A 141,311-nucleotide genomic window follows, 5' to 3' on the forward strand; every position below is an offset into this window, starting at 1 on the left:
GCACAGACATGCCCTCGTTCACATTTACCGCTATCATGAAAATTGCTCGTCACCTGTTGCGTTAACTGATAATATTTACATATCATACATACAGGTGCGTGGTGCGTTGTGCGTGGTGCGTGTGTACAATACCGGTATCGTCGATAATATTCCTTGAAAATTACCCTGAGGCATTATGTAAATATATTGTATATTGTACAATATAGCAAACGTGGCTTCCTAAGAGCATAATTCGATAGATGTTTCTCAATTTTTTATAAGCACAGCGGTAATTCGGGTCGCGCACACGGGAATCGTTAAACTGACGCTTCTAAGTGATTTCTCAAATTGCATAAAGCATTGTTTATAGCAACATATCATTTAGTTATGCAAAAAGCATTTCCGTGAGATACATACATGAGAATTAACTCTCTAATTGTATCTCGTGGGATTAATTTATTACGCACGCGGAAAGATACTTTTATGATTTCCTAACTATGTCCATAAACATTTGAAACACTGAATATTATATGTAAACGTAAACGCGACATTTCTCTAGTAGGATTATACTTCAGCTTTTAAAAATACAATAAGATTTCTCCCTCTCCCCCGCCATGACGTACCTTATAAATATTTAAAAAACCATATTTTTAAAATAATAATTTTCTTTTTTCGAAAGCAGCTTCTCAAATCAATTCCGAACAGAAGTATAGTATAAAAAGAAATAATGAATGGTTGCAAATAGAAAATTTATATAAATATTAAATAAAAAGATTAAATATTTCGATTTACAAGTATTCATTTATCATTATTTTAATTTTTAACTAGATAAATTAATTATTTATTATACGTATGTATAAAAATCTGACATACACATATAGGTATTATAGAATAGAAATTAAATATCGGAAAAATTAAAAACGTATGCGGTACGCACGTGTGTACCGCATGTGCATGTGCAGTGGTTAAAAGCCCGGATGCGGATCGCTCGCGTGCACCGTACGAGCAGCCGAGCGCGAGCGCGCGAGCGTACTCGATCAGCTTTGCATGTCACATATCACACATATCGCGTACCTACGAAAGCACGGCCGCGACGCGACGCGACGCGACGCGACGCGGCGACGCCGCGGCCGCGCCGTAAAGCGGGAGAGAAGCGACCGCGCGAAGAAGCGTAAGCGCCGCCAAAGGTACACACTCTTCGTTACTTTCTAAATTCCCCCTCGCAGGCGGTATATATCCCCCGATGACTTTGCGTTTTGCAATCGTACGCACACGACGGGAATCACATCCGAGCGGATTTTTCGCGCGCCGCGTAAGCCTGGATGTTATATCACAAACCACGGGATCACCGCAGGAGATGGCGGTCAGTGTCGTGAGATACCTCGCTTTCCTTGTGTTCTGCGCCCTGCTACAGTACCGTAAGTACTGAAAATGAGATTCGACAATCGACATGGCATCGGCCGTGTGCCGCATCTCCGGCCTCCGCTCTCGGCTCTCTCGGCTCTCGATTTCTTCCTTCGACCTTCAACTACTTAAGCATTTCCTCCCGTAGAAACATTCGATTCGCGAGTGCGTGTGTTGTCGCCGCGTGGCTCGTGCGTGTTTGCCGGCGCGCGATCGATGTATCGACGATCATCGTTCGATTTGCAAGGAACGGTAGATAAAACGTCTTAAAATAAAAGTTACTTTTTGCTCGCTTTCGCTACCCCTTATATTCTTGCCTGCCTTGTATATTTCTACAAAATCAACGCATGTGGTAACTGGTAAGTCAAAGAAATGAATTTTTAATTTTAGTAGGACATCGTTTATCATATTGTCATATTAGTAAGGAATAAAATACTTCTTGTCCTTACTACGAATTCTTTTACAAAAGAATCTTATCGCTGGTTCATCTATATCTATGCGTGCCTAAATGAATAATGCCTAATTTCTGTAGGAAAATATGGGTTTGTTATTTAAATAATGTCTCTTTTCTTTGTATCTTTGACTTTAATATTTTATTAGAGAATAGAGAATAAATACAAGCATGGAAATATCTCCGCGAGATAAGTCAAATATTATACATAAAGTGGCCCGCCGATCACATGTCAACATTGTCAACACGCGATCAACTGTCGCATGAAAACAATAGATACCTTCTCAATAGAATCCTTCTCGAAAGCGATAATCAATTAAAACATGACTAGTCACATTAACAGGTGCACACAAAGCTAACGAGTGTAATAAGGAAAATCTTTCCTACATTTCTTCTAGATACGAACTTTACGCGCTCTCATTCCTTTCCTTCTTATTTTTATCTCTTTATTTATATTCAAATATTTTTATATACATATATGTATTATTAATTTTAATTTAATATTTATTAGTTTTTCAATGCCTGATATACACAATACATATATCTGGAAGATATTATCTTGACACACACGGACACTTTCTCTTGTAAAAGAGACGTCTTGCTCATAAGTTGTTTAAAAAAAAATAAAAAAAAAGTAATGTCGGAGAGTTCCGCTTTTATAATCTAACTTTCTTCGAGAATCGAACTATAATATTCATTCACGCAGTAATCTTTACTTTTATTGAACTACTTTACTCACTAATGCGATTACAATCTACAAACCGAGCAGAGTTCCTCGTTGAATTATCTTGCCACAAGGTGTTATCGTGTATATCAATAATCATATTTTGTTCCGTAATAATTGCATGCGATACGAATCTGAGGCGTGTAATTTTTATCTCATAATTACGTTGGCACACTGACATTGATGTTACTCGACTCGATGAGTTAGCATGTAAGAACAAAGGTTGCTAACCAAGGATGAAGAAAAGCGCGAGCGATACCTATTATACGTCACCTTGCATCTCCAACATAATAATTTATTTATAGCATCGGCGATAAACTAACAAGAAACATCGACCTTCACCCAATTTCGCATAACGGTCCAATAACTTGTACTTTGTAGTTCACGAGACACGTAATCGTTACACGGCTGAACGACTAACTAACGGTTAACGGGGTAGTTAACGTAAGAAAGAGAGAAGTAAAGCAAACGAATCGTTTACATTTTCAGACTATGCGACGGCTCAAAACAAAACTCTCAGGGACCTTTTTAACAGCACATCCTGCGCCAAGCCGCCTTACACTTGTCCGCATCCGCAGATAGAGTTTTATCTGTACACTAGGTACGTCCGCTCTATCGATTTCGCAACATTATTTTAATAATAACGTCAATGAGTTTTGCATCAACTAATGTTTCGCGTCAAGCGTTTGCATTCCGAAAATGCGGATTGTTAAAAGGAAGCAATCTCAACGGTGCAACTTTCAATTTCAAGATCACGATCATTTTATCTTGTACTGAAAGTGACCTCCTTTCGAGGCTCACCTTTCTCCGGCATCTATAGTATCGTCTCAAATGCTCTCACTATCATCTATACTATATTTACGTAGCGTAAATGACTTAAGACGAAAAAAGTCACTCTCAAAGTATATATTTCCTGTCTATCGTAATTTTCAGAGAAACGCAAAAAAATCCTTTGCTATTAGATGTCCGTGACTTTAATTCTCTTTGGAAATCCAAGTTTAATAAAACGCATCCGACCAAGATTATCATTCACGGCTTTGGCGGTGGACGAAACTTAGCACCTAGTACAGATTTACGAAATGGTAAGATTAACGGTCTCCTACATTTTTGTATATTTGAATTGTATGCTACATCTTAAATTCGTGAGTGTGTATGTGTTATATAACAAAAAATTAATTTTATTTATTAATGATATCTATCAAAAAGATAATTTTATCGAACATTAAAGTTCAAACGTTAGCTTCCAAAAAATAAATCAAAATTAAAAATCTGAATTTTACTTTTATACAAATATAAATTTGCATAGATTATTAAAATTGTGAATAAATAAATTGATACAAGTTAGATACAAGTTAAAAGACAGAGATCGATAGGCTTACGTATTATAGATATAAAATTAGAGACGTTATAAAGTTAAAGAGATCGCACTAGAGAATACGGTCTCATTCTCATTCAGCCAAACTAGCCATATTTGGCTTAACCACGTTCAATTTCAGCGTATTTCACGCGAGGCGATTACAATATTATAATCGTGGATTACGGTTCGTTGGTACGCGAGCCCTGTCTCACGCAGATCTCATGGGGCCCGGACTTTTGCTCCAAATGCATCGCTCAGCTGGTGAATTACTTGAGAGATCACCCACGGGGCACGAGGGCGGAGAACATCCACGTGCTCGGATACAGCGTAGGTGCGCATATCGGTGGACTCATCGCAAATTACTTGCCCAATGACAAACTCGGGAGAATTACGGGTAATTGCTCGTATGCAGCCGATCGCCGTCTCGCAATTTAACCGTCCAGACGTAACACGAGCTTTTTGTCGTTAAGTATAGTAATAACGATACAATATCAATCTAATAGAACAGACTATTATCTATTTTACTATTATATAATAATTTTTTTATATATTATATTGTTTACTCAACAAATGTTTTTGTGTTGTTTTATTTCTAAAACAATGCAAAGAGTGTGACATTAAGACAAAATAAAAAAGAAGAACATACTTATTAAATTACAAGATTCGAAATTATTTATCTCCTAGCAAGGTATTGAATACCTTTTACGGTGTTACGTCTTGAGGGTTAATAATTCATCATAGAATCGGACATTAATCGCGAATAATTTGCGTTCCTGTGTTCGCGCATACAGGCCTCGATCCGACGATATTTTTCTACATGAACGGCAATCGCTCAATGGATTTAGACGAGACAGATGCCCATTTTGTGGATGTGATTCATACAGGCGCCGGCATTTTGGGGCAATGGGGGCCCAACGGCCACGCGGATTTCTACGTAAACGGTGGCTCGAGTCAGCCCGGGTGCGCCACTTCTTCTATACTCCGTAAGTAACGATCGTGAGAATTGGTCGCAGGGGCAAGATGCAATGGCAAAATGCAATATTGCAGCTAAAGATATTTTGCTTTCATGTCATACCGTGCGCGCGTACCTATATACATATAAGCGTTGATAAATTTTTTCTTCCGACGCGACGGTAAACTGAAAATTTCCTCTGTAGAAACGCTCTCGTGCGATCACACAAAAGTGACGCCGTACTACATAGAATCAATCACGACAAAGAAGGGATTTTGGGCGGCTCCTTGCGCAAATCTATTCTCTTACCTGATCGGATGGTGCAACCCCAAGAGAGAAGAGTACATCCTGATGGGGGAGGATACACCTCATACGTAAGTGAATTCCATATATTAGAATTAAGAATATTAGGATATAGGGATAGACGATAGAATGTTATTCCGCCTACGAAATTGCGCATGTAACATGTTTTAAGTGCACTTCTCTCATTCTCAATCAATCGATGTAACCAATTTTAATTTTAAAATGAAAAAAATAACACGCGTTGAGATTACATATCAAATATCTATAACGTTTAACTTTATCAAAGTCGAGAGGAATGTTGATGCGTGTATGTGAAAAATTAACAGAGCACGCGGCATCTTTTATCTGTCAACAAACGCACACACACCGTACGCCCGAGGACTGCCCGCAAAAAGCCAGCGTCGGACAAGTCAGAGGCGATCGTCCTCCCGCCAGTATTAAGCTTATTGAAACAACTGATTAATATAATTATAGAATAACATGTATTTACATGAATCAGTCGTTTTAAGCTATATAAGTACATTACATCGCTAAAAGACTTTTGTTTTTATATCGTTATACCATTTACGACTTTGTACATTTTAATCATTAGATCTCGTCTATTTTCTTTCTCTTCCGCTTCTTTTTGAATAAAATATTTTGCTAATTGTAAGTTGCGCGCGATTGATAGTTGTGAAGAGCAGAAATTATATACATATATGTCTCGTACCGTTCATTGACATCCGATTGACGGCCGATTAACTGGTACAGTTAAAGTCTCGCGTGCTCGACACGTAACACTTTCACTCCCGTTCTTACCGCAGGTTTTTTACATATTATTTATTTAAAGCCACATGTTTACAAGACGAGGTTTTCTCATTTTAATCACTCGACCATATTCTGATTCAATCCAATAAGTCACGAGTCACGTCACTGAACACCATAAAACGGGGTTGAATTGCATCAAATAGGATAATTTTGCGTAACAGATTTATTTCGAAAGAGACACGATTTTTTTTCAATCTCTCTTATTAAAATTTATAATGTTATTGCATAACGCTGAAGTAATATGTTTCACAAAACATATGACTAATTTATTCGACGTCGTGTAGTTCCAAAATCCTCTTTTACTCCTTCGGTATAAAGTTACTCTAGTAGTGCAATCTAATCGAATCTTTTATGATAGCTGTATAATGTATCATTATTAATATGTAATATGTAACATATATATATATATAATTAATTTTTGTAATCTGTAATATAATTAATTTAAACCTATTATTCACAGGAACACAAAATTGTTTTTGTCTTGTGAACAGATCTTTGCAATACAAACATTGCTAGACCATATTTGTGTTTCATTTAGCCCTCTCTCAACCTCTATTCACCATTCTATTTCAACAAATTTCCTCATATAGGTACACTTATAACAACATAAAGACTGTTTATGTTAACAACAATATTTATTACATAATAATTATTACGGTATAGTAATAACTTCTATAGATTTACAATATACTGTCGCACTAAACCTTAAATAGTATGTATAATATGCAATGGAATGATTACAAGTTGATACATCTTCGTTTCAAGTCGAAGGCGATCCTCCGCGGCCTCGATTTTTCTTTTCTCTTTTTCTGAAGGTGGAATCATCGCGAGTTATATTATCCGCATGTATATTCTCTAGAACTAGAGATATGATCTTTCTCCGATCACGATGCTCGCGACGTCAATCTCCGCACATAAGTACAAGTCATACGAACATAAGCAAAGATGCATCCGGATTTTTTAAATATCATCACCGCGACCCCAATCTTGAGGTTCGACGAGCGGCGCGTGGCGTCCGTCGAGCATCGTCTCGAAGATTTCACGTGAGCTAGAAACAAAGTACATACATATATCGTACGGTGAAAAACGCGATAATGTAAACCGTAAAAGTGGACAATACTAATCTCTTTCGAAATTTAATCTCAGTGCAAGAATCTTTTTTTCACAGATGACAACATAATCGACACAATAATCGACTACAATGTATAATGAATAACGTAATTAGTTGCTCGATAATATTGTACTTAAACATTAAAAGAAAACGATCGACGGTATCAAGTTGTTGAGGAATAATCGAAATATTTATAAAGAAGAAGATCTCATGGGAAGATCGAAACATTATAAATGGCAAATCAAGATTTGGTAAACACATGCATTATACTCTTTTTTCAAACTTTTTTGCCTATTAAACTGACATTTTGACTGACTAACTGACTGCACTGGCAATAAAATCGTACATTGCTGCGTCGCCCTTGACATTTTTTAGCTGACAGCAAGAGAAAGTAGTTTTATCAGTAAGGCTCGTGATTTGTTACAAAACATATTAGATCACTGTCGAATCATCGTTTGACTATTTTCGCGTGTGGAACGAAAATAGAGGTAATAACACATCGCTTTCAATAAACTCGCCAGTCGCATCTCGAGGACGTTATATTCATTATCAGACTAAACTACAGTTTTACAAATGCTCTTTTCACGTGTTCCGCTTTTATTTACATCCTTTTATTTTCGTGCGTGCTACGTGCTGTTGCCTGACAATCGGCATATATGTGCATGAACGGATTTAACACTAATGCATATCAATTATTTAAACGGAGATCTGTCTCTCTCTCTCTCTCTCTCTCTCTCCCCTCTTTCGCTCATAATACACTCAAAACATTCGCAGAATCGCAATTATTTCCGCACAACGGAAACACCCTCGCGTTTCCTGATGATCTTCCCGTTGAAATCAACTCAAACGATCAATGATAGAAGTATTGATACCTCAGAATTGTTGATTTCAAACGATTGATATATTTTTTCTTTTTTTAGGGGGATGTTTGTGGGATCTTTATCGATTATATGTATATTAGTTGCAATATATTTTTTCTGCTATTCTGATCTCTGATGGTCTCGTGCATATTCTTTCTTTTTCCTCTACGAATCTGCTGGAATGAATGGATCGATCGTGATTTCCTGACGAATCGCGTGTTTCGCCCAACATGATCCTAAGATCAGCACGATCTATGACTATTACACTACACAGTGCATGTTGTTTATCTCCTATTATTTCATCGCGTTATACTTTTTACCACCTCTAGTTAAATAAGTTACTCGTAAATGGTAAATGGTAATAATCGATATTAATGACGATGTCAATACAGTGAGTGACATTGTTCATATAGGACGTACGTGGTTTCCCTTACATCAGATCCATTCCTTTCGGCTGCACTTTCTATTGCCCTTATTCTTTCTCTCTTGCGCTCTCTCTCCCCCTCTCTCTCTTCCTCTCTCTCTCTCTCTTTTTCTTAGCAACATATCTATTTTTCTTTAAATATGAAAAAGCACAGCCAAAAAGAAGAGAGATCTATTTCTAGCTAAATTTTCAACTCGCGAGCAATGGCGTCGACGGGGTCGCTGTTTCGTTGACGCCGTCAATGGCGGTAGTTTCGTAAGCGAAGAAATTACTTTGAAAGTGACGGAAAGGCATTAAACCGTTACATACTTACATAATAATAAACGCTCAGTACTTCCGATGTAAAATCGCAAACAAACTAACGTTCACACGCTCCGAAAGTTCTGATGCGAAATGGTAAGAAGTGCCCAGCTTCTTATATGTTTCACATTTATGAAAATAGATAAGCACTGTTTTTCCTTGAAAAATAAATGAACTAAAACAAATCGGAGTTAAATTGGACGAAAGCATTTAATTTATTTGAAATAAAATTTAGATAATATCTGGTTTTTAATTAAAGAATAATTTCAACAATTCTTTTTTAATTTTTTTGTCACTTTTCTATCTTAATATAACATTCTATTCTATTTTAATAACAAATTATTTTGCACTAATTAGTAAAATAAAACAGTATCGCAGTTACCTCTGATGGTCAACGCCATTCTCGCGATTTTTTAAACAATATATTGATCCATGAATTCCCGTAAAAGTGTCTTAAGTACAATGTTGCTGCGTAATAATGGTGCTTCTTGCATATACTATACCGATACATTATCGTTAACGATAATTGGTCCTGAATAAACGATAGAACGAAATCCGGTAACACACACGATATTGGTTTATCGCACGAATACGGGATTTACAATCGCATGGATCGCGATCTCGTGGTCGTATCGTACGAAGATCGACGACGAGTCGCGATTCACGATCATAAGATGAAAACTCTGAGGAGCGAAAACTTCTTCCAAGGCCTGTGCGACACGTTTGACGAGAATAAAAGACGCCTTTACACCCCGTTAATTTAACACTCTAACCGCTTGACGATAAGATTTACGGTGATAAATGCTATGCGTTGTCGTTTTCTGATGATCGGTCTTCTACCATCGACCCAATTGCGGAGAAGACTTCTGATCCCAGCGATTATCTCCAGCGATCACTTCACGATTTGCAAAGTGGAATTTTATTTATTCGACGAATGACAAATATCAGCGCGAGCGTCTGTCTCATTCCGCACGTGCAATTTCAGCTTTTATCTTCTCGATCTTCCACTTCGAATGGACATCGGCCTAACGATAAGAATGCAAAATGTATATTGAATTGTCACAAATATATGCAGTTAATTGCAAAATATACTTTATATTTATTACATTAATTAAATTTTTAACTGTTAAGTAATGAAAAAGGGTAGCGAAGTTTCCAAAATAATTTATTAGAGTTGAAGATATATGTATAGCATTTAAAAAATTCCAAACCAATTAAACACAAAAATGTCTTAAAATCAATATCTTCAAATCTTAACGTTACGCTTCTGTCATTTTCCGGAAGTGGATAACGACGGTGGTAAATTTGGGTTTTCACTCAGTTTTGCGTTAAAAGAAGATATTATACAGGTCGATACATCAACGGATTAACTTCGTAACATCGGGAGACATAGGAAAAAAGAATGGCTTTAGCAGCGTATCCCTCCATCCATTCCCCGCCAAAAGAGAACTTCATTCTACGATAAATTACTTTAATCTTCATGTTGTAACGATAATAGATGTATAACGCGCAATTATAATCTTATATACACCAAGTAAACGCTACGATACAAAGCTAAAATCAATAGATATATATCGCCAAATAGTTCATTCTCGCTGTCCTCGGTTATCATTAACATTATTGTGATTATTATTATTTATCGTTATTATTTTTATCGTTATTATTATATATTATTAAGAGACGCGATGAGTGTGTAAAGCGTCCATAGTGTTGTACCTAGAATGACCACATCCTCTTATTATGCGCGGTCATATATGTATGTATACATATTTTTCAACAAAATTAATATTTGCTTCATAATCTTACTTTTTTTATAAGTTTTATACAAATTTAAGAAAAGAACATGTCCTTAAAGTCTAGGATTTCTGATCATCCTAAGTATATCATCAACTGGACGCTATAGTATGCTCTTATATTATATCATACCACTAAAGATATCGCATATATAACTTCTCTCCTGGTTTTAAAAATTAAAACTAAACTTGCACCAATCATGTGTAATTTAATAGAAGCGACGATCAACCAATGAACTTATAATTTCTGAAAAAGTGATTATATTTACAAATAAATGCACAGTTCAAACTTGAGAGATCTTGCACCATGTACAGCCCTTCTTTCAAAATCAATTATTTCAACTGATCGCAAAAATTTGCATATAAAGTTTTTCGCGACTTGCAAATTTATTTTGGAATCAAGCAAACTTTATTTTTATCGACAAAAGGATTGCATATAAAAAAATTAGAATATTAAGAGCTATTAGTATTTTGCTGTACTACATCAAACTCAACGCTTACTATTATATTTGTATATTCCTTTCCCGTTCTCTCTTTTTGTCTTTTATATCAATCGGGTTTTTCCACACAGAATCTCCTTGGAAGCATCCAATAATATTGGTATAAATTTTGTTTGCTATTTTAATTAGACGACACTGTTAGCGGATTATTTAACGCAAGTCTGCAATATGAATAGGCCCGTTTGCGATTTATGCGACTAAAAACGATAACACAGCAGATATAAGTCACGATATCATGTATATTACGTATACATATGTATGTATGCGTATAATGGGTGACAACGATTAGAAAATTGCATAGTTACACGTAAAAAGCTAACGCGCGATTGTATCGCGTCGAGCGCGATATGCGATTTCTTCGGACAGCATGGTTTTCTTCGAATATGATCATTCATTGATTAAAGCGTACCGCGTTTGTACATACATAAACCGAATAAGACTAGTAAAATGTCACAATCAACATGTTCTGTCAGACGAAAACTTCCCCAACAAATTATCTTATGCGTCTGCGTTCAACATCTGATTGTGAGTCTATCAAAATCACATCACACATTTACATTTTTGAAAATGTTTTACGTAACAAAATATAATTATAATAGACGCAAATAAAATAATAACGGATAATATAACTTTTTTATATAACGCAATTTAATACATAAAGTCATAATAAAGACAATATAACGGAATATAAATTATATATAGTTTCATATAATAAATTCATTAACTTTTTGTTCATATATATTACTTTACGCGTACTTCTTACTACGTGTAAAATATCGTCAAATTACAAAATCGTGTCTTTTTATTTAATTGTAGGAAGTCATTTCCGCGAGTAACTGGATCTAATTGTAAGTGCTTCGAATCAGTGTCTGATATACTTAAATCGAACGATAATTCTCCTGACGTGGTCACGTTATTTGTTTCATCTTAATCGTGAGTTTTCCGTACAAATGGTGCATAATCCAAGTGCCTAACTATAGTGCACGAAGGTACATCGCAGATTAAAGCATTGCTCCGCGCGTTGCACGAAAATGCACCGCGCACCGCGCGCTGTTGCACACGGAGATCAATACGGAAATGTCCATCGTCTCTAAAGCGACGTTTATGCATGTGCACCAAGCCGCGCTTTGACCTTTCGAGTGCACGGGAGAGTTCGGTGTACGACGCGATTTCGATTCTTTTCGAAGCAATCCAAAGTGAAACGATGAATTAATCGCGAGAAGAAATTATATGAACGACGGCGACGGTCCGCGTCAATGTTTCATTAAAAGACTCGGTAAAAGAAAAATTTTAAGCAAAAATAGGCGCGAGAGACAAAAATACAAGACAATACGTAAATTATATATATGTACGTATATAAAATTATTTTTCTACAAAAGCCCAAAATGTCTCTAAAAATGGAAAAAAAAAACAATTTTATATATTGATTTAATTATAGCTTATTCCGAGCTATAATATTTTTCGCCTTTGCGAATAGTGCTTGAAATAGTACCTGAAATTTTTCAACTTTGTAATTTTGTCTTTTTTTTTACCTTTTTACTGAGCCCTTCAATTTGCAGATTGTAATCCACATTTCGAGATTTTTTGCGAATCCGGATGATACATAACCATTCATTATTATCATTTCGCATATAGACAACACAACTGTGAACGTTCTCACTATCGTCGCTATATATATGTTTCTTCCCTCGGAAGAAGATTATGCCGCTATTTTTACGGACGACACAACTATATATATCATATATATACTTCTTCATAACGTGAACGATGTCTGTCTTTAGAAAGTATATTACGGAAACTTGTGACACCAAACGAACGAATCAAGATGGAAGCCTATCTAAGAGATAACATGATGTAAATATTTCCTTGAAGCGTCGATATTTTTTTGCAAATCTCAAATGTTTTCTTTGCTCGATTGATATCTCAAAAAGGACGCGTTACTTGAAATCATTCAGAGTTACATCTACAGAGAGAAGTATATTAGATATATATGTATATATACAAGACACTACACTCTCCATGTGGGAACATATTATTTTAATGTTAAATCCTTCATATGGTTGGTATTTTTATCGTTTATCATAGATTATTAATATCTATTAAATATGGATTTGTTTTATCTTTCCCTATAGATTTTTCTTTCTTTTTCTCCCCTCTCGTTTCTCTACAACCCCTCTCAATCTCTTTTACTCTTCTCCGTTCCCTTTTCCCTCGATCAATTATCCTGTAAAGAGAGGACCGCTTTCAAAGAATTTTTATTATAAAACTTTTTAGAGTCGAGTAGGCAAGACAAGACAAGACAAGATAAGAAGTAAGTCGCGTTGATTATGAAAAGTATCTCGGAATCTTAATAACTTCGCATCTTAAATTTAATTTCGGAATCTATTTATTTGTTATAAAATCTTAAAGTAAAATTATCTTGCATTATTCAGAAAATTTGTTTTTAAAAGTGAAATTGTTTTGAAACATTTCTTATGTATAATTAGCTCCATTAATACTGACCGTATATATCTTAATTGGAAAGTCAACGTTCTTAATCTTTCTTATCTCCATCTTCAGGGTCCTTTAGCGTATGCCATTGAGCGATCGGGCGCCTGGGGGATGCCAACATGTCGGACCAATGTCTCAATTCCGTTCCACTCGCGTTGTATCCCAAGACCACCTTCCCGATCGGTTCTGATGTGCCAATGCGATCGTAATCTACTACGGTGACGACGAGTTGCACTTTCTGACAGATCACAAAAAATATTGCGATTATTAAAATGTTAAGAGCATAACTTATTATTATTACTGTTGTTATTGTTATTGTTACTGTTACTGCACACCTGACCCTTCAACTATTACAAAAATAACGCTAACATAATGCTAAAGTAATTTTCTTACATTATAATAAGTAAATAAAATTTTATATACATATATCAGTTGTTAAATTACATAATTAGTTGTTATTTAATTACTGAAATTTTAATAATTGAATTATAATAAAATATATTTTGTCACGTACCTGTATCTGTTCGAAGGGTACCTCGAAAGTGAATGATTCGTTGTAATACGGATTAAGAGTGCACTTCTTGATCGATGTTTTCTTCTTCTTCAATCTCTTTCCATTCTGCATCAACGCGATCTTGACGTAAGGATCTGAGAGGCCACCGACATCCATCTTCTTCAGATTCTTAGCTTCCAGAATAACTACCGTAAGCTTTCCGGCCGTCGGTACGTATCTCAACGAAAAACATATATCACCCAGTTTATTATCCTGTAAACAACAAAAATTCCTGTTTAATGTATTTTTAATGTGCAATATATCCATTTTGTAATTGCTAATTATTGCTATAGCTAGGCATTTCTTTTATTTTAGCAAAAAGAAAAATTAATTCATCAATACACACACACACACACACACATAGTATCCTATTTTTATATGTGTGTCACATATATTGCATTATATTGATATGTATATTGTCTTACAATTAGTCATTCGATTGACTCACCTGTCCACCTTCACCTTCGACACTCTGTAGTTCCCTCCATTCCTCAATCGTTTGCGCTAGATCTATTTGACAGAGTGGCACCTTTACTTCACCGATCTGATCGTGTTTCGAAAATCTATCAAAGTCGAAGATGGCGAAGACCAGAGTTTTATTCATAGCATCGGCATAAGGAACACTCTGTACAAATATATTAATAAAAGTATTAAAAACAAATTATTATATATAACAATTTTCACATTTAAATTAGAGATACGAATAAATTAAAAAGAATTTGAAATGTTTTCTAAAGATTGTATTCCACGTTAAAATTATATATGTATAGCATAAAACTATAAATATATATGTAAAATTAATTAGATCTATTAAGTATATTAAGTATATTAGATTCGAAACATTGAAATTCTTAACTGACCTTAAACGTAAAAGTTTCGTTGAAGACTGGATTCAACGTCTTTCTGTGAACTTTTGTCTCGAATTTTTTCTTTTTATCCGGTAATAAATACACTTTTACATATGGATCTGACGTGCCACCCATATCCAATGCCGGCAGTTCTTCCGCTTGTATTACTGTTACGGCGAAGCTGTTCGAATTAAAGTCGTATTCGAGCTGAAATCAATTCATTTTAATAAATTTTAACTTGAGCAGATGGCTCACTTATTTCATTTTCTACGTAGCAAGTATGGATGAAAGATAATTTAATTTAAGATAATTAAGAAGCAGTTTATACCTTATACTGTAGTTTTCCAAGCTTAACTTCGCTTTGCTTACTCTCAGCTTCGTCCGGTTCTTCGGCATTGTCCGTCAATTCTTCCATATCCGGCTGGACCTTCGCATATCGAAGTGGATTCCACGAGTGTAGAGGGTGTTTCTAATATCTACATCAAGTCACGGCACACTGAATACATACCTTGTCCTTGTACGTGCTCCCCAAAAGTTGCACGGACTTTAGGTCCACCGCGCCCTTTAATCCCTTCTTGCCATCTTTGGAGCGTCGTTTGCGACAACATCTTCGTATACAGCAAAAGCAGATTCCGAGAACAATTATGCCTACTCCTATATAGGAATAAAATATAAAAATATATACACATTGTAATCAAATTTCAGCATAAATTTTACGTACACATAATTGTAGGTATATTATAATATTATGTTATATGTATATAGATTAATTCGTTTGAAAATACAAAACACACTTTATTTACTCGAGTATATTACAAATACACAAGATTAAATGTCCCTTCGTCATTTCATCCGTCTTTTCTTTAGAATACAGTTAGTGATTAAATTAAAAATAAATTATTTTAGTTGTTATTTAACGTTATATATTTAACAAAAAAAATAAGCTTTATTCCGTCTATATCTATATAAATAAACTATATAATAAACATTGATTGTTGTTGATTGATTGCAATTAAAAGTCGCCTTTTCGAAAAAAGACGTATGCTTTATTACCTATTAAAATAGCAACAAGACCCCATGACGGTATTCCTGTTTTTGCTACTAATTTATCTTCGAGGTCCTGCAAATCCTTCAAAGTGTTCTTTTCTGTGGTTTTTATATTCGGTTCCGTTGCTAGAAACAAATAACAAGCTTAAACTAATACTCGGTGGAAAAAAGTTACAAACATTAAGAAGCTAAGCATCTAACGTGCTAACAATTAAACTTTAAATTTGCGACGTGGTAAAACTTGGGGCTAAAATTTACTGATCATTATTCTTAAAAAAGAAAAGGGAGTAAAAGATTACGGTAATACTCACTTTTATCGTAAACTTCTGTTCTATCGTAATTGGCTGCGTCCGACGTGGTTGCATCAATGTACGGTGCCGTTCCGTCGTTTACAGGCTGTTTAGCGTCATTTATGTCTCTTTTGACGTACATTTTCTGCATGAAAAAGACATTACTATAAATCCATATACTCCGCAAGGCAGGCTTATTTTGTTCTACGTTTTACATAGTAAATATTCAGGCGATTCTTCCTGCAATAACAATTCCACCATCTCAATAATTTAATAATATTGAAGCAATGTTGAGATTGAGACAATTCAATCTTATCTGTCCCAGGTAAGTGACAGATTGAGTTAATGAGCGATATGAAGATCTAATGAAGCACCAACGATGCATGGAGCATATGACACGCGAACAACCAACAGCGGACGCTGCTCGAGATTTCGTAATCTACTATACGAGTCAGCATTTCCGCGCACGGTAGTTGAAGCCGCATGCGTATCTGAAAAACTTGGCTTTGAACACGACGAGAGTGTTCAAGAGTGTTGAGGAGAATATAGCGCTATATATTTGTGCGCGACACGCGTCACAGACGCCTGCACTATACTTTCCATTTATCGCATGGAAAGTAAAAAATAGCATTGCGGTGTAAACAGTAGCCATTCATAAAGGGTAACCGCAGCCCTTTACAATAACGTTTTAACACGACGAGACTTTTTCAAAGAGGAAATTATTTAAAGCGAGTGAAACCCAGAAACCTTATGTGATTCCTTTTTACTCGGGGGAGAAATTTCTCTTGAATTATCACGCGTAAATGCTTCTGAATTCTGATAAAGCCACGACAACGACCGGACAGAACATCTGACTATGAGAAGCGCTTAAGCGCCTCGTCTCGTCGCGTCGCGTCGTCTCTCGTCGACGTGCGTCGACAGAAAAACAATGTCTCTACGAAAAGGTTGCCGAGAGAGCCAGAGAGGACTGAAAGGGGACAAGCGTGGTATAAAAGCGATGCATTACCGCGCGCATGGCGATGTATTATCGAGCAGCGCGTGGGAGTTCGTCCGCACCAATCCATAACTGAACGACGGGCGAAAGAAATAAAGGGAGATGAAATAGGAAGTTACGATGAGAGGGAGAAATTTAAATTCCAAGATTTCGTATAAAGAGTCACAAGTTAAAAAGTAAAGGAAACGAAACTGAAGGGAAACTCGAATCAGATTGTCAGAGTAAAATATAAAGTAAAATACACATTTGAAGTCTTATAAAATATTAACTTTTCGATTACTTAATTTTTTACACGCCGAATTATGCGATAAATTAATTTATGCGAAGAAAAATATTGCTCTGCATTTATTAAATATCATTAAGCCATTTAACTTTTTTCCGTATCATTTTTTCTTCCAACATATATAAGATATATGAATATATATTGTATGACTCGCGTCTGTGTAGCTTTTTCTTAAGAGGTTTTTCTTCTTATTAAAATTAAAAGAGACGAATTATTTATTTTTTTATTTTTTTGTTCATCAACTTTTCTTTACGGAAAATTCTTCAAAAGATTAATATTTGATTAAATGTTTTTTTATAATATTTTTATTAGTGAAAGAAACCGTCATTGGACTATAATTATTTTAAGGGACATTAAAATTTTTTATTATAAATTTACGCTCAATGCTTTCTAATCGTTCCTTTATTTACTATCTCGGAAAATTTTATTTACATTTCATAAGACATAAATTATTATGCAGAATTTAAATTATCGCACAAAAATTCGCACTATCGTTTTTTGCCAGGCGAAAAAATGCTTTGTAACGGTATTAAAAATTATTTCAAGCGTGAAGAATTAATTTATTGCATGCTCGCGCTCAAAACCTGCAAAAAGTATAAAATACTTCCGCTATTTATTTCGTAGTTAAAATCCATCCAACTAAATATAAATTTTACCATCCCTGGAAAAATTTATTGTTATCAATAGCGTGTCTTTCGCTTTGCATCTAGAAAGTATTTTTTCCCTCTCTCTTTTTTTAGTACAAAGAAACTCTTTTAAATAGTGAGTTTGGACAGCTTTCTCCAATATAATCTGCCCTTTGATAAAAAAAAAAGTGAGAAAAATAATAATCAAAAATTCTCTCGTATCCCGTTTATAAATTCGTATCAGCCTATCGTCAGGTACGATTAAAATTTATTCAAATTTCATGTGATTAGGCTATACATTAATTGAAATTTCTGAACATGCCTAAACGACTCAATCCGTAGATGCGCGCGTGTGCGTAATCGAGCGCATTTAAAGAGCAAATCAATACAACTTGGTACTGATAAATAGACAGCTGGCTGAGTGATATCGTTCGCAACGATCACTCACAATGATGGCCCTAATAAAATTAAAGTCCGACAAAGTAACACATATTGAAAACCAATATGATGCATGAAGACATATTATATTAGTATAATATGTAAAGTTATATTATATATATTTCCCAATTATATATAGAATGATATTTCATTTCGAGATATTGCATTATATTTTGTTATTGATAAAATCAATAATAAAAGTAAAAAGATATAACAAGTTTTACTCGCGTTGCAATAAGGGATAAGGTATGGCAACTTTTTTCTTCTATACGACGTAATAAGAGTTTAGAAAGTTTATATCGATTCATTTAATGTCACGCACATTACCTTCCCGAAATAACCGATTCGATTGAGGGTAAACTCTTACGCGATACACTTTCTCCTTTTGGATCTCTTCACGTGCCAACGTCAACAGATGTTTTCCGTAAGTTACTGAAATGACACTTGTCAATGACACTTGGCTCGACAGGCGTTTAAAACGTTGGAAAAATACAAACATATATTAAAACGGTAAAATGTCATCTCTCAAACTACCGCGAGTAGCGAGTATACATGCACATGTATAATATAAGTGCAATTTACAATCATAACGAAAATGTCAATGAATTCTAAAGTGCATTACTTGAGCACTTTCGAATTATATGATAGAAATTTAAAGAAGAGGATAGATTTCATGAATTCAATATTTTTTCAAAGATGTACAACTGACAATGAGTGAGTACTAGTTGAGAATGCTTAGATGCTCTCTTTGCAACACTCAATATGTTATAAACGTAATTAAATAATAATATATTTCTTATTTTCGATAACATTTTTATTTTTATTAACAAAAAATCGTTGCGTCGTTTTTTGCGAGATACTTGTATAAAAATTGTAATTTTATAAATAACTAAGAAACAGCGATAAATGTGTCACGAACACGTCATTTTCCTTCCGGTTCATGATATATTTTATATATTAATATCTAAAAAAAGGTAATATTATTAATACAATTATATGAGCTACTTGGAATAAAAAGCAAGCGCAGCATACAGCAAGAGAAATAATTAATATCTTGAAAAAGGGGTCGAATAAAAAGCGAATATTGAGTTCACGTGCTTCTCCTAAGAGGGGATCAACATCAGATTTCAGAGATATCAAAAATGTGTAATAAAAGAACGGAATGCTAAGAGTATATCTTTTCTCATCGAAATTACGGTCATTCGACTATACATAAGTTGGTCTACATCCTTCTCAAAGATAATTTTACTACAATCGTTCTTCAAGTATCCAACGTGCTCTCTATAAATGAACATCCCCAATACAGTATAAGCAAAAATGTTATAAGTTGCGAAAGAGGGAGGGAAAAACGAACGTTCCACCTCTAATATGAAGAATAATATAGCGCGCTAATACATTCCGATTTTTAAAACTCTGCACTGATCAATCTATTAAAATAATTGTACAGATCTCTGCAGCGCGGACTTTTCAAAAAGCATTCAAAAAGCTCATTTATTCATGTCCTCTGATTTACCCGCATTCTGAGTTTTTAAAAATCATGATTCTCGCACAGTCTCGACAGAGAAAACTATGTGTGTGTGTGTGTGTGATACTTAATATATATATAAACTAAAACGACAATTGAATGTCAAAGTTTCGATGCTCAATAGTGCTTTCTGCGAATATTGCGAACAATATTATTATGGATCGGAATTTCATGATATATTATAGGTGGCAAAAGCACAGTTTCTTTTTATATGTATACATTTTAACCTTGAAATACACTAAAATAAATTTATAGACTACACTGTCAATTTTTAGACATTTCATCTTATTTCTTGGCTTACATATGCCACAGAATTTCGCAGATGTATTTATTTTTCACATTATCACATTCTTATTGGCTGCACGCTATTATTACAAACATTAACAATAATTAATAATTGAGGTAAAAATTTCTAAATTTTTAAATCTAAATAATTTCGAGTGTTCTACTATATTAAAATAAATTCCTCCATCTGCAATTTATTACCACATTTACTGCAACCTTCGTATATCTTTTTTCTCCAGATTAAGAGAGTTTACGACGATTCATAATTTGCTGTAATTTATCTAATTCATCGTAATTTGTTTAATCCTTGGATCGTTACATATGGAAACGCATATCCTGCGACTAATAAGGAAGAAAGCCGCGGAATCCAAGAGAGCGACGACGTGAAAGAAGAAGGGAGTGAAGGGACCTAGATTGATCAGCGAGTAGCATTCCTGAAAGGGGCAGGGGCAGGGACGGGAAACGATTATTTCACCTTGACGAAGATATTTATCCTCCCCTGGAATTTACTGCTGAAATCAGTATGATCCTCGGCGTAGAATCTCGTTGAACGAAAGATAAACCATGCAATTGAAGGTGATAACGATTAAAGACACCGATTTATACACGGAGTTTGCCGAGCCGACCAGGGCCGCGGGGGTGGTTACCGATTATATCCGCGCGAAGGGTAATCGATTTCTAATTTTACATCCGCCATGAGGGATCCCGGTAAGATGGCCAAACGCGGAAAGAAGTTTCGTTGATCCGGAATGGTACTCACGACACGGAAGCTGTCGTCGGCTCTACACACACCCTCTCTCCCTCTTTATCACTCTCTTCTCTCCTCGAGCTGCTTCCTCCCCTGGGCGTTACTCGGCGGCGGCGGCGACGTCGACGGCGACGGCGACGGCGACGCGGGCGGCGACGGAGGCCTCGACTCGGCCTGTAACTACTTGCGGACTCGCGCGTATCGCGTATCGCGTATCGCGTATCGCGTATCGCGTATATCGAACAACGGATACGTTTACGGATTTTACAATTTTGCGGGCCGGATTTATATCTCTCGTGCTCTCGATCGTATTACAGACGCATCGCGCTGCGTCGTCCGCGCGACGATGGCCGACAAACGAAAGATCGAAAGGGCGAAAATCCTTATCTGCCGTGCACCACGACGGTCTCTCGTCGACGACGACGACGACGACGACGACGATGACCACGATGACGACGACGACAGTAGGACGAAGAGTCGAGTGCGCCTGACCGGTGCTGGCGAATGCGAGTATGGCCGCCGACGTAAATCGATAAAACACGTTACGTTTTCCGGCGCCGCGCCGCTCGGAGCCGACGCTCTGCGTCGTACCCTCGTTACCCCTCGCGCCCGCACCCCTGAACCTGGCTTCCAACCCTTGACGACGACGACGACGACGACGACGACGACGACGACGATGGTAACAAGGGGCGAGCACCGACGACGTCATCAGCACGCGCGGACGTTTGACGTGAAGCAGCTTTCTTTTTTTCTTCTTAAATATTATCGCTATTCCGACAATGACGATAATACTTGTCGGTTAGTGACGTCAGTCTACCGACGATCTTTTAATCAAAGATTGGTTTATTAGTTTCTTATTGATACGACAATGTATTAGAAAAGGGCAAAGAGCATCCGAATGTCCACGAGAGATGGAGACCAATATGGCAATATAAGCACTGATTATCTTTTGGACGGTTCTTCACCCGAGCGTGTAGTATGTGCAACGACACAAAATTTCCGGTATATATATATATATATAGAGCTATTTATTTTTAATTGTAATTTAATTGGCTGTATTAATTATGATAAATTATTGTATTGTATCGAATCCGAGGATACATACTTGATAGCTCTGTCATCTCTTTTGAATTTCTATAAGAATCAAATCGTATACGGCATATGGCATACGGGAACGTAGTATAATTATATCGTATATGCAACAACTCGGTCTTCTTTTTTGATGAGGATGGTGGAGGGTGTAGGATGTACCGAGTTTGTTGCCAAAACAGAAAGAAACGTAGTCAGAGTCACGCTTCCATAAAACACGCGAGACGTGATGCGTCCCGGTGCGATGGAGCGCATGCCCAAATCGATTTATCGTAACAGAAATCTTTCGGTATATTTACCATATATCTCTCTATAAAGACACGCTCAAGCCAAATAATCCTTCCACATATTTTCGACGCTAAGAATAGTAATGCAAAAGAAAAGAGCTTGGAGAAAATAATTGCGGAAATTGAGCTCAAACAGCTTAATGTGATCTACAATGATCTACAATCTCGTTAACTATTTCTGCAGCGTACCCTGGATTTATATAGTGACCCATACCTTTCACGTTTACGAAACAAAGAAATATAATTAATAGAACATTATTTTATAATATTTTTCTCTTCTTATCAAGGCAAAATTAATCTTAATTAAACAGACTATCTTATTATACAAAACACACATGAAAATTTTAATACTCGCATAAATGTGTCTTAATTGTATTTCAATACGTCTGATAAAAGATGGTGATTTCTACTGCTCAAAATCCATTACTCCTACCCGAAAGAGAACGCCATTTTGTCGTTAAAAATGTATCATACATCGTATCAAATTCTCGAAATAGCAATTTTGACAACGATATGCGGAGTTATCGACCGCAAGCAAACGCGAATATAATCTAGAACTCGCGAACGAAGAGGCGACGATTCTTTCCGAGAGATGAGACATTCTGATTGGAGAGAATAAATCGATTCGTAACATTATTCCATTCTCTTTCTCAAATACACACACACACAACTAGGCAGACAACTGCTATATAAAGTTTCGTAACATCTATGTAAGCCTCTTCGCCTGAAATAGCAACGAGTTGAAGAGTACCGGCCGTATGTTATATTTGTCTATAGACAGATCAAAAATTCACACACGTGTAGCTCACGTAAAGTCATCATAAAAAATATGTCAATGACACGTGTTAACTCTGCGATCTTATTCTACATTAATTATAAATATTTGTATTTTATATCAGAGACCTGCTCCATTTTGAAATGTTAAATAGCACAACTTTCTTGCCAATTATACTCTTCTATAATTTATCGATTTTCGTGAATTCCGCAAGAGACGTGTATTTTAAGTACTTGTACCATTAACCAATCAATAATTATACAAATATATAATCTTCCTTTTCAAAGCAATATAAAAACAAATTGTGTTGATTAAAATATATATATATAATAATTCCAAGACATTTTCATACTGCTAAAATCCATCTTTTTTAAATCAACCTTTTTTAAATCATCTTTTTTTAATCAATAATACAAGTTAAACTAATATTTTATTATATATTTAAAAATTACAAAATATCATATATATATATATATATAATATAATACCACTACATTAACAGATGTAGCGCGGACGCGCACCAAAATGTTTGATGTTTTATCTTTGGCAACAGTATCAATTATCGTCTATCGACATATTAGGTGCTTTCCATTTACATCAAAACTCAGATAAATCTCACTTCTGTCTTTCTTCAACATGAATGTTGAAGAAAGACAGAAGTGAGATTTATCTGAGTTTTGATGTAAATGGAAAGCAACTATTATCTCAAGAACTTTTGACAGAGCGTTTCGACGAACTTACGGGAAATATCACATGGGTGCGTATCAATCGTTCTTGTATCTTGTGTATCTCGGGCAATCTCGGCTATCTCGCCTCAAACGATCTCCCTTCTGAAAGTTCTTCCCCCTGAAGCTTATCAAATATTTGTAATTTTTAATTGAAACGTGCCTACGTTTGTCGCTTCGATGATGAATTTGGCGTGGTTCTCGTCAGTTTTATCGTGCACTTTGTACAACCTTACTTAAATCGCGACGCGCATCTCTAGTGTCATTGTCATAGCCGCTTAGCCGCGCCAATGTTTCGGAATATGCTGTCAGCGTCAGCGTCAGCGACGGGAATGACGGGATAAGCGGCGATCCGGACGATCACGCACCACGCACGTCGCAAGACGGATCTATGTTGTTTTGGCTATGTCATATTTGGTGTGTATCGTGTAAATGCATAACGATAGCTCACTGACGTGACGGTCGACGGAACGCGATACGCGATACGCGATAGATCGCTCCGCATATCTTATTTCTATCGTATCATACTACAACTAGTTTTACTCTTTGTTTACCTGCTGTACCCTGAATCATTAGGACTACTATACGTATAAGATCAATACAAGAATCGAAAGTGGCTGTAATTTCTTTTTTACAGTAGCAATGTGCTCCTTGGTGTAAATGCGTAACAATAAGTGGTTTATAATGGAATAGATTTTTCAAATTGTATTGTTTTTGTTTTAGATAAATAAAAGATGGGTTGCGTCAATAGCAGAGCTAATCCCAACATTTTTCAAGTAATGAACATAGACAACGAGGGTAATATCACTTCTCCTGGACGTTTGGAAGTCACCGAAGTAGATATTATATTCTATCAGCGTGACAAGCAGCCAATTAAATGGCCATTGCGCTATTTACGTAAATATGGATGGGACATAGAACATCATGACGTCTTCAGTTTTGAGTCGGGCAGACGCTGTTTCACAGGTCCTGGTATATATGCCTTTAAATGTCAGAGAGCTGAAGAACTATTTAATCTTGTACAATCAAAAATTCAGGTTAATATAAATCAATACAAATTAATTCCTAATATCAATATTTAAATATATGACGATAGTAGACGATTTCAAGAAAATATTCCCTTATTAACAGGTATGCAACAACAGTGGAGATGATACGCTGTCCAGAGACCTTCCAATCCCGTCACATCCTGCTGCTTCAGTAGCGAGTATGGCGATACAGATGGAGCCTAACTATTTGGATCCAATATCATCTAACAATCCTACAGGCTCTAGATTTCCTCATAGCCAACAGAACGGTATCGGAAGATTAAGCAGTGTTGGCAGCAGTAGTGGCCCTATATCTCCCCAAGGAACCTTGGGATCACCGTCACCACCCTCTATGCTGCCACCACCGCCACCGATTTCTCAGCCTCATCCGTCCTCTCTTTACGTCAATGAGGAAGTCTTGTCGTCTCTCCCCATTGAAATGGAGCGCAACAATAATAAAAGCCTTGGAAGAACAGTACAAAGGTAACATCGAGATTCGAGTTTAATCGGTTACGTAAAAAGCATATCGGATAGAATACAATTTCCTCATTATTATTGCAGATCACCACAAAACGCTTCTACGATTAATAACGCGATATTCATTAGTAGGCCTGTGGAAACGGAATTGATACCCATTCAGGGTAACACAGAAATAACAAGTTATGATGCAACGTCAGCGTTACCTACGACTACGGCGCCCTATATGAATATAGACATCTGCAGCGAATCCAACCCAATCTCGCCAACGCACAGTACTTTCGAGACGGATCAGCTCAAGGAAGAAAGTAACGACATAGACGGATCTGAACACGCATACATGAACATAGGTCCTGGACAAGATCCTGGACACACGGAGAACATTGCCATCAGGATACGTCCACCTCCGTTGCCCGTCTTACAATCGGATATGGAGGAAGGCTTCAGACATTGCTACGCTAATCTAGAGGCGAGCGAAATCGAGAGTCTGAGAAAGAGATTCTCCAGCACCTCGGTAGCCGAGAGGTCACCCTTAGCACCCTCTACGCCGACAGGATTCCCGATTAGGGAGGTAAATTATGCAGTTTTGGATCTAGATAAGAAAGACTCACCCACCGGCGCATCCAACAATACGGTAAACATTGCCCCCTCTCCACCCGAATCTCCGAATAAGCCACAAAAAGGCTACGCCACGATAGACTTCAACAAAACGGCTGCTCTCTCGCACTCCGTTAATCCCAACCTCGTGAACGATAACGAAGGCTGCAGAAAAACTCGTCATAACTCTACGATAAGCGACCTGGTAGCTCCGTGCAGGCACAATTCAGTAAGTGAATGAATAAGCGAGTGGCATATTTTATATTATAATAGATTACATCGTAATATATCGTATAACGACGTTCGTATAACGACTGTCTATCGTGTTCTTCGCTGTAGAAAAAGAGAGAAAAAAAACACAAAAAAGTTGTGGAAGATCGGATTTAGTTTTAGCATGAGCTTCTAAAACTCATTAAAGTCGTTTGATTACGCGTAAAACTTGCAAAGTTTCTTAGTATATTGGAGACTACATAGTAGTTGATATATACCATGAGATATTCTAGCGTATGAATTTGTACAAGTTTTCAGTGCATTTTATCAGAGAATAACAGTATTCATACACACATATACATACATAGTAAGTCTTTTTTCCAAGTCAGACTAAGACAGCATAGAGAAAATGTTTTTATATGAGAAAGGTATAGATAAGTTTTTAGTACTTCATGCAAGCAGATTTTTTACATTTAGCATTTTACAAAGTAACATGTGGAGGAATTGGAAGCTAAAGTGCCCTAATCTTTTTCTGTAAATATCGTAGAATTTAATGTGGCTCAAGTGATCGTAATGGACACACAAAGTATGGTATAATATAAAGAAAGTATGATATAAGTTATCGCTGATAACGAGAATCATATAGAGGTTTTTAAGTGATTGCTGTCATTTATTAGTTATTATATATATCATGAAAACTAATAATAATAAAGTGTAAATTTAATATGAATATTTGTATAACTGGAGTAATCACTTAAAACAAGATTGTGGATGGCATATTCATTTAGATTTGATATGTGTGATGTGAATAATTAATAATTAATAATATTAATTAAACAAATGTGTTAAAACAGCTGATGCAGGACTTTGTTAAGTTCCAAAGATTATATATATTTTCGTTCATTTTGTGTGTGTGTGTATGTGCGTGTGTGCGTGTGCGCGCGCGTGTGTGTTTGAGTGTACATATGAATTTTATATATATATTATTTATCTACTAAATATTGTTGATGCATATATCAGCACAATATTATTGATTCAAAGACAACTTTTTTCCTTTGAATAATTCTTAATCCAGTAATAAAATTACAATACATCCAGGATGTAAATAACCAGAAATTTTTTTACGGATAAGTTCATGCACGTTGTTGTCTAGTATATTTATAATCGTTATAAAAAATTGGATTTAAACCAAATATATCACATATTTATGTTACCAAGAATATATAATCTAATTGTAAGAAACATAGATATAATTGAATTAAGTAATTAGATAAGTTTATTTATCAATCATAAAATATTTTCTAACACACACGTATAAATACGGTTGCTTTCGTATGCGTTAAAAGATACGCAGAAAATATTGCGAATATATTATTAAACTACATATTATTTTCTATGTAACTTGCATTTCAGTTTTTGTTAGCGAAATTTAACTGGAGCTACTTTTCGATTTGATTTGACATATATGTATATATATATATATATATATATATAAACACACACACACAGAGAGAGACTGTTAAGTCTTCTCATATAAAATAACAAGTTAAGGAAAAGTTGAATTTTCTTATAGAATGAACGGAATACTTGTATCTTTTTGGAGACGTTGCATTTTAGATCGCGACTTATATTATCTTTTTCGTAAGAGTTTAAGTATAATAAGGAACTGTTTAACTTAAGAATAATAGATTACTGAGATAATCGAAAATGCCAAATTTTATATAGATTTATTATATATAATTAATTTTATATGCAAATATAGATATGCCTGTTTTCTTTTTGCTATTTCCTGTGTTTGCATCTAAAAAAAGATTATTATTTGGCGTATACGTATTTCTGACAGCACAATTTTTTATTATCATAATTTTCGATTATCTAAAAATCTATTGATAGAAAAATGTTTTTACCGAAAAGAAAATACAGAAAATAATCTTGATATTGAAAAAGAAAGATAACTCGATATTTTGGAATGGAAATTCTAATAACAGACTCTCAATATTGATAATCATAGAATAAAATCAGTATATTCAAAGTGATATTTAGGTCAAAGGCAGAAGTATTATGTTAAAAAGGAAACATTGAAAAATATTCATTAGCCTATGATATTAACGTATTCACTGCCATATACAAATACTTAGCAAGATAATAGAAGTTACATAGCCTTAGAGTCTCTTCACGGCCTTTATTATTTAAAAAAATAATTGATTAATTGTAAAAAGAACAATATACTAAATAATTAAATTTACATAATAATTATCATGCTGCATAATTTAAATAATTTGATGACATTAATCTTTCTCTCTGTATATTCTACATCCTACTTATTATTTATTATATCATAAATTTTTATTATTAAATATTTTCAAGAAATATGAATGAACACTTTCAAAAGACTGAATTGATCGATAATATAATATTTAGCAAATCAGAATATTTCATAAACAATTATAAAAAGATGCAGCTTTCATTGTATAGTTTTAAATATTTTTTAATTCAGCAAACAATAAACGAGCTATTTCAGGCAATAACATTAAATAATCTGTATGATTTTTCCGCGATAGATTTTATGAAAAGAATACTTTCTACAGGTTGTAAATAAAATCCAATCACCAAAACTCTTCGAAATTGGTAGTGAATAAGTTAATACGAAATCCTTCTGGCTTTAATATTTAAAAATTTTATATGAAAAAAAAAGAAATTAATTTGCCTTAAATAGAGAAACCTCTTGAGGCATTGTAAACAGAAATCTTTGTTAAAAGGTATCTTATAGCGCTATCAAGGAAATTGGTTTATGTTCTCTCTTAAATAAATCTATATATACATTATCTCTGCCAAAGTAATATATAATTATAAAATCTCCGTTTTCTAAATAGCGAAAAGAATTCAGGCCTATTCAATTTTATTAGAAATGGGGCAAAAATTTCTCTTTTTCTTATTTGAATAATAAAAGATAAAAAAGAAGTATTTCTAATTTATTCGTGACGAGAGAATATGATACTCATATTATTCATAGAAGTAATCATTATTCGTACGAATAAAACATATAACATTATTTGAGTACCTATCTAGATAGAAAGTTATTTAAACGATCAAACAAATTTATTATCGAATAACGAATTGAACAAAAATTTATGTAACATGATGCTCATCTCTAATATATATTGCATAGTGTTATGCACCATGTATTGTATGGAGGATTCTATATGATATCTATGCGCTTTACAATTAGACAACAAATGTCAATATAGGAAACGTAATGAGTAACAATGAGTAACAATGTGCAATGCTTGGGGCATAGATAAAAGACTTTTATATTCTATATATTATTATACATACACGCAAAATTGAATGCGCGAAGGTCTACCAGAAGAAATTTTTTTTTCTAAATTAATAAATTTTTATTAATTTTATTTGCGTACCTTTAGTTTTATAAACATTTACTGCAATATTTCATTGATCTACAATTTTAACAAAATTATCATCAGCGCTCAATACGTTAAATGCCGTGAATGTACATTATGTATGTATATGTACATTAAGAATGTACCATTATTTATCCAAAGAATATGTTTTAAGATTACATACGGTTTAAAATATTTTAGTTAGATCACGCAAAATGTATAATCAAGCTTTTTGTCATAATATTTCTACAGCCATACACACAGTTTTGAAATCCATAACTTTTCCTTGTGCCAGAATTATCCATTATACATATAATTGGTGATTTGATAAGATTAAGGATTTTTTAAAATTAGGAACTGTAATTAAAGACTGTTGTAATGAAAGAAAGTGTTATTGAAAGGAATGAGCGTGTGTGATCGAGAATTTCTGTAGAACATGTCCGTTTAGCGAATATAAGTAGAATGTGCCAAAAAAGACGCATAAATCCGTTTTATAACAATATTCAGAGCTTAAAGATGTAGTTTAGGCTTTTTTGTGCTATATGCAAGTGTTCTTAAAATGAATACGATAACAATGACAGTGTCATCGCGTCATTTGAATATGCAATATAGCAGCCTGTATTATAGACACATACATCGAATTGAATTTCTATCGAAACGTGTGTGTATGTAAGTTTGAATGCATGTGCACACGTGCGTACCTTAACTACGAGTAATAATAAAACATAAGAGCTTATCAGTAGGCCATGAAAAGTTGGAAACGTGTCTCAGCGCTCGTGCAACAAGTATTACGTATGTGTCGATCGTTTCTTCATTTCTTTTAAATTTTGCAAATCCGTGATAAACGTAACTATTTGTTGAACGGTGTTTAATGTTCATCTGTTATTAAATGTTACGTGAATCGATATTTTATGCGATTAATCCTGATCTATGTTGGTAAATATTTTGTTATACATAGCTGCAGTGCAAAACGAAATTTACATCAACTAGATCTACTGAAATTTCACGACTGTGAGACATGTTTTGTAATAGATGCGTAATGAAATTATCGAGAAGAGAATCTACAATTTGTACGTTTGTTTCTATTTTTCCCCAGTGCATGTAATGGAAAGAAGCCTATATGAAATAGGGAAGACATATTTATTTTTATACAGAGTGTCTTCTAGACGTTTTAATCAGGAAAAGTATAGTGAGTTACATTATGTACATTGTACGATTGTTATATAATATTTATTTCATGATTCTAACACAGCCTTTCAGATATTATGTGATATACTTTGAACGAAATATTTTAAAATCCATTTATACTTAGCTGTACATACAAACATGCTCTCGATTTACTCATTTTCGCTTCATTTCAGATTATGTGGATTTATAAAATATACACTAATGTTATATAAAAATTGTACTGTTTCATTTTATTAATTCCCGTTCAAACAATTGTGTCGATATTGTCGATAACAAATAAACCTAACTAAAATTTAATTTTTTACTTACATTAATATTGATTACATTAATGATGTAAATATAATAATGATGGCAAGATTACGCGCGATGACAACAATAGTGAAAACAAAAAGATAACGACGATAACGGTATTAACGTTTATTTGTAAAATATATTGCAGTTATATATATTCTAAATCGTAGATCATACGTTGCAATCTTTAAATTTAAATTAAGTGCACTTTGATCCACAGCCGGGATTTATGGCAATTTTATATTGTGCTTGCACATATAAATTCTGCACACACTTCTATTACACGAGTATCGCGATATTTATTGAGCAACAACAAGGATGATAATTGCACTTTGTTTATAGAAACATTTAACGATCTTAAGCAACACTGCCGAATGTCAGTAGGAAATCAACGAATCAGGCGGCGAGTTGTCGACGTCTGGTCAATTCGTGGTCAATCAGGAGCGAGATGTCGGGATGACGGCGCTGGATGGTCGCGCAATAACGTATGGTCTGACTGGGATCGGCGCCAGCCTTCAATAGTATCCTGACGGCGTTGGCAAATCCGCTCTCGGCGGCGACTTGCAATGCCGTCAGATCGTCGACGTTGACTTTCTCCAATTGAGCTAAAGGCGAAGTAACCAACAGCGATACCGTCTGATGAAATCCTCTTGCTGATGCGAGGTGCAACGGAGTGTTTCCGCCGGCGTCCTGCATGCCCGGATCCTCGCCGTGTTCGAGTAGCTTCATCACCATATCGACATGATTTTTCCGCGACGCTATATGCAATGGAGTTTCGCCGTACCGCGACGTGATACCTGTCGGCGTGTGTTGTATCAACAATGTCGCCGTATTTAACGCACCGCACTCCAGACTCTCGTGCAAAGCGGTCTCTCCGCGATCGTTCTTCAGCGCGGTATCCGCGCCGGCGGCCAGAAGCGTACCAATCAGCGACTCGATGTCGGTCTTGTGATTGTTATCTGCAAGATAACGTGCCATTAAACCTCTTGCACGTGCACATTCTTTGTTTGACGATCGCAAAATGAGCGAGAATAATCACTTGTTTTCGAAAAAGTCACGCGCGTCGGTAGATGTGGTTACTGAATGTAAAATGGCATAATCTTGAACTTTTTCATTTACAAAAATATCAAGTGCGTAATTTTTGAGTTTTTAGTAATTGGAAGTTAAGAGTCTTTTGAAAACTAAAAAAATTTCAAATAAGTAAATAAATAATAAATTAGTTTCAAGTAAATTTCACTTGACAGAATTTGAATTTAAATTGCACAGTTACGAAAAGATATATGTAATGTTGGAAAGTTAATTAAAAGATAAGTAATAATGCCTCGACATTTTCGTCAAAGGAAAATCGACTTGCAACTGTCCTTCTTAATGAGGGATCACAGAGGAGAATTATGTGTGCAGACGATCATATTATGGTCTCGTACCAAAAATAGTTGACGATGCTAAAATGTGTAAGGCACTTCGGCCTTGGTGATCCTTAGCATTAACGGGTCCTGCTCTCGCCAGCAATTCCAACGTCTTCAAGGCCGCATCGAAATTATTACGAAGGGATTTTAGCGACGTGTGAGCCAGTTGACGAGAGAGCACGTGCAACGCACTCGATCCACTGCCGGCCTCTTTGACGCCTGGCGGACAGTTGTATTTCAAGAGGTCCTCCACGAATTTCAACACGTTGCCCGGTCCGCCGTTCAGGATTACTCTGTGAAGTGCCGTTTCACCCCGCGGCGAACGCACAGCTGGGTCGCACCCGTTCGCCAGTAGCGCGCTGTAATCCGGCAATAAAAAGATATAAAAAGTTTGTACGAATATTGCCTTTGCAATTATTATATAGCAAAAATAAAAAGATACTAATTTTTAAGATTACTAATATTACAATAATAATATTAATACTATACGACGCATCACGAAAATAAAATGGCACTCTGTGCCGCAAACATAAGTTATTTTTAGCTTTTACGACAATTCATCAAAGAGAATTTTTATAGCTATGCAGAGTTTCACGGAGCTGTCGAAGAATATTTCAAGTATGTACATGATATCGCGCGCTTCAAACTAATGTGTTGTTTAACATTACGAAACTATTTTTCACTACATTTTTTTTATTAATAAACCCGTAAAGTAATATGTAAGTCTGTATAATTATTCTTAAAAATTTTACCGAGTTTACCGATGGATATAGATTTCTCTGTTGCAAATAACATAAAGATCAATGAGTTTATAATAAAAAATAAAAAAAACCAGTTAAATATTCAAGAGATAACGCTACGATGATTCACGAATGACTCAGAAAGCTCTAAATTGATGTAATTTGCGGGAAGGACTGGAAGGAGATAGTTATATGCAAAGGAATGTGGTCTTAAACTGAACTACCCGATTGACATCGACCGCATCGACGCATCACGTGACACGGTGAGACTTGAGAGTGATTGGAGTCATTGGAGTCTACGATTCTAAAAAATCTACCTCAACACAGGCAGGCAATGATTCGTTGCTGCCATCAATAGGGGTGGATCGCCCGACACGTTCCAATCCGGTTCGTCCAGGTCCAGGTTTTGCACGCAACCGTTGGCGATCAACGCTGAAACGCGCTTGGCGTTTCCCGATCGTACGGCATCATAAAACGATTCGCCGTCCTGTGTGTGCTGGCCGATAATTTCCCTTTCAAAATCATCTTGTTTTTGATCGTCCGTATCCAGGCAAATTTCCGCCACGTTCTCGCAACAAGCTCGCACGTCTCGCACGTCTCCCAGAATCTGCGCGACAGAATCTCGAAATTTCTCCCCTACGTGAACCCTACTGTCGCACGCGCGTCGTTCCTGCATCCGGATCTCCAGACTCACGCTCCGATTCTTCTGATCCTTGTCAAGATCCTCGACCTGGTCCTCGACCTGGTCCTCGACCTGCTCCCTTCTCGCGCTGCACGTGGATGTGGATGCGCTTTCCGGCGCGGTATTATCCGCCAATGAAATCGATTCCCTCTTTTCCTTATGCCTCTCGTTATCTAACTTATCTTCGAAGGACAATTCCTCATTTTTGGATCTGCTCATTCGCGAAATCTCATTTACTGAATTTGCAGAAACACTAACGTTTCCTTCGTCCTTATCTTCCTTCTCTTTCTCGAACATTCCCGAATCCCCGTCGACTGATTCAGAACCAGGCAGAACCATCAGGCTGACTTCCACGGAAGAAAGCGTGGATTCTTCGAAAGACGAGTCACCTGTTGCGAGACTGGCTTGTGATAACGACGAGGTTTCCTCCATATCAGCGGCAGTGTCTGAATTGTCCAGTTCTTCGCTGTTGTAGCACTTGTAGCGTACTTTCGCAGGATCGAAAGTATCGGGTGGACTCGTTGTCTCCTGCTGCTCGCGTTCTGTCGTCGTTTCATATGCGGAAGTCATATCGCACCCGCGCGCTTAATTGGCCCCGATTATTTGTTCACGCAATTGGCTCGACGCGCGGAACAATACGGCGAACGCGTATAATTGGTCTGTGTACTGCCTGAGAAATTTCGCTTTCGCCACTCGATCGGCGTGGTCGGACCACGCGGACCACGCCGGCAATGTTAATTATATGTTATATGTACAATAAAACCCGCGCTACAACAAAAAGAAGCTCAACGGGAGATCAAACTTGGCGTATGAAACGATCGAGCAGAATCGAAATCGAAGCGAGCAAGAATCAGCGGCGTTTTACGATGCTTCACTAAAAACGTGCGTCTGCCTCTACCAGCCTCTACCGGCTGCGTACACCGGCTTCTCCCCCTTTTTTTTTCTTCCTCCTCTTCTTCTTCTTCTTCTTCAGCTCCCTCTACTTCTCCGTACTGCCATTCTGTGTTTCGCGTTGTATCGCATTTTGCTTTCATTCGTTGCCTACCCCACTTCGCCGGTCTGTAGTCTGTGTGCTCCTTAATCCTCCTCAGACGAGCCATGGGTGCCGAATCATTGAAATTTGTAAAGCGATTGCAATGATGATGAACGATCATCAAACTTATTTGTATTCTTGTAACCATGTAAAATAATAGTTACATTTTTTCAAAATTTGAAAAGCACTATTAACCAAAATAATATGAATTTTTGATTATGTTTTACAATTGTTTAATAATTATTATTAAGTAGGTATACAGTGAAAGTCCTTACTAGCAAATGAATAAGGTCCAAGTCATTCACTTTGATTTGTGTCACATCTCTTTCTATATCATTATCATTTTTGAATAGTGTATATGCACTATGTATATATATATTTTCTCCCCCCCCCCTCTCTCTCTCACTCTCTTTCCTCTCCACGCGCAAAGTTAATATTCAGCAGTATAAACTTAATAAATCTAGAAATAAAAAGGTTATAGATATAACATTTCAAGCCATTAAAAAATTAAATCATTTCAATCTTACTTTACCAGTTATTCGTTAATGTAGCTTTTCCACAAGACACAGTTTGAAAATGTTTGCAAATCGGATCACACCATTTGCTACGCCTATTAACTCGCTGCCTTACTGTCGTCGAGTACTGATGATGCAAAAAAATTTCAAGAGAAAAGAAAACTCGGCGACGCCGCGTGATCACCAACAGATACACAATAATGTATATACGAACGGGAAGCCTTGGGACTTTTACCCTGCTTATACTACACGCATACTTGTTTGGTATGGGAAGTTGAGATTTCAGCGAGATGGACATGATTGAATGCACGGTACAATACAATACAAATGCGCGCACATCTAAAAAGCTACCATTTTATTGAACATCAGCCTACAATAACTTAAATGCGACCGATGAACATGACACAGAACTGTAAGAAACCGTAGTCGGTAAAATAACAATATATATGTTTCCTCCTTCATATGAAATAATAATTCTTCGTTTATATAAAGTTGTTATGCTATCCATATTACAAAAACAGGTGAGTCTTACATATGCTAAATAATAGATATGCTAAATAATCTGCAATTGGTTGAACTGTTGAAGGGATTGTAGTTGTAGTTGTAGCTTTTTAATCAAGTCAAAGAAATCCGATAAACGTCAGTTAAATCCGTATCCACTAAAACAGAAACTCACAATGTATTACATTCATTCAATGACAATAACAGCATAAGCGCGATGTTCACTATATATTTACCATTTATCTGCTTCGCGATCTGGAGCCCGATCGAGATTTCGACTTGCTTCGATCTTTGGAAACAGACTTCCGTTTCTTGCGATACTTATCCTTGACGCAAACGCTCTTGCTGTGGGATGGGCTGCGCCGTGATGAACGCGAGCGCGAGCGATTGCTGCGAGATCTTGAGCGGGAACGTGAGCGCGATCGCGATCGTGATCGCGATTTTGATCTTGATTTGGACTTTGATCGCGAGCGGGACCACCTAAAGTAAAAGTTGTAATAAATAAATGTCAAAATAATAGCCACGTATATATTTTTGCCTATTTTGCCTATCCATTACTACAGAACATAAATGTGAAACATGATCTTTAAAACTGGATATTTTTTTTTATTCGATTTTTATCGATTGCTATATAGCACGTATTATCCCCAAAATTACTGACAACGATCTGTTACCACCAATAATAATAAAACCTGATCCTGTCGAACCTTTAAATTTACATACCTATTAGGTATATAACAAGTTTATCATCTTTTATAAACACACATTGAAAATATAATATTTTGATACCGATTGTGAGTTCTCTCCCTCCCTCTCTGAAATGCATGTTAGTATAACAGATCAGTTATCCGAACTCTGATGTATAAATAATACCGTTGGTTAATTTTCAAACTCCACGTATTCATTAAAAGGCATTATTTAATATCTTTGAGCAATTCCTATTTGACAAGACTAACAAATTATTTCCATAAATAAATGCAACTACCTTTACAAGTCATGCAAGTTTGCTTACACGTAATAATGTAACGTGGATTCGTTCATATTCAAAGTATAGCTCAGCAAGTATATACATTAATCCTCGTTGAATATATACTTGACTGTTCTACTTATATACCATCTTTCCTGGCTGTGCTTACAGCAGACAATTGTGGATTGCGTGCGCGCGATGGCTATGCCGAGAAGGGAGAGCGGATGAGCCCTTTATACAGATGAAATTACGAGAGGGTCCGAGATGAACGGATGAAGAGTGGCTAGAGACGGGATCGCTGAAAGTTTGTCTCTCAACAATTGTTAAGTATTACGACGATGACGACAACGACGGCGACGGCGACGGCAACGACGACGATGACGATGACGATGACCACGATGATCAAGACGACGACGACAACGATGACTACGACGAGAAGGACGACTAGGCGGAAATCACAGATAGCTGAACGAAGAACGCCAGAAGTGCCAGACGTGCATAAACTCTCGATTTAGGGTGATGGTCAGTGGTCAGCGGATCGGTATCGTAGCAGTGCGCAGAACTAGCCACCCCGTGTCCAGTCGGCCACGGCCCATGTTTTTGCCGCGTTTTCTCGCTCGCAGAGTGTGCAGAGGGAAACCCAAAGTAGATGTGGAGTGCTCTACGCTGTAACTACGACGCGCGGTGTGTATCACAAACGTGAACCCAAGGCGAATCTCGCGCGACAATGTCGGGTAGCAACACACATTTCACATGCGTGTGCTGTATGCTCAGCCGCAACTCCTATAAATAACGGGCAATATTACGTTGGCCGCTTTACAGTATTTCTTTATGTTTGTAGAAATATCTTTGCTTTCTTTTAATCATTACCAATTATGTCTAAGTAGCTTATAATCGCCATTATTTAAATAATGGAACCTATACAATCTTTTTCATAACTGCAAAGTGAAATTGGCACAATGATATTGTGACAGTCATTTGATCAAATAAATCTCATGTAATTCATTATTAGAGATTATCTTACTGTACATATTTAATATTTGTTTCCTAATTATTAAATATCAAATAAAGAATGCCTGATTGAAGGGCTAAATTCAAATATGGCTGATTTACATGAAGTAGAATCTTTGTAATCATAAATGTGAACTCTCATCAGAGTTCACATATAACAAGAGATATAAAGTATTACTTCTCTATATTTTTCTATAACTATGTTACAATCCTTTTCCATTTTGCAAGATAACTCTCCACAATGTATGCAAGAAGTCAGAAACTTTGCACCCAACATGATTCAATGTATAATCTTTTAAATACATAAAAATTATATACATATATATATATATATATATATATATATATATATATAAATTTGATACTTAATAAGTATAAAATAATGTGATTGATTTCATTAAAAAAGAAAAAATTTCCAAGACTTACCTTCTTCTACGAGAACTTCTATGACGGTGGCAATCTCGAGCATAATGACCCCTTTCGCCACATTCGTAACATTTATCTTCTGGATGAAACGGTCTCCCAACACCTCTTCTAGAGAAGCCTCTGTCTCTTAATTTCTTTCCGTTTGACAATTCGACACGAACGCGTCGTCCACATAGAATGCGACCGTCCAGTCCTCTCACAGCGTCTTCTGCATCTCTGGGATCTTCAAATTCGACAAAGGCAAATCCAGGAGGGTTTCTGGCAACCCAAACATTATGTAAGGGTCCATAGTAGGAAAATGCATCTTCCAATTGTTGCTTACTAGCACTGCTTCCTAAATCTCCTACATAGACCTTGCCATCCGAGGGATAACGCGAGATCTAATAAAGCAAAAAATACATACATATATATATATATATATATATGTATAATCAAAATCACAATAAAGTATCCCCACCAAAATATATGTAAAACAATAAAAATCGACCAAACATTTTTCTCATTTCTGTATATTTAACCCCAAAGAGAGAAAATAATGTATAAATCTCATATCTCTTTCGAGTTAACTCTTTCCGAGATCTTGAACATTTGAACAAATACGATCCCAACCGTAATGAAACGACAACGTTGTATTACTCCCAAAATACATTATGCTGACGTAATAAAAATCCGAATTTTTATACCTTGCTGCTGCTCATCTTATCAGCTTCGTGGAGTTTTCGCGACCGCAATTCTTTACAAAGAACGTCGAAACTGCGACATACTTTCTGGAAAATATGTGATTGCCAACGACACAACGACAGCTCCCTACTTCTCTACCTCCCTTCGCGTTATCGATTCGAGAGAAACAAATTACAAATTGATTAGAAACTCCTCCGATGGCTAGAAACGGCTCCGAGCTCCGAGCTCCGACCAATTTTTCAATAGCGTTTTCACCACGATATTTACGATTATGTCCACCAATGGCACCAATGCCAGCCGCCAGGGTGGCCAGGAATATCCGCTACATATGGTTCAATTTACTTGGCCAATCACTACCGAGGACATATGCAGCCCGTATCACAATGGACGTTGAAAGTTGAAACCTTGAAACTCGACCAACGACGGCAACGACACTGAACGACACGTGTGCTCAGAAATCTCAGATTGCTCGGTTACCAAGTTAGGGTGAAATCACACGATACGGGAATCAGCATGCGGGACAGAGGATGCGTGATTCGAACAGCCAATCAGCGCTCTTCCGCATTTTTCTATCCCGCGCTGATTGGCTGTTCGAATCACGCATCCTCTGTCCCGCATGCTGATTCCCGTATCGTGTGATTTCACCCTTAGGATAATTAAGTTTCATAATTATCAACCGGGATAATTAAAGAGCAGTAACATTGTCGATTATTATCTTGTGACAAAAATAAAATGTATAAAATAGCATATGTAATACATGTAATGAAATATTAAAGTCAGAAATAAATTATTATCAGAGGTTTTAAAAATTAATGTATGTAAATGTTTTATTTACATCGTAAGAATATCAGCATTGACAAAAAAAGTCCTATTTATAATTTATATCATGAAATATTACAAAGCGAATAACAATATTAATTATAGTATTACATTATGTTGCCTGAGGGAAGCATGTGCGAATGGTAAATAATTATCGATAATTATCTTGTGGTCATAGTTGAGTACGGTTTGTGTTCGATGCTTATACTCGTGGTTGTCATAGCGATGACGCGACGAAATGTTTTGACGTGCACATTTCGACAATTATCAAATGAAACGTCGTGATGTCGGATTGCTGTACAGTGTACACTACGAGTAATCTCTCGAACCGATTTACACAATAACAATAATCCAAGAATGAGCGCAACTTTTGGCGGTGGCGATGGTGATTATGAAAACATTGTTATTTTTGACATATCAAAAAATGAAAGAAAATTAAATGAAGACTTCAAAGTACTTCAACGAAAATTGAAGGCAAAGTGGAAGTTTATCGAGTAAGTTTTAAAATTTACTAAACAAACGTTAATTACATAATATATAAATTGTTTCAATCATCAATATTCTTATTAAATTGAAAAACTTATGCTCAGCGAATATATTTTAGGAATAATGAAGTGATATTGCAAGAATCATTGGCAAACGCCAAGATTCTAATGTTGCCAGGACCGCTAAGTAAATTTACTGAGCTCGAAATGAACTCCATTAGAACTTTTTTAAATTCTGGTGGCAATGTTCTTGTCACGCTTGGTGAAGGTGGTGAAAATAGGTCCAATACAAACATCAATTTTTTGTTGGAAGAATTTGGCATAATGGTAAATAATGGTACGTAAAATGTTTAGAGAGAAGATGATTGTGCTCTCTTCTTCTTCTTCTCTCTATTAGAAATTCTTTCTAAATATATATATATATATATATATATATGAAAACCTACATTTTAATTTTTATAATTACAGACAGTGTAGCCCGTATGAGTTACAGTCAAACAATGCATCCTAAAGAATCTCTAATCTCCCAAGGCTTATCAAATAAGTCCATATTTCTAAAGAATCATGATGAATACATGTAAGACAATAAACTTATAATATCAAATTCAACTTGTGCTAGTTCCAATTATTAATAAATGATTATTTTAGCGGTATGAAATTTTTGTATCCTTACGGCGCAACATTAAACGTAGTGCAACCGTCTGTCGTTGCTTTATCCAGTGGATCAATTGCTATTCCAATGAATAGGCCAATCTGCGCATATCATTGTATAAAAAACAGTAATGGCAAGCTCGTTGTATTAGGTTCATCTAGAATGTTGGCAGATGCTTATATAGAAAAGGAGAGGAATGATGCATTGCGGGAGATGATTTTTGACTTTTTTGAGTTAAATGTCACAGAAACAATGGATCTTCATACGGATGATATAGAAGTAAGTTATTTGTCATACATAGACACAGATCATGGTACACTTTTTACTAAATATATATAAATTATACTACAAAGATTACGATTTCTTACCAAATCTTCTCTACAAATCTCTACAAAAGTCAATTGACAAATTGTATTTTTACATGTGCAGTTTTGGGAGTACAACTTTGTACCAGACATAACGCAACAAGCTGACAATCCAAAAGTTTGCACGCAAGATTTAGATAATATTGACATACCTCGCGAATACACCAAGTTATTTAAACATCATTTTTATTCTATAAATTTAAACATGATACCGGCTTGCATAAAAGCGTATGAGGCTTTAGGAGTAAAACATGAACCACTTACTTTAATTCCACCTCATTTTGAAGCACCTTTACCTCCCACGCAAGCTTCGGTGAGTATAACGTATAATATCTAATTCTCTATGTCCGTTTCGCGAATTCATTCTGATTTATGTTATACAAACTCGAAATAATTCTACAGGTATTTCCTCCGAGCTTCCAAGAATTACCTCCTCCTGCTTTGGAGCTGTTTGATCTAGATGAAGCTTTCAGTTCTGATTTACTAAAATTATCACAGCTTACTAACAAATATATGGCAACAAAGGAGCTATCAAATGACAAAGAATTAGATCATTATATCAGGGAATTTGGAAGTATAATAAGGATAAACAATTCCGACACGCACACCGCTAAAGAAGTATTAAATTCTGTTTTTCAAAAAATCTGTAGTTATAAGGCAATGCATGATTGAAATTTTTGTATAGAAAAATGTAATTTATAGCTCATTTTATATAGATATGCTAATCGATTAAAATTTAATGAAAATGAAAATATATGTTTTATTTGAACTTTCCTCTCGAATCTCATATGATACGTTTTCATTGTCGTGTAGCATCTGTCGGCAATGCAGAATATTTGGATTGGTAGTTACGTTCTCGGTAACGTCGAGAGAATGCAGCAGGGTATAACAGAAGCACAAAGCACAACCAATCGTAATCGTTGCCTCTTGCCTCTGAGACTCAAAATATTATTTTCACTGAAAATATAATTTAAAAAACCATGGTTGCTTAGTCTGCGATAATAAAATAGTTTCCGCAATTTAAAAGAGATCTCCGACGTTTATGCAATCAATAAGCCACTACGAAAATGTCTGTGTTTTTCGTAAATGCGTAAGTAAACGAATTTCTATGATTTTTAGGTTATATATTATTGCATTCGGTACACTGTAAAATATGTGTACGTAAAACAGGATAATATATGCATATGTGGAATAATTCTTCTTTAAATTTAACGCAGTATATTTTTCTGTTTTCTATGTAATTTATAATACGGTATATTTCATTTTAGTACACTTACTGCAATAAAAAAGATATACATCTGAGATATTGCAGAATAACAGGAATATAATAAAGAGATGGCATATTTTATTACAAGCATCTTTCATGCGTACTAAAATGTCTAAAATTATTTTTAGGAGTCTGTGTTAAGAGTTGAGTGTTCTTATTCAACAAAACCTTTATTGACTTTTTAGCTTTGGAAGAGATTTGATGTATTTTGGATTTTATACTTTAAAAATTTTTTTTATTGTAGAAATTCATAGTTAATTAATTAATTATTATTATCATAGTATAAACATTAGACATGTATATAATATGAAATTGAAATTTTCATATTTTTATTAAATTGATACCTAGCCAAAATTTTTATAAATCCAACAGTTGTTTGTAATAAATCAATACGAAACAAAATAAAAAACTTTCGTTTTTGCAACAAGTAGAACTAAATATATAAAATATATAGAGTTATAAAAAGATATTTTCTACATGTTTTTAGAAATCAAGACAGCGAAGTAGAGGGCGACTCAAATGGTGATTTACAAATCGCCTCACCAGGCAATTCTGAGGCTCAACAGGCATTGGCTCATTTCTGGCCAAAAGTCATGGAAGAAATAAAAAATATCACAACCGTTAGTAAGACTATAGTATAATCCAATAAAGTTTATTCTTTCAATACTTAAATAAATATTCTTATTACACAGATGGATCTTAAAACGCAATCTTTACCATTGGCAAGGATAAAAAAGATCATGAAACTAGATGGAGACGTAAAAATGATAAGTGCAGAGGCGCCTATGCTTTTTGCCAAAGCGGCAGAGATCTTTATACACGAACTGACTCTTAGAGCTTGGGTGCACACAGAAGATAATAAGAGACGAACTCTCCAACGAAATGACATTGCAATGGCAGTTACAAAATATGATCAGTTTGATTTTCTCATAGATATAGTACCTAGAGACGAAATAAAACAAAGTAAGGCGCAGAACGAGGCCACTGTACGTACGTCTATGAATTCGGATCAAGTTCATTATTACTTCCAATTGGCGCAGCAACAAGCTTCGGCGAATCAAGGTGTGCAGAGTAGTGGCACTACTACGCAACCCATACAAATTGTTCAACCTTCTGGCGGGCAAATACAGACCATCAATATCGGCAGTCCGGTAGAACAAGTATATTATTTGTTTTATTTTTGGTTCAAAAGAAATATGTGCACATAATTATTCTTTATGATTATCTTTATGATTTCATTAATTTTAGGAGAGTACCAACACTACTACAGCCCAAACAGTTACGGTTCAAAGTCCACAGCAATCATCCAATCAACAAATCATTCAACTGCAACAACCGCAACAAACATCCACCACACAAGCCGGAGGAATACAGATCGTACAACAGATCGTCACTCCTAGCGGCGAAATTCAACAAATACCTGTAAATATAAAATTTTTTTTAATAAAATAATCTTATTTGTCCAATTGCATGTTATCTTCGATATTTTTCTTTTTTTTTCTTTTTAGATTCAGTTGACTCCCCAGCAATTGCAGATGATTCGCATGCAAGTGCAAGGCGGAAGCAATCAACCAATTATAATCCAAACCGCTCCGATTCAGACTCAACCACAATTAATACAAGTTGCACAAAATTCTCAAGGAACTCCAGTTTTCTTACAAACCTCTAATGCTGATACTGAATAATATTAATTAACTTTAACACTTTAGCTATATGTATTTATATACAACACAATATAATGAAAAAGAAAGATAAGCCAGATTATCGTTTTATAATTGAAATTATTCGATAAATTAATTGCCAACATTTAGACATAAACATCTTTTTCCTTAATAAGCAACTTGAAATAAAGAGAAAAAAAATGATTCTATTGTATTAAAATTACCAAGCAATTGATTAATGTCTAGACTCTAGAATAATTGTCTCTTTTCTGTTCGCATTTCTTTGTCTATGTATTAGTATTAGCACCTACAAGATTGATGAATTTATCACACAATGTAATAAATATATCTTCATTGTAATACTGTCTCGGCTTTTTTATTATTCGCTGGTCTTTAAAGAGAGAATAAAAATTAAAAAAGAATTATTAACAAAAACAAACAGAAAACCGACACGCTAGTTATCAAACCAAGTTTTAATAAATTTTTAACTGCTAAAAGGTTCTCATTTATTTCACGATGTAAGTATGTATCTTTCATCTCTCATGCTGAATGCTTAGATCTTTTCAAACATCCCGTAGAAAGTTATTATCTGGAAATTCTTTCTCGAAAATATCTCTGTTGATCGTGATCGTACGTCTGGCGTCCGGGCGTTATTATAAGCTGATCGAAGGGTTGGTCACTGAAGCGAAATGAGGTGAATCGAGGCGATGTAAGGTGAAGAATAAAGATAAGCAGCCAACGCGAGATGTAATCTGATTCGTACGTCGCGTTCCTTAGCCGCTGGCTGCCTGCTTCGCATGGCTGAGCTTAGGACTGGCTGGTGCAACTTGTATTATGTTTCACGTTGCTGCGGTTCTTGTCTGGCGAGTCTTGACGCTCAGAATCTCTACAATAGCCTCGAAATGTCACGTAACAGTAACTACACGTATTCTTATTACAATTCGTTAATATGCGCATTAATGTGACGCTATTAAACTTAATGTAAATGGAAAATAACTGTGCTACATTCATTAATCATTCGCTTATCGTGTGGAACGCGTATATATATATAGAAATTTATACCATTATTGTTCATTGATAATAAATGACAATAAATTAAAGAGCGAATGCTATATAGTATATATAAATGATCAAAATTCATCTCTATAGTAGACTCTCTCTCTCTAAAAATATTCTTGACTTCAAAAATCAAGTATTCAATTTTAACGTAATAGATATTCTCTTTTCATCTAATTTTAATTCATCTATTATCTCTCTACGAGGAATCAACTAAAAGACTTAAACGCGAATGAAGTATCTAGAGTAAGATAAAATAAAGAGCCAGCTAAAGAGACGTCGGCGGCCGATATTTGCCGATGTATTAAAACTTGATCGATCGGAATACCAATTCGCCGAGGGAAACCCTCGAATATATATACGGGGTGCTGAAAAGAAAACAATAGTATATAGTTTACCCTTGTGAATTTCGCCGACTTGAAATAAATTTTTGCTTAGCAAAGATTTCGTCGATGCTATCTTTTTTTTTACATTTTCTCACTTTCCAACATGAAATACACGTTATAAATAAACGTTAACTTCCATTTAAGCGTTTAAATCTACGTAAAATTAAATAAATATAACAAATTTATTTTTATCTACCCGATATATGTATACTACGAAAAGCTAAGCATTTTTAATTTCGCGATAATGTTTACGGTTAATATTTTTCATATCTTATTTTTGAGTGGTCAGCAATCTTTAAAGTTGGGTAAAATAATATTAACATAAAATTTTCCAACGGTCCATAATTTTCGAACGATCAACATCATTAGGCGCAATCCTAAATGCAAGTAATAAATCAAGACCGTCAGGACATAGAATAATAGGTCTCGATGTGACCTATAACCCGGACGTCTTTTTTTCCTTCTTTATTAGCACGGAACAAAGATGTGTTCTATTTACTGACGTTGCCGCCGCGGTCCTGGGTTGTCAGGGAAACCACGAGCACGCAGCATGTCACATCCGGTCCGGCAAGGATCTCAATCGGTCATCGAACCATATAATATAATCCGGGCATAATATATCGATAAACACACAATTCTGTGCTGGAAAAAGGCATAGAAAATGTAAAAAGAAAAAAAATAGACAATTCTCAGAATCGTGAGAATTCCCTGTTGCCACATATACACGGGTGTGAAGGCAATTTTCGCGCAGCCGAAAGCATTCGAAATTTTGTATTCGCCGAAATTACACTGGAACTATTGACGATCGTTTGATTTTAATTCCTCGCCGTGATCGTCCGATAGATCCTTTCCACCCCGCGATCTACGCCACTGCCTAAATACTCGGATTTCACGACATGTTTACAAAGATCCTAGAGATAAGTTGAGAATGGCCGCCGCAGCCCCATGTCTCCTCCATGGGTGTAAGGTGACAGCTGCCTGCGCCTGCGTGCATGCATACATACACACACACACACACACACATTCACACACAGAGAATATCTTCGGCGAAAGAGAAGACATATGAAAACTGAGTGACAAACATAAAACGAATTAATTATTTAAATTCGCAAGTCGCTTAATATTTAATATCCCATCAAGTATTTCCAAAAGTACTAATAAAGTAATACATGTGGAATTGGAGCATTTCGTCTCATTTCCACGTTTCTGTCACTAAATCCTACTTAACAAGAAAATCAATGACTTCTGATTGCCCTTTGGAAAACTTTTTTAACTTGTAATTTTCATGGTCGGTTTTTTTGATCGGTTATAAATAACGGTGGTCACAGAGTATATTTTGGTCCTCGGTACCTGAAACTGAGTCGGAAAGATAGAACACCCTGTATAACAAAGGGAGACGCACGTACCTAACTCACACCAACATCTTCATCACATATGTACATCTGTCTTCCATTGCACATACGCGCACGGCGAAACGGGGAGAGAGATATCTCGCTTACTTAGCTTTGGCCCAAAACTTACTCGCAGGATCTCCGCACGTGTGCATCTATTTTCGCAGGATATGTAGTTCAAGTATACGCGTCGTCTACTCATTGCAAAAGAAGCGCGTGTTGGCCTCTAAAACCTATCGAGATTATATTTACATCGACACATAGCATCTCGTCAATCTTCTTCAGATCTTCGTCGACGAACGTGTCAATACTTATATCCATTAACTCTTTGCGATCCTATGCTGATGTAAACTTGACACGATGATTCATGATGATCCTGGCGAAGGTCTCCGAACACTTGAAGCAATGAATGATCGATGATATTCTAGGAACACTTATAAAATGCTCCAGTTATCAATCATTGATCGTTACATCTTTCATAATATTGAAACAATAACAAAAATAAAATACTTAACAATAATTTATCAAAACATCGAAATTAATCTTGACTGCAAAAGCAGAACCTCCTTCCTCTCATTTTAGTACCATCTGAAATATATCGATTGCATGAACCATCAAGTTAATTTTTCCAACTATCGCTTGTAGAGAAAGGATTGAAATAAAAATCTTTAATTCCCAATTTTCAATCCTGAACTCTTCTAGAAGAATGTAACAAATAAAAATAGCTGAAATTGACCAGAAAAAAATTATTATTAAAATAAGTGAAAACATTCACTTAAATAGCGGTCCTGAAAAAGTCGAGATCCACACATCCTGTAAGTAAAAATATAATAACGTTACCGGCGTACGTGCTGTTAACAATAACCCACGTACTTCGGCCCCGCCGTCTCGTGAACCTCGACACCGTATACGTCTCTATGTACCGGCACTTTTCCTAAAGTGTTCGTACACATATACCTCTGGGTGGTCGTTATGTACATATGTGCACCATTAATACATTGAAGACGACTACAAGCCACCCGCATATCTCGAAAGACTGAACCGAGCATTCTTTCTCTATCTCTCTTTCTTCCCTTTTCTCGCTCTTTCTCTTGCGATATTTGCGAAGCTCTTATTCCATTATATCATTATGTAAAGGTATCGCGCCAACTATAATATCATTCCGCCATTTCTTCACCGGCCATGCAGTTGTGGCCAGCCAGCCCAAGATGATGACGCCATGTCTACCTCCAGCTCGTCTCATCTCTTTATTATCCGTCGTCTCTGCAACGAGTCACTCCTGAGAAACGCAATAACATCCGTTGCACGTTAGAATCGATATTTCTTTCACGAAGGCGGTATATCGCATTTGTCCTGAGAAACACGGCGATACGAGAATCGCCACCTCCTTCGAGAGGCTGCTGAAAATTTGATTCCGTATGAGAAACTGATAGTGGAAGACGGTAGACTCATAACAGTTTCGTGTTCAGCATGTGCACGTAGCTTTCTTCAAACTGTTAAAATTTAGGAAAGATACGTAATTGACATGTTTAAAGGAGGGCATTATAAATAGCATCGAATACGCGAAGAGTATTTTACGTTAATTCTTTTAAATTAATTTAGGTCAAACGTTTATCCTTTGTAGTCAAATGTAAAACATTACGCGTAGAAATTGAATATAATTTTCTAAGTTGACCTAACAACATTTATATTATCCTGTTTGAAGAATGTCACGTACATATGCTCTTACATAAAACAAACATGAATACGCGAACAACACAAATTTGCAGCAAATCTAACAGTTTTCAATAAAGAGATAAATGAGATGGCCGGACTCGTATAAACACAAAGAGATTCCCGTGTTCGACGTTCCGTGAAAATACAAAAACTGGAGAGTGGATTAGCCGTATTTATCCTATCCTCGCGTTTACCAAACATTATGTAAAGCATTTTCTCCTTTGTTATTCGTCACACAAAGCTCTGATGTCAATCATCGTGTAGCCCGAATATTCGCTATTATTTCACAAACGTATACGTCTGTTGTTAGTTGTTGGTTGTTAGCAAGGGATAATTTTTCCAGAAATTACAATAGTTAAAGAATTGTTAAACGCGCAAGATAAATGTATGCATATTTAGGCATATTCTAGCAATAACAATTAAATAGGTGTTAAACGAAATAATACTGAGAAACAATTGCGAAAAAAGCGTTCGTGAGCGCAGCGCTTAAACGAAACGGGAAGGTTTCTCGAGATGCTTTTATGGTAACGTTAGCGAGACTTTTAACGAAATTTGAGAGTCCATCAAGCTGGTGGAAAACGCACAATGGATGTTGGTACAGGATGTAGGAAATTATATTGCCGTCCACGTTGTTCCTCATTTTCGTCATCGTTCTTGAAAAATGCAGACTCACCCTCGTCGTTACAGTTACATTAGCCGCAAAGAGGTTTCAAGTTTAAAAGTCCACAGCATGTAGTTTATCCCCAAAAGATATAGCATCCTGACAAATAGATTATTTAAAAATTAATGAAAATACATTGTACAAAGTTATACAAATTTCTAATTTTTCAACGAAAGTGTCGGTTTAAAAAATTCTCTCTCAAACTTTCTCCTACTTGTTTTAATTCTTCTGACAGAATTAATAAGTTACATTAATTTTATAATACATATAAATGGTAAATATATTAAGAAAAATTCTTATAAGAGATGTAAGTGCAATATTTATAATGGAAAAAAGGGATTTCAAATAATTTAATAATTTTTAATTGAAGATTAAAGATAAATTTCTCTGTCAGTTCCTTAAAATCCAGTTAATCCGTGTGCGAGACGCGCGGGTTCTTAATTTTAAAGGTTTAAAGGCAGAGGGCTGTACACCTCGCTGTAATAATATCTCGCGAACGGCCATCCCTCGCCCTCCATAATTTCACTCATGGCGAAGGCCCTAATTTGTTTTGTCACGCAGTGACAGAGGAAGCAGACATCTCGCGGCGCGGGCGCCTTTATCGCGCCGTAATCGATAAAGCGAGAAAAAAGGACGCAGGGACATTCTCGCCTTCCAGGAACCCACCGTAGTATGACGTAGTGCCGGATTGCCGGATAGTGGCGTGGACCTCCCGTCAAGAATTCTCTGTCTCCACATAAAAAGAAAATTAAAAGCCAAGAAAGACCCCTCCCCCCTCTCTCTCTCTCTCACTCTCACACACACACACACACACACACACACACACACACACACACACACACACAGATGCAAAAATGAAAGATTAATTGAAAAATTATTTTAAGGACTAAAGAGAGAGAATATCGGACAATTATTATTCTCGCTTCTTTATTCGATACTAATTGAATTGTTTGGAAACAAAATTGGATCTATATCTATAAATCTATATCAATAGTTTGATATCAAGCGGAACAAAAGATAAAACCGTACAAATTGAGGATATAATATTATAATGCAACGCTATTTTATCGTGTAAAACTATAAAGCCCATGACGGTCATTATAAAAAGCTACAACGAGATTAAAGCACAAAACCGAGCGATGCTCTTTTTACACCGATTCGTTCGTGGGATCCTAAAACTAAAACACGCATTCTACAACTCTTATCAAGATCGGCCATAGATCCTTTTAATTGCTGTCTTCTCTGAAAAACTTGTCCCGCCAGGGAGGAGCGTCATTGCCGAACGATTTGTACAAATGAACGGTGACAAGAGGTGACAATTATTCGAATGTAAGGGGTAGATCCTCTTCATTTCTGTCTCTGTCCTTCTCGCGCGTCGTCATCGCGTTTGATTCTCCCTCCTTATCTCTCGCGCCATCACCCACCGGCCACCACGCCATGCCACCATTGCCACCACGCGCGCGATTCGTTATATCCTCTCGCTCTAATTAACGAGCGACCTGTGTGCTGTGTGCTGTGTGCGTCCACCGCTCGCCGCCCGCCGCCCGCCATCGCGCCATGCCGATTGCCGGTGAGAGCGAGACAAAGAAGGAAAAAAGGAATGCGCGCGAGGGAGAAGCAATTTATGCGATCCTAAATAGAGATATGCGTTATTGAGCAGTATCATTGCGCGCAAACGTAGAAATAAATAATAAAATGCAAGGAAGAAGGAAGAGAGAAAGTAAAAGAGCAAGAAAGATATATAACGAACGATTGTGATAAGAGGCAGAGAAGTGAGAGAAGGAATGTGTATAATTACTCATTTTGGAGGAATTATCATTTCGGTATGCGCGTAATTCACGTAGCGATACTCAACGGTTTGGAAGAAAAGGAGGAAAACAGGGAAAGAGAGCGATAAAGACAGAAGAGGCAGGGGCGGCAGGGCAGGGAGAAAAGCGGAGGTTAAAGGACGAGAGGAGAGGAGAGGAGAGGAGAGCAGGAGAGCGCGGAACAAAGAGAGGCGACTGGACGAGACGAAGAGGGCAAGAGGGCAAGAATGAAAGAGAGAAAGGTGAGGCGAGAAGAGGAAGAGGAAGAGGAAGAGGAGCCGAGCCGAGCCGAGCCGAGCGGGTGACCACGTGACCACCGGGCGGGGGTGGCAGGCGACATTTCGCATGCTCAGAACTCCACACACTCCACAACAGGCCACGACACGACGCGACCTGTCGTATCTGGACAGTGGACGTATCGCGCTCTCTCGCACACGCACACGCACACACGCACACACCGCTGTACCACGCAGTCCACGCACACACGGCGAAGACTCGAGGAGTTGAGGACCCGCCAATACATCTCTACGCTACGTCGCTACGCGAGACGCGACAGTGGACACGCGACGTGACGCGCCGGGGAAACGATGGTAGTGAGTCTAACGTGAGCGATCTCTCCGCCGCGCCGGGGGATTGGGGATTGGGGAAGCGTTTTTCCCAGTAGGAGAAAAAAAGCCGCGGCGTGCCGGGAAAATTAAACGCGCGAGTCTTGGTGGCAGTCGCGGTCGCGGCAAGTGAGCGGCGAGTGATCGTGTGCAGGTGGCGGTGCATCGGGTGCGTCGGGTGCACGGCCAGGACTTGGGGGCTTTGCACCGCATCCCCCGCGCGAACGCGAACGGGCGAAGCGGTGAGCGGTGAGCGGTGATCCTATACGGAACGTCCTCCGTCCGCCACTCGGACCGCGGACGAGGCTCTCCCCGGCTCCGGCGACCGAAACTGACCGGAACTGATTGGAACAACGTGGATCGGTGGATCCGATCGTTTCGAAGACGTGTATCGCCGTATCGAGACGGAGACGTGGTCTCTATTCTCTGTATGTATGTGTGTTGGGTGCCGGGCGGTGCGCGAAAGGTAACGCACGCGTAACGCAGAGGGTGGTGGTTGAACGCGCAGCACGATGTTCCCGTGGTCCTGGAAGATGCGAGGAAAGTGAATTCGGGCGAGAAAGTAAATGCGTGGATTCCTATACGACTCGACGTATTTACGCGCATCCGCACGGACCGCACGTAGGAGACACGCGCGGCCACCCGTCCGCCCGCACGCCCGCACGCCCGCACGCGTTACGCACCCCCGGCTCCCCGGGATGTAACGATGCTGTTGTCAGGAGGAAATCACCGACGACATCCTTGAATATTTGTCGGAGCACTCTGTCTCGAGTCTGGACTCTGGAGCCAGCAGCGACGGAACGTAAGGAACTCTGATCGATATTGTTTCGTTAGATTTATCGCGACAACTGCTCTTTTTTTCCTATCCCCTATGCTAATGTAGAATGTTTCTTGTTCTCGCAGCAATTTTGATACATGTACGTATGCCGAATCAGGATTTGTCGTTATGCCAGATCGTGTCGCGGGTGTCGCGTGTCGCGTGTCGCGTGAGAGTAGATCTTCCTACAAGTTAATAGTCTAGTGCAGCAAATATAAATATAGAGGGATAGAATATAAATTTGGAAAAAATGCGAGTTAAAAATATAGAAAAGAGATATGTAGGTTGGAGTACATAACTTATGTTTATGTTCTGTCGATGAACATAAAAAAATCGTTGAAAAGTTAATTTATTCAAATAAATTCTTGACGTGTCTTTCGCAATTGGTATATTTTGTATATTTGAAGATTACTTCTTCTCTCTCTCTTTCTCTTGCTAAATTCGTTCCATTAATATTTTACTAATTAATCTAATTCCGGAAGAACACTCTTCAAGTGATTTTTTTTCAATTCAACATTCTTGTGTAGGCAATATATGAAAAAGAGATAATTATCCTTTTCATGTTAGTTATATCAGGAATTAAAATAATCTGTCCTAAAATAAAAACGCATAAACGTTCTACACATTCTATACGTGCACATTTTTTTTCTAAAATTGTTAAATAAACGAGAAAAAGAGGGAGAGAGAGAGAGAGAGCCGTGGCTGTTCGCGGATGTTCGCATACACACGTAAAATGTCATTATCAATTGAGCATGCGTAACTTATGCATCTCATTCGGCTCGTTACGGCAGTAATGTATTTTAATTGGCCATTGCGTAGTATCAGACAATACGTTCTCTCCAAAAAGCCTGTCGCGCTGCTTAACGACAGTTTTATCCAACTATTTTCGTAACAGTTCACAAAACTGCAAACAGTGCTCGTTTGAAATAACGTATAAAATAACGTTCTACTTATAATATAGAAGTGATAAAGTTTTAATATTTACTTTTTCGTGAGTGACGCCTTTCACAGTGAAAGACTGCAAAGTTGGAAATAAAATAAACATGCTTTCGAGAAATTTTATTCAGATATTAAGTTAAAGCTTATTCTAAAAAATTATCTGAAAAAAAAAAGAAATTTAATGAAAAATATGTACATATGAAACGTAAACACAGGTTTTCTCTCTATAATTAATAAAAACTAATTTGTATATTTTAGAGTTAAAGTTTTATTAATGCATATTTGAATTTGTTGAATATTTGAAAAATTATTAGACTCGCGATTTAACACCTTGCTCTCATTGCCGGTACTGTGCACCGAGTATAATAATATCTTGATAATCATTCAACGCTGATATTCTGAAATAAAATTCAAGTTATTTATTCATCAAATCGACAAAATTTTAACCGAAAAAATCTTCGATGTTATGACGAATAATAATTAACGCATTCTACTTGATTAATAGTGCCATTATGAGGCTAGTCCAGCTATTATGAAGAAAGTCCAGTCAGAAGAATAACATTTATTAAAAATAGGATAACAAAGTTACACGAAAAAACTTTCAAGTTAAAATGCTCTTAACAGTGAATAAATTTGTTCAAACAATAATAAATCTAGCTATTATGAGGAGAGCTATTATATACCGATAAAAAAAATAACATTTTCAAAGGACGTCCAAGAAACTTTTATATTCTTCACGTGATGTGGCCAGATAGGTTCGGACAAAAAGCTTTTGTCTCGATAAACTTCTCTTGTGTAGCCATCCTTAGGCTTTACTTTTCCTTCTGTCTCCCTCTCTCTCTCTCTCTCTCTCTCTCTCTCTCTCTCTCTCTCTCTCTCTCTCTCTCTCTCTCCCCCCCCCTTACCTTCTCTCTTTCTCTCTCGCTCTCCTACGGTCGACGACGTAAACCGAGCCATTAGGTGGACGAGAGGAGAAACTTGCGCGGATAAGCAGCGGCATTCCTCTTGTTTCGCTGCATTTCGTTTTCCTTGACGGTTGACAGACAGACAGCCAGTCAGAGTAGGCAGACAGCAAGCTAAGCAACTCGCCCGCGATAAACACTTCGGCACAGGCTTTTGTTTAGATAAGCGGAGTGCCTTTCATCTCTCGCTTCACTGTGCATTATATGCGACTCGGCGCGGCGAGATGAGCTGCAACGATATATAGGGTGGCTACGAATTCGTATTCGGCAAAAGTCTTATTTCTTAAGACTTCCCTTACGGTACTACTTACTCCAATATCTGGATGACCCGCACGCACTTATGTATACGTAAACCTGTATATAGAAATCATTTGCCAACGATAAAAAGAAGGTTTTTCAAAGCGGAAGGCGATGAAGAGAGAGTATAAAGAGCTGGCAATATAAGCCAAATCAATATTTATCTACGCTCTTCTAACAAATGCCACGACAAATTAATTCGTGCCTCTCGTTCAGAATGCTAATTAATCTTCGACGAGATTCGTTCAAAAGCGATTGCGCTTAAATGCTTTGTTATCAAGGTACTCAAGTCGGCTGTAAAATCAAAGTTGTACTTTTATAATATTTGGAAAAAAAAAATTGAGACTTGCGTATACGAGCGTGGTCACGTATCTCGAGGAATTCTTAAAGGTATCTTCCGCGTTTTGCGCGAAATATGTACGAGACATATGTACGCGCACGGGGGCGGAGTACAGATATAGATAGTGACTTGGCAACATAAAGAATACATAACGCAAAGCATCGAGGATCGTTCCATTGGCTGGTTTCGGTTCCTCGTGGTGTACGCCTACCCAGCCAGTCACTCCACCTCTTCGACACGCAATTGGCAGACAATAATCGAGTTCTCACGCGAACGAGCAGTCTCGTGACCTCACAGGTGCGCGATCTTCCTTCACCTACAAAGTGACGAGATTGCGTTAATGCACAATCGTTCAATACACGGTCGTTAATGCTTTGGCATACGGATTTAACTGCTTATCGAGGAGTAAATTTATGGCATTCACGTCTCCGCATGCACCATTAAATTACATTACAGACTGCTGAAATATAAGAATAATTGTATATTATTATACTTTTTATTAATATATTATAATATTTTGTGTTTTACGATTTTATCTACGGATTCTCTCTCTTTCCCTCTTTCTCTCTCTCTCTCTCTCTCTCTCTCTCTCTCTCTCTCTCTCTCTCTCTCTCTCGTTCTTTCTCTCTTTGATTATCTCACATGTTTCCAACAAAGAGACATCGACAATTTTTAAGTTACAAACGCGATTCTGCTTTATTCTTTTGTGATGGTTTCGTTATTTGTTCTCACACTCTCGACATAAAGATACAAATCGGTGATTTATGTCATTACAGTAGAGTGATATGTTAACCGAAGACAATGATCCGACAAAACCAGCAGGGGTTTTAGACAATGCTGGCAACGTGTCTTCCTCAACAGAAGCCTCGGTACAGCATCCTCGCGCCGCAAACAATGGTAGATAGAACATGCAACTGCATTGGCGTAGAATAGATATATTGCCACATAAAATCACATTTAAATTATTAGATCCCGTTGCTTTTACATATAATATATCTAGAGGTAACATTGATGATTGCTCATTAATAGCCGATATCTCGTTACGATAGCTTAAGCACTTTTCGCATTTCGCTATTTTCACGTTTATTCCAATCATTCTCTCCAAGCAGTTTCTCGAAAATACCATTAAAAGAGTGGCAATCAATATCGTTCTAGAATTCTAGATTATTAAGCAAAGATGCGAAATATAGACATTTCGGAAAATTGCATTTATAAACAAAATGTTTTGTCCATTTTCATACAAGAGACCGAAGTTAAGAACGAGGTGCAGGACTGTCCCGAGAATGACAGCGTACCCGGTGGCGAACTATACATCGACGAGAATGCCGAGGAAAAGGAGCAGGAATATCCGGACTCGATGGAAAAGACGGATTACGGATCCTTGTACGGACCCAACCAATATTACAACAGGTATTTAAACATTAATTCGCCAAATACAGTCCACTGATTAAACGTAATGAGATTAACTTTATTTGAAAAAATAATTGTGATAAAAAGATATTTTATTTGCCAGAGAAATGTAATTTGAATAAAATAAAACACGAAAAAAATATATATATGTTATAAAAACGCGTTCTCTTGATAATTCGATTTTTTTATAAATAAAATCATTGTTTAATCGCCAGACTACGTACGTATTATATTTGCAAAGTCAATCCGCTTCGAACAAGCAGATCCCCATTATTAAAAAAAAATTTATCACGGTTTTTTCTTTTCCGTAGCCTGTACAATTCGCCACCTTACGGATCAACGACAGCTTCGAAAAACGCATCAAGCTTGCAGAGCTCGTACCTAAGCTCTTATACATCGTCAAGCTCGATGACGCAGTATCCGTCCTACGCCAGTTACAATAGCGGGACGACAACCTTCCCGAATATGGCGCAAAATATATCATCGGCCTCTCAGGTGAGAACGCACTCGATGTGTTCGATTTCACGTTCCATTTCCATCCTTGATTTTTCCCCAAATTGCGATTGACCTTCCCTCCTTTTCTTCCGCAGAAATTAGACTATAGCGCTTACAGCAGTAGTTTGTACGGAAACGACAGGGTACCACTCCAGTATTCCGGATATTATCCTGTGCCCGGTTATCATGCACCGCCAGCTTCGTTCAATATCGGAAACATCAACTTTGCTGGTAATCTTTTACTGACTTAGATCGCGCTCTTTTTTATTTCTTGCAAATGATAAATGAAATTCCTTGTAAATAAAATACAACAGTTACACGAACTGTTGGAAAAACAGTGGTGCAAAAATGAAACTTTTGCATTCAAGTCGTTTAATCGGAAACTGGTTTAAGTTTAATTTTGAAAATTATGTTAAAATGTATCGCTCTGAAACTTTAATATTCTAAATTTATTCCAAAAATAAACTGATGTATACAAGAGATTTTATAATTCAAACAATAATCATTTGCACGTTTAATGAGAGCTCTTTACAAAACGATCGCAACGTTAACATTATTTCGTATGCGTGAGAAGATTCAACCAAGTCCGCGCTCACGTTGGACCCAACGACACACGATGCGAGCGATCTGACCGCACGGGAAACCGCAAACATCGAAGGTAATATATTATATAATCTTACATAATATATTGTCAAAGGTAATATATAATTTTTGAAAGAATATTTAAAAAAAAGAACATAACATACGTATAATGAAGAATATTACTGAACAAATATTAAGGAAAAAAACCTGTATCTGTCCACTTTTACAGTGGCAACGACGAAGCCATGCAGGCGCGGAAGACGACAGAGCGGAAGCGGAAACAGTATCGGTTCCGCGGATACGACTGAAGCCGGCCCCGAGCGTATATTCATCTGGGACCTCGACGAAACAATAGTCGTGTTTCACTCCCTGCTAACTGGACAATACGCCACCAAGTACCGTAAGGATACAAACCTCCTGGCTCAAGTGGCGTTTAGAATGGAGGAGATGATATTCACTTTGGCGGATACGCACTTTTTCTTCAATGACGTAGAGGTGATAGAAATTTCTTGCAAGTTCCCATGTATAAACTTTATATAGAATGATCTCCCGCTGAAGCAGAATATTTAAATAACTTTTATAGATTCGAAAATATATTTAAAAAATGATTTAAGTATTTTATGCAATTATTTAACTAATATTCTATATAATATTTTATATAGTATTTAATCTTAATGATTATATAATACTTTATTCTATTTTTTAGAGAAGAATATTCTCTAGTATTACAGAATGTTACTTATCATTACTATTTATAAATTTGCAAATAATATTTGAGACACTTGATCTCTGAATGGTCTGGTATAGTCTTAATATGGTTCGCTTCCTGCCAGCGTCCGTAAGTTGACCATATGTGATCTTTAAAAACTAACATCTGCATATAGACTACCTGTATGGTATAGTGCAATGTGAGATTTTAGCTAGAACATAATGAATTTTGGAATTTTGTATTCGTTTCAGTCAAAAAGCAATTTTAAAGCCTAGACGAATCATATTCGGTTCATATGCTTTACGGTACATGATGTAGCAATTATGCGTACTGATAATTCATACTTTCAAATACAAAAACAAATTTGCAATTTGATATATTACTTTTTCTTTCGTAGGATTGTGATCAAGTGCACATAGACGATGTTTCGTCGGACGACAACGGGCAGGACCTGTCATCCTACAATTTCGCGACCGATGGCTTTCAGTGCGCGTCTGCAAACAATGGGATATGTCTGGCATCCGGTGTGCGAGGCGGCGTCGATTGGATGAGGAAGCTAGCGTTCCGTTATCGTAAAATCAAGGAGATTTATTGCAACTATCGGAACAATGTAGGTGGCCTCCTGGGTACAGCCAAGCGCGAACAGTGGCTGCAGTTGCGTTCCGAGATTGAAATGTTGACTGATAACTGGTTGACGTCGGCAGTGAAGTGTCTGAACATTATCAACAAGAGAAGCCACTGCATCAATATCCTGGTGACGACTACGCAGCTGGTGCCCGCACTCTCTAAAGTCCTGCTATTTGGCATCGGCGGAATATTTCCCATAGAGAATATATACTCGGCCTCTAAAATTGGTAATTATCAAACATAAAGAAACAATTAAATAATTACCCAAAAAATGTATAACTATACAGCTATATCACTTGATTACATCATGAAACGGAAATTACATGGTAATAAAAGACAGCTAAATTTATGGTTTATCCAGCAAATAAAATCAGAAAAATAAACAAAGTTTTTATTTTTATTTTGAGTAACAAAAAAAAATATATATATGCATAAATAAATTAATATTTATAGTATAACTTGCACTTTTAAACGAACTAAAACTTTTTGGCAATTTTTCAATTATTTTTGCAGAACCGTAGCAAAGTTACATTCTCGTTTTAGGAAAGGAGAGCTGTTTCGGTAGGGTGGTCGCCCGATTTGGCCGTAGATGTACGTACGTGGTGATAGGAGACGATTCGGACGAGGAAACGGCAGCGCGGGCGCATAACTTTCCCTTTTGGAGGATAAATAGTCACTCAGACACTCAAGCCCTTTATACTGCCTTAGAAATGGGATTTCTTTAATCAAAAGCACGTACGAAAACCACGTCTCTGTCAGGAAATATTTCGGTCGTGGAAAATCGCATGACACGTATTTCTGTGCGATTAACAAGAAAAACTAGCGATAAAACCATGCGCTTAACACACATTCCCTCATTCTTTTTCTGGAGCAGCTCTTATCATTCCTATAACTTTTATCGTGTGTAATATACATAAAAGAAAGATTGACACTTTCGCAACTACGTCATAGTTATACTCGCCGATTCGCCTGAAATGATTCGCGAGTTTGGTCGGACATCTCGTCCGCAAGTGATATAGAATGAAAGTAAAATGTTAGTGATAGCAAGAAAATTCGGAGAACAAAGATTTATATGTAAAATAAGATTCTTTCGGACGGTTTTCTAGCATTGTGGACTTAGTCACGTGTACTATATAAACTGAGAAATCTGTGAAAAGTATATATATATATATATATATATTAATAATAATATACGTTTCATGTACTTAAACGCACTACGTTTGCATTCTTTTTCTTCTGATAAAAACGAATCAAACGATTTTTACTAGTATATGTGGTAACAGATTCTAATAGAACAGATTTTTTTTCATTGACATTATTTACACAGCTTGTATGGATTTACATAATTTTTCACAAGTTATTTTTATAGTTATCATTCACTTAATATACCGTGATACTTTTACGCGCAAATTTATTGCAAAGAATCAGTTTGATTGTTCGTTACATTCCCATTAATTATATCTGCTTTATATCTGTATTTGTCATACTACGTGTATTTTTTTTTTACATTCCTTTAGCCTCGCAAATATAGCTGTAAGCAACATTATGTATATTTTGAAAGTATCCATATCAATTACACATTATACACACGCCATATAACAATCTTACTGGACATAAATGCATTAGAAAAAGTATTTATATATTTGTAAAAATATTATATAGTTATTACCATATTTTGGAATTGTACAAGGCTATTTGACAAACGAAAAAATGCATTAAGTAATATAATAAAAAGGACGGAACGAATTAGTATAGTTACTAATTACGGTTGACATCGTTATGTGTAAAAACAGTTTATAAAAATTTTCTGAATATATCGTATTATTCGTTAACAAAGCTATTAATAAAAGTATAATTGAAAATATAATATGTAATGACTGTTCGTGTCTCAAGAAAAGAATGGGAAAGTGAAAGTAACTTTATTCTTTGGTGAAGAAAATCATCTATGCATCAAGTCTATGTTAAATTATATGTGGTACTAATTTAATATCGGCTATTCTGAAAATAAATCAATATTCTAAGATTCTGTTTTACTTAAAACATATATATATATACCTGTTTAAATTTCATTAACAATTCTGTTTATCTCTGCTGTTAACATACTTCAAATTTGAATAATACTTTATTTGATATAAAATAAAGCTTTTTTAACTTTATTTCTTAAATAATCACCTTTTGATATTACTAAAAATTATTTAATTGACGCTCTTTTTAGTCACAAAATGTTTTATTTTCGTTCATTTTCGTTATCATATTTTCCTATATTAAATACAAATCTTCAACAATTTATTACAGCTTGCTCATTATGAAATATGCTAAACAACTAAATATATTTTATACAGAACCTCAATTTTTTAAATTGTATTTGAGTGTGTATTTGCTCATTGGAAGTATTAGAGAGCTTAAATGATACAACCAATTCTTAGAAATAGAACTACAGTTACATAGTAACATATGTGGGGTCAAGAAGAACTCCGCAATTGTCATCCTTTTGAGCCATTAAAATATATCCATCGTTGCCCCAGTAATTCGACCAAGAATTCTTTACTAGCCAATAACCTGTCCCATTCATGGTGCCATATCCAACAGCCAAAACAGCATGATCTAATTTATCCTCGGTATTACCTATATAATACAAAAACATAATTGTTTGAATGAGAAATTTGTATTTATAAGTTTTTTAAAACTATTAAAAAAAAAATAAGTTTACAAATCTTACCACAAGCTGGATCGTAATACACTCCACGAGAGTAAAAAGAGAATGTCTTGTGGGAGGCATCGATAGCAACAGAAATAGGACCATGTTTAGCAATGGCGATTTTCAAAGCTTCTACATTGCGTGGAGTGACGTTAACGAAACCTGTGATCTTAGCTGTCAATGTTACGTTGTTTATATGACAGTACCCATCCTGACAAAAGAAACAAAAAGTTTTTTTGTTTTGCTTGTTACAAATTATAAGATCAGATTTATTATTTAATATAAATTTAATCAAACAATTTACCTGTCCCAAATAACCACCGTAATCCTCTTCAGTAGGTAAACCACCATGTTTCATTATCCACTGATATGAACGAAAATCTTCTCCACCGTCACATCCATTATTACCAAATCCCCATGAACAGTCGATGAGAGCCTGCAATATTAATACCATAATATTATTGATCTGCAGTATAAGCACTATACTCTGTGTTTATACTGTATTGTATTATATTATAATATTATTCGTAAACTTTGCTACTTCTATAAGTTGCTTACCTGTTGAGACAGACGTACTAACTTGTTATACTTCATGTAATAGGCACCTTCTACCGCACCAGTAGTACCAAAACTCCAACAAGAGCCGCAAACGGACTGATCTATTTAAATAAAGTATATCAATATATATATATATAACGTATATATTAAATATAATATTAAAGTTGCAAACCTTTGACTGGCGTTACAGCGCCATACAGCCTCCAATCTATGCTATCGGGAACATCTTCGATTTCCTTTTCGATATCATGTGGGAATGGTGCTCCACCATTGTAACCTGGAGTGTATAGTTTGCCTCGTAAAGCCTTCAATTCGAGATCGCTACGATCCACCAAATGATTAACATTTAACTGATAACCCAAATTGGCACGGTTTGTAGAATGGATAAATCTGGAAATTATTTACATGAAGCGATTACTTTTGAAATGACGATACATACAATACTTATTACGGCATAAATGTACCTTATATTTTGTCTAAATAAGTCCTTGCGATACATATGATCCAAGTCATCCTTGTAATTTTTATTGTGAGTCTTTTTAAATGTGTCAAATGCTTGATGTAAATGATCCTCATAATTATGAATGAATTCGCGCATTGGGTTAAAGGTGTATATGTGATTTTCACCCGGGCCTGGGAAGCTGACGCACTTAGCATCTGCAAATAATTTTCTCCATAATTATAAATTCGATACAAAAGTTTGTTTTATTGTAATGTAATAAAAAAAATCTTTATATATCAGTTAACAGCAACTGGAAAAATATATATTAAGAATTTTACGTACCTTCTATGATTTTAAAGACATCATCAGAAGGTTTGTCAAAGGAATACCAATCATATTCCAGGTAATAATGATCATAATGTGAACCTAAGAGACTATTAAATCCTCTCATTTCATACCTCACAGGAATAGGCTCCTTGACTTTTGGCAGATATGGTGATTTCTACAAAGATTATTTCCTTTAAGTACCGCAGATTTATTTATCATATATACAAATAATTTTATTCTTACCTTATAACGTATCCAGAGAGTGTATTTATTAGTTTTTTCCCCAATTTCTTGTACAAGTCGCCATTTCTCACACAATAATCCATTGATCATCTCTTCTCCAATACACTGTACATAAATTTCATTGAAAGCTACTTGTACATATTTTATACACATTTTGCATATACATATATATAATTTATAAAATTATAGAATTTACAGTCGTGCAATTTACCTCCATTTCAGATGCATCTGGAATAATAGACTGCGGTTGTATTTTTAAATCATTAGTACCATTTACTTGAAGACATGTTTCTTCATTACTAACAGTCTCTGTGGTAACAGGCGCTAATTTTATACTGGCTCCATATTTTCCTTTGTGAGCCAATTGAAAGGTTTTAACCATCCCTATTAGACAAAGAAACAGATTTATATGTTGTATTGTACATACACATACATATACTGTATACTGTGCTATACTAAACGGTTTATATATCTAAGTTAAAAATAGATAACGAATAAATAGAAGATTATTATCTTTGAAAATACCTCCATAATAATCAATTCTGCTAGATCCACTGTTGCCATTGTACCATGCGTAAAAAGGCTCTCGAATTTCTGCATATGGTATATATAATGTTCCTTTCACTGTATATGTTCTACTAAATGTCGGACCTTTCAAAGTTTCTTTGGCAAGTGCCACTGTGCAACATATCCCTGCAAAATTAAAAAAATTTTGTATATGAGAGAGAGCTCTTGAAGAAACAGATACATAATAAATAGAGAAAAAACTATTGCATTGTACAACTACTTAAATAACTTACCACAGAATATTAGAAGTACACTATTCCTAACGTTAGACATTTTTGTTGCGCCTCTGAAATAATGACATAAAAATGGATGAATATATATTTAAGCATTTATCGTCGTTCTGATAACATGGCTGACCTAGCCAGATTACATTAATTAACAGACAGTCATGGTAATGGAACTCTAATGCGTCTAAATTATTATATATTTTTTTATATATAAAGAAAACAATAAAGAAACGGTATATCCCACATAGCATGCATATCAAAAAGACGTCCAGAAGATATCCCGAAGATATATTTAGGAGATAGGATATATCTTCGGGACGTCTTTTTGATATGCATGCTATGTGGAATCATTGTTGTAACAATGGAATATTATTCCATCACCAAATTTATTTATATTTTAAAGTAGCAGAAACGTCATAATTGGCAAGACTACTGTTCAAGGATATATATATGTGCATGCAATTAATTGAGATTCAAATAAAAGTTTATGTATCAGTTTCTAAAATAAAACTAAATCACAAAGATAAAAACGAGTAGAAATGCATCAATGCAATTATTGCATTGTGAAAAAGAAATAAACTTTCGGATACCGGAGAAAATGGAGCAGCTTGCAACATTCGCTTTATTCTTTCCAAATGTTTATAACATTTGGATCCTTGGTTTTGTGGAAAGTACTAAGTTCTGTCCATTTATCTTACTCGAAATTGTTATAAGATTAGAATATATTAGAATATATAAAACGATGTATAAAAACGGAGTTTTAATTACGCGTACGAAATTTACCTCATTAAGTACCTTGCGACGCAGAGAGGCTTGCCTCTCGACTCTCGAGAGCACAATAATAGCCGAACGCTCTAGAGTACAGTACTTATATGCTGTGACTAGACAACGAATCTCACTTTCTTATCTGTTGTTATCTGTTTACGTTCGGAAATGTCGAGGAGAACGGAGGTCGGAGAAATGCCTGTGTACGCATGCGTAACGTAAACATATTACAAACGTTCACGTGAAGTTGAGTGGCACTTGGCACTTGGCACCCCTACGTCCGCTATTAGCCTATGTCGCCAATTGGCCAATACAACTACACACAGAATCTTCTGATCCTTCTGATTGGTTCGGTGGAAAAGCTTTAAGCGTCGATCACTGTCGTGTCAAACGACTTCAAACGTAGAATGCTTCCGCAATTCTTTGATATACACATATATATATACAAGGATGGCAACTTGGTGTGTTTTTCAATATTATTAAAGAGAATTTTCCGTATTACAATTTCAGTTTCTTTAATAGACGTTTGCCATGTTAAATATTACGTTGAATATATTTTGTCCCAATCATACACTTTGTACCAGGTGTACCAGGTTGTGAAACGCACTAACCCACATAGCATGCATATCAAAAAGACGTCCAGAAGATATCCCGAAGATAAATTTAGGCGATAGGATATCTTCGGGATATCTTCTGGACGTCTTTTTGATATGCATGCTATGTGGGTATAGTCACAAAGAACAAATCTAAATGTCTCTATCAAAGTGTAGTTTACACTTTTCCAATTTTTATCTGTCTCCAATGGAAACGATCGCAGATCGTAGATGATAATGATTATCATTTTGTCAATTGACTTGCAAGGCTGAAGGCTCCGAGCTCCGAGGCCTCCGAGTTAGTTGCAGCTAGAATCTAGACCAAGATTTACTATGTGTCATGTCACAACGCACTAAAGTTATTCATTTGTACAAAACGGTAATAAAGTGTTTAGTGTTACAAGTATTCATACATATACTCGTATAAGATGTCGATAAACTCAAGAAGCATATAATTATCACTTTTCTTTATTACATATTTGTTAAATTTTCATTTTGCATTGTCTTTCAGCTGTTGTACATGGGCCGAGATTATCCAACGGGATATCAATATTTCAGAACCAAGCTAAAGAGAGCCTTTGACAAAAATAAAACGGAGACTGATCCCGAAAAGATAAATAAGATGATAAGTCACGGTAATTTTGTGATAAAAGAGCTGGAAGCTTTGTATATGTTGCGCAAGTACAGAACTTTGAAGAGAAGATATTATGATCAATAATAGAAAGAGAGAGAGAGAGAGAGTTTAGTTGACAGTATATCAACTGTGTACAGACTACAGATGTTCGATAATGCTGTACAAATTACTGTTATGTGTTTTGTAAATGTACTAATTAATATGCAATGTTATAAATTAGAATTACTGTATGGCTAATGTGTATATCTTTTGTACTACGCTAAAATTTGTATCTCGTGATTTGTACCACAAGTAAAGTTATGTCATAAAAAGAGCTCTTTTCTCTTTATTCGAGCGATTGTTCGAAAGGGACGACACGACACGCTACACAGTGGTGTCGTTCTAACCTAGCGACATTACGAGTTATGGAACGTTCGCGTTGCGTACTCGCGATTATTCTCATTCTCGTATAAAAAGACATTTAGCAAAAGAATGTGCAGTGTATCGTAACAAATTTCTTTTGCGTTTTTGTAGAATCTCATAAAATGGCCGCTTGCGTAGCTGTTATTGGCAAAGATGCAAGTATATACACGGTGTTTTCTGATTTACATATAGGTTATGACATGTTGATTAACAACAATTTTTCATCGTGAATTTTTTCACCATCAATTTTTGCATAATGAAGCACATCAATATCGGGTCTCTTTACGAGTCTCTTACGCTGTAAACATCGAATTATTCTATTAATTGATAAATATTTTGTAGAACTCTCCAAAATTTATTAAAATATATCAGTGCACGGACGAAGCTGCTGGGTTGCAATTTCATTACAAAGTACACACGTCAATTGATATTATAGAGGAAAAGCTGAACGTAGGGAATAAAACGACAGTTGATATACGCGACTTATACCTAGGCTTGTTATTTGCGACTGAAGAATATAAAATGTACGTAATATCGTAATGTGTAACGTGTCGCTCCACGATAGATACCAATTTGCATCTAAATACCAACATTCCTGTTTTCCAGATATGGCTATGCTACAAATACAAAGATTAAATTTGTCATAGTATTACAATCGTCCAATGTATCATTAAGGGATAACGAAATAAAAATGGTAACGTTCTCTTCTTTACATACTTTTATATGTAATTTTGATATGTCGCGTTAATTGTGATTTATAATTAATATTGTGCAAATTTTTGATACGTGGTCGATAGATTTTCAAGAAGTTACATGCTGCATATTCCAACGCTGTTTGCAATCCATTTTACATTCCAGGTGATGAGATAAAGTCCAAGTAAGTATGTGCATTAATCTGTATGCATGTATGTACATACATATGTGCGTTATAAGTAATAGAAGAGCTATAATTATTTTTACTGGATTTACAGGTCATTCGATACGTCGGTGCTGGAAATAATGGGTGTTATATAATATTTTACAGAGATATTTAAAAAATACACTTCATCAGCGTAAGATGTGAAATTCACATTACATAAAATGCTTTCTGTAACTGATAACAAATAATATATATAATAACTTATAAAAAAAATATATTTTTATGATTCCAAATCTAATTTCCCTATTTGTTTTCCGCATTTCTTCCTTATAATTTATATTATATGTATTACTTTCATATGTAATTATATTTAATATTTATATTTTATTATCGCTAGAATCGCGTCTGTGCGGCAAATCGAGCCTTAAAAGGAATTAAATTCAGAATATGATGACCCGCTAAAGCAAGCCTTGGCATTAAACACACCTACATTCCAAGTCCTTGATTGGTTCATTCGCGCGTCCATCTTTTCAATCAGATTTTATAATTCGTTCTTACATATAGATGTCCAAAAGCAGCGAATCATGGACGGACGGAAAAGAAAATCGCTCCGTGAAAATGGTTCGGAAATCGGAAGTCGCTGAAAGTCACGCAGCATGGCGGTAGCTGCCTTGACTCGTGAACGTTCGCCGTTAGCGTGTGTCGAAGATTTTCGTTTTCGGATTTTGCGTCATTTCTCGAAGAGAAGTATCCGCGTACGCCGCGTTGACTCGAAATGGTAATTGTTGCGACCCGTCTCCCGTAATCTCCCATGTTGTAGCTGTAATAAATGCTTGGGATTCTCTCGATCCCCAGAACAGCCAGAACCCGGTTTTCTGGAAGCATGACAAATGGCTCACGTGTCATTGAAATAACGAAGGGATAAATAATTGCACGATAAATAACTTTAATACATTCTATAGAAACCAAGTGGTTTTTTTTTTTTTCAATCAACTTTTAGATGAATTTTTTACATACCCACAAATAGTTAACTCGCTTAAGAACAATCTCATTCAGAATGAAAAATACAGAATAAAGAGTTGTATTGTGGGCAAGTAAATGAATCGTTTTATCTTACTTGATTCCAAGGTCTCCTTAAATCCAGTACGGATCCTCAAAAATGAGGCGGAAGAAGAGAAGGCGGAGATTGCTAGGTTGAGCTCGGTTGTTGGGGCTATAGCCATTGGGGACTTGGTGAAATCTACCCTCGGTCCTAAGGGCATGGATAAGATACTCGTATCTCAAGGCAGGTCCTCGGGACAGGTACATGTCACTAATGACGGTGCTACTATCCTTAAAAGCATTGGCGTTGATAATCCCGCTGCCAAGATTTTGGTAGATATGTCTCGTGTCCAAGATGACGAAGTGGGCGATGGTACTACTTCAGTCACCGTTCTCGGTACGTACAATAATTGTCATTCACTTGATTTTTCAAATTATTCAATTTTAAATATATGACTTTCGTATCTTTTTGTAGCTGCCGAGTTTTTGCGAGAAGCTGAAAAGCTAATCGAAAATCAAAAGATTCATCCACAAACTATCATTAGTGGTTGGAGGAATGCTGCAAATGTAGCGACTGAGGCTTTAAAAAATGCAGCCACGGACAATTCTGCAGATCCCGATCGTTTTCGGGAGGATTTACTAAATATTGCGCGCACAACGTTGAGTTCTAAGATTTTATCCCAGCACAAGGAATACTTCAGCAAGCTTGCGGTCGACGCAGTGTTGCGTCTTAAAGGCTCTGGTAATTTGTCCGCGATTCAAGTTATTAAAAAACGCGGCGCAACACTCGCCGATTCCTTTTTGGACGAGGGATTCTTATTAGATAAGAAACCAGGTGTCAACCAACCACAAAAAGTATTTGACGCCCGTATACTTATCGCTAATACATCTATGGATACGGATAAAATCAAGGTTTTATGTTTCTTCTGTTATAGAATAAAGAATTTTTTAAATTATATCTACTAAATCTATAATAAATCTAATACTACACGCATTTATTTATAGGTATTTGGTTCCAGAGTACGTGTAGATTCAATGGCAAAGATAGCAGAATTAGAAACTGCGGAGAAAGAAAAGATGAAGGTAGTAAAAGTCTAAAGAATCTCACGCATATTTGTTAAGTTACAATCGATGTATAATTTTCTGAATCTCCACAGGATAAAGTTGACAAAATCGTCAAGCATGGATGCAACGTCTTTATCAATAGGCAATTGATATACAATTATCCAGAACAATTGTTTGCCGATGAGAAAATTATGGCTATCGAACATGCCGATTTCGACGGTATCGAGAGACTTGCGCTTGTTACTGGTGGCGAAATTGTTAGTACTTTCGACAATCCAGATTTAGTCAAGTTGGGAAAATGCGATCTTATCGAACAGGTAAATTTACCATTTACTTTTGCAATTTATATAGAATGTTCCACATACATGGCGAAGCATTCTATTCTAATGCGTGTGTGATAATCATTAGTTTCATTATAGCTTTAATTATATTCAATTGTATTGTTATATTGTTTCAGATAATGATAGGAGAAGATACACTCCTAAGATTCTCCGGAGTTCCGTTGGGTGAAGCGTGCACTGTCGTTATTCGTGGCGCAACGCAGCAGATCATCGATGAAGCTGAAAGATCGCTGCACGACGCGCTCTGCGTTTTAGCCGGTACGGTACGCGAGTCGAGAATAGTTTACGGTGGTGGATGCAGCGAAATGATCATGGCTTGCGCTGTTATGCGAGCGGCCGCGGCTACGCCGGGTAAAGAGGCGGTTGCGATGGAAGCCTTCGCACGAGCATTGCAGCAATTGCCGACCATTATCGCCGACAATGCTGGCTATGACTCGGCGCAATTGGTCAGCGAATTAAGAGCTGCGCATAATTCCGTCGGCAACACTATGGGATTAGGTGAGTTTCTAGTTCTTGCGCTCTGTTACTAGTAATAATATTTTTCAATACGTATAAATAGATCGCTAAATAGTTTTCGTAACAGGAAATTAAATGTTCTTTGATCTTACAGATATGGAAATGGGCAAAGTTGGCTGTATGAAGCGGCTAGGAATCACCGAATCTTGGATGGTGAAGAGGCAGGTTCTAGTGAGTGCGGCTGAAGCAGCGGAAATGATACTTCGAGTGGATAATATTTTGCGTGCGGCTCCTAGAAAACGCGTACAAGATAGAGGACGTTGTTAACTCATAAAAAAAAGAAATTTACTTTTGCTTCGATTTCACAATCACTTGCAGTTTTTCATACATAATATGCGGCCTCTTAAATTAACATGTTTGATTAATAATTAAATATTTTTTTGTGTTAGTCTCTCATCGACGATAATGGCATTTGATAATATTAATGTACTAATTGTAGCAAGGAGAATATACTCCATTTTTTGAACATGTCATATATAAATTATATTCTATTTCTCGATCTCTCACAAATAAAGTATTGTACAATAAGAAGCACATCCGTATGTGTTGAAAATTTTTTATAACATTACAATGGGTTCAACATTAATAAATGCTTTGAAATATAATACTTTATTATATGAATATTCCACACACTAGTAATATACTTTATTCACCTAAATTTTATATACAGGTCATTTTTATAATGATCAAATGTAGAACTGAATAAAGTATATTTTAGTGATGAGGCAATATTCATTTCACATGCATTTGATTTATAACCCCATTTTTCTTAAATTCTATGAATTACTTATCATTCGCCAATCACAGTCTGTCCTAATAAAAAAAAGCAAAAGAGGATAGGACTTTTTGGCGTGTCTTGTAAAATTTTTTATGGATAGACATCCTTATACTACATGGAACAATAGTCACCAAATATGCTATTAGCATATTTCATTGATTATTGTAATTTCATAACTTATATAGTAATCGTCAATACTGCTGGAGATGTTTTTTACAGATAGACTTTGACAGAAATTTTTCAATATAGATCTCTGATTGGCACCATGTTATTTGATATTCTCCATTAATAAGACAGATATATTCAGTTAAATAAAAAACTGTTCTTATATTTTACTGAAGTACTAAAAGCATGTAAGTAGATCTCCGTCAAACTGTCATCGATTAATATGCGAACCGTAATTTAGTATCGTAGCCAAGTTTATCGAGATTCGGAGTACAAGCAAAATTGATCATTGGGGGTGGCCCACACATCAATACGATAGTATCGGGCGACGGTGGAAACATGTGTTTCTCTATGATATCAGTACTTATATATCCTGTACTATATGGCCATCCCTCGCTACTTGAATCTAGGGTGTACCAAAGTTTTAATTTATTCGGGTATTTTTTGGCGATTTCGTCCAGTTCGTCCCGCAGCAAGATGTCTTTTTCTGTCTGATTGGCGAACAGCAAGGAGGTTTGAGTTTCGTCCGTAGGATCCTTTATTATCGCACGAATTAGCTGCAACATCGGCGTGATACCCGTACCACCAGCGAGCATAACCATCTGTACAGAGAGTTACATCATTATTTTCTGCATATGTCGAAAATAGAGTTGTTCTTAATAACGACAATAATAACATAAATAAATAAAATCATTATATCCAATACATATATACATAGTAGCAAATGTACGTGCCTTTTTAACGTTATATTCCACGGGTGGTTCCTTCCTAAGAAGTTTTATAGTTACTTTTCCTTGTCCTTTGTAAATCAGTCTACCAGATGGACCTCTAAAATCGATGGTATCCCCTATTTTCATGTTTTCCAAGTATTGAGACAATTTTCCTCCTTCAGGAAACTTTGGATGCACATTTTTGAAGTATACCTATAAATCACGCACGATTAAAGCATACTTTTCTTTCATTATCTACCAATCCTATATTGCCATTTTATTTACCTTGATGACGAGATCAACGTAGCCTTGATCATCGTCGCTTGAAACAGGCGTATATGAACGTATTACAACCTCCTCTCCAATCTTTGCTGTTAAATGTATATGCTGACCAATTGGCAGGCCCAGGACATGATTTGACGTTGGTAATCCAAATCTGAACTTCCTAGTATCGTGACTTATTATGTCTTTTTGGATTAGAGGTAGACTATACTTAACTACTGGATCAACCAGCAGTATCGGCGCTGGCTTTTTCTTCTTCTCACTCCAGGATTTATATATTTTAAATGCTACTCCTATAACAACTATCGTTCCTACCGCAGCCAGAACTGGGAGCACCTAAATATAAAAATTTACTTTAATGTATATAATGCATATTCTTATACGGTTTTGATTTTTCTGAAATTCTACCAGTCTTTTAAAGTAACAAACGTGTCTTTTATTTTAAACATTTTTAAAAATGTTACATAAGCACAGATTCTTAGTTAAATTTCAAGAATTTTTGTGGATCAAGCTTCAGGGATATAAGTATAAACGTCCTAATATAAAAATTAATATTCACACACAAAAGTTACCACATTTTTACAGAATAATCCATACATAAATTGATAAGAGATACCTCGGGGAAATATATATCTAAAACTCGAAAGTTTTCCAAGTCATCGTTAAAAAAAAAGAAAAAGAAAAGAGAATACCACGCCGCGCCTACTGGTGCAAAGTACAAATCATCGTTGGCGACAATCGCGTAACATTATTAACGTCGTTAACGATACCGTAATATTCGCATAATCGTACGCGAGATCGGATCGTTTCGGTCGAAGCGAGCCTTACCAATGTTCGTACATTCGACATCGCTATATTCGCTATCGGCTATCGGCTATCGGCGCTAACTGTGCACGTGGACTGTGGGCCAGTGTGGGCCGAGAGAGAGGTTAAAGGGCAACGCGACGCGACGCGACGCGACTGAGATCTCAGGACTCAGGAGATCTTACCGCGGACGCGGAGACGCGAAGCGGTTAGCGTTCAGCGTGAGTTCGCGCTATCGACTCTTTCGCAGAGCTGGGAGCCGGGAGCCGGGAGCCGGGCCGGGGCGTCGGGCGATAACTCGCCGACGTCTGTAAAGGATCGACGAGCACCGCCGATTCCGGAACTTGCTCTAATCTGTTAAAATAGACTCGGCTTCTCGCGTTTTCGGGGTAGGACCATTAGGTGCGCGTATTTATAGTCGCATTACTCGCGGCAATATTATTAACACGTTAAGCCGAAAACCGCGTGCCTTTTTGTCATCGGCCCACATCGGCCGATATTTGCAATCTGCATGGCGAGAGACAGCTCAGACAGCCGCGTGTGCATATCTCGATGTATCTAATTATCATTATAGTCGTATTGCGTAATCAGCGAGAAATACTGAGGAATACGAGAAACGTGAACGTCAGCCGATCGGATTTCCTGCATGTGTTCCATATTTTTATTTTATTTCTCCTTTTCTTTTTTTCCAAATATCTGTCGATCCCAATTATTATTTATCTTTAAGTACAGAAAAAACGAACAGATCTATTATTGCACACTCTCTCGCGATTAGATCGATTTGTTTGAAGAAACTAATTAATTTGACCAAACGATTGAAATCGATGATTAATTCAATCGACAGAAATGCTTACATAGGTATATGTTTCTAACTATAGAAATTCGTCATCCCTAATCCGATTTTTCTTTCCATACTGCGCATTAACTGCATATACACCAAACAACAAAGAATTAATAATTTTATTCGTGTTAATTAAGTATATATATAATAGATGCTGCTTAATAAATTAATCGCCGCCAAGTTATAACGCACTGATAACGATATAAATTTTAATTCATTTTTTCTTATCTTAATGATTACGTAAAAACTGGCATGGTTCTTATGAAGCTTCTTCTTCCTTCATATATGCCGACAATCGACAATCGACAATCGCGATACATTGCATAAATGTTTAAGACGCAATACGCATTGCAATTATATGCTCCACGCAAATTTCTCCATCAAGTGCCTCATCAAGATTCAATGTCGATTAATCAACATAACGATCCATGGAGATTGATTCGCGTCAAGTGTGGCCGCCGATGAAATGTCAAACAGTTTGCCCAGCTCGCGGCACGCGTTTGTAAAAAAATTATCGCTTATTGGCTTATTCAATGGCTGGATTCGGGGAGCGCGCTATTAGCGCTATTAGCTTATTCTATCCTTACACCTGATGAGCGATATAAAGACAGAATAATGCAATAGCGCTAATAGTGGCTAATAGCGCGCACCTCGCGAACGCAGCCTATATAATCTATGATAATTATATGAGTAGGCCGAAACACGTTGGAAATAGACGACGCAACGTTTCGAAAAATATTTGTTAAGCCCTTTATTGTTAAGTCCTTTAAGTTTTTTTAAGACTCATATACGTGACGACATATAAGACTCTATCGATTTGATCTCTATCGGTACAAAATATATATACATATACGTACTTGATATACGTAATCGATCGTCGAGTTCATATTTTCTACTCCAGTTTCATCGAAGGGCACACGCGCACACACCAATTTCCGCGGATTCTCGAATGTCGCACGTTACATTATTCGATTAATGAACAATCAAACAGATTTATTCGCGAGTGAGACGAGTAAGGAGTAAGGATCGAGTGAAAGATCGGCGTTCTCGCGAGTATATGTCGAGAGACGCATATTACAGCTCATTGTCTATCAGTTTATCACCGGCAGTGGTGTAACTATAACGTCTTCCGCCCACCTTATTTTCCACTTATTTTTACAAAGGAGAGACGAAATGCTTTTTTGGAACAATTTAGGCTACGCCGTTGTCCATATTATTTTACCTCTTATGGCGTGCATAGACTTTAATAATTAAATATTAATTATTTTAAAACAATATATAATAATATGCTAAAAAAGTGTGAACAATATGTGTAATGCGATTAAATTTCTATTTCTCTCTTTCTTCCTTTTACTTTCTTCTCTTTTTTCTTCATTTTCCCTTCCTTCATTATATCCTTCTTGTCTTTGCTTTCTTATTTCTTGTTTCTTTAATTTTTTTTCTTTTGTTCAGGAAATCTCTAGCCACTGCCAGGATCTACAATTATAAGCTAGGTCTCTGTGAGATAGTACGCGACTGACGTTCAGTGACGTTTCCTCGTACGAGTGATTCTATTGGCCGCCGATAAGCGGCATGTAACTGACTTTATATTTTCCTCCGGCAGTTCAAGGAGACTCAGCTAGCTCTGTGTCCTGTAATTGTGTTTTGAACATACTATTATTATAATTATATTATTATATTAATATCCTGAGCTTTTCTGTATTAGCGATACTAGCTAAATCTGCATCTGTCATCCTGTCAACTTTTCTCGATTTGCATTGCACTCTTGCGTATTGATAAAATAAGCGCGCATTTAGGATGTTTGCCATATGATTATGATAATATGTATAAAGCGAGCTAAAACGAATAAAAAATAACATTTTTATTCTACTTATTAAAAGTAATATTTTAATTGTTTCAATAAAGATGAATAAAACAGATTCTATTAAGGAAGAAAAAAAGAGCTGCTTTAAAAGGGGAATTTAGAATAAAGGCAGGAGATCGACGTTTTCAGAAAATAGGAGAAGGTTCGACTGAAATTTGTAAATCAGCAATTAGCGTGTTCGAGCGTATATTTATCACAATGACACGAGGAATACGTAATAGGTCACTGCAGTAAAACGTTGAAATTTATGTGATATAGTATGTAACAGAAGTATGTAGTATAATATAGTGATATAGTGATTATATATATTCAATTTCTCATCATTAATCAATATATAATATATCTTATTATTATAAAGATTTAATTATTAAAGTATATTATATGTTTAAACAAAATTATAAACAATTAATATAATATATTATAGTGACGTAAAATAAAATACTATTAATTAGCATGCTTTGTTTAATTCTTCACAATTATTTTCTGTTTATGTCGATATTATATAAAAAATATAATAGAAATATAATAAAAAAATATATAATATATAAAATATATTTTGTGGATTATATGGTGTAGGATTAATTAAGTTTCCGTTCCAAGATCTCTTTTTAGTTGTACCTATTCTTTTCACATTTGTTCTTTTTTTCCTCTCTAAAGTACCAATGTATTCGCGTTTTATTATATTTCTCTTTATTAGAAAAAAAATATATAAAATACAGCCAGCAGCCAGTATGAACAAGTCTATTTGGTACTTGGTACGTTTATTCAAAATAAACAAAATTGGATCTGTAGCGCTATCTTACTGTTATTTAGATCACCGTAACGACCGATGATACCTGTCGATAATACCTTGTCCCTTGTCCATAAAACAGGATATCGTAGCATGTAGCATGTTTATCTCGTTATAGAAGGTTAGAGTTAGAATAATCAAAAGTTGATGCACGCGAGTGCTCAATGCACGTGAGCTCTGTGAAATTGTGTATTATTAATTAGATATAAGTCTTCCATGGCGGTTTTACATCGCGCCTTGTTCACCTGGTTCAATTTGCTCATATTCCTGATTCTGTTGGTCCTGAGACTCGATCAGAGAATACAATGGAATTGGTTCATAGTTTTTATTCCAATGTGGCTCTACGATAACATTCTTCTTATTTACATTGTTTTTAACATGATTTCGCACTGCAAGAACGGACGTGTTAATAGTTTGCAGCGAGAAGTGAGTATTTTATAGCTTGGCAAGATACGTAGATTTTTTTTTTCATCCTCTTGCAATTGAAAATATTTTATTCCAATTTGTGTTTATGCATGTATTCATTTTCTACAAGTATTAAATATTTTAATAATAAATAAAGAAGCCTGATAATTAAAAAAATATAGTCCCTACCGATATAACAAATATCCAGCTAATTAAATAAAATTAGATTTTAATATATGGTATGGCAATAAAATTGTTTCAGGCATGGTATATGATAGCTGTGATTTTGAAACTGTGCGCTCAAATCTTGATTTGTCTGAAACTGGAGGCTCCTCACTGGTCTCTACCAGCCAAGGCGGTACTGGCACCATTCTGGCTGCTGCTTCCAGTATTAGCTGTAGATGTCTTTATTCATTTAATACACCAATCTAGGTATTGACAATGGATGAGCTTCAGCTTGTTTCAAGTTACTTGAGGGAACCTGGGAACGTATGTATATTGTTGTGTTGATAAAAAAATCATCTTGTGGATGTTGCTCCACATAATCAAATATATAATGAATATTAATATACTTGTTATTTTTATAAAATATTTACACATGCAACATTTATATTTTTATATTGAATAATAAAGCATTATGTCTGTTTCATATATATTAATTTATATATTAATCGTATGAAAATATAAAAATATTCTATATCTATTCTAGTTGTTTCATTCATTCATTCATTCAGTCATTTATTCATTTATTCAAACGTAAGACTAAGTTTTTCCTGGAGTAGATTTTGATTTATAACAGGAATCTAAGAACATATATACAGTAATTACAAAGCATAGGTCTAGTCTACTATAAATACTTGGTATTGCACAAGGCCGAATAGGACAGAGTTAAAAATAAGTAACTTCATGGCAGTGCTTGTTGTAGCAATCTTCTCATCAGTAAATGAAAGTGTATTTTCCAAGTTAAAATCATTAATTTATACTTTATACTATAGTGCTATTGTCAGTGAATTCAATTCAATTCAATTCAACTCAACTCAATAGAAAAAATTATAAGCAGTCAATAACTGCACACAAGAGAGAGGAAGAGAGAATTGCTTTTATGATTACACAACATTCACTCATAAAAGCCTTTTCCTTTGTATCGTGTACTGTATAATTATTGTGACAACCATCTGTGAACAACAAACTGGTTTTGCAGTAGCTGTGAAGAAAAAGGTGATCAATGTAATTAGAATGTAATTATGAAAGAAGAAGACAGGCTAGTAATACCCAACAGTTTTCCAATATTGGTTATGGCAGAACATAGTAATTGAACATATTTCTGTATAAGTTTAGCATTTTTTTGGGTATATTCTCATTTTTTTTCTCACAAACACATAATTCAATACATAAGAAAAAAACCATATCTTTTAATTATCTCTAACTCAACTGTGACATACTCTATATAAATATTTACAACGTCAATTTTTAGGTGACAATGTGGCTTTTTATACTTTTTTATTTATCATTTATATTACAAAAATCCGAAACTGCATCCGAAAATGACATAGTAACAGTGAAAGAAGTGACAGCTGGACACTTGGCTGAGCTTCCATGCTTAAGTATTGATGAACATCATCGTTTCATGTTCTGGCAATTTGGAACTAACAATGTTATTGGTCCAGGGAATCCTTTAAATGAAAAGAAATATAATTATGAAGTATTGACTGGCACGCTTCAAATCAGAGTAAGTTTTTAGATGTACCATATATTTAAAAATTGTTCTATTTTAAATAACAGTTTATTTATGTAGTCAATATATAACAAGATGTATGTTATATTTCATAATTATATTTATAATTTTTATAGGGTGTGTCAACAGCAGAATCTGGATTTTATAAATGTTTTTCAAAAGGCCTATTTGACGATTCTCAATTGAAAGTTCATTCTGTTGAATTGATAGTTTCAAATGAGTGGGAGCAACTTTGGGAAAATGATTTTGAGGTATTTAATACACACATAACATGGAAAAAAAACAATTACAATTTTACATTTTATTAAAATGTATATTTGAATAGACAAACCTGTTACGGGGAATGACCGCTGTTATGGTACTGGTTGTTGCTGTAGCTGTTGTTCTTCTAATTATTACTGTTAAGAGAAAAAGGAGTCAAAGATTCTTTGGTAATTTTTTAATAAAAATTGATATATTGAAGGAAGAGATGCACTTTCACATTGAAAATAGTGAAAAATGATCTTTCGATCATTTTTACAGATCTGGAGGAGTCGAGAGAAAATTCTCCAGAACGATATACGCCAGATAATAGACCTGGTGTTTCATCAGGCATCGAAAACGTTGGAATGGATAACGCTGTTCTTGACATCGATTTCCCTAAAGTATTTAACCAAATGCAGAAGGAACAAGCAATGCCATAAGTTGTAATTGTATATAACAGGAAATTATATACATTATTACATTTTAGTGTTTTTCTTTATCCTTATATGTACATATATAAATGTATATTTTGTAACAGATTATATATTCGCTTTCTCTCTCTTATTGTATAACTAATAACGTTTAGTTAATTTTAATGTATTTTACATGTATTTTAGAAATGTAACTGTATCTTGTAATAACTCTATATTTATTCAAAATTTGAAAAATAATTAAAATAAATCAAGATTTTTCAATTACACGAGAAATTATTATTTGTAGTCATCTTTCTTCATGTATAAATTATTCATACCTTAAACATATTTTACTTCTACCTCAGCTGTTTTCTTCCTTATAAAACTCTTGAACATCAGTTTTTGTTACTTCCGCAGAAAAATGTACACTAGGTGTGGTATCCATCATATTTTCTCGCCTTTCCTCCTCCTCCTCGTCTTCTTCATCCTCAGGTTCCGCTTCAGTCTCGAGTAAACGAATCTTTCTATTATTTTCACTCAAAATAGCAGCTACTTTCCGAGGACCACTGACCGCTAGTCGTCTCGCAGATATTCCTTGAAACGGTTTCGGCAACGTCGCACCGACGAAATCGGTTATCGATGCTGTAGCATTATTGTCTCCATACTCAAGCATAGATATACCGTGTAATGGCATTTGTATGAGAAACGATGCGTGAGTTTGTTTATTTAATATAAGCAAGCTAAGATAATCTTGCGAGTAAAATTGCAGATCTACTATCACAGTATCAACACTCTCTCTTTCTTTTGGATGTTCTCCTAGATAGACAGAAAAGTGAATTAATTTTATAATAGATATATAATGGAGAAATAAATTTTCAATGTGTATATTATAATTGTATGAAATACATGCTACACTAACCTTGCTTGTGACTCACGTCTATTGTAACCGTCTTTGAACTAAGAGGTACAGATTCAATAGACGAATACTTTATGTTAAAAAGTCTTAAAAATTTGCTGTCAGTATCGCTCATAGCTAATAAAAGATTTCCATCGTTTATTACAATTTGCGAGGACAACATGAGAGATGTGAATGATGGTAAAGAGATAGAGATCATTACAAAGTGATCAACTAAGCTCTGATAGGCTTCAGCGAAAACATGTTCTACAGCAGCGACTAATTTTCCATGAGATTGTAGTAAAGATAAATTGAAATTCTGCTTTACTATATGTCCATAATTGCGCAAGCAATCGTTTGTATCAAGCATAGCAGCCCATTCGCTTCCCTCCGAAGTCAGGGGAGTTTGCAGATTTTCACGACGTAAATATTGACCCAATTTTTCTAAATTTACCCTGCCGTTCGCTCTTGGCTTGTCAAAATCACTCAGAAATTCTGCGATAAATGTTAATTCCTGCTGACTTACACGGCACACTTCCGATGGTGCTCTTTCATCCGCTAGTTGGAGAATGGCTACATATAACCACCTATAGATGCAATACAAATTGAAACAATTAAACAACATATAATCAACAACAAGTTAATTAATCAATTCAATATTTGACTCGTACCGGAAAAATGCTTTGTAATTGCGCATACTCTGATCTATAACTTGCTCAATCTCATATGATTTCGCCAGGAAAGCCTCAGATTCATTAATGGCATTGGTTATGAGTGTTTCGTCGCGTAATCCTAACGCCTCATATGTGCCACCTATTCTCACCATACCTCTTAATTCAGCTAACTGATAAACTAAGGCCATACCGACGCTAGTTAAATTTTTCGAGACTAGTTTCTACAAAAATAATGTCTTTAACAAATTCAAAATTCGTGATTATATATGATTAAAACTTAAAAAATGTAATATATTTTGCAATACCTGTATATTACTATAACACATTTCAATACTTTGTCCGAATTTTTTTAATCCTTTCTCTGTGAGATCTCTAAGTAGGAAAGTTTGTAAATTTGTCGTCGGTATTCCGATCATCAATAGTTCCAAAAAGTCTGCAGACATAGTACCAGGTAGATTTGCCTCTGCATATCGCGTGAGTTTTTCATCCATTTCCAAGAGTATCGTTTCCCAAGCTTCGCAAGTGGCCATTAAGGTACGTGAGAGATAATCTTTCAAACATTCTATGTTGGCTTGAGTTTGCGCAACCTGAAAATAAAATATATAAATTCCAACTAACTTAACAAATCCTTAATTACTTAACAAATTTCTAAATTATCATGCGCAACACTTTAGGAAACGATGCCTTTCGCTTCATCTTTATTATAAATTGTACCATGTACTATCATTCTCGAAATACCTTAAGAAACGCTGAGCTTCTCTCAAATAATGGACAAGATACCCTAGTTGTCTTAACACAATTATCATCTCTCCATGTAATCCATATTGGGTTATTGGATCCACCTGTGATCTGCAAGATTGGTCCATGGCCTACAGTTATAGTGCCACAATAAAACATGCCAAAAATGTACATTAATACTGTGCCATCTTTTTGACCAATCTATAAGAAATACATATGGCTATTAATCATATAGTCACAAACGCTATGGGTTTCTTAGAATTGTGCTTTATGATATTTACAAAGAGCATATCTAGGATGTGAGATAAAAATTCTTTCCGCTCAGGTTCCGTACTATAACTTCTGATTAAACTGGGCAGAAGTGGCAGATATTCGCCTGTAGGTTTATTAGTTTTATCATTTGCCAATGAACTTTCCTGTTCAGTATTAGACAGGGACAACCACTTAACGCAAACGGTCAATTCGTTCGCAGGTAATTTGGTTTTATGAATAACATTTTTAGTCTCGACGTCAACAAGACACAATAGCTTGGAAATCTCGTAGCATACTGCAAGCAGCTTTCCATCTGGTCTCCACGCCAAATGGACAGCGGTATCGGATTCATCTTGAGGACTCAACAACCATACTCTCTGCCACGTAAGCCTATGAAGGACCACTTCACCTGTAAGATATCATATTGCGAATAACGATTAGTTTTTTAAAAAATTCTCAACATACATCTGTCAAACATCTGTAAAGTTAAATGAAGTAATTCTGCCTTTTCATAAATAATTATAAAAAGGAGGAAGATAAATATATTAACTTTAATTAATGTTGATGGTCTTTACAGCGACAGTTTTCAGATCTAACCTTTGACATTGCTAATGGCTAAAAGATCCATTTTCGGTGACCACAGCATCGTCGTCACCTCTGCAGGGAGCAAACGCTCCTCCAATTGTCTCATGGTACCAGCCATATCTCTGACTTGTTTTTAAAGCCAACACCTGACAGAAAATCCTTCACCAGGGGCACCCAGGGGCACCCAGGGGCACCCAGGGGCACCCAGGGGACTGTCTAAATCCGAATGTGTTGCTTTAATTATACGCATACGAAATTTATCTTAATTGCGACTTGCCTACATTCTACATTCGCAAAACTTTGAGGAAAATCTAATCTCTCTCGTACACAAACATCAGATCTCGTATCGTGTTTACTAATACTAGAATGAAAATTCGTAACGCGTTACGCGTGTGCAACGTGTGCACGGTGTGCATTGTGCGCAACATGTGCGAACCGTGCGAACTTTCGAAAAATCATTAGCGACATTAGCGTTCTTTCTCCTTTCTCCCGACTTTCATCAGTCGAATCGCACGAACGATCAATGGATAACTGCTAAAATGCAGTTTTACAGAAACATATAATATTTCTGCGCCGTAAATACATATTTTTGTATAAAATATCTGGATAATAATAAAATTATCGCTATAGGTTAAGCCAAAGCGTCCAAATTTCGGTCACGTGACTTCTGTAAGGTTCTGGGTTCTGGGTTCTGGGTTCCGTCGATATTTATTAAAATATCATCGATATTATCGGCTATTTTTATACCGTTCGTCGATTTATGCCACTTGATGGGCAGTACCGAGTGTTGACGAGCGATAGCGCCACCATGTAACTTTAACGCCTATTTTAAGTTTACGCGCGCGGCGCGGAACTTTCGGGTTCCGTTTCCGTGACTTCCGTGTTCCGTGTCGCGGTTTTATTACTCGCCTTATTTTTCCGCGTTATATTTTATAACGAATTGCAGTACGAGCTGCGCGAAATTGCGTCGAAATCTCGAAATATCATCGTCGTTTCCTCGCGGGTGCGCGAGGAAAGAAACGCGTCGGTTTTCGAATTTCAAGTGGAAGTATAATTCGTCGTATTCGTGTAGCGAGTCGAGCTAGGTTACTTCTTCTCTAACGGTAAGTCCATTTGAATACGTAGAAGAATCTGCTCCAAATTTTCAGTTTGCTCGGTAGTTCGTTTCGAGAGTTTGAGTCCAGCTTAAGATATTATCATGTGTGTGTGTGTGTGTTGATGTAGGAATATCTGGACTGAACCGCGACGCCGACGGGCCGATCGAGCATATTTCCGCCAAGTTGAAGCTTGGAGGGAAAGGGAGAATCTTGATCAATCAAGATGGCGGTGCGAGAGAGAGACCGCGGACACCGCGGTGACGGTTGATTAAAGTGGACCACGGAGTATGGTATTTATATTCACTTTTCCACTATTTTTAATTATGGAATACGTAATCTTAAAACACAGCAATGTCTCGGTTAAAATTACGTCAACGGGACGTTAAAATAGATATCGCGGGAGCTTTCCAGCAAGCGATACAAAAGTCGACACAAACGTCTATAACGTTCTATATATATATATATCTTTCTGTTTTGGTAATGAGTAACAAAGTCAAAACGACACTTAATTGTGTCGACTTGTGTCGCTTGCTGGAAATGTCGATATACATAACTTTTTTATTAGCAATTCGAATGGCAATTCGTCCGTCCCGCGCGGTGCATCAAAGCGTGCTTACGCGACGGCGACGGCGACGGCGACGGCGACGGCGACGACAACGACGACGACGACGTTCTCTAATATGCAATGAGCGCAGGCAGCGATAGGTGACAGGAATACGGGAAGGCGATAAGGACCGCCGTTGTTTAGGTCTGTTGTCGCCGTCTGCTCCGTCTCCGGACGGTACAGAGATATCGCTTCGTATCAACAGGACTATTCCTTTGTGACTCGCGTGCATACACGCCGCGCCGCGCCGTACCGGGGTGTATGGGGTGTATAGTGTATGTATAGGTACACGTCTGGAACGGCTGGGCGTCTCTGCATGATCTGCATCTGCAAAGTGCGCGCGAGGCGTTTGCGCGAGGCGACTGCGTATCGCATAGCCGATCGTCGTTGACACTCGACGCCGAGTGCGTGTAAATTCGACGTGTAAATTTGAATCTCGATCGCCCGAGCGGATGTCCGCTCGCCGCGTGCTTCCGAATATTCGCTATTTAGAACGCTATCTTTCAGGAACAAACGAAATTCGATTTTTAAAACTGCACAGTGCACACAATTGTCTATTTTTAATTTGTAAATGGCAGAATAAAATAATTTAAAAAATAATTTAAAAAAACAAACGACAGGACTCTTGAGATTTATTGGGAAACTTAAAGTCAAACGAATGTGACCGATTTATAACTCGATGTTGAGAAGAGATGCCAAATGTAATAATTGTAACAGATGTAATTATCATAATACTATAGTTTTTAGGATTTTTAGGGAAGATGAGTCATGTATTGCGAATGCATTATCCGCGCACGTGTCGTCAATTGCACAATTAATTATCGGAGATGATTAATTAAATGCACAAAAACAAGAATATGAGGATCGCGCCGCGCGACCTAGTTTATTACTCATGGGTAATGTTTTAAATGCGACGCTATTCATTTCGAAGGATTAAACGGTCCGCAATGGCAGGTAGTCTTTAGAAACGCATAACACGGTCCCTTCAATAACTCTGCGCGAGCGCGCGCGCGCGTATATATAACGTATATAACGTCACTGTGATATTTTGCCATGAACGAGGAACGAGCTCCGCTTAAACATGTATCGGATAATGTAACAATATCATTTGTACCATTAATACCGTTTGCCCCGGTTTGTGTAAATTTCATTATACTTGCATTCGCATTGTCGACCGCAATTATCTTTATAGCGACATAATGCGCGATATTATATGTCGTTAATTTATCGGTTGCCCTTATGGACTGGCTTTTGGGAATACGAGAAATTCTAAATATCCAGTCAATGAGAAAAGCGTGTTAGCGATCAATTTTGTATCGAGCCTGTGATTTTCTGGAATCGATTTGTTCGGACGTGTCGATATGAATCTCCTGTTTAGCAGCCAATAGACATCTCTGCATTTTCATTTCATCGATTTGTTTTCATCGCACAATCAGTTTTTTTTGCAGATAGATGTTGAAAATAACTTAATAACTAAATTGACATTTTAGATATCGATATTCCTTTTACGACAGCGTACTGTCGATGATAAATTTGATTATGATTTGATTATAATTTGATTATGATTGAGAAGACAGCATTTTTAAATATTGATTTCAAGCTTTTCAGTAAAATATGTAAAATAAAAGAGGTCTAAAGAATCAAAATATGTAAGATAAAAGTGGCATAAAGAATAAATTACATTTCATATGAAATAATTCAGATATTGTGCAAAGATATGTAACGCTTCAGATTAAGTCGAGGATTATTTAGAAGAGAAAAATTCATCCAAATATCGGCAATATAAAAAGAATTAATACATCAGTAAAGACTGAAGAGCACTTTCGAAGCACGTGTATTCTAAAGTTAGAACCTACTTTAGAATCTCTTAGTGCGATAAAAAGATTTTATGATTAAATTGATTAAATATAGATTCTTAGCAGTTTAGAGCGCGTATTTATATATATATATTTTTTTTCAATGCAGTATGTGCTCCAATCTGAATCGAGAGAGGAGGGTACCCGAAAAGAAACGTGACCGAAGGAATGGAGAAAACGCGAATGGCACGAAGGAAAAAGTGGGGCGGAGGAAGCTTGGCGAACGGCAGCGAGGATGAGAAGAGGGAATAAAGGGTGAGTAAGAAAGAGATGACGAACGTTATTAACACTATGCATCATGTACCAGCTACGTAGTCCGAGAACCGGGTAGCGAGGCTTTTTATTGCTCAAGAGATAGGTAAATCATGGCGAAATACCGGAAGTTGACGACTTTTCGCCGCATGCTTTACCCTGATTAAACTCCGTTATATTCGCGGACGAGCCGAGACATTTAACTGTAAGGTTGTCCTGAGAGTTTCCACTTTTGTCTATGTTGCACACTCCCGGCATAGTATCCACATCTGTGTCTGTAACCCCGCGACAAGAGAGAGAGAAAGACCAGAAAGAAGAGAAAAACTTTTGCGCGATCTTTTCACAAAATTCATAAAGTAGAATGTCTAAAATAATACAGAAACCATTAAATATATATTTTTTAAATAAAAAGAGATCTTGATAAATTTATTGTATAATGCTCCACAAAAGTAATGGAAAATAGTTATTTTCTACGAGAATGCTAAAAATATACGTAGTGTCTAAAATAAAATAATATTTTTCTACAATTATTCTGAATCTATTGTCACCGCTTATGTTATTTATGTTGTTGCTGCTAAAATTATCCGTCATCTCGAATGAACATTTACACGGTGACGATGACAATGAGATGGGATATACGAATTCCTTTTTGCTTACGTGATATCGTTTACTGTGTACCGCAGGTGGATCCGTAAACATAAATCGGTAGCCGCAAAATCGATGGCGCGCACGGTACATTTCTCGCGCCTTACCGCCGTAACGTGTTGCAACCCTGTGCTGCTCGTCCCCATTTGTACGTCTACGAAATTTCATTTCCAATTCCAATGGACACCAATCTCCAAATTGAGCGCCGTTGCGCACGCGGTTCACGAGCAATCGTTTGCTCGACAGTTACAGACGGTCGTCTCTTACGAACTTTATGATTTGAATTCAGAGCGCTGAATTCAGTGTCGGTGCCGTTGCCGTTGCGTAAAAGAAACGTGGTTTCGCTTCAACTTGATTGCAGCTCCGTGAATAAGGATCATTTACACGCGATAAAATCAGTGATATTTCAGAGATTGAGTGCCGTGTATCTTGATAGAACTGCATTGACAAAAAAGTAAAAGATCGAACAAAATTCACTCAAACAGATATCACGCGTACGAAACGCGAAATTTGACATTAACCCTGCCATTAATGGCAGCCTCAAGCAAAATAAATTAATCTTCTCGATATATATATATTCGACTACATCACGCTTCCAATCGTTTCGTTCAATTAAATTTATTTCGCTTTTCAAGCCCGTTTATTGACTGCACATATTTATCGCCGGCTTGCCGGCTATTCGTACAGCGTCCGTATCTCTTTTGTTTGTCTCTTTACAGTACGATACAAAATTTAGAAAGTATCGTGTATCACTTTATTGAGATTCTGTGCTTGGACAACGCGATTATATTGAAAAATGTGACACACTTTATTTGAAATTTCGCGCTTGACTTGATAGTTTTGAATATACTCTGCAAAAAGAAAGTTTCTTATCTCACTGAATAATACGGAAGCACTTCCGATAACTCCGGACTATCGTACATATAAAATTCATCGCACGTACAATGTGCATAACTTGTGATAACAACCGATTTTTTTGTGCGTATTACGTGCATTACGTGATACGAAACAGATATAAAAATATCGAATTAAAAATGTCAAGTTAAACATTTGTGCCTTGAATTGCGCAAAATTGTTCCCCACTAAACACATTTTCGAGGCATGCTCTTATCGTGCTTCGAGCACATTAACATTAGCGAGCGATCTGATTTATGCCGAGATAACGGTTTGTTACATCGATAGGACCTTGAATGAAATCGTCTTTTCTGTATGATAGAGCATCGTTAGAGCCGTGAAAATGATAAAACAAAAACTATTTTTCTCTACTAATATCTTATCGCGCGTGATATTAATGAAATATGTGGTTTCGCTGGCGTACGAAGCGAAACGATTGTACCGCGGCGCGCGGGCGCGGTGCGATATTAAACACGGCCACGTACCATTTCGAGATCGCGCCGTAAAGTAGAAAAAGAATCCGTTACCAAGAAACGCTAACTGAATCTCGCGCTGTAACGAAATGCATTGCATCAAGCTGCATTTACCGGTATTTCTCCGCGGCGGAAACCTCAATGTCGGAGTCATGTAAAAAAGTCTGATATCACTTAGTAGCGCGTTCTCCGCGCGTCATGGTTTCGCGTTTCTCGCATTGCATTGCAGTCGCACGGCTCGTCGATGAATTTTCATGCACTTGGCGTGCATCTCGCGCAGCTATGTATGTCATATTGCAGCCATTATTTCGGACAGCGAAACGGCTAAGTCCTTGGAACACCCGGCTCAACTTCGGATTGCGCTCCGCTCCCGTCCCAACTTGGCTAATTGTGCTTTAGACGGTGTTCCGGCATTTATATCTTTGCTCGCGCAGTTCAAGTTATTTCGTGGCCCTAAACAGTACGAGCATGCTTATCGTGCTTCAAGGACATTAGATTGGCACGGCAAATGCGTTCCGGCAGGAGGATAGCGCTTGTCATCATGTTAGCTTAACAGCACATCGTTATTATCACTTATTGCATTAATGGCGTTAAAGAATATTAACGTCTTTAACTGCACACACACGCGCGCACACACACACACACACACACACACACACACACACACACACACACACACGCACACACATTTTGATTTACATTTTAGTTTAGTTTCGCCGAGGTTCACGATTTGTTAACGTTAACGTTCAGCAACATATGTCTATTGAAGTAAGATCGATGGTGCAGTCGAGTCATTATATATTTTAGTTTTTCCTAAAGTTTTGACCCAACAAGTATCTCTTTTTGCGAAAAGTTGTAGCACAAATGAAAACCGATAGAGAGTAGAGATATTAGAACTCTCGCTGGACGTTGGTATGTTTCGCGAAACGTGGGAGAATTTGCTGACGCATGAAAAGCGTATTTCGTGAAAAATGTGCTGGGTCTCCGGCAAATAGAAACGATTTGCGTGACGTAAGGATTGTCTAAATTTTTTCGGCCACTACGCAACATGTATGATACATTTGTAAATTTTTATTGGTGTTAAAAACTTTCATCATCGGAAAGATAGTTATAGAAAGTCGAATTTCGTTATTGATAATGCTGCGAACGCTTTTCTGTTGAATTTTCTGTCTTCTTTTACATCAGAGATGCCTAGCTAAACAAAGTCACATTTTTCCTTTGTTCAAGCTATTCATTCCTTGTGACACAGTTAGACTATTTCGATTTATTTTTAAATTAAATAAAACAAATAATGAATATTTTTAATGATAATATATGTGTCACAGAATAAAAATATGTATACCATAATTCTGCTTACTCGATGAGAAAGCTGCGATATTTATGCTACGGAGTAAACTTGGCCAGATGGTGGCAAATCCTAAGACGTACACATATGCACGTACGTATGTATCTTGGCAAGATTCTTCTCAGACGACCGTCTAGGGAAACATGTTGTCAAATATTCCGGAGCACCCCTCGAGGCTCGTTCCTCTTCAGGAGCGACTTTTGGATTCGTCTCTCGACCGCTCGTTTCCGTCCCTGAAGAACTTTCGCGACGGCTACTGCGCCGATGGCAACTTGCATGACGACAACGACGATGGCGACAGGTCTCTTGACCTATGCAGGAGAACTGAGGAGAACGAACTGTCAGGAGGTCTGACTGTCCGTCTGGTTATTCTACTTGAAATTCTTAGTCGCGTGCGCGTGCGTTTTGATTAATTGTGTTCTCGGTTAGAACGAGAATCTTCTCTCCTCAAAGTGAAGGTGACAGAACAATAATGCAAATTAAATATAAACTATTGCTAAATTCACGTAATCGTAAAATGTTTACGTATATTGGCATTTAGTTTTTCAACATAATGATTAATTAATATCACATTTTAATATGTTTAATACGACAACAATATAAATATGTAGCTTTAATATAAGAAAAAATCAAATTTTTCAACACTGTAGATATTAAAAGACATCATGTTGTACAATAAATATTAAAATGTGAAAAATGGATTATATCAGATACTAAATATAAATATTAAACGCGTAATTTTTTAAATATTTTCATATTTACATATTAAACTGAAATAACTTTGAACGCTTGTATTACAGCACAGTAATATATGTCAGCTAGGGTGATTTCTTTTCCGGATAACTGCAATATGAAGCGAAAATCTTTCTAGCGGGAAACATTTCGCGACGTGTAATATTAACCGCGTTATTGTAATGCGATTTATTATCATTGAGTTAATGCAGCGGCTTAATATATGGTTTTTCAAGTACCTATACTTATCTATCCGTCTACATTCTACATACTGACAATGAGTCTGTCGCCATCTCATCCTCATGTTGTCTTCGTGTCATTTCGCGAAACTTACGCGTTCCATTTACGTCGAGATTTTGCGAAGAATCGCGTGTTACACGTTTGTGCGGCGCGACGCGTCGTGTCGGCTGCAATTTGCACGCCAAAACGGATTAGCCGCTAGAAACGCGAGGGGCCCGAATTTCGCGGGACGGGACGAGACGAGACGGGGACGGAGCACCCATCGGTTTTGCATTTAGTGATTGCGGCGACGTTGTTGCGGTCGTCCGTCAATCGCAATGGTGTAGGACGCGCGACATATCGAAGCTGACCGCAAAGACAGAAGAGCTGTAAGCGACGTTTCGAGCTGTTGTAACTCGATACGTTAAAGTCTATCGTTAAACGGCGTGTGAAATTGTTTCAATAATATATAGATTGAATCGGAATCGCTTCTCAATAATTTTTCAGTATTTTCTATTCAATATTTCGGTGGTATCTTAAATTATGATTTCGTACTTGTATATTGTATAATGTAGAATTGTAGACAATGTGACGATGTGTTTTTCTCAAGTAAAACAAATGCGTTGGATTAAATCGAATCCATTAATTATCTCACTTTCATTCGGGTGTGCGTTTTCCATGATTTCATTGAAATAATTGCCCATGGCAAAGACATGTTCCGCGTAATGCGTAATGGCTCGTCAATGGGGATAGGATTATCGGATTCGACGGCAGTCGAAATCAGCTAGTTCGACGTAAAACCGATTGTACACAGCTCAGGCGTAACGCAGATTATAGGTCGATATTACCACGCGCATTCTAATATTGTAACGAGGCACTCAGCTGCATTCGAGTATATTTAGTGGAAGTGAATTTATGCACCTGTGATATTATAATGTACTTCACGGAAGAGCGTACTCCTTAAAAGTGGCACAGATTTATGCATCTCGGGAGCATTGCTCCCCAAGTTACTCCCCGGTGTTTCGAAATTCTAAAAAATCCAGAATACAGGTATATCGTAAATAGAATTCATTTTACGAGGACAGGGTGAGTGGAATAAATCGACGATTTATTTCAAAAAATATAGATGTAAAAACGGTAATATGGGAATGCGTATTAACTTTTATTATTAATTTATTGTCGATTGAATCAATATGCTTTTTCGGAACAAAAATAATTGGCTCCATAAAATGTTCAATTTTGCCGTTTTATATATGTACAATACCTTGATCGTTTGTTTTGCTGCAAGCGCATTGGTATCTGCCAATCTCTATTTTTTTGTTTCTATCTAGTTTGTTACATTGAAATAATTTATATTTTTTATGAGAATGTAGGAAAGCCACATGCAATGCAGGGCATGCGTTTAAAGTGTCGTGGAATATTCGTCAGTGAATGCAATGGATGACGAGTCAAAAGATTAGCATATCTCTCTCTCTATCTCTCTCTCTTTTCCCTCTCTTCCCTCTCTTCTTTTTCGCGACCGCGTTCTGCATAATCCCAGTCCTTCGTTTTCCTTCAATTTTATCTCTACGTTTCGCTCGCTTCGTTCCACCTTCTCTCGTTTCACGCTCTCGCGGTCCCTTTTTTGCGTCTGTTATTGCACCAACCGTGGGATTAGTTATTCGCGAGCGCATCATGTGTCGTATGTATGGCCGTGTACGCATGCGATATTCCATTTTAAGTAAATTTTGCCGTGCCGAGAAAAATTAAATATTTTCGATGAAAAAAATTAAATGTCTCTCGCGTCCCATGCGCTAGTCGTTGCGGACCATTTTTCGCGCGCAAATTTATTATAAATAGGCTTTTCGTGAAATCTCATCAGTGAACGGTGGGTGCACGCGCATGGCGTTTTATGGATTCGTCTATTTACTTCGAATATTTGCTATATTTTGGCGGGAAAAAACACGTCACGTTAATGCGCTTATTAACGCGAAGAGTTACGGTTTTCCAGTCGCGCGTTTAAGCATACATTTCCGTATCAATTATTATTATGCGAGAGCACGTCAAAACGATGGCAAAGTTATAACGAGTTATAATCTATATTATTATACAATCTCATTTAACGCGACGTTCGATCCTTGATTCCGTGATAAGTAGTATATTTTTTGCATTTTCGTTATATATACGCTTCTCAGTTTTATTATATTTTAAACGTTTCAAATCTAGAATAGACGAGCCATTTCAGTAGAATAAACAGAGCGTTACCTGCAATTGATATGTTTATGGTGCGTCCCATCAACGAGTGGTTTACAAACTCATGAGAATTGTCGGAACGCACGATAGTGCATTTCATCCTGTTACACACGTAAATCACCACAATAAAAATCAAATATTTCAGCCGTCACGTCCATATCGTAACTCTCACCAAGTTGCTTGTCGCTATTTGAAAGAGAGAGAGAGAGAGAGAACCTTAGCTATCTACGTTAACGCTGTATCGAAGCCGCGACACTTCGGTAATGGATTGGTATAACGCCTGTTACGCGTGCTTCCCAGGTTGATATGGTATCTTCGAGTACACTTTGACATCATCGAGTTGGGAATTTCTTTTTGTACGTCATCTGTAATATTTACTATATGAGGAAACGACAGGAAATTAAGAAAGTTTATCGTTTATCGAAACTAAGGAAGGTTATCGTTTTCAAGAAAATATCATGATAATTAATCTGTGATTGAGTCAGATCTATATTTAATTTTTACAACTCTCAGATCAATTTTTTCATATCCTTAAAAGAGTAGCAGAGTAGATAAATATCACATTGGACGTTTTAATTTTCATGTTATTTAAAAATGCGTGATATATTATTTAGAAAACAGCTAAATAAGACGTTAAATATTGAATTGTCAGTAATAATCAGTAATAACGAAATTTTTCTCGATTTATAATCAATTGATCGATTTCTTTTGCGCTCTCTTTTAACATCCATACGTTATCTCTTCCATTGTTCTCTTTTTCTTTATCGCGTTCGAAGGATTAGCGAATACACGTACGTGCATATTCGCGTAACTACGTTAAGAGTTTACATGTAAAAGGAGGCGCACAAGAAGAGAGTACAGGAATGGGTCGTAGAGGATGAGGGTGATCGTGGAAAAGAAAGAAAAAGATAGAAAGAAAGAGAAGGGAGAGAGCTGAAACAGACGAACGGTGAATATTTCAGTCGGCAAGCATACTCGCGCCGAAACGAACTCTGACTTTAGTCAGAGTATAGGTCAGGGTTCAGCTTAACCCAGCTTCAACACGAAACTCTAACCGTGTAAAATATACAGCATCAGAAACATCCCACCTCGGGGCGAGGCGTTGCTCTCCTCTTTGCCGTAGTCTTCAACATCCCGGTTGAAAACTCGCTAAGTATTTAGATTTCCGTTGGAAAGTCGTTTCTTTCCGATTTAAACGGCCGCGATTAATCCTTGAGTATATTTAGACATGGTCTTTCCCTTGACTTCTATGAAGTTAACATCTAATTTTTAGAATTTCGATATAATTGACAGACTTCCGAGACCTTTATTTTTTTAGGAATTCTATAAATAGCATTTTAAATGTTTTATCATAAAGAAATTTGTGACCCAAATCGATTCTAAAATAGGAAAATTATTACCAATTTCTATATTTAAAACATAAATTTGCCATGTCGTATCTTCGAATTCCAATTTTTTGCATTTAATCGTTAGAACTACGATTTTTCAAGAATTTTATCAATTATAAAGATTCTAAAGATAAGATACTAACTTCCTACAAGTTGTCCTGTTGCATTTTTCTTTAGGAATTTGCGCTATGTACACTTTTCGAGAATTTATTTTATCCTTTCGAGAAAAAATGTCTATCCTAAAAGAGTAAATTGGATGGAACGGAATAATGTAAGCTACTGGATAAAACAAGTCAATCTAAATTCAATAATTTTCCGATGATAAAATTCATTTATTTAAGTGTGATCGCTTGAAAATTATACATGAAATATTTTGATATGCGAAAACAGAAAGGCAGTCTGTTCTAGTTTAATGATGTACGTTGCGCGTCTTTACGATATGCAGAGAGAGAGAGAGAGAGAGAGAGAGAGAGAGAGAGAGAGAGAGAGAGAGAGAGAGAGAGAGACGAAATTTTAATAAAATTTTTAATGGTTTTGCCATCGATACCGGAGGATTTGAAAAATGTAATGTTTCGATATGTGTACGAGTATTGATCAATTGCACAATATGCGCCGTTACCGCAACATTCGTATCACGACAGCTAATAAGAAGGAAACCACGAGCGTTTATATTGAAATTTAAATCATTTACCGTCGATTTTTTTTATTTCGCTTATAGGGTAGTATCACTCGACTAGGTTTGATGTATCGCCAGAATGTAAGAGAGAAAGGGAAGGAGCTATGAAAAAAATTGTTCTTCTTTGTGTATGTAATCGTTGTAAGCTTTGAATCACAAATTGATATATGAACGATGAAGAGGCTGGAAGATAAAACTGTCACGCGAGCGTGTCGGTTCCACTTTGCTTTTATAATTACGAGGAAACGTTTGACACTCTCTCCCTTGCCTCTTTCTCCCGCGCTTTAGCGACTGGTCATCTATTTTACGCTGGCATCCGCATTGGTCGACTTTGTGGCTTTAACGAGAGCCCCTAGTAGCAATTATATAGGTAGCAATTATTGAGAGTCACTGAAATGTCGTGTCAATATCGACGATATCTCCGATCCATATTTTGAGTCGATCCGATTAATATGTATATAGATAGAGTCCGTTATGCTCATTAACGTTTAATCCTCTTGTAAATGCTTCGCTAGTAATCGATTCGATATTACTGTTTCACGAATATATCAATTATATGTCATAAAATTCTGGTTTTACTAAATTTTTGAACATGCAGACAAATCGCAATTTTTGCGTCACTTTATTCTGTTGAAATTGCCATGAATTTCTATCGTACGTTGTGTAAACAATGAAATTAAAATGTCGACCAACAAGATAATAAATAATAAATATTTCATAAAGTTGAGGCACGTAGGAATACAGAGAGAGAGAGAGAGAGAGAGAGAGAGAGAGAGAGAGAGAGAGAGAGAGAGAGAGAGAGAGAGAGAGAGAGAGAGAGAGAGAGAGAGAGAGAGAGAGAGAGAGAGAGAGAGAGAGAGAGAGAGAGACGTAATAATAATTTTAAATATAACATCCACCGTAACGTATCGTTTGCAATAAGTATTACAAGACACGTATTCAATCGAGCACTGTGAAGTTTTCCTATTTTTGTGGTGTCGAGAATTTGATTCGTCGAGAGAACAATTTCGCATGCAAGGATCGTGAAACATACGAATGATGTGCGATCCGTAGATGTACGTGAAAATTTCCCCTGGCGAGACTTTCGGACCGCGTTTGTATTACCTCACCAAATATAACGGAAATGTATTACATTTTCGCACCTGCATCTTGGCGAAATTTTCGACGTTATTTTTTGCCTGCCACATTTTTTCATCGCATTTTCTGTAATCTTTTTACATCGCCTGTTAATTTATCCTCGCGTCCCGTTCGTAGTTGAAGGAGCGTGAAATCACTCGACCTGTTATACGACGCTGTTATACGAGACTCCTCGTTGGCTCGAGAGAAGTAAATGAATGGCGTGGCGCGTCTACATGACGAGTAGAAAAAAAAGATCCTGGGGAAAAAAGAAGATTTCTTACGGCCTTAGAATCTATATTTTTGAAGCAAAACTCTACATGAAATATCCACACGATGCAAATTGAAAAACTGAAAAAAAAAATGCGAATTTTACTCAACTTTTCTTAAAAAACAAATTATTTTACTTTATAAAAGATTAAAAAATTAAGTATCAAATCGAATATTATATTAATATAGAATATAATATTATTTCTTAACATCATTATCAATAAAGTAGATGTTTATTTTCAAAGTAGTGTTAGATAAGTAAAAATTTCGATTTACTTACTCTTCATCAATTATCAAAGACATTTTTTTATTAGATTTTATGAAGATTTAAAAATAAATGAACAGAAAGAAGAGTCACGTTGTTAGCGTGCAGTTAAGGTATACGCGTGCTATTTCTTATTATTGAGACACGAGAAATGCGCGTTTCCACGCCAAAATTAAAGGTAAATTTTAAAATGGTCGCAAACCGACCGGTATTTAATGTGAGACATCTTGAGGACGAATTGCGGTCTATGAACAAAAACCAAATCACCGCTAAGTGTTAAAGTGCACCCCACAGTTTAATTAGTACTTCCGAATGGCGGAGAAGTTTTCTTCTGTGTAATTCACGTCGGTAAACACGGTCGTTTGATGTTAACTAGCTCGTGAAAATCAGCCAGCTGGTCCTTTCTTACGGAAGTATATTTTCTAAGTAATCGCGCGCGCTTGGTGTGTGTGTGTGTGCAGTGTCCGCATTTGTATGTATACGCGCGCGCACGCAAATTCTATGCTTTACGTTTCCCTTTCCTAGTCTTTGCGCGAACAATTCTATGTAATATATGTGATTAAATCCGAATAAAGACCCGTATAGAAGCTACAGATTAATTTTATGCGGAAACATATAAAATATGCACACGCTAATGGCATTTTAATAACATAGATAACGTATGTTACGGAAATAATGCAGAAAAATACTAAATATACATTTGCGTGTTTTCCTGCGAATTTCGAAGTATATGTTGTGCGTATTCGAACTGTGCGGAAAGTAAAGTACACTTAATCGGTGAGCGTATAGGAAAATATATGCTTTATTAAGTAGTAATTCTCTCTGTTTGTATAGAGATGGAATTCTGCATATCTCTCTATTTACATATGATTGTAATTAACGAATATATTAATCAATTTCATTCTTTTAGTATATAATAAGTTAAAACATATTCCTTTCAAAGTTAATTTTGATGACAATTTCACAACATATTAGCGTATTTTTAAAAATATACAAGTATTTTTAGGAAAAATTCGGTGATACATTTTTAAGAGAAATATATATTTCGATATATATTGCATTAATATCACAGAACGAGAGCACCCAACGCAATTTTGTAACTTTCGTAGAAAAGAAAATGTTTTTCAACGACTACTTATTTTCTTTCAGCGAGTTTTCCACAATCTTTAAAAATATTTTTGGAACAGATTAAGAGGCAAAATTTTGTAGTCAGTTTTTTAACCGTAAAAGTATTTAGTTTATTTTGAAAAAAAAAAAAGTTTTTTTGCATCTTTTTTTTAAAGAAGTGTCTTCTTATGCTTGTCAATAAAGAATCCGTATAAGAATTTCTTTAAAATATTTTTCAATATGGCTGAAACATAGCTGAAACATGGTGCATATTATATCTGATATCTATTGGCATCGTTATACAATTATGTGTCGATACTCGAGCAATCCTTTTACCCGCGTTGGCTGCAACTACACACGGAATATTTTCATTCGTCCTCGATGACAGCGTTCTTTTTTCCTTTTTTTTACAATTTCGAGTATCACATAAATCATGCATTTAGTGTCGAGTGGTCTCTAAAGGAAGATACGCGTTTCGCAGAAATTCGTCCGCTAGTGTTTCTACCATCCTTCCGTCCGTCCGCCCCAGAAACGGTTGTAGCGTCGATCTTACCCTTTGAAGATCGGCTATTTTCATAATAACGAAATATATCTTTCCCTCAAGACGACGGCGACGTCCCATTCTCACGCGATACGGTCCGTTTGGAAAGTGGGTCGCCCGGGGCGAACGACTCGCGGGTAAAAAGACGAAATGGAGAAGCAGGAAGGAGAAAACGCGCAAACACATATACGTACCGCGACAGCCTTCACGAAAACCAGACGTGCATTAAAGTGCAGGCAGAATCTAAGCGCACGCGTTGCACGCGCTGCGATGCCGTTGTGTCGCCAGTGATAAATCTCGTCGCCATGCTGGCGCGATTAATGGGGGCCGTTGATCATTTCAATTTTGTTGTTAAAAATGTTCAATATTGCGGCTTTTAATTGTCTGCGTCAGTAACAAAAAAACTACATTTTACTTATTATTGAATAATTACGGATATCACACCTAACTTTTGTATAACGAATATCCGGATTTAGTATGAAGGATTTAGTAAGGCCGACTCCGATGTTTGCCATTTAGACTTTAAACAATACGCGATAAGAGATGAATGCATTAAGAATATATATTTATGCTCAAGTAGAGTTTTTAATATTTTAAGAAATATAAACTTTTGTACAATTTATATCAATACTTAACTTTTTATTACAATTTTATATTGTATATATATATATAGATTTTTTGTACAGAGAATAGCAAAGATTCGTCTTCATTTCTATGTCACTTTCAACGTCGTACTTCGTTGCAATTAAATGTTCAACGAGCACACAAAGTGACAGTACTTATAATCCGAATTAAAGATTAGGAAGGAGGGGGTTTTTGTCGTGGCCAAAAATTTGTCATTTGTTATAGCCGCTTATCTCGCGGCCGCTTAAGTAAGATTAATGGTCCGTTATTAGATCTTTTCTGCTCGCGGCCGCACGGTCTCGAGACGTGATTTTCGCGAATGCTATGCGTCATTAACGGCATTCGAGTACACGTCACGTTTCCTTTTATGACGCGGCACGACCATGTCTTATATTCCAACGGGGATTTTCGTAATGCGAGAAATAGGACTCCCGAGACCTGTAACCGTTTCGGAGTATAAATGTTTTTATCGATTGTTTGTGGCACACGTTCGGCTTTTTTCGCGCTTTTAAAATACTGGTGTACCCGTGGATCGTGAATATATGAAACTCGCTCGACGTAGGCCGAAAACCCCCTGCCTATGTATAAATCTCTCTGGGTCTTTTAGACAACCGGGGTTAGACAACCGTTATTTGAACCCGGTGCGTTATTGATTCTCTTCAGTGTGTGTGCGCTTGAATTTAACTCTAGCAAATCCAACCTGTGCTGTAGTTGGGCAAAGGAAGATATTAATCCTTATACTATCACGAGATAACTTTCTTATCCTTTCTTTTACCGTAGATTTTAATCCTAATGAATTATTTCCGTTGCAGTCTCATATTATATATACTTTCAGGTCTAATTACATAAGATAACGATATAATTTATTCAGAATTGAAATAATAAGAAAAAGGAAACTGATCTGATCCAGAGTAATATAGATGCAGAGGGTGTCATTTTACTGTACAATAATTAGTGATATGTATGAATATCGAGAATCTGTTTCGAAAGAATAGCGAACTAAAAAACTTTCTTCTTGAACCGGATATATAATTTAAAACGTACAAGATCTCTTTTTCCAATAATGATAAGTATCTCATTAAAATATGCTACTAATTCTTTACCTATATGCAAGGTGGCAAATAAAATGTTGATTATTGGATTTAAAGAGAATTTACGAAAATATATCTCAAATGGAGAAACTTTTTTATGCGTCACGTACGATATATGTGTACATATTCATATATAAATTATTTCGACAAAAAACATACATTGAACTTGTAAACAAACATACAATGTATGAGTAAGATATATACGTAAGATTGTAAATTATGTAAAATTATTAACAGATCATGTGGTATTTTGCTTTGATTACAAGATTACAACAGTGTTACAAGGTTTTTTAAATATGTTGTATCCATTATGCATGTTTCGGACATCGCGTTATCAAAGTACACGATGTCATTCATTATTGTTCTATAACGTGAATTATTGGCGAAGCCATAGCGTAATATTATCTCATTATGTGCAAAATATCTCGTGATATTTTCACGCGAGAGTGGCGACTTTTTCGGACGCGTGCGGTTACTGTAAAAAAAATGGCTTTTTAGAAAACTAATTCAAATACTTTCGTTCGGCTTCGGTTTAATTAGAAACGTGAGCCAAAACTTCGTGATGGAACTTCTGAAAATTAATTATACGTTCCCCACACACTTTGCCAAGCGATTAAAAGCCGATTCGAAACGCTCGTGCTGCGAAGTTCAATAAAAATAGTTTGCCCAACGTGCAACGTCTACTTGTATCGGCTGTTTCGATCGCGTAAAAAAGAAGATGCAACGTTTTATTTGCCGCTATTTAATTTATTTTAGTCACATACATATCGCTCCTTTATCGCGGATTACGACTCGAGAAATGTAACTAATGGAACCTTTCTATCTTTTCCTTATCTTTCAGTATTTAATTAATTAATTAGTTTAATCATTAAATGGTGCGACAAATTTGTTTCAATTATTCCGTCATTTGTATGACGGAATATGAACTGAATGACTACCTAAAATTGAAGTTTTAATTATATATATAAGCATTTTCTTATTGTTTATGTCAATCACTCTCTACGGTTTGACATAATTATTCCATTTTTATTTTAGTAATGGCTATACAAAATATATCACATTACGCATTTTATATAAGTTTTCGCTTGGATTTATTACTACTATTACTATTACTATTGGTGAGAGACTTTTATTTTCATCATTCGCAATATTCGACGCATACATTCTTTTAGCAACGACGAATCCTTAATCATATGATTTTATATTCTTATTAAATTCTGTGTCTATCAATCTTGAATATATTTAATAAAAATTAATTAAAGTAACAAAAATAAGATTTAAAGATTAAGAGCGATTAAATTCTCTTCGATTTTCTCACATTACCAACGAAGAAAAGTCCAATCCAGTTAGTTTCCTTAACATATACAAGCATCTTGCGATAGCCATTAATAACTTTGAGCCGAATGATAACAAAACAAACTAACTAATAAAGCCTATTGAAATCCTCTGATTAGATTGAAATGTTTTCGATATTTCAACAAAGAGATAACGCGAAAGTCAATAGTAAAAATCGACACTGAAGATCACTACCTTTATCATGTTATTTCATAGTTACATCTACGCATATATCTATAATATAATTCTTATTGTATATACTGTATATAATAGTTAGAGATAAAATGTCGCTCTCGGCTTGCTATTTTACTTGTCGGCGAAGATCTCATCAAAATTAACTGCGAAACGAGAATCAAACAAGCACATTTAATGTTAAATGCGCGGTGAGAACATGCGCCCATACACTTGCCGAGATCCCCAGAGAATCGTAACAATTTCTATTCGCCAAATATAATTCGTCACGTCGCGAACTGCGGAAATATATTCGTTACGTGGGCTCCCGCATTATACAAGCGCTGGTTTGGGAGTCATTCGAGGTTGGCCACGGTAAATTGCGACCGGTAATGTCAGTTCTTAATAACGGCACGCCAGCTGGTAATATCGATCCGTAAGCGGCCGTGGCGAGTGCGCGCGATCGTATTTTTCAGGCCTAGACCGCGCGCGCCGCGCCGATCGAGTACATCTGTTTACAGCCACTATACTGCAGTGTCGGCTCATACATTAATTAAGCACGACATGCATTCTCATTGCGCAATAACGGCTCTGCGACGCGCAATTTCGCGTCAAAAAATTCATTGTCGTATGTCCGTTTCTCTCCGCGAAGCCCTTCTTTTTTAAATCATTATTTAATTGACAAACATATATAAATCGAGGCGCCAGATTTTACTTAGGGCACTTTGTGCGCAGAATATCGAGTTTTTAATTTGTAACAATGTATCAGAGATTCACGTTGTTCGAAAGACGTGCGTGAATTCTATGAAGAGCTGCTATATGCAGCGTGCTTCCCCAGGATTAGCCGAGAGCACGGTCCACGTCGATAATTCACCGAAATGCGCATTGCATTTGCCCGGTAAATATACCGGCGCTATACCTCGAGGTCCGCCCTTCGATTTCCATTCGTCGTCCCGCGCCGCAACAGCACCATTTGCGAGAGAGAGACAGAGAGAAAGAGAGAGAGAAAGAGAGAGGGGGGGGAGGAAACGGACTTCCGCATTAACATAAACGTATTACGAGGCACCGACGACAAGTTAGAAAGCAAGAGCGCTCTAACGAGTGAAAAATCGACCGATATAGATCGCCGTCGTAACGTGTATAGCCTACTCGCTCTTCGTGGGTTAGGTCGTAACGAGTCCGGGGAAGAGGACTCTTTTCTTTTGCCTTCGTTGAGAAAAAGGCAGGCGCGATCTAATTACGGTGCGAGGGTAGCGAGCGAGTCGCGGGAATTCCCGGGGAAAACTCCGGACCTTTCTTCAGTAGCTCAGCAGGCGAGAGACTGTTGTTGCTGGTGCGATAGTCCGCGCTGGGGATGGCTCGATGCACTCTCTCGAGGTTGGATGGCAGCTTGCTCGCTCGCTTGGTTGGTTGGCTCGGCTTGCTTGGCTGGCACTGGTTACGATCGATGCCGCTAAAATTCAGCCGATACCGACGACATAATGAGAATGAATCGACCGAGGACGGTCTAGGCTTCAAGATCGATTCTATATCGAAGGGTCGAAGAGGGATGTATGTACGATATGTACAAATGAACGCGAACGTATCTGCGCCAGCCGAGAGATAAACAGCCGGGTCGTCGGGAATTATGGTTCTTCACCCCGCATTGTTTCTTCCTCAATCTTGTGAGCCAAAAATATATACGCCAATGTGAAAAGAGGGCGAAAGGTTGGTAAAATAATAATAAACTTGGAATAATTCGCCTGATGGCTGAAGTGTACTTGCAGTATTTACACTATCTAATCGGATTGTGAAAATTAAACGTTCTTTGACGATATTATTTGAGTGTATCACGTATTCCTTCTTCCGTTTGATAAGTGCGCGCGAAAGTTCACGCAGTGGATATTCCTTCGTTCGCTCGTCACAGTTTATATCCCGGTGACAAGTCGCGTGTAAAACACATGCTCTGGGACCTATCTGCGATTACATACGAATGAATGCATCTAAATCCGTCCAATGCGAGAGCAACTGTAGAGCCGCGTGTCGATGTACATATTTTTCTCTTTCCCTTTGCACTCGATACGCGTGCAGATGGGGCAGCGTGCCAGAACGAGGGACCGAAGCGAGAGCGATGAGGGAAGAGAGAAGAGAGAAAGAGAGAGGGAGAGAGTGGAAATGAGATAGAAGTTGGTAGCGAAGGAGAGGTCAGGTCGCTGGAGAGAAAGGGAGAGAAAGATGGAGCGAGAGAGGGTTAGGTATGAGAGGGAGTGGAGAAAGGGAGATCAGGAAAAGGGACGAAGAGCTGCCGGCAGAAGGGGTGGATGAGGAGGAGGAGGTGACGGTGGTGGAGAGAGGGGCAGATTTGACCCTGCTTGTGCACCTGGATAGGAGGCTGTAATCAATACCACAGAAAGCGCGCGCTGCGCCAGGCTCACCCCTTATCCGTCCACCCCTACCGATACCTGAATAAACGGTAGCACACGCAGAGTGCCCCCGTCTACTTGCGATTTTGTTTACCGCGATACATAACAAATATGTGTTGTCTGACGTATAATGAGCTCCGTTTTCGACCTGATTTGTGTGATACAGTCATTTGACATCATTGACGTATGTCTTTTCTTTCTTATATAGGACAACGAAAGATCAAAGGATGCAAGGTAGCAGCTATATTTTATTTTCTTTCTGTTGTTATATTGTACATTTGTAATTGTTCGATTTTTATATTTTTACCGACGACGTGAAGAATTGATGAAGAAGTGAATTTAAATGGAGAGTTTTTGTGTGCATTGTCTAAAAAAAGTTTTGAGATTGAAAATTCTTACCAATTTTACGTTATATATATTTTTTTTTTCGTGAAAAATTTCTTTATGAAAAGTATTAAATAAATTATAATTTATATTAGTGACGGATTTAAATTAATATATACTGTAGTATTCTCAAAGTTCTTATAAAAACATTTCGGTAATTGACATTGCCTCGTTTATCTTGTATATAAGACAATTTCTAAATTTATCTGTTTATTAAATCCGCTTGTTTATTTGCTTGCTTTCATTATATATTCTTCGCTGAAACAGATTGCGTAATTTTCTTGTTGATGAATCTGTAATCCACGATTATGCGCCATAATTATTCCACGTTATAAGATTCTTTCATTAACTTGAAACCGATTTTTTTCTTAAAGAAAATTCTGATTGCATAGCATCTTCTTTCTCAATTTTTCAGTATCCGATATTAAATAACCCAGTAACTTAACTGTAAATTAAAATCCAGTTTAATTAAAATCTACTTAGAATAAGTCGAAGAGGATTTTGTCATCCATTAATAGCTCTGAAACCTAAATCACGAAATATATTCTTCAGTTTTATTCGCCTGTCACGTAATGATTGGTATTTTTATATTTTTGTTAAAAGAAAGAGGGCGTATATCGATTAAATCGCCTCTTCCGCCAAGATTTGACATCGCGGATTTTATGCAAGTCGTGATATGAGCAAGCTCATAGAATAATCGCCCAGAGTTTTCGAGCGGGGCGTTGGTCGCGACATTTGTATATGCCGCACGCGCGCCACATTCCTGCAAGTTTGTCGCAATGCATCTTCATTGCTACTTTTCATAGCGAGATGCTGTCTGAATGTGGAATCGCGCTTGTCTCGAAGAGACGTATTTCTGTGTCGCGACATCTGGCGAAGTACGATCATTTATTTTAATGGCTTTCGTCTTTGCAGTCAAATCCGGGATACGAAATTTTAACATGTAACATTTTTCAGCTCGTTCTCACAAGAAATATATTTTTATATAGATGTTAAAAAAATCTCGACTTTGATGTCTCATTACCTTTATGTGTGAGTATCGTCAGATTAAAAAAGAAAGAATCTTTACGAGGAACATGAAAGTATTCAAAGATATTAGCAGCTCACACTCAGAATAACGAGGATAAGCGCAAAAATATTTTGATGCAAAATTTCGAAAATATCACTTGAGATTTTGAATATATAAGGCGGAACGCCTCAGCCTGAATCTTTTACTTATTTTAAACGGCCAAGTTTTCGCAACACGGCGTTGGTAGCGCGTTGCAACACGAACACGCGATTGCACGCTATACACATGTGCGACTACAACAAATTAGCGGTCCCGGAATAAATTGAAAGGTTTAGCGGGACTCGACAGAGCAGAGGGGAATAGGTAATCGTCTGAGATCAGCTTAGGCCAAACCGCAGGTGGTCTAATTGCGAGCGAGCTTTCCCTTCGTGGTAATCGTGCGATGGGGATGTCATATTACACGTGTAGAGATAATGCATCGTCCATGCAAATTCGTGTCTTGCGTGTCTAACGTTTATCCTTCATCGGCGTCGTTCTCCCTCTCGCGCGAGATCCTCGAGTATGTGCCGACAATGGTTAGTGGTGGTCAGGACCTCATATCGTTGATTTTAATTACACTATAATTATCGACGTTTGATTATTCCTCGAGTTTGACTTTACTCACTGTGCCTGCCATTCTTTCGCAGAGATTGAGTGATCCATATTGTATGATCATTGTTTGACTAAACGTTCAATTATTTACGAATTACAATCCTAAACTCTCGATATTTCACTACATACATATATGCGTGCTTTGAAATTAAATCAATCAACGTCAATTAGAAATAAAAAAAATCGAATCTGGAATCTAATACATTTATAAATACATGAAATCTTATTTTTTTGTTCTCCGCATTATTTCTCATTTATTTTCGATCGGCTATGAAATCTGTGTTTTAATAAACCATCGATGACGATAAATTGTAAGAAAATATCAAATCTTTCGTTGATAAAAAAAATCAATTTTTACCTTCTCTCGCATATACGATAGGAAACTAATTCTCTGTACTGTAGGAATCATCGAGTATGGTTTTAATATCAACGTGCCAAAAATGATGAGTACTTACATTGTGTAGGGCGAGGTAAATTTGCTGCGATGTCGTTGCAACACCAGAGCGATTTACTGTCGATAATTTATTTCTGATTATAGATACAATATACATCGTAGGCTAGACGAAACACTTATTAGGTATATTAGCCTATCTATAAATGGTACGATGTGAACGCAACACAACGAGTTAGGAATGTAAAACGGATAGAAACTTATTACACCGCCGCGTACAACGCGACGTGTTCGAGGAAACATAAGTCCGATCGATGAATGCGAGGATGATCTCTTTTATAGTTTTCTCGTATCCCACGTTAATACAGGGATTTACGCCCGCGCGTTCGAGCGAATACGTTCTGCGTGTTGTCTGTCTGTCTGTTGTCTGCGTATGCGTGTGTGAGTATATGCGTGTATGTACGCGTGGGTGTAAACGGCACCGTTTTTTTTTTTCATTAAACATCATTGTCGCGACACATTTTATCACTCTTGTCTTATTTAATTTAATTAGCTACTCTCGCACGAGTGGAGAGTGTGATCGAAGTAGTTTGATAATATTTACACGGCCACTTATTAGTAACGTCCAACACGGAACTGGCAGTGTTCCGATATGCGGTGGTCGATCCGATCTGTGCTTGATCTATTTCGGAATTTACTGGAAATATAAAATTGCTGATCCATAATTCTTGATTGACTTTCAGTATTCGCATTTACTATCATCTTTCTATATCTGATATGAGTAGGAATTGAATTATATAAATTATCTTTTATAATTTACAGTTAAATTATTTCTCGTTATATTAAAAGCTATTAATTTAATGTTAAAATATTCTCGTATAAAATTATCCGCTATTGTATTAATTATTAAATATTAATTTAGTTTTAAGCAGAACAAATATCTTTAAAATATCATAGAAATTATGTGCAAAATCTTCATATACTTAATTCTTTTAAATCTATAAAATAAAATTTAAATATAGCAAATGTTAAAATTTCAACGATTAATTATTAACAAGGCAGACTTTATATACAATGAAAATCAAATCAGTTTCCAATATCTATTTTCAGAAAGTATTTTACGCCCACCATTTCGTGCGTGGCGGAACTGGCGGACGTCAGAATTTTTATCAAAACTGTACGTCATTCATTATCGCGTGCACTTTATCGGAACCGTTCATCGTTCGAGAGTCAATTACTAATTTCATATATATATATATATATATATATATATTCGCGATCCGTTATTCTTCACAATTAACGGATACAACGGAGCTCTGCGATCCTATCTAAAATTCAAATCCGCGTAACCAACTATCCGTCGACAGATAGTTCTTTTTCTCCTTCTCTCGCCATACTTACCTGCCGCCGTTGCATCAGATTAGATCGCAAATCGAATCGCACCGCATTTCTTTGCGCTACTGATCGCGCGACGACGCGCGACGCCCATATCAGTCGATAGCTCGACGTTCTTCCGATATTATCCCTCTCGCACCGGGGGCTCGCCGAGGGATGGAGAGGTTCGACCTTGACGAGAATACCGCGTGCCATGGTTGGGATCGCGAATGGAAGGCGAAGTTTTTTCGAAACTTCCACGAGCAGTTCCATTCGCGCGCCTTCTCATATTCGCGAGTCCGCTTTGATTCAACCTGACTATCTTTATTTCCCTCCATTCCCATCCCTTTTTCTCTACGGCCTTCTGTGATTCGCACGGTGGCAGCCCCTTTTCTTTTTTTACATGCAACGCATTCTAGATTTATTCTCTCTCTCTCTCTCGCTCCCTCTTTCTTTTTTGTCCTCTATCTCTGAAAGCTGATTTACGAAAGAGAGAGCCTTAAAGTTTCTCCGCTTTTTCTCGCCATCTTTCCGATCGGTTTCCCCCAATGCGAGATAAATCGCGCTTTCATACGTCACGTTTTTCCGCTTACTTACATATTCACAGCTATAATTTCGATCCTGTCTCCTTTCCGCGAGAGAGAGATCGGATAAGTCCAGACGAAGCTTCTCTCGGTCAGACCGGATTGATCACGCTTGGACGCCGGCATCCTGGCCGGAAGATCTTGTCTTCTCTGGATATTGACATATTTACAATATGTGGAGTTTTGTGAATTATTCTAGTTTCGCATGTGTGTGATTGTTGATACCTTCAACGATAGCGTATCAGAATATTGTGTTGCGCGAACATATGACGCGCATTATTTAGGAAGGAATCAGTCGACAGTGCTTTTTTTTTATTGTTAATCCGATAGGGATTGTCGGTTGGTTCCTTTCTCTCTGTAAGAAGATCCACATAATTCTTTCATCTAGATTTATCTGAAGAGCCCAAGTCAAATATCAATTAAATGCTAAAAATGCTGATTTTCTGAATTACAATGAAAAGCACAACAAATTTCATTGTTTTAGAAATATCGTTTAGTAATTTATTATCTCGAATTGTCTAAAATTTACATAATGACTTGATATCTCTTAAACGACAAATTTGAAATATTTTTTTGCCGTAATTCAGGATATTAGTTTATCAGAATAGTATCTAGTTAATATCCGACTTTCGCTCTTCGATCGCATATGTCTCGAAATCACGTTGACATAAATGCTAACAAAAGTTCTCCGATTCAATATCGACACCTTGACGATTGTATCGGAAGTGGTCATTTGAAGGAAGCGAATCCTCAAGTATTGCAGAGGCGTCCCGCGCATTCATGCAATCAGGAATTTTTGGACGCGGTTTGATATTTCGCGCAGTTTATCCGCGCGTGCGATTTCCATGAGCAAACGCGCACGGAGATATAGAAAAAGTATGAAAGAGAGAAGAGAGAAGAGAGAAGAGAGAGAGAAAGAGAGAGAGAAATAAATTATAAAGTAAAAGAGAGAAAGCGAGCGTCGTAATTATCACGCGGCAACACCGTTGTAGATCATTAAAAAACAACTCACTCTCATTCACGTCTGGCCTGCTAAAGGTTAATGAGAGCGTTCGCGGGTATGCAGCGGCAAATCGAATATCGGAAAAGTGATCACGCGCTCGGTTCTGCTCATACATACGTACGTACATTCGCGCACACATGGAAACATGGAATATTTTAAGATTACGTTAAAGCTATCCGATCTGGCACGCAGCCATCTTCGGTGGCCATGTCATGCGGCGATTTCGTATGAGATTTACGAATGTAATTAGCACAGGCACACTCTTTCATCCACTGGCAGATACAGAGTTTCTTTTTCTCTCCCTCTCCCTCTCCCTCCTTCTCTCTCTCTTTCTCTTTCTCTCTCTTTCCGAGATTTCAATGGGAATTTATTATTATTTTTTCATAGTTTTCATGCATTATCTTGGCCTGGCCAAGATTGTATAAAAAAAATGTTAATTATGTAATGAAGTTGTGGAAATCTTTTATCTCGATGGCCGGGTTGTTGAGAATCTCCTAGATCTGCCGTTGATCTAGTCATGGGCACACAAGGCGAAAATTACCTCGCATGCATAATTCACTGTCGAGTTCCGTTGGTTTAAAGTGAGGAATTTTTCGTCTTCCTGGTATCGACTTGATGCAATTGTTACAACAACAATATGTTATCTTACGGTGACACATGCGCATGACGTCGGTAACATTTGCATTTAAGTCACATTGCCGCTCGATTTACTGAATTACCTGCGGTGTTTCACATTGTACGCAATGTAATTACGGTGCAGCATATCACGATGTGTTGCCTTCTTCGTCGCGCTCGGTAGAGTTTATTTATGACGCCTAACGTTACACACTAAATCCCGACGTTACTTCCCTTGACTTTTAATATTTATCGTCACCGTAGTGATCAATATTGTATACACTTGCATACACGCATACACGCCCGCACGCACGCATGCACGCACGAATACATACACAGGCATATCGTACAAAATGAATCGTGTATACTGCATGTATAGTGATAAATGCGATAACGTCGCAATCGTCATATTGTCGAGACCAACTAAACAACTAAACAGCCTTTTAAGTACATATTTACATACGAGAGAAGTATATAGTGTCGATCGAAAGTCCATTGTCGACAAAGGTGATGGTCTGTTGTGCGCGTATGCCAGGTAGCATGTTTGATGTTCGTTTAATTCGTCAAATTCTGGTGAATTCCGCCCGAGCGAGATGTAACGCGCGAGCGGAAAATGCAGATTGCGCGTATCAATGCTTGGCGTCGTGGTCATTGATTTAATCGTCGGAATTAGGCTGAGGGACTGCCCGCATTCGGTTTTCCATGACCTGCGTGTGCGCATAATTATTATGCGAATATTGTACGAAACTGAATATCATTAAACGATAACTACTCGATTATTCGTCATTAATTCCGTTATTATGAACCGTCCATTAGGAACGTATGATAGTAACACGCTAAATCTTTATCGCGTTTTATCTCTTTTCTGTTGCACTAACCGTGTTCGAACTATCGAAGGGTATTTCACGAAATCTTGAGATATATCTCGATCTTCATGCGATATATAACTCCACTTTTAATTACGATATATTTTACGATTTAACAAAATCGGATATGAATCGGATGTAAGAGATGACGATTCTAATCATGTTTCACCACGTTTGTTTGAATTAATTAACGTTCAGTTTTAACGAAACGATCTAAACGTAATAAGAGTTCTTGTCTTCAATATCGGCGACGAAGATATAATTTGAGGAAACGCGAAAGGTTAAGTAAATCTTTTTACGTGGTCTCGCACATCGAACGCTAACGAGTCGTCATCATCGTACGTCGCGCGTCTCGCACTTGATAGCGCATCCAATGCGTCGATTTTTTATAAAACAAATCGTCACCTAAAATCCTCTTCCTCGTCGGCGCATCGAGCTGCATACTAATTCGCGTCATGCCGAACAAACGAAAGTGGTTTTTCGCATTTTTTTTTTCGTTTTTCTGTTTATACTCTTTTTTTGTCTCGCTGGTCAGATTTTCGAATCAAAAGTATACACATCGCAGCGTAGTTATTGGAAATTTGCACATGCGAAAAATTGGCAAATATACAGTCGACCAAAAGAAGGTCGATCGATCGATTCTGTTGTACAACGATAATTGAAAATAAAAGTTCTCCGATGAGTGTTTAATATTTTGATAAATCGAACATTATTACGTACATTTAGAAGTCTTTGGATCGCTGCTATTGGATATTGGAAAAATAAAATTGACATTCTAATCGCGATGTAGGTATCTTACAGTTAACTGAAATGATCGATTAAAGAAGATAGAAGAAATAAATATTGCGTAAACATGAGGCAGATCGATTTGTTGATGCCAATATTCGACGAAAGAATACGTTTGGTCTGGTTTGGCTTTTTTCATTTTGTTCACGTACGTCAGTCACCTTCGGAACTTTATTCACAAGGAACATTATTGTTATAGCGAATCAAGATAATCGATCAAAAGTAGAAAAGATAAATATTGCATGTAACTGTTGAGCGATAGAATTTGTCGAATATTGGACGAACGGTCGCATCGTCTGACTTTTTCCTGCACTTGTTTCTTTCGCGCGACAATCAGTTTCGATACTCGCATAATTACATTTCTCGCTCGAGATACGTTCTCTCAAGTATCGAGACTCGACGAATCGTAATGGAGAATTTCCTTTACGAGTACGGGTACGAGCTTATTTGAGCGTGCACCACTGATACCGAAGGTGGAATAACGAAACCGCGGCACGCACCACTTCTTTTATTTGCGTATATCCTGCTATCCGAATGAAAAACGGCAACCGCCCGTCGCGGCTCTAAGCGTATCGCGCCTCTCCATAGTCTCCATGTTAACTGTTACGCGATTATTCGTTTTTTTCCCCCACGTTCTCGTTCTTTCTTTCTCTATTCTTCTATCTCAGTCCGCGTATTCTAGTCTCGACGTTCACATCCAGTATTATGCGGGAGCGGCATCGGCAGTGGAATCTAAGTACTGCGCGCAGTCGGTGGGTGCACCGATTGTCGCTGAATACTAACGCGCATCGCGACTACCAAGCACGATTCAATCCGCTTTTTAATACAACTATTTAAGGTGTAAATTAAAACCGTGCAGCACCGAGCGACCGGCTGTTGTAAAAATTCACAAAGAATTGCCGTCATATGATTTTTTTCCACACGTGAAATTGCATTTTGACCGATAAAGGCATTTCGTTCTCGTGAGCATCCATGTTTCGCGAATCCGCTTTGGCAGCGGCCGTTCCGGCTCTCGAGGGGTGATACTGGTATAAAAACCGTATAAAGTTACTTTACAAACTCTATAAACTGCTAAGCGGACAGATCCATCTCTCCAGCTGCGGAAGAGACATGGAATGCGCAGGATAGGTAAAAATTTAATCCGTAATTGTGTATCGCTCGTGTTCGTGTCGAATTTAAAAACGATGCGCGTCCACTTGGATATTTTGCGATGCGACACCAACGCGATCGTAAATACTATATCATCAGCTTTTATCCCTAGGTCGTAGACAACATAATGAACCCTGACATTTTCCAAACGCGAATGTCCTTTGATATTTTTTCTCTGGAGGAAATACTCTCGTCGAATTACTTTCGTCGCGATAAAGAAGCTATTGTCCAAGCGATCCAGAAATAGACTTGCGATATGAAGGAACAGACGAGGGTACTCTTATCTCTCTCTGGACAGACGTCCTTTCGTTCCCGACCCGACGTACCCGGCTCGGTATCGTTTTCGGCCAATGTTCCGTTCGGGAAACGCGCAACGACGTCGTTCGCCGAGTGAGTTTGCTACGTCGCCGTCGACTTTGTAACGCGACTCTAATTCGCGGCGGTAACGACCTCGCTGCTGCGCTTGTAACCGGAGTCGGAAATTATACCGACGTTTAGTTTTGCTCCTTAATGAGTGGCGCGCTCTTCGGAGAGACGGTTGTCGGACGAGGCGGTTGTACTTCGCGGACCTAAGTATCTAACATAAATGACGATGTAAATTGACTCAAATGGCAGATTAAGTTAGAAGATTTCGCTCTTCTGTGTTTATTCACTTGATGACGCGTTTATTGTTATATTTACGACGTAAGATGCGAACATTTTCAGGAACTGGAATTTACACTTTTTAATCTTTATTCGATTCGCGTATCTATTTGTTCTTACGAATGTAAAGAAGAAACCATTTGCCATTTATTCCTTTGGTTCATGCCGATTAAGTTATTGTAAAAAAAATTATGTTTCATCTATCAAAGAATTTTATCAAATAATCACTAAAAATTGCCTTTCCTTTGATTCGAAAAGAAAATGTTCGAACAAAACTGATTTCTTTTTTATTTAACTTTTATGTAATAGTTAGCATTTTATGAAGATAACGTTTGACGTTGATCATATTTTTCTGATTGTCTCATTCACTCGAATAGAAATACGATTACGTACGAACAATTCGTATAAAGACAGTCGGCAAAGTAACAATCAGAAATGAAACAATAACATTTACTCCGTTGACGTAATATGAGAAAAAGTGCCGCTCATTTTTAATTAAAGCCGGTTGGCTGCACGTACGCGGAGCTGCGGACGTCCCGGAAAAGCGAAACGAGAGGAAAAACGAGCACGTCCGACCGAGCGCGAGCATATAGAGAGTCTCGTTTGCCGGTCACGAACGGCATTCTCATGTCGGATGCTATTATAGTAAAGAATAAAAGTGGATGGAAATACCAAGAAACGACGATAGGCACGCGTTGCATGCACCCTGAACCTCCGGTATTGCGCAGCGTCATGTTCACTTCCGAGTTCCGAGGCTCTCTATCCCCTCTATCCACGATTGAAAATGTATCGAAGAATACGATGTTCCATACAACAGAACACTTCGTACAGCCAGCTAGCGATCTTGAATTATTACAATGCCTCGAAATCACGTTCGTACATAAATCAGCCACATCCTTCGCGTAGAAAAGTCGAGAAAAGCTCCATGTTTAACCCTTTTTACTAAAAGCCATGCTACGGTGGCTTTTATCGTACGTTCGCTATATACGGAGAGTCTATAAATTTTTAATGTAAGTTTCTTTTATCGCCGATTTATGTGATTTGTACAAATATATTAATTGCGCGATACAATAAACACATTTTATTATTACGCTCGAATTAAACACGTGGAAACAAGTATAGTGCTCTTATAGCAAGCCGTTGTAAGCCGTTGTAAGCTTTCCATTCTGCGTCATCGTGAAAATATTGGAGCCATCTAATATGCGTCGATATCTGCCGATTTTATCTTCCGATTGTCGCATTGGGCGCAATTTTGCATCTTGAGATATGTACATTTCGGATACACTCGCGATGATACTTTCCGTCATATAAAACGTCGAATTAATGCCCTCGATCGATGTTTGACCGCGTTAATCCAGTGCTTGTGCGAAGCACACAGGCATGTGTGAGTGGGTACACGCGCGAGAGCGTACAGAGTACGAAGCCGAGCGTACATCGCGTCCGCTTGGAGAACCTCGATCGACATAATGCGACGTACCTCACCTTTAACTTGATAAATGAAGGCGGATCGGCGAGTGTGTCGCTCACCACCTCTCTCTTCTCCGACTCATATCTCACCCTCGCACTCTTTTTTTCCCCGTCGTAATTCGGTAACCGCCTGATTTTTTCCGGCCAGCAGGAAGAATGGAGAAGTAACCGGTCGTGGATGGGAGACAACGGAGGAAGGGTCCACTAAACGTTCACCTCCGGTCGAGGGGCCGAGGGGCCGAGGGTCGCTATCTTTTTACCCGGGAAATAAGGGGCTAGAGACAGGGACTTGATTATCCGGTCGACGATGACGACAAGAGGCGTTCTTACGCGTGGTCGAGCCATTGTATTACTGGTCATTGAAAACTTTTTTAATCACGTTCTTCCGTTGCGGATACCGGATATTGTTCGTCTTTCGCACTCACGCACACGCGCTTTCGAGGCTCAAGGCGTTTACCCGCACTTTTCATTTTGTTTTCATTCATTATTCATATTTTCTGCTACCATTTACTCCCGTTCGCGTTTGCGACAGCTCGAAGTTTTATTAATAGTTACGAACCCGACGTCGTCGACGATGGTGAAACGCGGTGTCGTACTGAATTATGCGCCGTCCCGAACAAGAAGTCGTTTACGAGTTCCTAAATGTATTTTAAATCGGTCGCCGACTATAATAGCTATTCACGCGCATCCTGATCGGTCGTAGTCAGTAGACGAGAAATATCTAAATGTTATATCTTCTGATTTCCGTTGAAAAGATTGATAGAACCAAAGAATTATATAAAATTTTGCGAGAGTGCTTTTTAATAAAGTCATCTTTAAACGATCATACATTTTGATGACATATATGGAAATAAGTTCATCAAGTTATATCGATTTTTGCAAGAATTTTTGGAATCGTCCTTTCAGCAGTTTCAAAATTATGTACTTAAATGTACTTAAAATAAATTTTGCAAATTTTATCAGGATTTAAATACGATTTATATATAAGAACGGTAGACTGAAAGGAAACGATGAGTGACGAGTTCTTCCGTAATGACTTTTACGTGTTTCAACGAGAGATAGACGAAATACGTGCAATATAAGAAACAAATGGCACAGCAATAGCGCGAGCGAGAATTATGAGTCACGTTGAGGACATCGCGCAGAAATTCAATATTATACTCCAAGTTCTCCGTACTACTCGTAAAGACAAATAGACAATTGTTTGAAAAAAGAAAATTGCGAGAGCTAATTGAATCGGACGCATTGCGCATCTTTCGCGCGTACTTGATCGATTAGAACGATGCGTTCTCGTTGCTACTCTCACCGCGCGTACACCATTCTTGCGCTCGCTCGCGTGCACGCTATATACGGATTGCACGCATGACCGACTTTTCTTCATTATCTTCCGCCTTCTACAGAAATGCTCCCCCGAGAAGTAGGAAAATAAATTCACTTGATATCTCGCGATTTTTTTTTTTTACCAACACGGACGGGTCCGTGACGGTAAAAAAAATACAGGATTGCGTAAACAATGCAAATACATACGTGGAGAAAGAAAGATTCTGCATATTTGAATTAATTAAGAGGATTTCATTTTAATCCCATGCTGTAAAATATTTTCATCCGACGTTCCATGCATGCTGCTTTATTTCTATTAATTCTGACAGAAAGAAATGCATTTACGAAATTTAATTTGCTTTATGACAAAGATATGATCGTTAGTCGAAATCCCAAAATCTTGCAAACGGTATGATGAATTTCACTTGCATATTGCTTTAAAAATATACCGCTGTCGATTGTAGTTCCATTAATATTAATATTTCACGAAAAATCTTTTTCTTCATTGTTGTCACATAAATGTTTTTTTGCTTTGTGACGTAAAAGATTCCGTTCTTCCTCGAATTTTTGTAACGCATCAAATAACGCGATTGAATTTAATGCAAATATCATTATACACGATGAATCTCGCTTTGTCTCTGCACCTTTTGAGGTAACTGTCGGAACAGAAGCGTAATTACTGCTGAATCTCATAACGCGCAATTTCTATTTCGCGTAAGCTAATTGCGCCGCTTTAGCCTCAACGACGTTCCACGATTGTCAAGTAGCGGGCGATCGTGTTTCGTGTTTGGTCGAGAATAAATCCAAGAAATAATCCGAAAATCGCTATCTGCCATCAATCGATAATCGCGTGCGATACAGGCCGAGGCCACAGGCTTTTATCGGCCGCTAATTGATTTCGAGATGCCGCGCGGAAGAAAAGGAAAGAAGCGAAAAGAAAAGATGAGAAAAGAGCCGAGACGCGCGATCCGATTACGCGGTAATCGCCTCCGCAATACCTTCCGGTCTCGGCGTAGAAATTCGAGATTTCGCTCCTCACCAATGGCCAGAAATGCGGCGTCAATATTGGAACACGAGACTGGAGGATCGACAAAAGGTTCCTTGTGCATGCCGCCGGGGAAGAATCGGTATATCATGGTACACAGAGGTGCACACTGGTCGTAGTGACCGATGGTCACACAGGCGTGAATTCCGAAGTGTATATTCGGTCAAAGCCGCGGTTGCATGGCAACGATTCGTTCTGTCGTCCTCGGTGCACTCGCCGCCAGCCTTGCCAGTTGAAAGTCCATGAGCCAGCACTGTCGGCAGACGCTTCGAGTCCATTCGAATTAATCGCGGAGAGAAAGGCGATCGCGCTGGCGACGCATACCTCTCCGTGTTCTCGACCGCTCTTCGCTTATACGTGTTATACGTTCGCCCTTTCCACCTTTCGCTCTATCTGTGTTGTGTACAAGATGTCCCAAAAGACTCACGTTTTCCTCGAACCAGAGGTATTTGCAATCGTACCGAAAAGAGAGTCGATTGTTTCGAGGATTTCTAAGTTGTGAATGATCGGAATTTGAGGATCTTCGGCGAAATATAAACGAGTTAAAGGGAAAGTTACGTTCCAATGCTTTTAAGAACTTGAGAAGAATTTTAAATCAAGGACCAATCAGAGCGGAATGTTTAAATAAAACTTATGAAACGAAGTGTGAAAATACGCGATTACGGCAACATCTTGAATGCCATAATTTCAATCGCACTTTATTCAGTTTCATCAACGTGGAATTGTGTGATTTATCCGACGAATAATTGTACTCACCCGTGTGTTTTTCGATCAACAGCGTCAAGTTTGTGATTTTATTCACGAATAAGCAATCTGTCGTTAATAAAACCGATCGTTCATCGACGGTTATTATGTAACGGAATTTCATGATGTACATATTTCTTTTACGTGTATTATCGTACGTATATTCGCAGTCCCGAATCGCGCGCGGTCACATCGCTAAAAGAATCGTCCACTGATCGTCGCGCTGCCCTTCCGGACACGTCGTCGTCGCTCGGTTGCATCGACAAACGGCGCGTCGTTGCGAAAGAGTTCATCGTTCCGGTGCACAGTCAAAAGCGTCCCCATCGGATGCACATCGTCGCACGTATCTCGCCGCAGCTTCTATGACACCTGAGCAATGTTCGCGCAACTCGTGACGGAAATACTTCTCTCTTTCTCTCTCTTTTTTTTTCTCTCTTTCACACTCACTCTCTCATTCATTCATTTGTTCTTTCTCTCTCTTTTTCTTCGCTCGAAAGTGCCTTCCGATTTCTCCTTTCGAGAATGCGCGATGGAATGGAGCAATTAGTAAAGTAGCAGACACAGGCAGAGCAGAAGGGAGTACAGCCTCGGTTGCTTGGCCTGACCGCCGTGTTGCATTGCCGCGGGATACTCTCCTGAAACAGAGGGCAACACTTAAATTTTCTGAAGACCCGCGGCACTTGGCATTCTCGCCCTCCTCTCCCTTTCCTTCACATTGCTCTTTTTGTTGCTCAGTCGAAATGGAATGCAATTTAGCTAATTATTTCCCGTAATTGGCGCGGTTTCTCCTTGACGAGATGCATTCTCGCATCTCAAAAAGAGAATTTGCCACTTCTAAATGAGTTACATGAATATACAAACACAATCTTAGAGCTGTCGAATATGAATTTTATATTTAAAGATAAGCTGTGAGAAATAGTGCTTACATCAGTAATAAATCAACGATAGTTATGTAATTATTCAATGTAAAAAATTAAAAACTTGCCACAATGTATCGTCACACACAAGACCCTTATATATAAAATCTTATATGAAATTTACATAAGATTTCTCAGAAGTTCACGCTTCCGATATTATTTGATGTTCTGGCATATTTTTTTATGTTGTTGCTAAACAACAATTGTTAATCACGAGCTGATAAGAAGCCGACACATGATCGGCGTCCTCGTATCATCGATTACTCACCGTTGAGTACGTGTACGGTGATCGATTTTGGTTGAGCATTACTGGGGTTACAAGTGTACCGTCCCGAGTCGGACGGTTTCGCTTCTTGCACCAGGAGGAAACTCGTCGTGCTGTCACCCTTTTCCGTGACCACGGAGACGCCACCTCTGCTCGAGTCGTAGCTGATTATCTGGAACAGAGATCGGGCGATCGTCCTGAGACAAGGTGACGTTTCTCGGGTTGGACGAGAAGTCGCGGTGAGGGTGGAAGCGAATGAGAAAACCAGCTAGCCAACGCCGGATACAGTTTTTATTGGGCAGTCCCGATGGGTATTGGCTATGAAGACGACAGGCGCAGAGATAAGCCCGTCGAAGGACTCCCTTTCGGTTCGCGGAGAGTACGGACGAGGGTGGAAAAAATACGAGGTTTCCCTCCTTTAACGAGAATTCTTAGCGCGTTCTACAAGATCGAAGATCGGGAAGAGGTTGTAAAGTACGGTACCTCGGGACGTCCGGTGATACGAGGAAGGTTCGCCCCGACGCGACGCCGACGTTCGGTGCAAATTACTTCGTCGGCGACTTATGCCCCGGAGGTATTTCCAAGATAAATATTATTCCGGGTACGGACAATTTTCCATGGCAGACCTTTATTTATTGTTTAGCTTTCTATAATTTTTAATTACCCCCTCGAGTTATTGGCAGATGCGTCAATTTTCTTGAAATGTAAGCATGTATTTTAATTTTCCTATATACATAGGAAATATATTGAGGAAAAAATAATGAAAAAACAATCTCCTATTAGAATAAAATATTTCACAATTATTATTTAAGCCCGCGTATTTACACTGGAAAATTGGATGCAATGTCCAAATGCTAGTAGTATACTCGTCTCAAGATCTCGACGAACGTCGTGTTTATCCTACGTCTGTTCCACTTGACAACGCTCACGAGTGTCACTTTAACGCGAGGTTGGCAGAATCTAACATTCGGTATACGCGAATGAAAGGAATAAAGAGTAGAGAACGTTGCGAGAGTCGAAAAGGATTTTTAAATAAATAATCCGCAGCCAGAACCTTACGACAATGTGCCTCCGTCTGAGAGGCACGTAAGCCTTCTTAAGAGATTGAGAATCGTAGAGAATCCTTGACAACATGTTGTTGGATATTTGCTTCTTGGCTGTGTTTCGGTGTTAAAAAATTCGGACATCATGTTCTCTTGCGATTATCTTGGTAAAAAGAAGTGCCGAATGAATAATCAATAATTATTCATTCAATTTCTCTCGTACGCTGTACTTTCATAGAGACCGTAGTTTTCCTTTTTTCCTACTTAAAAGTCCCACTAAAAATTCAGAAATTTTGTTACAGAGATACAATATTTTCTTTATACTGCAATAAACAAAAGAATCTAAAATTGTTATCATAAATAATAGAATTAAAATAGGTAATTACAACAGTATTACAGTATATTATTATATGCATTACTTAATGTATTGCAGTATAAAAGAGTTCTTCTATATTAAAGAGTCTCTTTGCTTTACATTTACAATTATTTACTTCGATGCACAGCTAGGTTCTAATATTATATTGCACGTTCAGATTTCTTTTATTCGCAAAAGGGCAAAATCTAAATGATTGCACGCAAAGCGTAATTGCTTCGTTCTAAGAACGAAAAGCTTTTTTAAAGTTTCTTTCATTAATAAGTGTGCAAATATAAGCTGTACTCGAGAAAATTTAATCTTTCCGGATTGCTGAAATTGCTGGGCGGCGGGGAATCCCGGGGATAAGAATATATATTGGTCGCGAAGCTGTTTATCCCCATCGCCCCATGGTCTCAAAGCGCGCGCGCGATTAATCGGACGAAAGTTAGCGGTCGCGCGCCGCCGCGCCGCGAGTTTGATAAGCGCCGAGCTGCTTCCTTCCGTTCCGTTATCTAAACCGCGCGTTGCGGTCTAACGCAGAATAATATACGAAACTTTCGTTCGAAAGTCCATAGTTAATCCGGCTATATACGAGCTATATACGAGGCGCAATAATGCCGGCGCACTCAAACACGTGCATCTGCCGCTCTTCCGCCGCTTCTGAGAGCTGAACTTTCCTTATCCTATATGAAATGAAACGCTGGCGCTCTGGGCTCGACGTTGGGTTTTTACAATCCGCCGGTAACTCGCAAATTAATGTTTCGAAGGGCGTTCGTCCCTTCAGATGCTCGTATACAAGCACAAAATTAAACAACGCCGACAAAGTTGCATTTCTGAAACTTACGTAACACAAACGTAAACTTACGTTTTAGAAATTTGTTAAACTTTTACGATCAAGCCGATGTAGAAAGTTTGTGCGTTCTTGTAACGTAAGCAATAAATCGAGCATGATCGCTCTTAAATATTCTGTGAGATACAAATATATATATATGTATTGAATGTTTGATGTGTCTGCGTTACCGTTTTCTACGTTACTCACGTTCGCGATACGCGCGAATTATTATTGTAAATGACGTTCTTGTAATTACTCGGGCGAGCGATGTTTCGAATTGAATTGATTTTTATTTAATTCTACTCGATCATCAGGATGGATAAATAATATCCAATTTTCAGTTCATTAATCGTATAAAGTGCTGACTCTGCATTGACGATTGAATTAAAACAGCGACCAATTACTCACCGATTAACTCTCGTGACTGTAAATCGATCTGGAATAAATGAACGTTACATTTAAATTGAATATTTACATTTTTTGTTCTGTCAGTTACAAAACGTTTATTATAATATTCTTCTTTTTTTTTCTTTTTACCTCTAACAAAAGATAATTATATTTTATATAATTTTAAATTATTATATTAATACGAGTTAATGTTAACGATTTTTAACTAAAAATAAATAAAATTATATAAAACGAGATTAATACGATAAGATTACAATCATAACTAATTTTCGTTCTCATCAATATTGAATGAAAATGCAAATTTTCTTATTTATTTAAAGAATTCTGAAATGTAAAAGATCCATAATTTATATATATAAATTTCGCGAAAAATTAAAGATTGCTAGTTGGCACAGAGAGACTCATTCAATCCACAACTTTATTGTGACTTTATTTAATATTATCAGCAGTAAGAGAGCGCAGCTCAATGAGTAAGATAATTTCAATGCGCGTTAAAACCCGTAACGTAATTTTGCCGAATTTTATAAAGATGTATGCGAGAGTTTGCACCACGGTATAAAGAGGCAAATGGAAATAAGGGGAGTGTCAACCTCATTACGTGCTTTTACTGAAAATCGACATTCCACGGAATTACCGGTCGGCTCCAACGAAACATCTTGAGTTCAATGGTCCGTTAGTATGATTTTCCTCCCTTCCACTTTACGGTTTAGTACTTTTATCTTATCAGTCTTCGCTCGCGCGCATTCTGATAACAGCACCCTCTGCTCTGCATCACGCCGTATTTTTACCCTTCCACCTTGACGTTCGTTCGTATATTTTTCCTCCTTTTCTTCCATCGTTTATCAAATTTTGTCATTTTAACTTAGCGCTTTAATAGTCTATTTTTGTTACCGTTAGTTAGTTCTTATCGCCGATTGTATACCACGTGATAGAAAATTGCAAAAGAACAAAATCAATTGCTTTGTTGAATAACGCAAATTATTGTCGCGTGATTGCTGAAAACGTATCGAAATTATTAACAAAGCGGTTGAATGCACTAGTTATATTACACTTGTAGCCGCATATTGCGCAACGTATGAGTTTTTAATGAATTTGCACGAAATATTAATTTGCTAATACATTAATAAATCGATTGACATCATAGGCAGATTATATGAATTTAAATATATATTTCTGCATATAAAATACGAATGGATTAAGCAAAATTACGGCGATGTCGTTCGCAGATATCGCACGGGATACGAAATGAAACGATGCCAGTTCGCATATTATTGTACCTGTCGTTTTTCCATTGGTTTAAAAAGATGCGATCATTTTTCGAATTTTTCATTTATTTATCCAAACTTCGGAAACGAGTTTACTCGTTTTCGCGTATGGAAACCAGTCGATTCTTGAATTTATTCCCAAGAGAAACGTATGCGATAATTCTGCTCTTACAGAAAAGTTGCAAGTCGGTTGGCTATCGCATGGCTTTTAATCAATCAATTTGCAACATTTCTGTAAGAACAGAATTTGCGCATATACGTTTCTTTCGCGAATAAATTCAAGAATCGAGCGGGGTGAAGCGCGGCGCCCGCGCCGCCCGCGGCGTGAACGGTTGACGAAGGCATCTCCCCTCCGGCCCCTCCCCTCTCCATCCGATATTTAACAGCTATGTTCATTCCGATCGCGTAGCGGCGGCGGCGGCGCGGCTCCGACGGTGAATTGCGGCCGCTAAGTGCTTTTCGCGTCTTTTTATCCGTTGGATGTGAATCTCGCGTGCGAACGAGTGTCGGGAGTGTCGAATTGAGTGACGGGCGATCGTCTCGAGTGCCCTGATGGTGCAAGTGGTCGCGATTAACGCGTCTTGCGACGTTCGAAGACGGCCGCGACGCAACCTACTCCTCTTCGGGCATTGCATATGGCGGATTTCAGGTGTTCTCGTTCGACGCAAGACGCAAGTGAGTTTGTACGATCGCATCTTTTTATTTGTTGAAAATGAACCTCGCATATAAATAAACGGTTCGGAGTGCTGTGTGCTTTTGATATAGACGGCGGTTATTATATGTTTGATTATTTCACGCGGCTTTTCTGAAAGGGACGTTCTCGCACTGCTTCCCGCGCTCTTTCCAAACCTTTCGTATATACCGCAGTCGCGTTATATCAGCGCGAGTCCGAAGTCGTGTCGCGCCTGCTCCGCGTTTCTCGTTTGCTCCTTTTTGCCTGTCGAGAAGTTTTGCGCGCGAACGAGTGTCCGGAGTATCGGACACAAAGTATCCAACCAATTCTGCCTCCCTGATCATTTTGAATTGCCGACAATCAGATAAGAATTAAATAAATTAATATTATAATAATTAAATTTTGGGACTTTAATTATGATTCACTGAACATTTATTTTTCATCGATACTTCTTTTTGCGATATTCGTCGTTTTTATTAATTTTTTCATTACGTTCCTTACGACTTACGTCACCATTTGCCATTTCGCTTGTTTTGATAAATTCAACCTTCAATCCGGAGCTCTCTCTCTTTCTCAGGCGAATTTTCTTCACACCGCTCAGCCGCGCCTCTTGCCGAGGAATAAAGTTGCCAGTTCTTACTTTGAAATCGGCTGTTATTTCAGGATTTCGTTGTTCCTCGAGGTGGCGAGCATCCAGCTGCACGTCGAACGCGGCAAATGTGAAATGTTTCCGAAAAGCGATGCGACCGACATACCATATTCTAGACTAGAGTATAGTATCGTAATGCCGTTGCTGTGTATCCTCGGGATCCTGACGTGTTTACCGTGGGATATATTCAATACCGCGCCCGAAATAACGCGAGTTTCACTACCGACCGACCAAACGTCCCGTTTAATCAAATGCAACATGGATCGTTCCATCCGGTTAGGCGTATCATTCGATATTCGTTGGGCAACAGCAAGAATCTCCACGGTAGATACTTTTTGGCACCCCGAAGGTACGCTGTACGCTGTACGCTTCTGTGCGCGCCCGCGCATTTGCTCGCCCGCATCTCGGAAAATTACACGAGTCTGTATTTAGCTTGCAACACATTTGGTGCTTAAATCTTTCCCTAATTTCACTTTGGGTTTCCTTATGCTGGAAAATTGCGTCGTCTTATTCCACGAAGTACTCCGAGGACAAAATCTTATCTATTTAAGTACTCGTCGTGTATAGCAAGGAATAGAAATTTCAGAGAAATCTCATTATTAATTGTCTCATTGTAATCTCTGTTATTATGCTTCGCAATATTACCTGAATATAATAATAATGTTAATATTATAGCAGTCTATAGTAATGATAAATAGCACATGTAGTAAAATACGTGTCTTTATACGAGTCGAATAAAGATTTATGGGAAAGCAGGACTACACATTGTCACAAATATGGTCACATTCCCCTACACACACACACACACACACACACACGCACGCACGCACGCATCAAAGCGTATTATTATTCTTTCATTTATTCAAATTTTATGCCCGATGCTTCACGTTCGCGTTGAAATAATAAGTTCGTTATCTCCTGACTGGGTGGAGTAGTCTCTCGATTTCTCACAGAGAATGTTTGAACTTGCGTAATCGGGGTTCCTGTATAATTAATGTCTGTCTACCAATGTTATTCTCCGCAAGGAAAATTGTGAGAAAATTTCAAATTTTTTACTGATTCTTGTTTTCGGTGTCATACATAATACCGAGAAGACGACCTTCATCTAAATAATCTTTAATTCGTGGCTAGTATGATGTCAATCCAGCCTTAATAATGAACGCAATTTGACTCGATTGACACATTAACTAATAATTTGCCAGGATGATCCATTTTCTTCATATCCATATTATAAGTATCGCTTTTCTTTTAAATTGTGAATTATCTTGCCTCTCTCATTCTCTCAAAGTCACTACGTAAGAGGAGTCCGTTTTGTAAAAAAAAACTGGGAAAAAGATATTTCGTTTGAGACGCGCATCACGCACGAACATAATATAAATAGCTTCTCAACGACTTATTAGTAGCTCTTTGCCGACATTTGAATTGTAACAGACATGCAAACGACTGTAAATAAAAATGGCCGGCGCTTGTCCGCGCAAAGGGATGTTCTCACTTTCGTACGTGAGTAAACGAAGTAAAGATTATACACTCGATTTGGATGTGTTTGCACGAAGATAAAGCGCCCACATGTTGTGCGTCGCGCGACGAATTGCTACGGATGGACAGAAAATGACCCGGTTTTACGAGTGTACATAAATCCATTGTTGTTTGTCTTACACGTCTTAAGGTCGATTTCTCGGTTAGTCAGGTTATACGACACAGACCGTCACGTTTCGGCAACGACACGTACTGGCACGACAAAACTTTAAAACATGCTTTTTAAATGAGACTGTCCACACTAACCGGCACCGATACGGACCGACCGACATTCTCGCAAAGAATATTTTGACGGTCTGTATCGGTCCGTGTCGGTGCTGGTCTAAATTACACAGTGTAAATTAGTAAACGGTAGAGAACGAACGCAGCAGAAGATGGACCAAAAAAATTTAATTAAAAACGTTAAGTCCTTCATATGTAATAAAATAAGCCATTTGAAATAGGTTGAATTTTAACAAGTCATAAAATTTGCATTGCAGTATTCTAAAATACTGGTAAAACTTGTTGTCATATTTTTAAGTAAGTCTTTGGACAATGTCTAATACTCCCCTTCAAGTTTTCTTTTTTTAAATATTTGATATACCCATTTTCGATTTCTTTCCTTCGTTTTTTTGGCTTTGGTTTCGTCTTTGTCTAAAAGTAAGGCTATATAAGAACCAATTCATCATCGTTGTAGATGATCCATCCAGCGTGACTGTTAAACGTCAGCTGGCGGACGGTTGCCGAAGCAGCCTGAACATACGCATATTTTGTCATGCCGGTGCCGATACTGCCGATACGTGTCGTTGCCGGAACGTGACAGTCTGTGTCGTATAGCGCGAATCGACTTTTACTTTACGGTTCTGTTTGGACGGTATCGGGTAATCTCTTACGTCCAGACATGCGGGTTACGCCTTTTTCGCGAGTCGACTCAAAGGACTGACACGTTTAGCGACAACGAAAGTTAATCGCCGAAAGGCATGCCACCCTTTATTTGGACGCGTCCATCGAGATCGCGTAGAGGATGAGCTGCGGCCATATTGGTTTAAGATTATAATTGCGATTCGTTCTCACGGGCATGGGCATTTTAATGCACTCGCGCTTCCAACGCGAGTTCCCATTTATCCAACGAACGGCAACCACTGATCTGCAAAACATGCTTTTATTCCTGTCCTCGTAATACCGCGGAAATCGATTTGGCAACGGTATCGGTTCCTCACTCTCTTTTCTTTTGGCAGTCTTCCATGATTGACATATAAATAAGATGGGATATATTATCCCGTTTAACTATTACATAATAGAATTTCTTTGAGATAAATCAATTGACTCTCGACTAATTTGAATGAAAACACATTAGAGAGAGCCAACAGAAATAAAATTAGATATTAAATATGAAATATCGTGCGATATACCGGCAGTATATACAGATTCATTGATTACTACATACAATAATTAAGCGTTATTATAGTACTAATTAGGAAATCACATTTAATATATCACAAATATATTAAATTTTCAACGAAATGATAAATTTCTCTTTATTCCTTTTGAGAATTTCCGAAATAAAATATTTTCTTCGTCGATTTTTAGCATGATATCAAGATATTATTTGCGCGTTTTAAGACACTTGGAACATCTTTAAGATATAGAGGTATTTCAATATTGTATCGTTCGTCGCGCATCTATAAGAGACGGCACGTCGCTTCGGGGTGTGGTCGCCACAACAGACGCGGGCATGAAATTCAATCAAAATCAAAGGGATAAGGTGTATCGGAGCGTGAAAGCAAACGCGCCCGGGTGACTCCGGTGGATTCCTTGCGGCCGGAAAATGTTTCGCGTCGCGGTGGATCGATCGGCGGGGCGACTTTATTATCGGAGGAGAATTTCAGTCAGTTCCCCCGAGACGATTCCTGGGGGCTGTTCCTCCCGTTCCTTATCGGTCGTAACGACCGTAGGTTTATCACGTCCGAAAGCCATCACAGCATCCTCCATCGGCGCATGAATCATTATGAGCGTACAAAATCGCGATTACGGCTATGAGTAGAGCGCGGTAGTTATTATCTCGCTCGGTCTTTTAATCGATCTCATGCGAACGCGCATGCAATCTCGTATGAGGTCTCTTTGCCAAAAGTATAGGAAGCGCTGACGAAATATTTAAAGAGGATGATCCAGAGACGCACCTCGGTCCGTTGAACTAAGTAAGCTTTCGCGGAAATCCACATGCGTAATCCTCCGAGTGCAAAGTAAAAAGTAATCAAGAATATAAAACGAAAGTATACACGTAAAGCTATTTCGAATATACCGATAACAATATTGACATAATATAATGCTACCGAATTTATTTTATTAGAAGTGAACCACATTCGATATCCAATAAGGCAATAGATGTCTATACGATGCCGTATCTAATATACCAAACGCTGTTTCTGCGAGAATACATCGGTAGGAAATATTCTGGGAAGCAAGATTATCGTATTAATTATCTATGTACGAAGTCAACGTTACCTCGCCCTCGCCTTACGTGGTGCTGTTAAATCCTCGCACGGGGTATTATTCTCGCACGGGGTATTATCAATATCTTCCATAGCGGGCATGGCTCGCGCCAGAAGAGAGAGGACGAAGGGACTGACGGAATGATATCCCGAGGAATTAGGGAGTCCCTCTCGGCTCATTTACGGTCCAGAACCCTTCGAGGTTGCACGCGTTAGTCACGCACGACGGAGTTCTCTTTAAGGTTCGCGAGCAAACGTTGTTTCTACGTACCCAGGCGAGTCCCAAAGCTCTCGGTCAGGGCTTAATGCGCCTAATGGAACCTCCTGAGTGCCGTTACCAATTTTGCCGCGACTCTCACGATTTAGCGGCGGGCCAGCCAACCAGGACATTATCAAAATTTATTGGCCGGTCAGCCGTTCGCAAACAGTCGCTGCCACCACCGTCGGAATGTTTTATGATCTCCCTTTGTGCGCGCGCACATACTTAATTCGTCTGCCAAAAAAACTTTGTTATCATACTGAAAGCTAGTTCAAAAGATGTGTCGTGGAAAAATCCCAAATCCCATTCGAATATATATCAATAAAGGATGCGATAAGAGATTTCATTACAATTAGATATTAAAATAGGAAAATAATGCAATATTTTTTCAATCTGATAGTTAATTCGTACTTTGTTTTCATATCATTAATCTTTATCTTTTTTATCATTTTTTAAGGTTTTTGTAAAAGAAGGAAGTTTTTAGAAGAATATTTGCATATCTATGTAAATATTCTTCTTCTATGTGTCATATTTTAAGAGCTTAAGCTCGAGTTTTTAGAATATATTTTTAGTTGGCTTAACCATAAACGTGTGCGACCTCTATGCGATATATTAATTATAATAAATACCCGCGCAAACATGTAACACTCTGCGTGTACTTTTATCGTGAACGGGCAAATATTGTCCTTTACCTCTCTCTTTGACGGTCGAGATTGTGACGAAAATATTTCAGTCGGAATTACATCGAGAGAAAAGTGCCTCGCCTCGAAAGATGCAAATACCGCTCGATAAATTCTTAGCTACGGAAACATTTCAAGTTGCTCAACATTCTTGTATGACAGCAGGTGGTTAAGTGCGCCTATCGTCCCTTATCAGTGCTCTAATCGGAACTGTTCGACTTCCTGGAGTTCCAGGCGAAGTACCTAATTAGAGACGACCTTCGCCGACGGCGACGTCTGTACGGCCATTTATCACGCATCTCTTCGCTGCTATTACCCCGTGGCGAAATTTGCGAAAAGCAGATTTCATCTCAAATAGCCATTCGGAATTTCTGCTATTCGTATTGTCATAGGTTCTCCAAATTATACGGATCGAAAAGAGCGAAATAATCAATTTTTAACAGACAAACTTTGTTCTAGAAGAAAGCTTCATCATTTCATTTATAATTTTATTAAAAAATAATCTTCCAAAATATGATACAAACTTTATATTTTTTTGTCACAGTTAAAATGTCTCCTGTACTTTTTCTAGAAATTATTATATTACATTTTTTCTCGACATTATTAATAAAATAACCATCTTTCTGTTAAGAAATTTTCTCATAATTAAAAAGTTTGTAGAGTTACGAAAGATTATGCGTCAATTAAAGCAGAAAATAAAAATTTCTCTTACTTAAGAGAATTAAGAGAATACATAAATCATTAGGATGTTATGTACTTATTTCGGACAGTTGTTTGTAGAAAGTTAATGACAGAAAAATTTCTCGAACGTAATAATAACGACAGCAGCAGCGACAATAATAATCTCGAACAACCGTGTACGCAATAAACATGACGAAGAAAGACGGAAGTTTCAGCCGGTGCGCGGCGCTGAAAATTTCATCTCGCGGAAACTTGGTCTCGCGGCGGCGAAGCAGAAACTTATTCGACGCGTTGCCTTCCGTGATATTAGAATATATCTCGAGAAGTAGGATCATCATTAATTATCCGTGCGCAAAGTCAACGTTGGCCAGAGTCGCGCGCGTCAGTAATAAATCTAGGTCTCGCTAATCGTGCGATATTGCAGCGTCGTCTGCGCATTATTCGTTGCGTGTAAACTTGGCGCTCTTAACCTCGGGGTGTTACCCAAATGTCGGTTCCCGTAGCAGGATGACTGCTGAAGAAATAGAAATAATAACGGATCGGAAGGAAGGAGGATCGAACTCACCGCATCGTTGTGATTCCAGAAAATGTAGGCAGGTGGTTCTGGACTGTGCAGGACGACGCACGTGAGATTGATGGTGCTACCTCGATTGATGAACAACTCCGGCGCACCCAGAATCTCGGTTATTGGCTCTGAAAAGTAAAAATGTGACTTTTTTATATACGTACGAACAATTTTTTTACCTGGTTTACTCTAGACTATCGCGAGTATATCTATGCCTGCTCGGAGAAGGGAGAGGAATGGGAACTTGTAGGTACAGACTGTACACATGTAAGGGTGACTTATTATCAGGACTGTTTTGCTGGCGGAAGAGAACAGTTAGGTGCCATAATAAGTTACGGTCGTGTAATTAAATATTACATTACACGGGAGTAAAGGGAAGAAATATTTCGTGTTTTTCTCCCTACGTCGCGTCGCCGTACATTTCTCCCTTAGCAAACGAGGGCGCGTAACTCTTGCCCGGATTAAATTCACGAATCCGAGTACGAAATTACGTCTGCGCTTAGAATCCTTATTTCATGCAAATGTCAGACAGTTATCGCGGAACACTTCCCAGCGATGCGTTATGATTTCTCAGTGCCTCGACCGAGCCGCCTTCTTCGCGAGTGTATCGTGATTCGTGAGATGAAGACGCGCTCTCTCGACTTTCTTCCGCATTAAACTTTAGAATCCGAATACGCGGGGGATCCGTATCGCGCGTCTCATGACTTTACGTGCGCTTTATGTAAATAACGAATATTTGTCACGTTACGCTTCGGGGCGACAGTTTACCATGCCGACGCAGAAGGCAACTTCTTAGCTTCTCGCGCGCCGGATTAAATCTAAAGATTTAAAGATGAGATTCCGTTGCGACCCAGAATTTTACGTTTCTTTCATGTAAATGTCTCCTGGATCGACGCATCTTATTTTTGTGATTCTTCAGCCACGCGTTAGTCTATACAAAGCACAATGACGCTGGCAGGATAAGGAGTGGGCTCTGCCTTTTAACGCAAAACGTCGTAATACGGAATCTTATTATTCATATCACCACAGAGGATCTAGGTACGTGTTTGCAAAACAAAAAGGCAACATTCATTACCGTCAGCGCACTATAAAAACAACAAAGCTAATCCCCTCTATGTATATCTTTTTATCTCGAATATTCCGCGGGAGAAAACTTATCCCACCTGCCATAAATGTCGCGTTTGGATAACAAAGTTTATTTTCTGATAGCCTGGTACATTTTGTTGAAGTAAACATCTTCGCCATTGCGATTTAAAAATTACAAACATTATTGAATAATTTACATAATTGTTTAACAATTTACATTAGAATGAAAAAGATATAGATATAGATATAGAGTTTTTTAATGATTCGAAAATATATATATCACATACAGGAATATCTTTTAATATTTTTAGTTAGACATTAGAGTAATATAATCGCAATATATAAATTTTTGCAAATCCGACACGTAGTCTGTCACACGCTATCGGAAAGGATCGTAATAAACTTGTCGCCCATTTTCTGTCGAAGTTCACATTCGAAATTCAAATTCGAAAATCGAAGCGACAAGATTGCGCCGTCGTGGCTTAGGACGAGCGACTATCCCTCGACTAGGGAATTGACACACACAACGAGGTCGTTATGGAAAGTTGAATTAGGGGCTCGCATCTGTCGGGAGAATTATGCAGAATTACACGCGGTGATCCCGGCGGGCAGGCATTATCCCCGGAAGTCTCCTCTATCGGCCGCTCCCGCCACCCTTTTATACCGCCCTTCGATAATAGTCCGTCACGGAGAGTGAATCAGACCGAGGTTGCGCGCGCGCGCGCGCGCATGTTGGAAATTTATTTATAATGCCGAAAAATGCTGAGGACGTCGACATGCCTGGGTATTTATAGTCCATGCTCGGACGAACGGACGCACAGACGGACGAGCGAACGGCCCGTTTTGTGTCCTTTTGTGGTGCTGAAGAGTGATGCGGTTGACCTGGCCTCTGTCCCTGCCTTCGAAAGAGCACTTTGAGGCGCTTCATGTATAGAGAGTATCCGGTATCTGTTACTGCGGCGACGAACCTGTTCCCGTTGTCCGTGCGTGTATGCGCACACGAGTGTGTGCGTGTGCGCGTGTATTATAGGGGAGAAATAGGAGGAGAGAGGTCAACCGGTAGATCGATGTGAATATTTTCTAGACGGCCTCTTCTTCGAGGATTGACCGAAATAACCGAGCAGCGTGCTTTACGGCTTTTGTGCAACGGATGATACCCTGGGTACGACGGTTAACCCCTTCCGAGTGGTTAACGGTACCGAGACATTCCCTCTGTCTCCGTCTCTACGTTCGCGCTTTCTCTTTCCTTCACATTGCGGAGCTCTTCCTTCCGGATTTCTCGTTGAATCCGGATTTCGACTTTAAAACCTTCCGACGTTTATTTTTAAGTCTACAGCACTTCGTTATATCTCGCATCCTTGTCACCTACCTTTCTCCATGATTCTCTTGTTCTCTTTATTTTTCCACCTCTAAGCTCGTTCGTTCCATATATGCCTTCCATTTATTTTAAAATTCTCAAGTGTTAAAATGTGCAATAATATAATATTCTAATATTTTTATACAAATTATTCAATCACAAATATATCTATTTTAATTTTTTAATTAATTTTTGTTACCAATTGTATTAATTTTTCTACAATTAATATTATGTATATATAATATTACTACATTTATTTTATTATAATTTTCAGTATACTGAAAGAACGTTGGACTGTACTTTGCAAGCTCCACTTCATGTTCGTGTTCCGTGGTAAGTAAATTCAGTCATCTGTGTATGTACATTTTCCCAATCTTTCAATTTTTTTTGCTTCTTTATCAATGACATCGCTATCCCTATCAAGTGGTAGTGAAAGCGGCGCCTATATGAATTGATCGATAGCACGAGTGTACGCTTTAATGTCGGTTAACCGCGAATAAAAGCCGATCTCATCAGACGACGAACCTTCGAGGCTCCGTTAGGTCCTTCAACGAAAAGTTCTCAACACTCTCGATTCGCTTGCGTACTCGTTACGACCTCGACCCCGTTTCAAATAAACGCAAAGGAATTAGTAACGTCAGAGTGTAAGCACCGCCATTTCTCTAACCAATCCTGATCATCATTCGTATTCTTCCGGAATAGTTCGACGAAAGCGTTGAGAGATCATCGTCCGTCGACAGACACTTTATACTCTTTAGCAGATTTTTAAGTGCTTGTTGATACATATAATCATAAATCGTTTAGTCTAAAATTAATCTTGACACAATGCCACTTTCTAGATATGATTCATAGTGAAAATTAAAATCGATCTCTTTCTTTGATTAACTGAGTGCGATATGTCCAATTCCATATTAAATACACAAGTTTCGTTATTTATTGCAAACAGAAAAATAACTTTAAATTTAGACATGTGGAAACCTTATTATCTTCAATAATAGCATAATGTAGCTTTGTAAGAGAGAGAGAGAGAGAGAGAGAGAGAGAGAGAGAGAGGGGGGGGGGAGGAGAGGAGAGGGAGCAGAAGGTGATGTCCCGCATAACGCTCTCATTTGAAACTTTATTAAAGAAGTTTGTCACGCGATTTTGCGACACGGGTGCTCAGATGAATAAAAGATGTCGATAGACGACGGGAGTAAAATGTAAACTAGGATAAGTTGGACGTCTTGAAGCGTCGTTCAAGAAGCATTCGCAAAGAGCATTGTCTCGAGAAATCGATTTTGTCTTTGCTTCTCGTGCGACACTTTTCGGAACTGGCGCGTTTTGGATCCGGGTCAATGTAATAGCGTTTCATAATTCTGATGAATAAAAACGGAATAGAATTCTAAAGCTGCTGAAAAATTATAATATATCAGGAAGAATCAACTCTATCCTATCTCTAGACTCTAGAGTATAAATTTGAAAGGAAAGATACAAATTAGAATTATTAAGTTATGATATATCTTTTTAATGAAAATTTGCAAACACTGATATAGTAGAAAATTTCGATAAATTTAAGTATTCGACTTAAGTGTCGATGGGACTTTAAGATTTCTTTAATAATTACTAAAGGAAGGAAAAATTTGATTAAAAGTATCAGTAATATCATAAAAAAATTAATGTTACAAGATCTTATAGATCCAAGGATTAGCAGAAAACTTGTACAAACTCGATTGTACTCTTTTGTATAAAAGAAACAGCAATTTACAAGTGGTAAAGCAAACTTTTCCCGATATCTTCTTTTTCCTTAAAATAAACGCGTTTTTTCATCCTTTCGAAAATTTCATCTTGCATTTAACAATGTATTTCTAAGGCACGTTGGATCATTTCCAGGAATCCGTAAGACCTTTATCCGCTCTCTCGATTTACCTATTACGATCGATCGATCCGATCGAGTACGTTGCCGATACACGCGTCAGTTGTGCGAGAGCTTCGCATTCAGAATCTGTATTTGTCGAACGCGTAGAATACACTCGCTCCCGATGTTTGACCTAAATAAAGCACAATCGTGAATGCCCGTTCCTTCCTGCTGCGGTTTCAGCAAGGTGCAAACTGCATCCGGTCAGTTCGATCCGGTCGATCCAGTTCAGTTTACATCTCGGTCTTGGAAAACGCGCGCTATACGCTATACGCGATAACAAATGGCGCACTGTCCATTGCATCGATTCAATCCTGACTTTTCTCATCGCATTCACTTTACGTACTTCGGACTAACAAAGCGAACTTTAAACAAATGTAACTGAATGTTACAAATTTACGCATTTACGCATTTACGCATTTACATGGTTATCTTTCTCTTTTTTTTAAAATTAATTATCGAACAATGAGCACAAGTATTCAAACTGATTTTTCAAATTTATACAAATATCCATATAAAAGCAAAATTACATTATTTTCTCGTTATACGATGTTAAACTTCCGGCAAGCTATTTTTTCAAAAAGAACGTTTTAAAGATCGAATTCATTCAATGTAAGTTGGAATTCTGATTCAGACCGATCTTTTGTAAGCGCGATTGAACTGCATCGAACTTAAGGGATGCAGTATATTTCCTGCCTTACGAATACGGCGGGCGAGCGCGCGTTGGACGAGATGTTAAATTGCGTTTAGGCGATCCGATCTCACGATGGTATACGTGTCTGCCGAATACACCAATTCGATGCAAATAGACAGTGATTTCGGGCGAAATAGGGAAACGCGCGATCAACTAGAACGGGGGACACGGCGGTCGAAACGGAGTGAAAAGCGCCATAAGAAACGAAGATTTGTTTCTGGCGCTACGGCGAGCGAACTAAGGTTGATCTGATTTGCGAAATGAATCTTTACGATCGGACATTCGCGCAACCGTCTCTTCGGCAACTTCTCTCGCAGTGTCCTCCATTTCGTTACTCTCTTTCTGCAGATCTGAGCTTTTCAATCTCCGGAAAAGAGTACATCCCGAGATGTGTAATTTCATGATTGTGACTTTGTTTCATGTTCTTGTATCTAGATTAGAGAAACGGTAAAGACAAATCGATTACACTGAGAAAAAGGATTTGCTGTATTAGCAAATATTTGTCATTATAGTGACAATTTGCTGCGATTTTGATTTGCTGCGGGTAGCGAACTTTTTGCTATTGCAACAAAAGGTTGCTACCCGCAGCAAATCAAAATGTTTGTTGTCACTAATTTCTCTCAGTGTAGCGTTGAAATTACCTCGCAAAATTGAATGAGAGTCCACCAAAAATATTAATGTCACAATCAGTTATCATTTTTATATTTATGGAGCGTGATGTATGTATTATGCTACCGCTTGTGATAGCCAATAATCTCGAGTCAAATATCGTAGAAAAGTAACGTACCGAACTTACGAGTAAGCTTGCAGGTAAAAACAAGGTCGCATCACGAATTATGATACTCGCGTCGGCTATGCTTGTCGAAAGTGGGTCGCTCGGGTACATCCCACTGGGAGTAAATTGATTCTACGCTCGGGGGAAGAATACGGTAAATGCAAATCGTCGCGTTCTTCTTTCGTTCCGACTGGCCCGGGTCGAACCCGCACTTTTGATAGCTCAAATGTCGCTCTCCGTACTACCGTCGCGTCCGTCGAAACCGTGTTACACCTCCGTCGAATACCATCATCGAGGAATGGCGCCCGGGGTCGACTTCTTCTCTCGTTCTCACACGCCACCGCGACGGAATGCAAACTGGTTATTTCTTGGTCGCCCGTTCGAGGGCGAATCGGTAGATAGAGACATGAGCATAGGGATAGGGGTCGTATATAGCGGGAGTAAGCAAAATGTAGAGACTCATGAATACAGATTTACCAATTTTCTTTGCTCTTTCCGAAATAGAAAGAAACCAGATAATATATCGGAAAAGAGATTTGTAAATAGCGAGATTTTATTTTAATTTTAATAACATTATGTATATGTATAACGTATATACTTATTTTAAAAGTTTTTACAGTCTAAAATTATTTGATAAACGTTATTTAAACATGTATAATTATAATACGTCTTTAGGCATATAAAATATGAAATGAGTGTTTATATTGACGCGATTTGCTACGAGAAGAAATTTATTCACTTCACTGGACAAGGATAAATTAAATTTCAAGTTCCATAGACTTTCCTTGCTCACCGTTATCCATGCGAAAAATCTTATTGATCCTCAGGTCCGTATTTATAATCACTACATGCATTTTCTATATATAAAAAACCATGAAATACTCAGAATAAAATTTCTTATCTCGAAATACAGATGGTTTAAAAAGACCTCTAAATATTACTTATATGATATTTAACCTTTAACTGCACGGATGGGAAGCGCTATTTTTGTTACGTATTTTCTCAGTTATGCGAGATATCAGTTATGTATTTTATTTAGTATGTACTCTGAAACTTACATATCTTACATTATACTTTTAGAGAAAATAAAAAAAAACTTGTGGGGATTCCTGCAGATCCCACCTGTGACTATATGTTACTAAAAATAACGCGTGTACTTAAAGGTTAATTCTGGAAGCATACAGACTAATAATAAGCACAAATCTCAAATTTTATTTTAAAATATTTGGGAAGAAAAAATTAAGTAACAACTAAATAAAAAATTATTCTTTCCTATGGTCTATTCTATAGGTTGATAGATTGGTACAAATTCTCCTGTCAATTAAGATTCAAGTAAAAGTATTTTTATTCCAGAACGCTCTCTCGATCAAACATAATTAATTGTTATCTTAGGCAAGGAATATTTCGAATATTCCTCTGCTGACGCGTAGCCTTGGTGTTTGTTATTGTGTACAGCTGTTATGTTATCGCACTGTGTTTACGCGAGAACATCGCGCTACCATTCTCATACAAAAATTCGGGCCGACAGATAGCATCGCAAGCCACTCCGTATGTTATTGCGCTAGTTACCGAAACAAGATTGACACGTGAAGAAAGAAGGTGCGATAGCACTGTTTGCACTCATCAAAGCAATTTGTTCATTCTTGTTTATTCACAATTTATTTGCTTGATTTGGTTTTATACATGTCGTTTCCTAAAAGATTTATCGTGTTGGGATAGCAAATCGCACGTTTTTAAATAAAGACCAAAATTCTCATATCATCCGCATGATCGCGATTGGTCTCCAAAATGAAAAAAGCAATTTTTACGACGGACTTCCGCTAAGAACATTCGCCGGATTGGACGACTACGAATTTGAACGGATTTGACGCTTTTTTCTCGTAAGCCATTTGGACCGAGGTCGGGTCCCCTAGACGGAAGGATATCATCGATAAAAGCAGGTTTTCGCTGGCATCGCTCCTCGTCTGAATGGAATATAAACGGGGAGCCGGTTTTCCCCTATATCCTTGTTTGCGTTCGCGCAACGTGATCGAAGAGGCGACCAAGCAACTTGCGCGAGCTCTCTCCACGATGACCGTCGAGCAACTTTAACCGTTCGGGACCGCCATTCGCATTGATTACTTTTTTATTAACCATCAGGAGCAGTGATCCATGCGTATTCTCTCTCTCACTCTCTTTACGTTTTCTTCTCTTTCTAAAGTAAACCGTAATGCCGTTTATCATATGAAAGACTCACGCTACTAGTGATTGAAATTTCATAACTGACGAGCTACGATTTTTCACGAAAATTCAAAAAAGATGTTTTTTTTGTTCTGTAAAATTGCTACTTCAATTTAGCTCATTACATGAACTATCGTTTTGTTCTCATCGAGCGTATTATCGTATTCTATAATTTAACATAGCGTATGTTTACTGCGAAAATTTTCGATAGTATTTAAAGTGTTGGAATTAAGAGATAACTCAAGCTAAAGCATAATAATGAAATCTAGGACCACCGATGAGTTTGGATAAGTTAATTAATCTGCTCGACTCGTAACGTCACGCATTCATAATTAGATGTCAATACGACTATTATCGGCGGTGATATGGTTTCGCGTGTATTATCGCAGGTTTTATTGATTCCTCTTTCATGAGTTCCGTGGATCCCATAATCACGATTATTTCCGCGATACATATGTACCACTATCTCGTCGAAAAGCTCGAAATTAGTTTTACCGTTGCAATTACCGTCGCCGAGCGGCGGAATTTGATTACACGCAAACATCGATTCGGGGCGGTCGGAACGAGCGATTGCGATTTTATTATCGTGTACATCGTGGTCGTAGCCGGCGGTCTGCGCGGCATAAATCGAAAAAGCCGTTCTTGTCGCGTTTCTATTACCAGCGTTACAGTCGACGGCGCGCGGTGCGCGGCGCGAGGTTGATCGAAGGAGCATTCTAAAAACATATATCTCGAAAATAGTGATAACATGACGACTGTAAATTATCGTGCATCGATCTGATAGTTTCCGAATGGCCAATAACGATGCGTTATTGGTCATTTGAAAACTGTTAGATGAGTAATAACTTGTAGTCGTCGCTATAGTAATATATTCAATATTCAAGTATTATATTTAGTTTAAGCGCCGCTGTACATTTTTAAGACATTTTTAAGATTAATAAAACGATAATATTTTTTTACCAGTCGATAGATTCGATACGCACTATAGCTTTCTCGCGACCTGCTAAATTCCGTTTTATATTTAAATATTATTTGATAATGGCAACGTCGAGTTTTTTGACCGAGTACTCGCAAACTGACTTTACGTGTGTGCACTTTCGCGTCGTTTTCCACAGATAACGGCATTGTTTAATGCCATTGATGGTATTGTTTGATCATGAACTTCTGAAGTACGTCTCGTGGAGAACTTGGTGCTTTAATCGTCTTTACCGTCACGCAAAGATGCAACCGTTAAGAGCCGCGGCTGCGAGCTATACGAGAATAGAATATATGGTGACACGGTAAATAGACTTGTTTCCTAAAGTTCGCGATCTTCCCCTCTCTCTTTTTCCGCTACGAGAATACTTTTTATCAGCGACCGTTTGCAGAGGCGTCTCTCTTATCTAAGTTTTTATTACTTTCGCCGATGGAAGTTTATTATGTTTGGTACGTTTCTAATATCGAACGATACCCCCATTCGTGACGCAATTTCAAATGGACAGATGGATTTTTCTATTGCGACGGAAGATCATTCCTTATGTCACCTCAAATTATATGACAAGTAAAAATATCGAATATAAAACAAATTCAATATTCATATTCCTATTTTACATATACATACATATACAATTACAATACACCATTATACATTTGAGTATACAGAACAAGTAAGGGAAATAAAATGTTCTGAGTAATAAAAAATATTTCGAATATTCTGCGAGAATACAATGGAAAGATCAAAATAAAGGACCAACCCTGTGTAAAGAAATCTACTTTCTCAGTTACTAAACGCTGATTTATGTAATTATTTATTCTGCTTGCAATTGTTCGTCCGTGCTTGTAGAAGTTTCATTTTCCGTGCTTGAAGTTGAAGTAGCCAATTACTATCAGATTAATGAAGAACTTAGGAGAGAACTGACTTTTCACTTTGCTGACGGGTTGAACCTTTCAAATCCAGAAAAAGAGAACAATGTAGCAGGAAAATGTAACGTTCCGAAGAAAGATAGGTAAAACGATAACAGGTTTTTTAAAGATTATTTGAATTACTCTGCTCTCAGAGCAGATAAAAGATACATTTTTAACTAATAATTTATTAAAATCGTGTTATATCATTTATGAAAAATTACCTCTATTTCGTATGCGTACACGCAAAATTCAACTCAAGTATACACGTGCACGTCGAATCAATATAAACTAATAATAGAAATTAAATTTATTTGTTTTTCAAGCCCTTCAAAGGGCTTCGAGGCGGCTAAAAGACATCTTGTGCATGCAATTCCAGTTTGTAACAGGAATTGATTTCCGTTGTTCGCCAATGAAGCGAACCGCGTCTGAACATCTCGTTCATTTCTTCGTTCTCGCTGTTTTCCTTGTTCCCGCGAGTGACAGTTTTCCGCATGGCCGCGCATCGCGTCGTTTTCTGCGCGACGTCGGCGTCGTCCTCGTCGAGGAAGAGGTATCGAGACGCTTCGCCGAGCGCGAACGACGATGATGAAACGAAATTATATGGTCTCGCCAATATCACCACAGAGCGAGATATGTGTGCATTGTGTGCGAGTTACTTTCTCCTTTATAATGCATATTCTCGCACTTCACACATCCCTGATGTATAAACACGCGATAGAATATAGATTCAAGAAATAAAGTTAAATCTATCGAGCATGTCGAGTCAAAGATTGTGCGGAAGACTATACAGAACCTCCGTAAAACAGTACAGTT

The 141,311-nt window shown here is 37.4% G+C and overlaps 16 protein-coding genes and 2 long non-coding RNA genes across 46 annotated transcripts in view; 11 read left to right on the forward strand and 7 right to left on the reverse strand.

Annotated features, from left to right (window-relative positions):
* Positions 1-1,181: 1,181 nt before the first annotated feature.
* LOC139774130 (pancreatic lipase-related protein 2) lies at positions 1,182-6,233 on the forward strand. The gene is made up of 7 exons (XM_071709134.1): positions 1,182-1,397; positions 3,048-3,159; positions 3,492-3,640; positions 4,055-4,309; positions 4,707-4,898; positions 5,073-5,241; positions 5,497-6,233. Exons 1-7 carry the CDS (start codon positions 1,223-1,225, stop codon positions 5,609-5,611), a joined length of 1,167 nt encoding a protein of 388 aa, XP_071565235.1. The 5' UTR covers positions 1,182-1,222; the 3' UTR covers positions 5,612-6,233.
* Positions 6,234-6,593: 360 nt separating this feature from the next.
* Syt1 (synaptotagmin 1) lies at positions 6,594-21,594 on the reverse strand. 6 transcript variants are annotated; one of them, XM_071709133.1, is made up of 10 exons: positions 21,105-21,594; positions 16,215-16,338; positions 15,910-16,029; positions 15,365-15,510; positions 15,185-15,277; positions 14,869-15,063; positions 14,457-14,633; positions 13,970-14,221; positions 13,468-13,693; positions 6,594-13,189 (listed from the first exon to the last, which is right to left on the reverse strand). In XM_071709133.1, exons 2-9 carry the CDS (start codon positions 16,333-16,335, stop codon positions 13,499-13,501), a joined length of 1,299 nt encoding a protein of 432 aa, XP_071565234.1. In that variant the 5' UTR covers positions 16,336-16,338; positions 21,105-21,594; the 3' UTR covers positions 6,594-13,189; positions 13,468-13,498. The 6 variants fall into 6 exon arrangements, with proteins under 6 accessions (XP_071565234.1, XP_071565233.1, XP_071565229.1 ...); XM_071709132.1 differs by having other exon boundaries at positions 6,594-9,697; positions 15,185-15,283; positions 21,105-21,593; XM_071709128.1 differs by having other exon boundaries at positions 15,185-15,283; positions 21,105-21,592.
* Positions 21,595-23,992: 2,398 nt separating this feature from the next.
* LOC139774132 (uncharacterized) lies at positions 23,993-31,084 on the forward strand. Of its 2 annotated transcripts, none has more exons than XM_071709138.1 (4): positions 23,993-24,385; positions 24,692-25,005; positions 25,100-25,479; positions 25,603-31,084. In XM_071709138.1, the coding sequence occupies exons 2-4, from the start codon at positions 24,703-24,705 to the stop codon at positions 26,309-26,311; spliced, it is 1,392 nt and encodes a 463-aa protein (XP_071565239.1). In that variant the 5' UTR covers positions 23,993-24,385; positions 24,692-24,702; the 3' UTR covers positions 26,312-31,084. The 2 variants fall into 2 exon arrangements, with proteins under 2 accessions (XP_071565239.1, XP_071565238.1); XM_071709137.1 differs by having other exon boundaries at positions 23,995-24,385; positions 25,558-31,084.
* LOC139774131 (uncharacterized) lies at positions 30,821-35,740 on the reverse strand. The gene is made up of 3 exons (XM_071709136.1): positions 33,624-35,740; positions 32,585-32,925; positions 30,821-32,119 (listed from the first exon to the last, which is right to left on the reverse strand). Exons 1-3 carry the CDS (start codon positions 34,556-34,558, stop codon positions 31,557-31,559), a joined length of 1,839 nt encoding a protein of 612 aa, XP_071565237.1. The 5' UTR covers positions 34,559-35,740; the 3' UTR covers positions 30,821-31,556.
* Positions 35,741-35,870: 130 nt separating this feature from the next.
* LOC139774133 (serine/arginine-rich splicing factor 7-like) lies at positions 35,871-39,368 on the reverse strand. 3 transcript variants are annotated; one of them, XM_071709140.1, is made up of 5 exons: positions 39,125-39,352; positions 38,764-38,821; positions 38,442-38,664; positions 36,274-36,517; positions 35,871-36,195 (listed from the first exon to the last, which is right to left on the reverse strand). In XM_071709140.1, exons 1-4 carry the CDS (start codon positions 39,137-39,139, stop codon positions 36,277-36,279), a joined length of 537 nt encoding a protein of 178 aa, XP_071565241.1. In that variant the 5' UTR covers positions 39,140-39,352; the 3' UTR covers positions 35,871-36,195; positions 36,274-36,276. The 3 variants fall into 3 exon arrangements, with proteins under 3 accessions (XP_071565241.1, XP_071565240.1, XP_071565242.1); XM_071709139.1 differs by having other exon boundaries at positions 38,442-38,821; positions 39,125-39,350; XM_071709141.1 differs by lacking the exons at positions 35,871-36,195; positions 36,274-36,517 and adding an exon at positions 37,192-37,787 and having other exon boundaries at positions 38,442-38,821; positions 39,125-39,368.
* Positions 39,369-39,799: 431 nt separating this feature from the next.
* Positions 39,800-42,195, forward strand: Ift52 (intraflagellar transport 52). Of its 3 annotated transcripts, none has more exons than XM_071709143.1 (7): positions 39,800-39,936; positions 40,120-40,435; positions 40,546-40,763; positions 40,895-41,003; positions 41,075-41,357; positions 41,508-41,756; positions 41,846-42,195. In XM_071709143.1, the coding sequence occupies exons 2-7, from the start codon at positions 40,299-40,301 to the stop codon at positions 42,113-42,115; spliced, it is 1,266 nt and encodes a 421-aa protein (XP_071565244.1). In that variant the 5' UTR covers positions 39,800-39,936; positions 40,120-40,298; the 3' UTR covers positions 42,116-42,195. The 3 variants fall into 3 exon arrangements, with proteins under 3 accessions (XP_071565244.1, XP_071565246.1, XP_071565243.1); XM_071709145.1 differs by having other exon boundaries at positions 39,805-40,084; positions 40,165-40,435; XM_071709142.1 differs by having other exon boundaries at positions 39,805-40,435.
* A 145-nt stretch (positions 42,196-42,340) lies between these two features.
* Positions 42,341-44,731, forward strand: Nf-yc (nuclear factor Y-box C). 2 transcript variants are annotated; one of them, XM_071709147.1, is made up of 5 exons: positions 42,341-42,533; positions 43,198-43,330; positions 43,403-43,861; positions 43,959-44,132; positions 44,219-44,731. In XM_071709147.1, the coding sequence occupies exons 1-5, from the start codon at positions 42,511-42,513 to the stop codon at positions 44,393-44,395; spliced, it is 966 nt and encodes a 321-aa protein (XP_071565248.1). In that variant the 5' UTR covers positions 42,341-42,510; the 3' UTR covers positions 44,396-44,731. The 2 variants fall into 2 exon arrangements, with proteins under 2 accessions (XP_071565248.1, XP_071565247.1); XM_071709146.1 differs by having other exon boundaries at positions 42,343-42,533; positions 43,403-43,870.
* A 6,467-nt stretch (positions 44,732-51,198) lies between these two features.
* Positions 51,199-61,195, forward strand: Eya (eya transcriptional coactivator and phosphatase 2). 3 transcript variants are annotated; one of them, XM_071709150.1, is made up of 9 exons: positions 51,199-52,796; positions 56,126-56,246; positions 56,594-56,759; positions 57,071-57,254; positions 57,350-57,485; positions 57,829-57,912; positions 58,066-58,331; positions 58,943-59,399; positions 59,716-61,195. In XM_071709150.1, the coding sequence occupies exons 2-9, from the start codon at positions 56,135-56,137 to the stop codon at positions 59,895-59,897; spliced, it is 1,587 nt and encodes a 528-aa protein (XP_071565251.1). In that variant the 5' UTR covers positions 51,199-52,796; positions 56,126-56,134; the 3' UTR covers positions 59,898-61,195. The 3 variants fall into 3 exon arrangements, with proteins under 3 accessions (XP_071565251.1, XP_071565253.1, XP_071565252.1); XM_071709152.1 differs by lacking the exon at positions 51,199-52,796 and adding an exon at positions 52,898-52,911; XM_071709151.1 differs by lacking the exon at positions 51,199-52,796 and adding an exon at positions 53,995-54,505.
* Positions 61,196-61,380: 185 nt separating this feature from the next.
* Positions 61,381-65,192, reverse strand: LOC139774136 (digestive cysteine proteinase 1-like). 2 transcript variants are annotated; one of them, XM_071709148.1, is made up of 12 exons: positions 65,018-65,192; positions 64,241-64,293; positions 63,966-64,133; positions 63,652-63,824; positions 63,441-63,545; positions 63,213-63,372; positions 62,893-63,085; positions 62,601-62,818; positions 62,429-62,529; positions 62,175-62,306; positions 61,892-62,081; positions 61,381-61,797 (listed from the first exon to the last, which is right to left on the reverse strand). In XM_071709148.1, exons 1-12 carry the CDS (start codon positions 65,020-65,022, stop codon positions 61,613-61,615), a joined length of 1,683 nt encoding a protein of 560 aa, XP_071565249.1. In that variant the 5' UTR covers positions 65,023-65,192; the 3' UTR covers positions 61,381-61,612. The 2 variants fall into 2 exon arrangements, with proteins under 2 accessions (XP_071565249.1, XP_071565250.1); XM_071709149.1 differs by lacking the exon at positions 65,018-65,192 and adding an exon at positions 64,825-64,846.
* A 583-nt stretch (positions 65,193-65,775) lies between these two features.
* Osi (electron transfer flavoprotein regulatory factor orsai) lies at positions 65,776-66,539 on the forward strand. Its single transcript, XM_071709157.1, has 2 exons — positions 65,776-65,971; positions 66,104-66,539. Exons 1-2 carry the CDS (start codon positions 65,933-65,935, stop codon positions 66,308-66,310), a joined length of 246 nt encoding a protein of 81 aa, XP_071565258.1. The 5' UTR covers positions 65,776-65,932; the 3' UTR covers positions 66,311-66,539.
* A 61-nt stretch (positions 66,540-66,600) lies between these two features.
* Positions 66,601-67,785, forward strand: LOC139774138 (trafficking protein particle complex subunit 2-like protein). 3 transcript variants are annotated; one of them, XM_071709156.1, is made up of 5 exons: positions 66,601-66,787; positions 67,065-67,152; positions 67,235-67,322; positions 67,426-67,505; positions 67,600-67,785. In XM_071709156.1, exons 1-5 carry the CDS (start codon positions 66,751-66,753, stop codon positions 67,640-67,642), a joined length of 336 nt encoding a protein of 111 aa, XP_071565257.1. In that variant the 5' UTR covers positions 66,601-66,750; the 3' UTR covers positions 67,643-67,785. The 3 variants fall into 3 exon arrangements, with proteins under 3 accessions (XP_071565257.1, XP_071565255.1, XP_071565256.1); XM_071709154.1 differs by having other exon boundaries at positions 66,605-66,783; positions 66,971-67,152; XM_071709155.1 differs by having other exon boundaries at positions 66,620-66,787; positions 66,971-67,152.
* A 325-nt stretch (positions 67,786-68,110) lies between these two features.
* Positions 68,111-71,055, forward strand: LOC139774140 (T-complex protein 1 subunit beta-like). The gene is made up of 7 exons (XM_071709158.1): positions 68,111-68,265; positions 68,616-68,925; positions 69,004-69,440; positions 69,534-69,611; positions 69,686-69,910; positions 70,051-70,432; positions 70,545-71,055. The coding sequence occupies exons 1-7, from the start codon at positions 68,263-68,265 to the stop codon at positions 70,715-70,717; spliced, it is 1,608 nt and encodes a 535-aa protein (XP_071565259.1). The 5' UTR covers positions 68,111-68,262; the 3' UTR covers positions 70,718-71,055.
* LOC139774141 (NADH-cytochrome b5 reductase 3-like) lies at positions 70,993-75,079 on the reverse strand. Of its 2 annotated transcripts, none has more exons than XM_071709159.1 (4): positions 74,888-75,079; positions 72,389-72,721; positions 72,128-72,316; positions 70,993-71,995 (listed from the first exon to the last, which is right to left on the reverse strand). In XM_071709159.1, the coding sequence occupies exons 1-4, from the start codon at positions 74,915-74,917 to the stop codon at positions 71,612-71,614; spliced, it is 936 nt and encodes a 311-aa protein (XP_071565260.1). In that variant the 5' UTR covers positions 74,918-75,079; the 3' UTR covers positions 70,993-71,611. The 2 variants fall into 2 exon arrangements, with proteins under 2 accessions (XP_071565260.1, XP_071565261.1); XM_071709160.1 differs by lacking the exon at positions 74,888-75,079 and adding an exon at positions 73,214-73,368.
* On the forward strand, positions 75,063-75,899 carry LOC139774142 (uncharacterized). Its single transcript, XR_011718521.1, has 2 exons — positions 75,063-75,143; positions 75,483-75,899. It is a non-coding gene; the product is annotated as an uncharacterized lncRNA (long non-coding RNA).
* A 1,482-nt stretch (positions 75,900-77,381) lies between these two features.
* LOC139774144 (uncharacterized) lies at positions 77,382-79,765 on the forward strand. The gene is made up of 5 exons (XM_071709163.1): positions 77,382-77,578; positions 78,564-78,818; positions 78,941-79,075; positions 79,150-79,255; positions 79,347-79,765. The coding sequence occupies exons 1-5, from the start codon at positions 77,531-77,533 to the stop codon at positions 79,505-79,507; spliced, it is 705 nt and encodes a 234-aa protein (XP_071565264.1). The 5' UTR covers positions 77,382-77,530; the 3' UTR covers positions 79,508-79,765.
* On the reverse strand, positions 78,573-83,263 carry LOC139774143 (anaphase-promoting complex subunit 4-like). 2 transcript variants are annotated; one of them, XR_011718522.1, is made up of 9 exons: positions 82,637-83,263; positions 82,069-82,448; positions 81,788-81,988; positions 81,355-81,636; positions 81,047-81,270; positions 80,400-80,962; positions 79,819-80,296; positions 79,156-79,463; positions 78,573-78,762 (listed from the first exon to the last, which is right to left on the reverse strand). XR_011718522.1 is itself a non-coding variant. In XM_071709162.1 (8 exons), exons 1-7 carry the CDS (start codon positions 82,740-82,742, stop codon positions 79,842-79,844), a joined length of 2,211 nt encoding a protein of 736 aa, XP_071565263.1. In that variant the 5' UTR covers positions 82,743-83,263; the 3' UTR covers positions 78,573-79,463; positions 79,819-79,841. The 2 variants fall into 2 exon arrangements, 1 of the variants encoding a protein (XP_071565263.1); XM_071709162.1 differs by having other exon boundaries at positions 78,573-79,463.
* Positions 83,264-106,510: 23,247 nt separating this feature from the next.
* The window catches only part of LOC139774149 (neurotrimin-like), a 307,096-nt gene continuing 272,295 nt past the window's right edge, over positions 106,511-141,311 (reverse strand). For 10 of the 11 annotated variants that reach the window (XM_071709175.1, XM_071709170.1, XM_071709171.1 and 7 more), the window contains 3 exons: positions 130,589-130,716; positions 119,175-119,343; positions 106,511-118,624 (listed from right to left, as the gene is read on the reverse strand). In XM_071709175.1, the coding sequence (XP_071565276.1) occupies positions 118,533-118,624; positions 119,175-119,343; positions 130,589-130,716 (389 nt within the window). In that variant the 3' untranslated portion in view covers positions 106,511-118,532. The remainder of the gene's footprint in view (positions 118,625-119,174; positions 119,344-130,588; positions 130,717-141,311) is intronic. The other variant, XM_071709176.1, reaches the window with a different exon arrangement.
* LOC139774150 (uncharacterized) overlaps positions 123,633-141,311 on the forward strand; it is a 43,006-nt gene continuing 25,327 nt past the window's right edge. Inside the window, exons 1-2 of the long non-coding RNA XR_011718523.1 lie at positions 123,633-123,749; positions 133,306-133,364. This is a non-coding gene — a long non-coding RNA (uncharacterized lncRNA). The remainder of the gene's footprint in view (positions 123,750-133,305; positions 133,365-141,311) is intronic.

This window comes from Temnothorax nylanderi, unplaced genomic scaffold, assembly GCF_030848795.1.
Source record: "Temnothorax nylanderi isolate EJ_2023f unplaced genomic scaffold, tnyl_v1.0 TNYL_tig0074_pilon, whole genome shotgun sequence".
NCBI lineage: Eukaryota > Metazoa > Arthropoda > Insecta > Hymenoptera > Formicidae > Temnothorax > Temnothorax nylanderi.

Coding starts and splice junctions, on each gene's coding strand:
- LOC139774130 (XM_071709134.1), top strand. CDS start 1,223: ATGACTTTGCGTTTTGCAATCGTACGCACACGACGGGAATCACATCCG. Junction 3,160..3,491: donor GAGTTTTATCTGTACACTAG/GTACGTCCGCTC, acceptor CGTAATTTTCAG/AGAAACGCAAAAAAATCCTT. Junction 4,310..4,706: donor CAAACTCGGGAGAATTACGG/GTAATTGCTCGT, acceptor TCGCGCATACAG/GCCTCGATCCGACGATATTT.
- Syt1 (XM_071709132.1), bottom strand. CDS start 16,335: ATGTACGTCAAAAGAGACATAAATGACGCTAAACAGCCTGTAAACGAC. Junction 15,284..15,364: donor GGAGCACGTACAAGGACAAG/GTATGTATTCAG, acceptor CGATATGCGAAG/GTCCAGCCGGATATGGAAGA. Junction 14,634..14,868: donor ACGAAACTTTTACGTTTAAG/GTCAGTTAAGAA, acceptor ATATTTGTACAG/AGTGTTCCTTATGCCGATGC.
- LOC139774132 (XM_071709137.1), top strand. CDS start 24,703: ATGGGTTGCGTCAATAGCAGAGCTAATCCCAACATTTTTCAAGTAATG. Junction 25,006..25,099: donor TTGTACAATCAAAAATTCAG/GTTAATATAAAT, acceptor CCTTATTAACAG/GTATGCAACAACAGTGGAGA. Junction 25,480..25,557: donor CTTGGAAGAACAGTACAAAG/GTAACATCGAGA, acceptor TTATTATTGCAG/ATCACCACAAAACGCTTCTA.
- LOC139774131 (XM_071709136.1), bottom strand. CDS start 34,558: ATGACTTCCGCATATGAAACGACGACAGAACGCGAGCAGCAGGAGACA. Junction 32,926..33,623: donor CATTGCCTGCCTGTGTTGAG/GTAGATTTTTTA, acceptor GCCGGATTACAG/CGCGCTACTGGCGAACGGGT. Junction 32,120..32,584: donor AGCATCGTCAACTATTTTTG/GTACGAGACCAT, acceptor GTTATCTTGCAG/ATAACAATCACAAGACCGAC.
- LOC139774133 (XM_071709139.1), bottom strand. Junction 36,518..38,441: donor AGAAGTTCTCGTAGAAGAAG/GTAAGTCTTGGA, acceptor CTTTTACTTTAG/GTGGTCCCGCTCGCGATCAA.
- Ift52 (XM_071709143.1), top strand. CDS start 40,299: ATGAGCGCAACTTTTGGCGGTGGCGATGGTGATTATGAAAACATTGTT. Junction 41,004..41,074: donor AAGAATCATGATGAATACAT/GTAAGACAATAA, acceptor TGATTATTTTAG/CGGTATGAAATTTTTGTATC. Junction 41,358..41,507: donor TTCATACGGATGATATAGAA/GTAAGTTATTTG, acceptor TTACATGTGCAG/TTTTGGGAGTACAACTTTGT.
- Nf-yc (XM_071709146.1), top strand. CDS start 42,511: ATGTCTGTGTTTTTCGTAAATGC. Junction 42,534..43,197: donor TCTGTGTTTTTCGTAAATGC/GTAAGTAAACGA, acceptor ACATGTTTTTAG/AAATCAAGACAGCGAAGTAG. Junction 43,871..43,958: donor TCGGCAGTCCGGTAGAACAA/GTATATTATTTG, acceptor CATTAATTTTAG/GAGAGTACCAACACTACTAC.
- Eya (XM_071709150.1), top strand. CDS start 56,135: ATGTTAACCGAAGACAATGATCCGACAAAACCAGCAGGGGTTTTAGAC. Junction 57,486..57,828: donor CGGAAACATCAACTTTGCTG/GTAATCTTTTAC, acceptor ATGCGTGAGAAG/ATTCAACCAAGTCCGCGCTC. Junction 58,332..58,942: donor TTTTCTTCAATGACGTAGAG/GTGATAGAAATT, acceptor TTTCTTTCGTAG/GATTGTGATCAAGTGCACAT.
- LOC139774136 (XM_071709148.1), bottom strand. Junction 63,546..63,651: donor CAGATGCATCTGAAATGGAG/GTAAATTGCACG, acceptor ATTTATGTACAG/TGTATTGGAGAAGAGATGAT. Junction 62,819..62,892: donor TTATTTAGACAAAATATAAG/GTACATTTATGC, acceptor AATAATTTCCAG/ATTTATCCATTCTACAAACC.
- Osi (XM_071709157.1), top strand. CDS start 65,933: ATGTCACAACGCACTAAAGTTATTCATTTGTACAAAACG. Junction 65,972..66,103: donor TTATTCATTTGTACAAAACG/GTAATAAAGTGT, acceptor ATTGTCTTTCAG/CTGTTGTACATGGGCCGAGA.
- LOC139774138 (XM_071709154.1), top strand. CDS start 66,751: ATGGCCGCTTGCGTAGCTGTTATTGGCAAAGAT. Junction 67,153..67,234: donor GCGACTGAAGAATATAAAAT/GTACGTAATATC, acceptor CCTGTTTTCCAG/ATATGGCTATGCTACAAATA. Junction 67,323..67,425: donor GGGATAACGAAATAAAAATG/GTAACGTTCTCT, acceptor CGTGGTCGATAG/ATTTTCAAGAAGTTACATGC.
- LOC139774140 (XM_071709158.1), top strand. Junction 68,926..69,003: donor TACTTCAGTCACCGTTCTCG/GTACGTACAATA, acceptor ATCTTTTTGTAG/CTGCCGAGTTTTTGCGAGAA. Junction 69,911..70,050: donor AATGCGATCTTATCGAACAG/GTAAATTTACCA, acceptor ATATTGTTTCAG/ATAATGATAGGAGAAGATAC.
- LOC139774141 (XM_071709159.1), bottom strand. CDS start 74,917: ATGAACTCGACGATCGATTACGTATATCAA. Junction 72,722..74,887: donor CGATCGATTACGTATATCAA/GTACGTATATGT, acceptor TTTTATATTTAG/GTGCTCCCAGTTCTGGCTGC. Junction 72,317..72,388: donor ACGTTGATCTCGTCATCAAG/GTAAATAAAATG, acceptor CGTGATTTATAG/GTATACTTCAAAAATGTGCA.
- LOC139774144 (XM_071709163.1), top strand. CDS start 77,531: ATGGATGAGCTTCAGCTTGTTTCAAGTTACTTGAGGGAACCTGGGAAC. Junction 77,579..78,563: donor ACTTGAGGGAACCTGGGAAC/GTATGTATATTG, acceptor GTCAATTTTTAG/GTGACAATGTGGCTTTTTAT. Junction 79,256..79,346: donor AAGGAGTCAAAGATTCTTTG/GTAATTTTTTAA, acceptor TCATTTTTACAG/ATCTGGAGGAGTCGAGAGAA.
- LOC139774143 (XM_071709162.1), bottom strand. CDS start 82,742: ATGGCTGGTACCATGAGACAATTGGAGGAGCGTTTGCTCCCTGCAGAG. Junction 82,449..82,636: donor AGCCATTAGCAATGTCAAAG/GTTAGATCTGAA, acceptor GATATCTTACAG/GTGAAGTGGTCCTTCATAGG. Junction 81,989..82,068: donor ACATCCTAGATATGCTCTTT/GTAAATATCATA, acceptor TATTTCTTATAG/ATTGGTCAAAAAGATGGCAC.